Here is a 144,179-nt window from a genome sequence, read left to right on the forward strand (position 1 = left end):
GCGCAGCAGGCGGACTGTTCATCTCCTCCCCAAAAGGGTGGTCCTTGAAAAACTGGCGTCTTTCAGTTATCCTAACCGACTGTTAAAAACTTTCATATTTTACCACAAGCATAAATTCTAAGGGAAAAAAGAAAAGAGAGAACAAATATAATGAGTGGCATTACTAAAGGAAATGAACTTGCTTTGGGTGCCAGTGATCCACCTCATTATTAGTCATTCCAAATTTTCTCTGGGTATTCAGTAGTTCCTTCAGTTTCAGCTTTTTATAAATCTGAATAAAACTTGACAACCATTACATAATAAGTTTGTTAGGTGGAAAGTGGAATTACAAAATTCTACCATTGAAATTAAAAAAAAAATAGTATGCAAGATAGGTTGGAAATAGTTTATGTGATAAGAATCTATGTATGTTTTTTAAACTGTAACTGGACATGGACCAATAATTTAATTGTTGGAGGAATCTTCTATTGAAGAACTTTGCCTACCAGGGAAAATAAACAACTTTTTTTTCAACCTATAATCTTAAGGCATTTTCTGGGACCATAGGGACTTTCACAGGTTCATGTAGCCAGTCAGAAGTAGGATTTGAATGCATGAATTCTTTTTTTTTTGGTGAGGCAATTGGGGTTAAGTGACTTGCCCAGGGTCACACAGCTAGTAAATGTCAAGGGTCTGAGGCCGGATTTGAACTCAGGTCCTCCTGAATCCAGGGACAGTGCTCTATCCACTATGCCACCTAGCTGCCCCGAATGCATGAATTCTTAAATCCAAGTCCACCTCTTTATCCACAACCCCAAGCTTCCTGTTGGCCAATATGGGCAAACAGTAGCAGCTGCTTGGGAATGTAAATTTAGGTTACTTTCATAATAATTCTAAAGAGTCTAACTAACAGAAGGTAGTTATGTTGTAATTTGTAATTTACCCTAGTCAAATCACATCTGGATGTGGCATTCAATTCTAAGTACCAGATTTCCCTTTAGGGATAAACTGTACTATGTTTAACAAGGGATACATAGGATAGAGAGAGGCTCTGATAACCATGGAATGTGAGAAAAAGCTATATGAGGCATGAATTTTTCTCCTAAGGAAATCTGAGATACAATAGCCGTGTTCAAGTTTTAGAACCATCATGAAAAATAGTGTTATGATTATTTGTGAGCACTCCCTCTAAAGTTCCTTTCCTGTATCCATCACACTCCAGTTCAGAACTGGTACCAATGGGCTAAAATTACAGGAGGGCAAATTTTGGATCAATATAAGAAAGAAGTAGAAGGAGCTAAAACAATTGAATGCTTCTTCATATAGGGGAATGAGCTGAGCCCCATTGGAAGTAGTTTCACAAAGGCTAGTTGTTTATCTATCCATTCGAGATTTTGTATAAATATTTCCTTTTTTAAGGCTTTTTTTTAGTGAGGCAATTGGAGTTAAGTGACTTGCCCAGGGTCACACAGCTATTTTTTTAAGGCTATTAAAGAGCATGGCTTTTAAGAGTCCATCTGGGGGCAGCTAGGTGGCACAATGGATAAAGCACTGGGTCTGGATTCAAGAGAACCTGAGTTCAAATCCAGCCTCAGACACTTGACATTTACTAGCTTTGTGACCCTGGACATGTCACTTCACCCTCATTGCCCTGGAGGGGGTGGCGAGAAGAGTCCATCTGCTGACTGTGAATTGCTCTGCCTACAAAACTCTCTCGGTTCATTGCCACAAAAAATCCCGGATTTGGGAATGTGAGGATAGGTTCTAATATACTTTCAGTCCAATTTAGCAAGGATTCATTAAATGAGCACTGTGAGATGCAAAGACAAAAACGAAACAGCCCCTGTGCTCAAGAAACTTACATTATAACTGGGAGAATCAGTAAGTACGCAAGGTAGGGTTCTCTAACTATACTCCCTTTATTACTTTTCATAAGTCATTAACCTCTATGAGCCTTGGTTTTTCCATCTATAAAATAAATGCATTTTAACTAGATGATCTCTGCGCTCCCTTCAACATCTAATTCCTAATAACTTGATGATTCCAATGTCTATAATAGGGAGATGTTCCAGAATACTTCCATGGAGAATCTCGATATGTCACGGCTCTGAAGTTGGAAAGGATCTCAGAGTACACCTAGCTCAACCTCCTCATATTAAAAATGAGCAGCTGGGGCCCAGGGAAGATAAGTGACTTGTCCAAAGTCACACAGATAACAAGTAGTTGTAGAAGGCTTTAAACCATAAGACCCATGCTTTTAGAATCAGCATGCCAAGGGGCAGCTAGGTGGCACAGGGGATAAAGCACCAGCCCTGGATTCAGGAGGACCTCAGTTCAAATCTAGCCTCAGACACTTGACACTCACTAGCTGTGTGACCCTGGGCAAGTCACTTAACCCTCATTTCCTTGCAAAGAAAAAGAAAGAAAGAAAGAAAGAAAGAAAGAAAGAAAGAAAGAAAGAAAGAAAGAAAGAAAGAAAGAAAGAAAGAAAGAAAGAAAGGAAGAAAGAAAGGAAGAAAGAAAGAAAGAAAGAAAGAATTCGACTGCCCCCTGCCATTTAATTCTAGTTATCCTATTATGCTTTGAAATTTTGAGCTATGTTGAGTCCCATTGTTCCTACACTATCTTATCCTTTATCTTATTTTTTTCATATTAATGTTGTCTTTCCTTTTCTCCCTCAATACCAGCTCCCTAGACTTTCCTCAGCATTTCCCTTTGTTTATTCTATTTACATGCCCATTCTATTTGAATTGGCATTCTAGTACTTGGCTTTGTGTCATTTGTTTTGACTTCATCCTTTGTCTTCTCATTTCTCATCTCCTTTTTCTAGTGTGGCTGCCCCATTTTAATAGTATCCTATGATACCTCAGCAAAGCTGCTATCTTGTTTCTGCTAACTTAACACTTTCCCTACTGAGACTTATACCCAATGACTGACTTTTAAAAAATCCCCCCCATTATTTATACTCACACCGTAATCTTTAGTTCCAATCCCTTGCAAAAACCACTCTGCCACATTGCAGAGACTCATGATTATTTGAACTCTAATTTACTTAGGGAAAAGTCTTTCTCAATGATGTGAACTTTATGAAAATAAGAGAAAGACTTCCATTTCCATTCAGCCCAGAGTATTTCATCTTTCAAATTACAAGCCTTTGTGGCCCTGTCATTTTAAGTGGGGGAGGAAAAGACAGGTTGCCTTCCTACCTCTTTGGCCATTGTGGTTTGATCACAGAGAGACATTTACCCATTCATTCTTGTATGCACCAACTAGGGCTAGGTTCTGAATAGTGCAGGCTTGTCAGTTTCGAGGGAAGGTAATTTGAAGGTTTCAACTAAGCTACCCAGTAGGCAGAAGCCTGCCTTTAACACAGAGCCCTTGCTTTGGCAGTGTGCCCAAGTGGTGAGTAGGAACAACCTGCTTTTATGCACCTGTGACATTGTTATAGAATCATAATTGTGGCATTATGTAAGATGGGGGAAGAGGGATCATTGTATTTAGCAGATACTTTTAGACTTCTGGAAATCACACTGACTTTCAAAGGTGTTAGTCTTCTTTGTAGGGAAAAGTGAAATCTTTTTAATCTATGGTTTTTGACAACTTAACTCTGGAGCAGACTCGAAACACTAAGGAACTCATGGGAAAATTAAAAGCACTAAATAATGTGAATAGTACTTAATATTGCAAATTGCAATGAGAAACATTTTCATAGAACTTAATTCTACCATGAAGATAGGAAGATTTGACAGACCTGCCTAGATTATGTTTGTTTTGCTTCACTGACATCTCTACATATCTGTAGCCTCTCAAGTAGTCAGTTACTGGTCACCCTTTCAATTTCAAATTGTTTTTCATCTATTGATTTAACCGCCATAAATATTGCTTCAGTATGCTAGTGATAGAAGTAACTGTGGTTTTGTTGGTGTGTATATTCTAATCTTCTGTGTCTCAATATGTTATTTTCATTAGTTTTTTTAGTTTTTGAAATTTATTTTTTTAATTTATTGGATAAAACAAGCATTTCCATAATAATAGTATAATAATAACAATAACAATAATAATAATAAAAGATGATTGCACATGAAGCAGCAAATAGCTGAACATTTCATAAGTCTATAAGCAATCTCATGGAGATCTCCACATTTAATTAAGTCAGTTGGTCCACATATAATAAACATATGTTCTTCCACTAGACTCATATAATGATTCTGCATATGCCTGATGGGATTTGCTCACCCATCAATCAGTTAGTCAATAAACACATCAAACACTATGAGTCAGGCACTGTGCTAAGTCATGTAGAAACTGTTAAAAAAACCAAAACACACCAAAACAAAAAAAAACCAACAGTTTCTGATCTCAAGGACCTGACAGTCTAATGAGCAGGACAGTATATGTACAAAAAAAGTTATAGACAGAATATATAGGAAATAATCAACAGAGGAAGGTGCTAGAATTAAAAGGGATCAAGAAATATTTCCTATAGAAGGTATGATTTTAGATACTTAAAGAAAGCCAAGGAAGCCAGGAATTACGGATGAGGAAGAAGAATATTACAGGAATGTGGGATAGCCACCACTGATGCCTATCAATGAAATTTATGTCATAAAATATTTATTAAGCATTTCCTTTGTTTCAGGCCTTCTACTAAGTTCTGGGGATAAAATGACAGGAAGAAAAGAATTCTTGCCCTCAAATAGCTTCTATGTTGAAGGAGGTAGGATACAACATGTACACAGATAATTAAATACAAAATATACAGAGTGAATACACAGAAATTCTGTAAGTACCAAAAACTGGGGGTATAAGAAAAAGCCTATGTTGAAGATTAGGATTGAGATAAACCTTAAAGTGACCTAGGGATTGCAAGAAGATAAAGTGAGGAGAGTAAACATTCAAAACATCCTGTGTAAAAGCAAGAAAATAAGAGTTGGTTTGCCACAGAGACACCGCTTTCTAATTAGAAGGCACATTGTTGTTGTTGTTGTTGTTGTTGTTTTTATTTAGTTGTTTCAATTATGTCTGAGTTTTTATGACCCAAATTGGGGTTTTCTTGGCAAAGATACTAGAGTGGTTTGACATTTTCTTCCCCAGCTCATTTTACAGATGAAGAAATTAAAGCAATCAGGGTTAAATGACTTGCCAGGGTCATATAGATAGAAAGTGTCTGAGGCCAAATTTGAACTCAGTTCTTCTCACCTCCAGACCCAGCATTCTATCCACTGCTCCATCTAAATTCTCATAGAAGGGAAATAGAGACCATCTAATCCTACTTCCTCATTGTACAATCAAGTCAACAAACATCTATTAAGTATCTACTATGTTTCTGATATTGTACTAAGTTTGAAACAGAGGCAACATAAGTCCCTATTCTCAAAGAGTCCCCAGGCATAAGAGAGACAGCATGCAAACAACTATGTACAAATAGTATATATATATATATATATGCAGTAAATCATTGATAATCTCAAAGAGAATACACTAAGATTAAGGACTGTGAAAGTCTTCCTAAAGAGGTTGAGGTTTTCACTGAGAATTGAAGTAGACCAGGGAATCTAAGAGGAAGAGATGGCAACAAGGACAATTACTGGAAAAACCCAGAGTCAGGAAGTGGAACGTTCTAAGTGATAAATAACATGGAGGTCAAAGACAATGGATCATAAGGTGCCAGGAGATTGGAATGGTAGGAAAGGGTCAAGTAATGGAGGGTATTAAAAGTTAAACAGGATTTTATATATGAACCTAGACATAATAAAGAGCCATTGGATCTGCTTGAATTGGGCATCAGGGGCATTGGAAAGGGTAATATTTCTACTTTAGAAAGCTCAATTTGGCAGCTGAATGGAGGATGTACTAGAGTGGGGAGAGACCTTAAAGAAGGAGATCAACCACAAAACTATTGTGATAGTGCAAGGGTATGATGATCAGGACAATGCAATATCATGGCAGAGCAGAGAACACATCTGTGAGAGATATCGCTAAGGTAGAAAAGCCTAGACTTGCGAACTAAATGGATATGGGGCTAGGAGTTTAAGGGAGTGAGGAGTTGAGGATAATACCTAGTTTTTGAGGAATTGGAAGCCAGCTGATATTAAGTGACTTGATCAAGGTCATGCTGGCAGTATCAGAAGCAAGATTTGAACCTGTGTCTTCTAACTCCAAATCCAGCACTCTTTCTCCTATAATACAGAATAGTAAAAAAGCAGTTAGTGGGTATCCTTTCCCTTTTTATTCTTCACTACCCACTGTCAGTTGCCTCTTCCCATCTAGACAAACTCTGCTAGGACTGAATCCTATTGCATGAGCCCCAGAAAATTTCAGCAGCAAGGACCAGGATCTCCCCAAATAATCAAATTGCTATTAACTAAACACCTACTATGTACAAGGCATCGGAGATACAAAGATAAATAAATCCGTAGTTTTCAAGGAATGAAAGAAAAATTTAAAATCCGCTTGGTCATATTGACAGAAAATAAAAGGTATATTCTCTGTATAACTTGTGCTTTGTGAGTTTGAGGAATCACGTATTTGAGGTGGAGAGTGAAGCCCTGAATTCATTGCTGGAAATTACAAGGTTCAACTTTATCACAAGACCCTTTTGGTGGACCAAATATTCATCATCTTTCCTTGAACAAAATGACCTACATGGAAGAAAACAAAAAACAAAACAAAAAAAGAGAAGAGAATGGAAGAATGTCTGTCAGAAATGGAAATATGCCCAACACATTTCTTCTCATTACTTCATTTTATAATGGCTCACAGGGGAGATTAAGATCCCTGGTCATACCCTTTTTCTCTTCTATGTGAATTTACATTTAAAAGTAATTGTGATCAAGCATAATTGGCTGATTAAGTGGACTGAACTCCTTGGGCCCTTCCCAGACCTTAAATACATGTCACATGTTAGCCTTTCAGGTATAATTTATGCAAGTCAGAGGGATAATTTGTCCCTCCTATAAATTATCACAGTGAAAAATTCTATCACTAGCTAAAGTAGCTCCAGGACCCATGTCCTGGTTGCCTCTGACATTAGGAGTCAATGGCATTTCAGATGCCATGGACTATTTTATAAGGAAGGCATCTGGTATAGTGGAAAGAACATTGGAGGCTCAGATTCTCTATCCTTCTCTGTCATTAATTCACTGAAAACCCATGAGCAAGTCCTTGCTCTTCTCTGAGTTTGGGTGTTTTGTTTTCACATGTAAAAGCAAGGTGCTGAACTAGGCCACTATCTCAGCTATGACAATCTATTATTAAACATAACACTGCACACGTAAGACCAATTGTATATGTGGGTGGAATTAAGCTAGTTTCTAGGTGGTATGATTTCAAGAGTTTTAAAAGGGTGCTAGAGATACCACCTCCTGTCTTCTGCCCCAGCTAATCAGAGACCAACAGAAAAAGGTAAACCTCTATCTTCCTAGAAATCTTTCTGCCAATGATCCCTTCTCCTCTCTACCCTTCTCATGCTTCCGCTGTCAGTGATTTGGTTTCAGAAGCTGCTGAAACCAAGTTGTTGGGGATATGTTGATGTAGTCTACTGGACCCAGACTCAAGAAAATCTCTGTGAAACACATACTAGCTGTGAGACCATGGCTGAGTCTTATGTCTCTTTACCTCATTTTTCTTCTGTGGCAAATGAAAGGATTACACTCAATGGGCACTCTACTACCTACCCTTCACTTATGTATATCCTCTACCCCCATTCCTATAGAAGGGAAATCAGAACCAGGGTCCCCTATAAGCTATAGATAACTTTGCCTTTCTAAGTGGTAATGGGATTTAACCTTCCACTCCTTTCCATCTCCATACATATACACCAATCATACAATTTCCATAAGAAAAACATCACCAACTTCAATTCTTTCAATTAGAGCCAATTAAATTCATATACCCAGTTACTCTGTCCTCTAGACTCCAGAGCACTGTTGTCTTATCTTCCAATGAAAATTGAGGAATCTTGGAACTTGGCATCAGTTCTGCCACTTTTCTATATAGACCATTGGGTCATTTCTTCCAACCTATAACAGAATACTTATGTATATTTCCCCCCAATTAGTGTGAGCTTCTTGGGAGCAGGGGCTATGCTTGGCACTGTGAGAAAATAATAGGGTTTGGGGAATTCCCAAAGCCCTCCCCCCCTTCCCTCCCCCCACAGGGGATTGATTGGATTGAGATTGATTGGATTAACTGACTTCTCTGATTAACTCACTTAAAGTTAATTGAATTAAAACCACATCTGCCTGGCCCTCAAGATGGTGTGTTCTTAGAGGATGTGAACTCTGACCTCAGCACAGGACCACCCTCAAGTCCAGTGAACCAATAGATTTGCATGATGCTAGCCGATTAGCTAGAAGCAGTATGTAAGGACCAACTCTCCTCCAGACCCAGAAAAAGCTTCTACATTCAGTTACTTCCAGTTAGACTCTCTCAGAGGGGTTCTTGGTGGCAGCGGACTTAGAGGAAGAAGCAAGCCAGGCTGAGCTCTATTCTCTCCTCGAGCCTAGAAGGCCAGGCTGAGCTCTATTCTTTCCTCGAGTTAGGATTCCTTAACTTTCTGAGCCAGGTATGCCTTCTTTACAAATTTTTAATATATTTTAATAAATGCTTAATGCCCCCAAACTGGTGCTAAAGCTTCTAATTTAAATTTATAAGTAACAACTATATTAGAAACCCCAGCTAATTTTCCCTACACTTGGGACAGGAATAAGGTGACCACTTATGGTTTTACTCTCCACAGCACATTTTAAGCATTTTAAGAAGCCTTTTTCTCCCTCCCTCACTTCCTTTCTTTGTTCCTCTCTCCCTCCTTCCCTCTGTTCCTTCTTTCATTCATTTGTTCATTCCTTCCTTCCTTTCTTCTTTTTTGTTCTTCAATCTTCCTTTCCAGACAGAGTTATGATAGGTTAGTTTATATGTCCCTATAGGAATATAGGGAGTACCAATGTATGTAACATTCCGTTTGAAATAGACACATATGCTAAATAGTAGATGCAGGGATTTTTTGCTATTGTTTAAAAAAGATATGCTTGTTCATTCTTTTATTACATTTTTTTTAATTGAAGGAAGTTGTTTTTATGGTGTTTTTCTCTATCTCTGGCTTAAATTTTTCATCTCTCTCTCTCTCTCTTTCCCTCCCTCCCTCTCTGCTTCTCTGTCTCTCTCCCTCTCTTTTTTTTGTATCTCTTTCTTCCTCCATTTCTCACACTCTCTTATACATAACTCTTAAATATTTTTGAAGGTCAAGGGTTTCAGAACCTCTTTTGCTTTTTTCTTACTTAACCAAGATCTCCATCACACCTCATTATGAATGGCCAAATTGGACTAATGGAAAGCAATCTTTTTTTTTTTTTAACCCTATCTAGAGGCATAATCATGTCAAGTTGTAGACTGTATTTTGGTCCAGTGTTCAATCGTTGTAAATATAGTTTTCCCTCTAGTGAATCTTAATCCCTAGTGTTTTATAGGCAGATGACTTCTATACCTCAGTATGATAAGAGTGATTACTATCCAATATTTTAAAAGTTACATTGTTGAGGCAGTGTTGCTTAATGGATAGAGCTGTGGACTCAGTTTCAGGGAGACCTGTTCTCTTCTCTTGTCTCAAACACTTACTAGCTAAATAACCTTGGACAAGTCAACCATCTTTTCTATATTTCAATGTACTCATCTGTAAAATAAGGGTGTTGAATTCAATGTCCTCTAAGGTCCTTTCAGTTTGAAATCTGGGTTCTGAAGTTCATGATACAAAACAATTAGCTATTTGATCCAAACTTCATTGTGACACAATGATTGGAATAATTTAATTTGAACTGAAATTATTTGTTATCAATATATATTCTTATTTTGTGTGGTCAATAAATTTGCACTTATGTCCAAGGAAAGGAAGACATAAGAAGAAAGCAAATTGATTTCCCAAATCTGCTAAGACATTCTGTTCCCACACTCAGATTGTTAAGTTCAAGAAACATGAAATATCTATAAAAGAAGCATATGTCCCTAATAAACAATATTTACAATTTACATTGTGGATAGGGTCTTAGACTGGGAATCAAGATGTCTTACTGCCTTAGATCCTTACTCTGTATCCACTGACAAATCAACAAACCTCTCTGACACTCAATTTCCTCATCTGTAAAGTGGGGGTAACACCATTTCTAATACCAACCCACCAGGATTGTTGTAACTCAAATGATATCTTATATGAAAAGTATATTCCAAACCATAAAACATTACATAAATATTACCTATTATAATGAAATAAGTCTCAAAACAAGGTATATCCCACTCTCATTATCATGCATAAATATCTTATCAAGAGTTATCTATTTAGGGGGCAGCTAGGTGGTACAATGGATAGAGCACTGGCCCTGGAGTCAGGAGGTCCTGAGTTCAAATCCAGCCTTAGATACTTAAAACTTACTAGCTGTGTGACCCTGGGCAAGTCACTTAAACCCAATTGCCTCACCAAAACCAAAAACCAAAAAAAGGAGTTATCTATTTAGTTCCTTTCCAAGGTGAGCACTAGTTGAGTAAGAGCAATGTGACAGATACTTATTGATAAAGGACACAGGGTAGCGAGTGATCTGCAAAAAGAGAGCTTGCTGGTGTAGCAGGAAAGATCTCTTTAAATCTAGAGAAAAGTTAGGAGTTCCTACATATTAAGAAAAGTGGGCACCAAGGTGGAAGTGAGATAGAAAGTTATTATGGTGCTGTGAAAAGAAAGCTCAAGATGGAGGTCAGAGGAGCTGGGTTAAAATTCTGACTCCTTCATTTACTTTGCTAGCTGTGTGACAGTGGGGAAGATCAATATGTCTCACTGTGTCTTACTTTCCTCAGCTATAAAATGAAGGGGAATTGGACCAGATGTCCTCTAAGGTCTCTTCTCTTAAAGTATGTTAGGAAATAGAACCCAGATTTACAGACGTTATATCTGGGAATTACAATAGGCTCATCTAGACCAAGTCTCTCTTTTTACAGACAAAGAACTTAAAGCCCATGGAGAAAAAGTAATTTGCCCAGAATGCAGAATTAGGAAGTAGCAGAGCTGGAGTTTAAACAACTAGGCCCACTATCTCCAAATTCACTCCTTTCTCTGTAACACCATGGTGACCCCTGCTTCCCAAATGTCTTGGAGACAGCCTGCTTTGTTAGGCATACATTGGTGTTCATCATACCACACACTACTGTCTGTAATGGCCAAACAGAAAAGTACTGATCTGCCCTGGGAATAATTGAGTTTCAAGGCTCCCCTGCAGAGATGATTAACACATTTTACTTCTTAATCTCACATAGATGAATCAGAAAGCCATGGTCTATGGTTATCCGTAGAGTGGAACAGCCAGTTACTTGTGGTTTATGACTTTGTTCTGTAAAATAAGCAGAGGTTAACCAATAGGGAAACAAAGAGTGAACCTAAAGGCACATGGGTAATGATGAGTAATTTTCCTTTTTCTTTTCATAGGAGATTCAATGTCACACCATTTCAAGAAACATTTAAGTGTCTACTCTATGTCAGGCACTCTACAAAATTCTGAGCATACAAAGAACAACAAAAATAGCCCCTGCCCTCACGATTGCATAATCTAATGGAGGAAATGAAGTGTAAAACTATGCACAAACAAAATATATACAGGATAAATTGGAGGTAATTTTAGACACTCAAGTTTGTTTATGTAGGGCTTCTCATAGACCAATGGATTTTAGCTAAACCATAAAGGAAGTCAGGGAAGCCAGGAGTTAGGGGAGTATTCCAGATATGGGGGTCAACGAGTGGAAATGGACAGTCAGAGATGACCTCAACATTATTAAAAGGCTAACTTTTTTAGTATAAGCAATGTCATCACAGATTCAGAGTTGGAAGTGACCTCTGAAGTGATCCTGTCCAAACCTATCACTTTACAAATGAGGAAACTGAGGCACAGGAAAGTTAAAGGATTTACCTAAAATTTACACAGTTGGTATGTAACATAACAAGGGTTTGAACCTAGGTCTATGACTTCAAATTGAGGGTTCCTTCCTTTATACCAAATCCACTTTTATTGTATGTCCACCTTCTCAAAAATCAAAGAGACAATATACTTTCAATCCATTAATTTTTTGGGGGGGGGGGCAATGAGGGTTAAGTGACTTGCCCAGGGTCACACAGCTAGTGTCAAGTGTCAGAGGCTGGATTTGAACTCAGGTTCTCCTGAATCCAGGGTCAGTGCTTTATGCCACCTAGCTGCCCCTCAATCCATTAATTAATTTATCAGTCAGAATGCATTAAGTAATAGATCACTTGTCTACCTGTAACAAGATAAAGGTGAAATTAAAGTTTTTGTCTTCTAGGATCTTATGTTCAACAGGGGAGAAAACATGCAAATAAAACTACATAGAAAATAAATGACATAATTTGGTTTTAGAAAACAAATGGTAACAGATATAAAAGAAGTTAGAACAGAAACTCAAAGAGCAAAAGGTTTTTTTTTTTCTATTTTTTCTTTGCTTTTTTCAGCAAGTAACACAGTTATGAGTCCATGGTAAGGACTTAGTAAATATTTTTTAAATTTAATTTACCAAGAGACAGGTATATTTAAGTTTAACGGAATGGGCATATGCCTTAAAAGCATATAAACAGTAGTTATTATGAGTAAATTCTATGATTTATGAAGCTAAAAGTGACCCTTCATTCACCTCTTGTGATACAATGAAAAAAATGTCATATATGCACGTATGTATCACCTCATAGATCTTACCACCTCTATAGGGAAGCAGAATCTTCACAAATGAACAAATTTATGCCATAAACAATAAATATAATGCAATTTCAGTAAGGAAGAAAATTAAGAAATGGAAGTGGGGCTTATCAGGAAGGACCTTATATCACTTCAAATGAAATTTGAAGGTAATTTTGAATTCTCAGAGGCAGAGAGGATGAGAAACACTATTCCAAAAATGGGGAACACCCATTCAAAATTAAGGAGGTGGAAGATGGAAGGCTGTGAGCAGACAAAACCAAGTGGGCCCATTTGGTCTGAATGTGGAATGATATCAAATAAATCTGGAAAGACCAATTGTAAGCAGTATGAAGGGTCACATTGTTAAAATCCAAACAAAGCAGTTTGTATTTTATTCTACAGGAAATAGGGAGCCATCGAAGCTTTTTGAAGAATTTCAGTTCTACATTTTACTTAAATTGATTTAGTGGTCTTAAAGAAAGTGGATTGGAGAAGTCCCTCTGATGAAAGACTGAATGTTGAATTAGGGGCCCCTGTGACTGTGAATGGAGAGGAAAGGAATGACCTCACAGATGGAGAGGTAGAATTGAGGAAAACTTTGCAACTGTTTGCACCTGGGTGTGTGTGAAGGAGATTGAGAGTGACTAAAGGATTATAAACTTGGAAGACTGGCAGGAAGGCAATACCCTTGAAAATTAGGTTAAGTGATAATATGGATTGAGAGTGAAGTTTAAGGCATTGGAAGTAGGAGGAAGTAGCACATGGGGATGTGGTGGAGCCAGCACTTAAAAACTGGAGAGAGCCGATTCTTAAATTTTCATGTGAATATTTACAGCTTGCTACAAATCAAGTCTTGATTTACTGTTTTGTTGATTATCTAGATTTATGGAAGTAATAGAAAAACATTAATAATGCAGATTAAACTTAAAAAGTGTGCCCTATGCACATTTTTTTCTTTTTTGAGAACTGGTTGTTAATCATTTACCAGAATACTTATGAGTTCTATATGATAAATTATGACTAGAAAAGAGTATGTGGCAGGTAAAGGCACAGTAAGCCAATAAGCTAGAAATAGGTATTAGAAGTTCATAGGAAAGGGGTACTGTTTCCACATTTTACCCTTTGAGGAAGCTGAGTGGACCTCTAAGAGTGGTTATGTCCCCCAGGGACTGGGTTCTGCTGTCAGTAAAGGAGAGATGGTGAAGAGATCTGGCCCATCCCTCCACAGTAATGTAAAAACTTTAATGGCAATCAGGGAAATAGATTGCAGATAGAGCAGGAAGGAACCTTAGAGGTCATCATTCCCAATCGCCTCATTTTACAGAAAAGGAAACTGAAATTCTGAAAAACTGTGTTGAATATAAAGTCAAAACAAATCATATATTATCAAGCTGGCATTTGCATGTAAGTTCCCTGATTCCAAATTCAGCCATCACGCTTTCCAATTAGGGTGGGCAACCTCTGTTAATGGTGGCAGAATGTCCAGCTATTTCCCAAATGAGTGAAGGTTGGAAACTAGAATGAAGTACTCCTAATCACATAGACAAAAGAAGCATTTTTTTTTCAAAACTCTTCTCAAACCTTAATCATAACTTCAATCTGAATGAGCTATTTATATTCTGTAAAATTGAATTTTCAAAAGTATGGAACGAGCATGCCACAAAGGGCTCTAAAATATGGTTGTAAGCCAAAAAGAAAAAAAAGACATTACTTGATTTCAGGTACAGGAAATATACAGAAGCATATGTTTTACTGTCACTGCTGACAAAGAAACATATCACAGAAACAAATGGGTTTATTTGTTGTGAATCCTACTTGGTCCAGCTGTGAGATGCTGAATGACAGAATTTATTGTTATTCACAAAATAGGAGAAAGGTCAGTAGGGTGTAGAAGTTGAGGGAGTTCATATTCTAAGATGTGAACCACAAAAAAACTGAAAAGGAGGGTTGTGAAGACCAACAATCATTCATTGCTTCCTCATCATGGATTTTCTTATGAATCTGAATTAAAAAAATTAAAAGTATATTGACATTTCATTCCTTCCCCCACCTGAGGCACCAGCTGAACTCTTGAAAAGTCCCCTCCAAACAACTCTAAAATATTACCTTAAATCAAATTCTGGGGTGGCAGAACTAACAGAAGGTTGGGTGAAGTAATTTTCCAGGACAAGACAATTTATAAGGTCAAAAGGAAAGGTCTTTCTCAACTGTGTGGTGGTGGACCCCAGGACCACATTGTAGGCAACAAAGGAAACTTGGGTGCAGCTGCATTGGCTATAGCAACAGCATCCTGGAGCTTTCAGTCCATAGATGGTGGAGGAGTCAGACAATTGTTTGAAAGGATATTGCAAGGGACCTATTGCTGGTGTTTAGTTCAGGATTCTGTTGGATTTCCCATACACAGGTCTTATTCCAGTCCCAGGGCGAAAAGCAGTAACAGCATCTGTGGTACAGGGGAGCAGGAGTTTCAGGGTAGAGAGAAGTGTTTATGTTTGCTCACAGAGGAATAAGGACCATAGTCTCAACCTGAAGAGACAGATGAGAACTAGTAATTGAAGTAAGACCTTCTCACAGTGTTAAGGGCTAAAATTCTAGCTAGTCTGTCTAAAATATTTAATGAGTGGTCGCCAATAAATTATAAGCTTTAGCAAGAGTTAGACTTTTAAGCATTTATTAAGGAGAATAAGAATTTGGTAAAGAGAGAGAGAAAGGTCTAGATTCCTATCTATTAAAGGGAGAGCGCATTTCTAGCTCCCTTCTCCGCCAGAGTCCAGAGGAAAGAGAGCGAGACTGAGCGCCAGTCTCTTCCTTCCTCCTCCCACTAGCCCGCGTCACTTCCTGACTCCTGGTCTTGCCCTCAAAGACCTTCCCTTCATGGGCAGAACTCCTCTACAGTAAGTATCCAGCAGGTGGCGTTATTCCAATCGTTACAGTCCCCCCTGTTGTTCCTCAAGAAACAAAATGTTTCCTTGACGGAACAGTAAAAACAATATGATAACTATTGCTAACTAATAATATGTGAACAACAATATAGAAAAGGAAGAGAGGAAAGTTTTGTCCAGAGGGGCAATTTTTTTTTTTTGTCCTCATGAACCGACGCTTTGACATTAGTCTTGCAAAGGGAGGGCCTCTGCAGAGAATACATGTTACAGATGGTGTATATTATAACAGAAAGAGAAAAAAAAACAACAAAAACAACAAATCAAAACTGTTCATTTAAAGTCTCTGAAAGTCTTTTCTCAGATGTCCTCTAGGTGTAGTCGTGGAATGGAAGTCTTTTCAGGGGTTGATGTGTGGATGCTGGTAATCAGCCAGGAAAATTTCCTACAAAATTGAGCTTAACACAACTTTAAAATAGCTTTGTCAATAATCAAATCAAACAATGAAAGTTCTCAAAAACATGTCTAAGGGAATTCAGAATCTTAGTTGTTACACATGAAACATATAATAAAACAAAAATTGAACCATTCTTTAAAATTATAATATTACTATAGTCCCCCCCTTATGGAGGGTAATTGAGAAGACAATTGCTATGATATTAATTATTAAAAATAATTTTTATCTTTGTTTCATCACTTTTTGCATCATCTGCCTAATTATCCTCATGCCACTATGAGAAATTAAAAAATCTAATATAATTGGTAACAGGTGTCAAGGCCAAATTCAACACTGTATTTATCATGACACCTGAGATAATTATGGGGGTTACCATAAAAGAACAGAGAAATGATGGGATATGAGCATTCCCACACTTGAGCAATATGTACTGCCCATACAGTATGCCAGGTCTAAAATAGGTGGATGGAATATATGTCCATGCCACCGAACATATTGGAGGAAACTGAGTCAGACTTAATCAGATGCATGGGATTGAGATGTCCATGGCATCAGGCATATAGGAGGGAGCATAGAAGCCAGGTGTAGGAGCGAGATGGGTGGGATGAATACTTCCAGCCATCTGTACAATATTGTGGGGAAAAATAAAATAAAATATTAAACCAAGAGAATCCAACCTCAACATTTGTCAAAAGCCGTTCCCTCGGCCATACCTTGACTTCATGCATGTCTCCCCTCATGTGACAGTTCAGTGTCTGCTCTTGCATGTATTCCTCTTGTGATTGGATGGCATCTTGGCCAACTGGCATCTGATAACTCAGAATAAAGGCAATTAATGTCTTAAATGATAAGTTCCCATAATCCAAGTCTCATATGGATTTAAAATTGAGGATAAAAAATGATTGCAAAAAATGTGAATACATCTTGACTCAAAATATAATATATAATTATGCAACAATTTCAAATAATACCCTTTTTTTTACTTAGTATACAATTACTTTTGTGAAAAATCAGAACATACTTAAATACAAGTTAAAGCACAACAGAATCTCAAAGAACTTTTTTTTTTTGAAAAAAGAAAACTTTTACAAATGTTCCCCTCTTTTTTTTTTTTTTTGGGAATATGCTTATCAAAAATAATACTTCTAGAATCAATTTACACTTGCCATGGCAACCAATTTGCCAGGGAAATGCTTTAAAGAGTTTGATCAAATAATCAGTTGAGGAAAAAAAAAATAACAAAACAAACAACTCAGAATATGGGAGCACAATACTCCTAGAATTAACATTGTATTATGAAATCAAAACCATGTTTCAAAATTAGATAGATGAATGAATAGAAGAAAATACACGTGGAATAATAAAAGACAATGAAATTCAAACTAGGGAAATCTAAATGAATATGAATTTAATATTAATAAGAGTACTATAAAATATAAACTTGATCACATGACTATAAAAAGCTTTTACAAATATTCTCCTTGTTTTAAAAACTAAGTATAAGACACAATCTCAAAAGCATGAAAATCTCTATGAAAATAAACCCATACCATTAATTTCAAAATGTATATGTAATAGCATAGAAATCCTATGTAACCTCTGAACTGATATTAATACTCTGAGTGAATTCAGAACACCTTTGATTCCGATATCTAAAATCCCCAATACTCATATCAATACCTTGCTGCTTACTTCTACATTTCTGTAAAATATATACCCTTCCATGGCAAAAGAGGCAGAGTCTTGAACTATGTTGATTGTCATTCTTATTCAGCTTAAGTTTTTCTTCTTTAACCCCTCTATATTGTCTGTCAGTCTTTTCACCATACAAATGCTTTATAAGATTACTAATTAAAGACAAAAGCAGGTTAGCAAAATTATCAACAAAACGAGCATATCTGGAATTTAAAGGGTTTTCTAAGGTTGTCTCAGAAGCACAGCCAGGCTGGGGAAGGGCTGAGCCTGAATCTGCAAATGTAGTTAGAGAAAGTTGAGCATGCGCATCAGATCTCTGGACTTCCCAGGCAGGGGAAGCAATGGGCTTGGCCATGGGAGGAGTAGAGGGTGGGGTCTGGAGAGGAGGGGAGGGACCAGAGCAATTTGAATCAGACTTGATTTTGAACTCAGGCCTGGATTCCTCTTCCCCCACTTTGCCTCCAGGTGCTAGGGGATTAAAAGCTTCTAGAGGGTGGGTCATTGCCTCCAGGCATGCAAAATTAGAGCAACAATTAGTGTTAGAACTGGGAAAGGCTGCAGGAATCTCTTCAGATTTCTCTGAAAAAGCATGGTTGGGAGAGGGAGAGATATTTCCTTGTGTGAGTAAGTTGCTGGCTCTTTTAACAAAAATAAAAAGAAAAATAGAAAATCCACAAAAACAAAGCATTAACATGATCTTATCTCCCATTTGTCTGGTTAAACAGACCAAAATCAAAAATAGGATAATTAGGGAGTTTAAAAGGTCCATTCGAAAAAATTCAAAGGAAAAACACAGCCAGTACACCAGTACTTAGCAGTTAAAGGGAGAGGGAGGGGAAATTTCTTACCCAACCAGCAGATCAGAAGAAGACTGAGGGTTAGCTTTCCTCTTCGTGGTCAGCCATCTGTTAAGGGCTAAAATTCTAGCTAGTCTGTCTAAAATATTTAATGAGTGGTCGCCAATAAATTATAAGCTTTAGCAAGAGTTAGACTTTTAAGCATTTATTAAGGAGAATAAGAATTTGGTAAAGAGAGAGAGAAAGGTCTAGATTCCTATCTATTAAAGGGAGAGCGCATTTCTAGCTCCCTTCTCCGCCAGAGTCCAGAGGAAAGAGAGCGAGACTGAGCGCCAGTCTCTTCCTTCCTCCTCCCACTAGCCCGCGTCACTTCCTGACTCCTGGTCTTGCCCTCAAAGACCTTCCCTTCATGGGCAGAACTCCTCTACAGTAAGTATCCAGCAGGTGGCGTTATTCCAATCGTTACAACAGTCTGAGGCCCAGGAGAACCAGCTCTTGTGACTATAAGGGAAAAAGTGCATTCCTTGGTGAAAACCAGAGCATAGGCCACAAGAGCAGTGACCATGTCTCTCTTTAGATCATATTACCTTGTGTAACGATTGGAATGACGCCACCTGCTGGAGACTTACTGTAGAAGAGTTCCGCCCATGAAGAGAAGGTCTTTGAGGGCAAGACCAGGAGTCTTTTCTTTGGCATCAGGAAGTGACGCGGGCTAGTGGGAGGAGGAAGGAAGAGACTGGCACTCGCTCTGACTCTCTTTCCTCTGGACTCTGGTGGAGAGCAGAGCTAGAAATGTGCTCTCCCTTTAATAGATAGGAATCTAGGCCTTTCTCTCTCTTTACCAAATTCTTATTCTCCTTAATAAATGCTTAAAAGTCTAACTCTTGCTAAAGCTTCTAATTTATTGGCAACCACTCATTAGATATTTTAGACAGTTTAGCTAGAATTTTAGCCCTTAATACTTGGAATGGCCAAAAACCTGAAGACCTCCAGATATAGCTCTAAAAACAGTAACAAGAAAGGCCTAAAGCTTAGGATAATGCTCATTACACCTCAGGAGCAAAGCCCAACTTCAGTATAAGGTTAAAAGTCAGGAAATGAGCTGAAAAATGAGTAAATAGCATAAAAAGAAACTTAGCATGACAAGTTACTATGGTGACAGGGAAGATCAAGATCCAAACCCAGAACAGGCCACTGATATCAAAGCAGCTATGAGTAAATCCTCAAAGAAAAATGTAAATTGGACACAAACTGAACAAGAACTTGAAGAACACCTCAAAAAGGACTTTAAAAATAAAATAAGAGAGGTAGAAGAGAAATTAAGAAAGAAATTAGAGTAATTCAAGAAAAAAATATGAAGAGAGTCAATACCTTGGCAAAAGAGGCACATGAATCTCCAGGTTTGAGGAATGCCTTAAAAAGCATAATTGGTCAAATGAAAAAATGGTACAGAAGCTGACTGTTCAAAATAATTCCTTACAAATTAGAATTTGGCAAGTGGAAGTAAATGAAGTCATAAGACACCAAGAAACAATAAAACAAAATCAAAATAATTTTTAAAATACAAGAAAATGTGAAACAACTGAACTTGAAAATACATTGAGAAGAAATACTTTAAGAATTATTTGACTACCAGAAATTGGGGGGCAGCTAGGTGGTGCAGGGCATAGAGCACCAGCCCTGGAGTCAGGAGGACCTGAGTTCAAATCCGGCCTCAAACACTTAACACTTACTAGCTATGTGACCCTGGGCAAGTCACTTAACCCCCAATTGCCTCACTAAAATTAAAAAAAAAAAGAATTATTTGACTACCAGAAATTGATAATCAAAAGAAGATCCCAGACACTATAATTAAAAAGAAGAAATTTCAAGGAAAATGTGAAATTTAGAAAACTTAGAAGCAGATGATAATATAGAAATTGGAAAAAAAATCCATAGAACACCTTCTGAAAGAGATCCCAAAAAGAAAACTCCCAGGAATTTTGAAGCCAAATTCCAGAGATCACAGATCAAGGAGAAAATATTGCAATGAACCAAAAAGAAAAAAATAAAATATCACGGAGTCATACCCAGAACCACACAAAACTTAGCAGCCTTTACATTAAAGTACCATAGGGTTTGGCAAAGGAGCTACAACCAAAGAATTACCTATTCAGCAAAACAGTATAATCCTTCATTGATAGGAATGGATATTTAATGAAATAGAGCAATCCTGACAAAAAGAACAGAGATGAAATTTACTTTCGAATACAAGACTCAAGAGAAGCATAAAAACATAGACAGGAAAGAAAAATCATAAAGGTATCAATTGTGTTCCTATATGGGAAGATGATACATCTATAACTCCTAAGAATTTTGTCATTATTAGGGGAGTTATAAGAAGTCCACAAAAATAAAAGTCACAGGAATGAGATGACAATGATAGAAAGATTTCAAAAATATAAATTAAGGAATGAGAAAGAGTTGAACTGGGAGAAGGGGGAAGAGCAAAAATCCTGAAACTTCTCTCACATAAAAGAGACACAAAAGAAAGAAATTTTACAATGGAGGGGTAGATGGGGGGACGGCAATGACTGAACCTTACTCTCATCAGAATTGGCTGAAAGGGGGAATAACATACACACTCAGTTCAGTATAAAATCCATCTTACACTACAGGAAAGTAGAAGGAAAAGGTGATAAGAAACAGGGAGAGGGGCTGATTGATAGAGCAGAGAAGATATTAAAGGAAGTAGTAGTTAAATGAAAGACATATTTTGAGGAAAGAATAAAAGAGAGAGAAGGATACATGGAAAATAAAGCAGAAGGAAATTAACATTTAATAATCATAACTATAAGTATGAATGGGATTAACTCATCAATAAAATGGAAGCAAATAGCGAAATGCGCACAGAGAGATACAGAGAATAAAAAATAAAAGGTAGAATCTATTACATTTCAGCTGAGGTTAAAAATAAAAAGCAGGTATAGCAGTCATGTTCGCAGATCAAAAACAAAACAAAAATAGATCTAATTAAAAGACATAGGCAGGAGGATACAGCTAGGTGGCATGGTCGATAAAGCACCAGCCCTTGATTCAGGTGACCTGAGTTCAAATCCGGCCTCAGACACTTGATACTTACTAGCTGTATGATCCTGAGCAAGTCACTTAACCCTCATTGCCCCCCCCCAAAAAAAAAGACATAGGCAGGGAAATTATATTTACTGAAAGGTACTATAGACAATGAAATAATATAAATATTGAACATACATGCAGCAAATGGCATATCATTCAAATTCTTAAAGGAAACGTTAAATGAGTTAGAGTAAGAAATAGGCAATAAAATTATGTTAGTGGGTGACCTTGCCTTTCCTTTCTCACAACTAGCTAAATCTAACCATAAAATAAACAAAAAAGAAAGGTAATGAGGTGAACAGAATTGCTTTAAAGGTACATAGGAAAAAGCTCTGGAGAAAAATGAATGGATATAGAAAGGAATATGTCCATTCCCAAGCTATATATTGCACATTTACAAAAATTGATTATACATTAGAATACAAAAATCTCACAACAAAATGCAAAAAAACCACAAAGAAATATTAAATGCATTCTTATCTGACCATAAATCATAAAATTATATTCAATAAAACTAAGTATTTTAATCTTAAAGAATAAGTGGTTCAAAGAAGAAATCATAACAACAATAATTTCACTAAAGGGAATGAAAACAATGAGAAAAGATACCAAAATTTATAATATGCAGCCAAAGAGGTACTTAAGGGAAAATTTATTATCTTTACATGCTTACCTCAATAAAATAGAGAAAGAATAGATCAAATAATTGGACATATAACTTTAAAAATGGACATGCAACTAGGAAAAAGAACAAATTAAAAATATCTAATTAAACACAAAACTGGAAATCCTGAAAATCAAAGGACAGATTAATAAAATTGAATGTAAGGAAACCAGTGACATAAAAAATAAAACTAGGAGCTGGTTTTATTGGGAATAAATCAATAAAATAAATAAACTATTGGCTAATTTGATTGAAAGAAGAAATAAGAAAACCAAACTATCAATTTCAAAAATGCAAAAGTTAAATTCACCACAAATGAAGAGGAACTTGAAGCTACCAACAGTGATTTTGCCTAAATGTATGCTAATCAATCTGACAATATAAGTGAAATGGGCAAATATTTGCAAAAATCTAAGTTGTCAAGAATATCATGAAAAGAAATAGAATGCATAAATAGTTCCCTCTTAGAAAAAGAAATTCAACAAGTCATGAATGAGCTCCCAGAGGAAACACACACACACACACACACACACACACACACACACACACACACACAATGTGCAGGCTATAGTAGTGAATTCTAATACTTTTAAATAATTTAGAAAAGAAAGCAAAGAAAGAGTCCTACATGGGGGCATCTAGGTGATGTAGTAGATAAAGTACCAGCCCTGGATTGAGGAATACCTGAGTTCAAATTCAGCTTCAGACACTTGACACTTACTAGCTGTGTGACCCTGGGCAAGTCATTTAACCCTCATTGCCCCGCAAAAAAAAAAAAAAATGAAAGAGTCCTACCAAATTCATTTTACAACACAGATATAGTGCTGAGTACAAACTAAAAAGAGCAAAAATAGAGAAATAAAACTATATAACAATTTCCCTAATAAATATTTATGAAAAAATTTTAAATAAAATACAAGCAAGGGGATTATTGTAATAAACCACAAAGGTCATGAACTATGATCAGGAAGACTTATACCAGGTTACAGGATTTGTGAAATATTAGGAAAATTGTCAGCATAATTGACCATACCAACAGCAAAAAGAAACAAAAAAAATATGGTCATCTCAATATATTCAGAAAATTCTTTTGACAAAACAAAACACTCATTCCTATTAAAAACTCTATAAAGTATAAGAATAAATGGAGCTTTACTTACAATACTAAGTAAAAGCCCACTAAATTCATCATCAAGCATTATCTGTAATGGGCATAAGGTCAAAGCTTTACCAATAAGATCAAGGATAAATCTAGTGTGCTCAATAACACCATTGTTATTCAATATTTTACTAGAAATGTCAGCTATAATTATAAGAGAAGAAAAAGAAACTGAAGGAATTAGACTAGAACACCAATTAAAAAATGATCATTGTTTTCAGATGATATGATTGTATACTTAGAGAATCAACAACAAAACCAGCCGCACAATTGCCTGAGTCACAATGAGTCACAAATGACTCATTTCTAAAATATAGAGGGCAATGAGTCAAATGTTTAAGAGTATGTCATTCCCTAATTAATAATCAAAGGATATGAACAAGCAGTTTTCATATGAAGAAATCGAATCTATCTATTGTCATATGAAAAAAAAATGTGGCAGTCACTATTGATTAGGGAAATGCAAATTTCAAGCAAATATTTAAAGGAAGATTTTTAATATTACCAATCCCTGGGTGCCCGCCCTCAGTTCTGTTAATCAAGAAATAGCTCATCAGTCACTCATGAGTAAAATCAGCTTGAACATCAAAGTTTTTCCATGTTAGACACTGGAAAATGCTGTATGAATGATCTGCAATGGATATAGCAGATTTCATCTTCTCTCCTAAGCTCAAAATAATTTAGAGAAGAGATGCATCATTTGGGGTATGTGAAAAGGACAGTTTGGAGATTTTTTGAATGGTTATTTAAAATATTTGATAACTACATTTGAATATAATTTATTTCTTTAGTAACCCTCTGTATTTTATTTTATACCTTTTAAAACATTATTTGAAGATGGAGTCCATAAATTTCTTTAGACTGCCAGGGGGACTATGACATACAAATGAGGTGAGGAATCCTTTTGCTAGTGTTTGTTTACTTTACACCTGGGATGTCATGAGTGTGTATGGATTGATAATATGCCTATATGTGTGAGAATTTATTATATATCCATACCCCCCCTCCAAATCTTAATGCAGTTGTTTTTTTCTTATTAAAAGCTTAAAACTACAATGCCTCCAGATATATATACACATACACATATTCACACACATACATATTTGTATACACATAAGTTTAGGTAGCTAAGAAAATTGAAGCAATTCTATTTTCTCTGCAATTCTATTTTCTTCTGACTCTGTTTCTATTGCAGTCCCCACTATGTCTGAGACCTTTCTTTTTTTGTTTTTTGTTTGGTTTGGTTTTTTTTTGGTGAGGCAATTGGGATAAAGTGACTTGTCCAGGGTCACACAGCTAGTAAGTGTCAAGTGTCTGAGGTTGGATTTGAACTAAGGTCCTCCTGAATCCAGGGCCGGTGTTCTATCCACTGCACCACCTAGCTACAACTGAGACCTTTCTTTTTCTTGAAACAACAAGTATCTGGAACAGTTCTATTAGGGCAGAATTGCAAGAATTGGCCAACTTAAACAGTTGTTTTTTCCTGTTATAACCCCAATCTCATACCCAAGCCCTAAATATCAATTTTCTGTCCAATCAAGGGGCACTCTATACCCAATTTATCTCCCATTTAATTGAAACCTATATAAGCCTTATCCTTTTGTTCTTTTGTAAAGACTCTGCAGGTACCTGTGAGATTCCCTTGATAGTGAACTAAAAAATCCTTTGTTGGATCCTGAACATTTTGGTTATGGTTCTGATTTATTTCTGGCACTGACAGTTTTACTCACATATAGAGACATTTGAATACCCATATGCATATGTGTGCACAAATGAATGCATAAATGGATACATATACATCGGTGTATGTATGTATCTTTTGATGAATCTGTGTATCTACCTATACACACATATACATGGATATCATGTGTATATTTTTTCTATCTATCCATCTCCCTTACTATTTAAAAGCAAATGAAAATACTCAACCAGGAAATCTTTACCTTCTTTGTGTATTCTGGACCTCTTTGGAAGTCTGGTAAAATATACAGATCCTCTCAATAGATAGATAAGTAGGGAGAGAAAGAGAGAGACATAAAGGTAAATCTAGATATATATATACACACAAACTTACATATATATATGTATATAGATAGATAGATAGATAGATAGATAGATAGATAGATAGATAGATAGATAGATAGATAGATAGCTGTATGATTATGTGTATTTATGTACATATGTATGTAATTTACCATTGAAGAAAATGGTAAATCACTTTAGTTTTTTTTTATATAAATGTTATATTCACCCCTTATATCTATCCATATATTTATCCATGGACACCAGGGCAAGAACTCCAGATGTAACAACTAGAGTCTAAGGTTTTTTTACTGTCTCATCTCTGTCACTTCTAGACATTAATATATACAGTATTCTTATAAAGTCATATATAATTATAAACTATATCTGCATGCCCATGCATAAATATACACACACATACATATGCCATTATATACTTTGCAGTTGAGGTAGACCATATAAAGAGTTAGCACTTACATGAGCTGAGTGTAACTTGAAGGAAGCTAGCAGTTCTAGGAGCTAAAGTTGAGCAGAAAAATAATACCAGATCTGGACAACAGTTTTCAAAACGAAGATGAAAACACACACACATCCAAACTTATGTACTAGAAACTGAGGGAGATATATTAATACACAAGTCATGGTACCCATCCTCAAAGAGTTTTCCACCTAATTGATTTACTTAATCTAGCAAAAGTATTGATAGGACATGTAAATGGTTGTCATTCATCCTAGGTCACTTGATTGGCATAAAATTTTTTATGCCTGCTTCTTATTGATATAAGTAATTCATAATGTACTTATTTAGTCTGTAGGTATATTTTGCATATTCTCCTCAGAGAACAGGGATTTGTCCAACCTAAATCATTGTCTAGTGGGAACAAGTATCATTGAAATAGAAGTCATGAGGCCTAGATTCTCTTTATCAATGTCTGCAGCTTAAAATTTTATCCCTAACCAGTGTTATTACCATGTCATTTACAATAGTTTAATTACTGATTTCCTATCTGGAAAATGAAGGCCAGGGGTTATTTTTTCAAAGGACAAACATTCATTTCATTTTTTCACACCTCCCAAATCATTGGGGAGGGAGAAACAAAACTCCTATAAAATATGCATAATTGAGCAAAATAAATTCCTACATATTGGGGGCTGCTTTAAATAGATTCTTTGCTTCTTTCCCCAGACATAGTAAAAAAGTCTTTTTTCCAAATGATTAGAAAGTTCTTCCCCAAAATTGCTCCATTCATTTCAACTCAAAGGATAACATATCTAGAAAAGTTTATTTCCCCCTTCCTTTGTGTTTTACTGGTATGTACTGTGTACCATACCATGTACTGTGTATTGTAGAAATATGAAAAGAATATTGGTTTGCTTTTTCCTGGATTTTAATAGATATTTGTATTTAAAGGGAACTTTTTTATGTTAAAAGATAAGTTTGGTTTCATTTAGTCAAGTGATATGGATATTAACAGGAAAAAGTGAGAGACAGACCACCTTTATTTCTTTTTTTGGGGGGGGGGTGAGGCAATTGGGGTTAAGAGACTTGCCTAGGGTCACACAGCTAGTAAGTGTTAAGTGTTAGAGACTGGATTTGAACTCAGGTCCTCCTGACTCCAGGGCGAGTGCTCTATCCACTGTGCCACCTGACTGCCCCTGACAGACCACCTTTCTAACTCTAATACATCACTACTTCCATTCTCTCTGGTGTCTCAGTTATTCTTTGGCATTTAGCTAGATGTGGCCAAGGGCAGTTAACTTAGTGTTTTACTCATTACCATTTCAAAGAAGTAACAGAGGATTCCAGAAATCACTATTGCCCTGAATAAAATGGGATTCGAGGTGTATGAAATAAAACATTCATGTAGTAGCCTAAGCAGCCTACTGATTAGGAACAAGTGATTTGGGGCATTAGGGAGAATCTGGTTCTGTGATTCCAAGATACAGCCAGGCAGAGATTAGAATTCAGTATTTGGAACTCTCAGTGTATTCTTGAAATTAAGTAAGTAATACTAACTCATTCAGTGATTCATTAAAAACACTAAATGGTGAGTTAACATCCTCTCCAAAACTACAGGAAGAATGTTCCTAATTTGGTCAAAGAGAAAAAAAAAGTTTTGTTTTGTTTTTACCTTTTCAGGAAAATATGAAGGTATGGTTTTTAGAACTACTTGAAACTAAATGATATGAAAAATATCTTTAAAAACTATTTGTTGTGGCTCATAAATTGGTATAGTAACCACTTCATATACACATATGAGTGACTCCCATGGTCCAAGCACAACATGAAGGAATCCTACATGCCTTAGTGCAACCCAAGATGAGCTACCAAACCCCTATGGCACTGTGTAGCACCAGTGTATGCAATCCTACCCCCCACCTCAGTGCAGCTTCAAGTAAACAGTCAGACTTGGCAGCCCTAGAACAGCAAAAGGGTCCCCTGTGGACCTCAGGACAGCACCCATGAAGCAACCAGGGCCTGCAGCCCCAATAAAAAGAAGTTTGAGACAGTACCACTTCACTGCAGGAGCACATTTAAAAGTAATGAAACAGGTTAAAAAGATGAGCAAATAAAAGGACCTTCACTATAAAAAGTTATTATGGTGATAGAAAAGACGAAGACACAAACTCAGAAAAGGACAACAATATCAAAATACCTACATGCAAAGCATCAAAGAAAAATATGAATTGCACTCAAGCCCCAAAAGAACTCCTGGAAGAGTTCAGAAAGGAGTTTAAAAATGAAATGAGAGGCAAAAGAAAAAAATGGGAAAATATGAAAAATGGTGAGAAATAAGATTACACTGGGAGCATAGGGAAGGTAATGGTAGAATGGGATAAATTATCTGACATGAAGAGGAGCAAAAAATCTATTATAGTGGAGGGGAAGATGGAAGGTTGGATAATGGGCATAGCTTGACACTCACCCTCATTGCAGCTGGCTCAAAGAAGGATCAAAGAAGGATTACACAATCAGTTGAGTACAGAAATCTATCTTACCCTACAGGGAAATAAGAGGGAAGGGAGTTAAGTGAAGGGGAGGGAATAACAGAAGCAATACTAATGAAGAGGGAAAGGGTAAAAGGAGAAAGATAATGATAAATATGACAAAAAAAGGATGGAAGCAAATATACAATTTAAGTAGCAAATCAGGGAACTGGTAGTAAATTATTTGAGTGTTTCCTAACCACAGTTTCAGGACCTACTAGTGAAATTGGAGGCCCTCACCAATAAAGTCCAGAATTCTATGCTTTCCCCATGCCTTCCACACTAAGCTCTACAAGTATAGGCTATTATTTAGGCTGCTCCCAAACAGTTCCCTGCATAGGGTCCTTAGACTTAAGCATGAGTGAAGAAAGTGACCAAACTACTTGAAATTCTTCTAACATGATACTTCACATCCTATCTCCATGTCTGTTTTTTATTTCTCTCCAATAATCATTCATTAAGTACCTACTATGTTCCAGAACTGACTATTCTTTATGCCTGAAATACTTTGTTCCTCCCCTATGCCTCTTAGCTTCCATGGTTTCTTCCAAGATTCAATTCAAATCCACCTTTTGCAAGTCTTTCCAAGTACCCTCTGTTGTTAATGCCCTCCCCTTTTAGTCTGCCTGCATCTGCATTTGTCTTGGATAAAATGAGAAATTATTGGTAAATCTCTTAGCAAAGTGCCTGGTACATATTAGGTGTGTAAAGAATTAATTGTTATTTGAGGTTTTTATGCCTTGGTGCGCACTGGCCTGGGGCTCCAGAAACCGCAACGTGCTCCACCCACTGGTTATAGCCATTGCCAGGGCTCTGGCACCTCATGTCATCACTACTCGCTGATGCCTACATGGGCCTGGCAAAATTATAATGATTGGAAGCCTAGTGAGGGCAGTCATGTGACTGTCAGAGCAGCCATCCCATTGGCTGGGGCTGTGTGGGGTGTTTCTAGGTTTGGGGGAGGAGAATTGAGCATTCTAGGTGGAAGCTGAAAAGCGACAGGCTTTCTGCTGCATATTTTCAGCTGATTCGTGGATGGTGGTATTTTTTCAGGTATTATCATTTCCCTTTCCCCATTTTATTTCCTTTCCCTTGATCCTACTGATCCTGTTTGTGTTTTGTTTTTTTTTAAAGTTCGTTCTTGTTGAAATAAATCTTGTTCTGTTTTGAGGGAGGCTGCCGGTCTCCTTCCTTGCCCCGATATTGTGGCCAGCCGCTTAGCTAGCACTCCCCAATTAAAAATTGGTCCCCACAGGTGCTTTGTAAATACTTTATTTCTTCCTCCTTGTATGTACTTAGTTATCCACATGCTGTCTCCTTCTTTAGAGTATGGGCTTCTTGAGTACAAACACTAATTGTTGCCTTACTTTGTTTCCCAAGGACTTAGCACATTATCTGATACATAGTAAGCACAGAATGCTTGTCTGTTTGACAGATGACTTAGAAAGTCATGAGGAGGTCTCACTATTTCACTATACTTGGAATTAAAGAATATTAGAGAAGGAAGGATCTTTAGACATAGTGTAATGTTCTTACTTTGTGATAAGAAAACAGGTTTAGAAAAGAGGTTTTGATGCCATGTTTTCTGGTGTTTTTTGTTTTTGTTGTTGTTTGTTGTTGTTTTTTTGAGGCAATTGGGGTTAAGTGACTTGCCTAAAGTCACAAAGCTAGTAAGTGTTAAGTGTCTGAGGCTGGATTTGAACTCAGGTCCTCTTGACTCCAGGGCCAGTGCTCTATCCACTGTGCCACCTAACTGCCCCTTGATTCCTTGTTTTCTGATTAATAATCAAGTGATCTTTTCAGTTTAGAGTGTGGGAAAAGCAATTGGAATTATAAGACCTGAGTATGAGTAATTTCTTTAACTTATAAGATGTATGAATATGGGCTAAAAACCTAACTTTTCTCAAATGACATTTCCCTTACCTATAAAAATAAGCATAATAATGTTGCTTACCCTCACGTGATTGTCAGGAAGAAAATATTTCCCCAAATACTATATATTATTACTAATTATGTTATCATTGTTATAGAAAGATGCCTTCTCCATCTATTCTTTGATGTTTGTTTCCTTTAATTCTAGAAAAATATAATACTATTATTAGATATAATATTTATAATACAAATGTCACTCATAAAGGCAACACAAAAAATTAGTTACTTTCCTTTGAAGCATCATCTTTACTTGACTAGTACATTATTTTTTTTCGGAGAACTAGTGCAAGATAATACAAGAAGAGATTGTAGCATCTAACAGGAGTGGAAAAGAACCAAAGAAGCAAAGACAGCACACAGGAAGGGAAATCTGTGGCCAGTGAAGACTGGTGTTGGCAACTTCAAAATATTTCCCAGAAATAGCCCTTATTAAACTTTCCTTTTCTTCTTTCAGCCCTTCTATTTCCTTCTAACCTCTAAAATCAGAGCCTAACTTGGAATTCTCCTGGCACATAACTCACCTCTTCTAATCTGGTACTAGTGGTCCCATTCCAATCAATTACCTCTTCCACAGTTTTTATCTTCTTTACATAAAGCACCTCCCCTTTCTCTCCTCCTTGTTCACCATCACATTCCAGCATATGATATTTCTAAACACTTACAAGTTTCCCCATCACCATCTCTGATGAGATCATTTCTGGATGTTTATTCCCACCCATCCGTCAGCAGTGGGGCAGCCTCTCTGGGTTTGCCACAGCAAATTTAGAGCTCCTCAAATGTACTGACACAAAGAAAAGATGAGAAAATCATTGATTTGATCTACTCCTGTGCTTTGGGAAAGGTCTGACCTTTAATCATAACAGACATTATATTTACTAGTGCATTCCTCCCCATCCCTTATGTATTTCCCATACACACATTTTGAAATGAAGAAAAAAAATATTTTCTCCATATAATTTCCTTCCTCAGCATTCTTCCTGCTTTTAAAACAGCAACATGGGGCTAACAGAAACTTCTTCAAACAGACTGTACTTTGTCCTTGTCAAGACAAAGGATATAATTAAATAAGTTCCCAGTTATTTGTCATAGTTGGTCAGGAGCAAGAGAAAAATTAGTCAGTGTTCACTCTTCTAACCTCTACTAAATGTCTGTCACCCCTTATTCTGTGACTTCATTGGGAAGCTAAGTGGCAAAGTAGATAAATTGCTGGACATGGAGTCAGAAAGACGAGTGTTCACACTCTGCTTCAGATGCTTACTTAGCTTATTTACCCTGAGGAATAAACTTTATCTCTCAATCTCTTTGTTCCTCTATAAAATGTGGGTAATAATTGCATTTGCCTATTACATTTGTTGTTGAATCAACTGAGAAAACATGTAAAATGCTATATAAATTCTAGCTATTTTGATAATTTTGTTTTTATATACAAAACCCTAATAATCAGTTATATTAACTCTTTTAAACTGCAAATACTAGACAACTTTATTGGCTCTCTGATCTCAACAATATGGATACCATTTCTGATAATTCACATTATAATTCATCCATGTCTGATCATCCTGTAGGGAGGAAAACAACACATGGTCATTCTCAATCTTTCCCTCCAAAAAATAAATCCAGGAAGCTTTGTTTAGACTTTATGTAGAAAGCAAGAGACTTTTAGACATGTTGGGAATCATTTGAGGTATTTTAGGGAAGTTAACAAAAGATATATTGTGTTGGTTGAAAATGGTACAAATATGCCAGTCAATCTGTCAAGAAAGAGTGATTAAGCACCTACTATGTGTCAGGCACTGTGATAAGGAAAGGGGATGGGAGGAGAGGATATATGAAGGGAGTGATTGGATTTCTATCTCCCTCCTACCATTCTGGCCACACAGTAAGAATCAAAAATTTCACTGTTTTGGATTATCTAAGACCTCTGCAGTTCTTACTATTCTCTGCCCCCTTTTCTGTTTCTCTCACCCCATTACTACAGAAATAGAAGAGAAGAAGAATCTGAAGCACAGAGGACCTTTTTGAATTTTCCCAAGGGTGAAGCACACTTATACTCCCATAGATATAGACATGCATTCATATATACAACAGCTCATCACTTGGTTGCCAGCCTTCTGGTTGAGAATTCTTCCAAAACATCTTTTCAGACATAAAGACTCAATGATGTAGGTAGTGAGAGTATTATTATTTCAATTTTATATATGAAGAAATTGAGGCTCAGACTGTGAAAATGAATCCCTGATTGGTCATATAAGTAGCTTAGGCAGAAGTCAAACAGCAGGCTCTAAATCCAGTGTTCTTTCCATTGTATCAAAGCTGCTTCCCTAATGAAAGTTTCTTTCTCAGCCATTACAGTTATGAATTCCTTTCTAATACATAGCTTATGAAAGGCCATTTTTTATCTTTTAAAAGCATGTAAATCAGTAAAGAAACATTAAACTGACTTTTCTACATAACTATAGTAACAAGAATGAATGATGCTATTCATCTTTGAGTCTTCCATTTCCCGGAGACTTAACTTCCTTCAGAAACAATAAAAGACAGTGCAGAAAATATAGAGGGAAGTGGCATGTCTCTATCTTGACTTGGCATTGAACTAACATGAGTAATGTTTATGATATTGTCTGGAGATAATTTTACAACTGGAAAAATCACAACCTTGTTTATATTGCAGCAGACAGTTCAGGAGATAGAAAAAGAAAATATGCTATACCACTTTATACACTTCATAAATAAAACTGTTTCCTCTGGCGGTAGGGGTTACTCCAAGCTGTTATTAAAATTATAGCCAGCAAGCAAATGTAGAGCCTTCAGATTCACAAAAAAATATAGGTGGAAATATAGTGGAGTCAAGACATCAGTCTTTAGAAGAAACATGATAAAACCAGAAATATTTATCCATGGAATGAACTTTAAGAGGAAAGAATAGGGATGTAATGGGCAAACATTGAGGGAATGTTAAAATTTCATTTCCTTAAAAAGTAAAGTAGAAATGAAAGATTTCCTACTTGGAGAGGCAGAATGTCACTTGTTTCCTCACTTGCTTAATTTATGTGGATAGAGACTAAAATTAAAATGAAGACCTCAAGAAAAATTCCTCTAGCAGCAGCTAGGTGGCCCAGTGGATAATGCACTGGCCCTGGATGCAGGAAGATCTGAGTTGAAATTCAGCCTCAGACACTTGCCACTTACTAGTTGTGTGACCCTGGGCAAGTCACTTAACGTCCATTGCCCCACAAAAAACAAAAATTCCTCTTGAAGGTGGGTATGTCTATCTCCTTATTCTGGAACTCCAAAATATGGAGAATATGCAAATTGGTTTTTACTATTATCAATGATGAGTCTGGAAATCACAGTATACTCAATTCACAATTCTAGAAGAAATATGTATAGGTGTAGGTATAGGTATAGGTAAGGGTATATGTATGTATATACACAATGTGAGTATGTGTGTGTGTATATATATATATGTATGTATGTATATATATATATATATATATTGAAATCTTTAATATACCATATGTGTGGCATTTGAGTTGTCTCACTGATTATATTTTTCATAGGCTTACATTACAAGTAGTTTTCATTTCTATACAAATAATAGCTGACTATTGGAAGAAGGCAGTAAGAACACATGATAGACATCAGGAGCCAAACTTAAAAACTGACAATAGTCTCTGTATTTCTATATATGTTTTAAATGTTGAAGAAGGCAATTGTGATAAAATAATGGAATTTGGCAGAAGCCCAGGGGTCCCACCTGATTGATCTAGTATTGTTGGAGAAACCTACTAAGCACCTACTTGTGATGATTAAATCGGGACCACACCTGGCTGGCCCTAAGTAGGGTGTTGTTCTCAGAAGTTGAACCTAGTTAAGGTTGATTAAATTGAGATCACACATGGCCAGCCCTGAGGAGAGTATGTTCTCAGAGGCTATGGACTGTAGCATCAACAGGAGATTGCTCTCGACCAATCAACTTGAAGAACTTCCCATTTTGGGGAGGAGAACAGGAAGTAGGAAGTAGATGCTGGTGGACTAGAGCTGGCTCTTTTTGTTCAAGACATCTTCTTGGTGTCAGGACTTCACGTGGGCTATTAGGAACGCTAGGATTTCCATGCTATAAGGAATCTGTTCTTAATCTTTCTCTGTCTTCACTATCTTATATCTTTTAATAAACCCTTAAAAGCCTAAACTCTTGCTGAATTTATGAGTGATTTTAGTCAGTTTCCCCCCAAAACTGGGGGGACAGATTAGAACCCACATTTAGATTTTTGAACAACACACGATGAACAACATTCAGTGTAGTTTCATGGATTCTATGTACATTCTTATTATCTAAAACATACAGTTTACTTTTATACTTGAAAATAGAGACAGTAATACTAACATTTTGTCAACAACTATAAATTTTCTAAATTGTGTCCCTCATTGGAATATTTGAAACATATGGTTTGTGAAAGATGAAATGACTGAGGAAAATAAAGGTATCCTTTCCCTATCCTTCTCCCAGGAAGCCCCCCTCCTCACAATAAAGAGGAAAAAAGAGGGGGAAAATGTTCAGTAAAACTAATCAACAAATACAAAAATCTGATGTTATATTCAGTACTTTATATCCATAGTCCCCCATCTCTGCAAAGAAACTGAGAGGTTTAACTATTAAAACAATATTAATGAACAAAAAATTGTCATTTCCATATATAAAATAGGGGACAAAAATATGGTTGTATATGAAACAGTGAAACTTTTCCTCCTTCCTTGTGTATATCATCTATCTATCTATCTATCTATCTATCTATCTATCTATCTATCTATCTATCATCTAATAAAATGTTTAATAAACTCAATTCCTTTCAAAAAATATTCTTGTCTGTGCCTCTTTGTGTACTTTTAAAAGCTTTTTCACAATTCTATACAAATTAATTTACTTATTCAGTGTCACACCAAACTACCAAAAAGTATTTCACAGAGCTAGAATAAAACAATAACAAAATTCATATGGAAGAACAAAAGGTCAAGAATATCCATGGAATTAATGAAAAATAATGCAAGGAAATGGTGGCCCAGATGTACCAGATCTAAAATTATATTATAAAGCATCAATCATCAAAACTACTTGGTACTGGCTAGGAAAGAGAGAGGAGGATCAGTGGAGTAGGTTAGGCACATAAAACATAACAGTAAATGAATATGCAATCTGATGTTTGATAAACCCAAAGACTCTAGCCTCCCAGATAAGAACTTACTATTTGAAGACAGCTGTTGGTAAAACTGGAAAATAGTATGGCAGAAATTAGCCATAGACCAACATCTTTCACCATACAACAAAGCAAAGTCAAAATGAGTATAAGATCTAGACATAAAAGGTGATACCATAGGCAAATTGCAAAAGGAAGGAATACTTTACTTGCGTGAGCTGTGGAGAGGGGAAAAATTTATGAACAAGGAGAACATTATGAAATGCAGAGTGGATCATTTCGACTATGCACAAACCAATACAAGCAATATTGGAAGGAAAGCAGAAAGCTGGTAAACAATCTTAACAGAGTGTTTCTGATAAAGGCCCCATATCTAAAATATATAGAAAACTGAATCAAATGTATAAGAATACAAGTCATTTCCCAATTGAAAAATAGCCAAAGAATATGAACAGGCAGTTTTCAGATGATGAAAATAAAACTATCTACAGCCATATGAAAAAAATGTTCTCAATCACTACTGATTAGAGAAATACAAATTAAAACTACTCTGAGGTACCATCTCAAATCTATCCAATTGGCTAATATGAAAAAAAAAAAGGAAAATGATAAATGTTGGAGAAGATGTGGGAAAATTGGAATACTAATGGAGTGTTGGTGGAGCTGTGAATTGTTCCAACCATTCTGGAGAGCAATTTGGAACCATGCCCAAAACGCTTTAAAACTGTGCATACCCTTTGACTCAACAATATCATTACTAGGTAGTTCTATAGTCAAAAGAGGTCATAAAAAGGGGAAAAGAACCCACATGTACAAAAATATTTATAGCTGTTCTTTCTGCAGCAGCAAAGAAATGGAAATTGAAGGGAATGTCCACCAATTGGGGAGTGGCTAAAGAAGTTGTAGTATATGTATGTAATAGAATAATATAATGTTGTAAGAAATTATTAGCAGATGGATTTTAGAAAAACCTGGAAAGAATTACATGAATTTATGTTGACTAAAATGAGCAGAATATAGAGAACATTGTAAACAGTATCAACAAAATTGTGTGATGATCAATTGTAATAGACTTAAATCAGCAATACAATGATCCAAGACAATGCCAAAAGACTTATGGTGGAAAATTCTCTCTACATGCAGAAAACGAACTATGGAGTCTGAATGCACACTGAAGCATGATATTTTCACTTTTGTTGTTGTTTTTTTGTTATTGTTCTTGTTTATTCTTTTTGTGTTTTTTTTTCCTTTTGTTCTGATTAATGTGGAAATATTTAACATCATTGTAATGTATAACCTATATAAAATTGCTTGCTGGCTTAAGGAGGGGGATGGGAAAGGAGGGTGGGAGAAAAATTTGGAACTCAAAAAACATCTTTACATGTGTGAAGGAAAAATCCATCCTCTTCTCAATAATTCTCAGGAACTCAGCAGCAAAGTGACAAAGGCTTTATTTTCTTCTCATGAGAAGGAAGCACCCTAGTGTGCAACTAGTGGGTGCCCAGAAAGGGGACTCACAGGCCCTGTTTTATACCCTAGTCCCTAACTCGAATGGACCCTCCCCTTTTTCATCACTGGTGGGGTTACAATCTATGTGCAAAAACTAGCAAATCGGAACACAGTATTCCCACCCCTCTTCCTTGAATGGGCATAACTCAGGAGTGGACCTTATACTGCCTTATATGGACACAACTCTGGAGCAGACCTTATTGAGACCAGGGCTCCTTGAACCATGTGACCTTGCTAACCTGAGGGGGAGGAGGGGATCTGAGACCTTTGTCCTACAAACAGGTCAGGAGGAGTTTGACTGTTATATCCACATTGAGAGGAGACAACTACCCATTTCTCACAACATGTAATTGAGAAAAATATAAATTTTTTTTAAAAAAGCTGTTTTGATGGCCCTCTTATTTTTACCTCTTTTGGGGGACATTATCCTTTCTACCCTATTAATCCCTCTCCTCCAACTAAATGTATACACATATACATGCACACACACACACACACAGACACCTTTTTAATAACTATAACCAAGAAAAAGAAATACACAAAATGATTTGGTAAAAAAAAAAAATATATATATATATATATATATATATGGGGCAACTAGGTGGCACAGTAGATAGAGCACCGGCCCTGGAGTCTGGAGGACCTGAGTTCAAATTTGGCCTCTTGACACTAACTAGCTGTGTGGCCCTGGGCAAGTAACTTAACCCCAATAGCCTCACCAAAAAAAGATAAAAAACACAAAACACAAAAACATACAAAAAACTGCACTTATTTCTGTGCCATGAGTCTGTCAGAATTCTCTCTTAGTAGGTACAATGATTCATCATGGGTCCTTTGAAGATGCGGATAGCCATTGCATTGATGAAAGTTCTTAAATCTTGCTAAGCTGTATTATTTTAGAAGATTTTCTTTTTTGTCAGTTGTCACCAATGTTGACACTGAATATATTTTTCCATTATCATCATTATATACAGTATTCTACTTTTTCTATGAATTTCACTTTGTGTCAGTTTATACTTTTCAAGGATTTTCTGAAATTCTTGAAATTTCATAAGGCAATAATATTTAAATATGTTTTCATACCAAACTTTTCAAAACAATGTCAATTTGATGGGCATCTTCTTACTTTACCCCTATTACATCTAAGACAATTAAAAAAAAATCTTTAATCTTAAAATCTCTCCACAATCTGCCTACCACCTAATTTTGTGGTGTTGTTTTAGGTTACCTCCCTTGAGACATTCTCTTTCCCATTCAAATTAGTCTTCCAGTTGTCCCTAATAAATTGCATTGTATTTCTTACCTACTTATCTTTGCAAAGGTGATTACATAGGCATAGCACTAATTTCTTCACATTTGCCCTCAAAATTTTCTTGCTTCTCTTAAAGAATAGTTCAAGTGTCAGTTCTCACATAAAACCTTTCCTGGTGTCATGTAACACCCATTATTGAACTGTCTCCTTGAAATGATTTTTTATTAAACTGAATACATTTTAATTTTTTAATTGTGCACTTATTATATCAACCTATTTTAACGTAATCATTTTAAGGGCACAGACTGATTCTTCCTTTATTTTGGTGGTAGGAGAAGGAAAGGGAAGAAGATTGGATTCAGGGTAGAAAAGATCCATCATCTCCCTCTCCCATCATTTTTTGGGGGGGCTGGGCAAGATGGTTAAGTGACTTGCCCAAGGTCACAAAGCTAATAAGTGTCAAATATCTGAGGCCAAATTTGAACTCAGGTCCTCCTGAATCCAGGTTCAGTGCTTTATACACTGTGCCACCTAGCTCTCTTCTTCATTTTAAATGTGTTACCTTAGTGCCTATCATCACACCTATTACACATACTTTGTTAACTTGAAGTGAATATGTCCTGTTTTGGTGGAATATTCATTAAGATTATTAATAATCTAGCTAAGGATAGTGCATGATGTTTGAGGGTGAGGATCATAATTTTAGGTCTCCATAAGATCATAGAGTTTCAGTTGGAAAGAACCTCAGAAAACAATCATAACAATGTAAGTTAACAGAGGTAGAAAATGAGGGCATAGAGAAGCTATATGACTTAGCAGGATCACAAGCAAGTGCCAGAAATGAGTTTTTAATCTGTTAACTGATTCCAAAAAGGTGCTTTTTCAACAGTAACACACTAAGTCCTTCGAGTTGGAATGGACCTTAGAGGATTTCCCCTTCATAGCATGCTAACAAGTCAATTTTGTTTAAAGAGATCTAATGAGGAAGAAATCACTTTTACCTGAGAAAATCTCTTCTACTTTCAGAAACCTCTAATTTGGGGGGAATATTTCCTTTATTTGTAGATTCTTCTCATCCCTACTTCTGTCCTCTTCAATTATGAGGAAAAATGTAATACTTGTCTAATGGTATGACCATTTTGATACTTGATGTTAAAAACTACCACCCCCTTGAATTTTCTCATCTCCAGGATAAATATGGGGCATTCTTTTTATTTTTCTTAATATGGACTTGACCTCTTTTCTGTGTCCCACATAATATTTGAGAGTTCTGTATTACTAGTATTGAATATGCATGCAGTAAACAAACTTACCATTGATTAATTGAAAATCTCTCTGAAAAATTGCCAGTGTCATACCTGGAAAGGTGAGTGGTGTTGGAGATAGAAGACTTGAGTTCAAATTCCTCTCCTAACAGTTAATTACTTGTATAATCTCAAGCAAACGTATGCTCAATTTAATCTCGGCAAAATTAAATTTATTCTAGAGATAAGAAAATTCAAAGACTTTATGGTTACTCTCAAGTAATGTATGGGTTATTTTCTCATCTCTACATGACAAAATCTGATTAGATAAACTCTGAAAGCCATTCCAGCTCTATGCCTATGCTCTAGTCATTAGCATAATATCTGACACACGGTAGCCATTATGAAAATGCTACTTATTCTTCCTTATTATCATTATCATTATTATGACTTCACACTCATTTAAGGGTCATTATTTTATTACCTCTCAAATGGAATGGAACCACCAGGTGAGAAATATCATTCTTATACATAAATTCCTTTTCCCTTCCTTAAAAGTAACATGTTGGCTATAGGACATGGAGACCAAAGAAGATTTTATAGCATAAAATTTGGTCTCTATATCAGAACGCTATTCTCATAGACCATGAGTTTAGTATAAAACTATATTAATTAAATCTATCAGGATGGCCTGTCATTGCATCAAGCTTAGAAATTCAGCTATGTGGCACAGTGGATAGAGCGCAGGCCCTGGAGTCAGGAGGACCTGAGTTCAAATCTGGCCTCAGACACTTGACACTAGCTGTGACCCTGGGCAAATCACTTTACCCCAATTGCTTCACCAAATAAAAACAAAAACAAAACAAAACAAAACAAAACAAAAAAAAAACCCAAACCAAAAACCCAAACAAAACAAAAAAGAAATTGAGCTCCCTTTTGAAATGAAATATATTCAGTTGCCTAGGCATTTGAAATTTAGGACCTAACCTATCATCTAGATAGACACTTACCTTTAAGAAGCTTTGATTTAAAATCTGATATATATTCTTACCCCCCCCCCAAAATGCTGGTATACCATGATGGAGCAGAAAACCCACCAATGTCTTTGATTAACAGTTTTATGCTACTTGACTTGGGAATGATCCCTACTTTTCTCCCTTCCAACCACCCACCTAGGATTCTATGTGTTGAAGAACTACAGCCCTATTGCTAAGATCCATTATCATATATGCTTCACTAAGTCAAATTCAATGGTCAGAGGTGGAAGAGAAAAATAAATATGCAATTCCCAAGTTGGGAAGAGACTAGTGAGGCAGAGAATATCTATATAATAAATTGTAGCACTGCCTGACAGGCAAAAAGAAAGTAAGGTAATGTTGTGTAAAAGGTACAAATTTATTCTTGGATTACTATCCATCTTCTGGATCAGAGCTCTAAGATCTCCCACAATAAATAGAAGCGATTTCTTTAGATAGTTAAAACTTTAAAATCTTTTCCACCACAGATTTTATAACTCCCCTCAATGTATTCTATCAGGAGGCAGCTATAAGATGTAAACATAATCCACAGCTAATAGAGGTGGAGCATTGTGGTTCATGATATATGTCTACATAATGGTTATCTTTTTTTTTTTCAAAGAATCAGAAATTTATGATAGGAAACAAGAGGAATAAATGTAGTTCTTTAAAATGTCACATGGATTTTGTATTAGCAGTTTAAGAAACTGCTGATTTCATGATGCTTTGTTACAAATACCTTCCACTTTGGAGATGTATATTTTTATGTGTTATGAAGGTTTTGCTTTTATTTGTTTGTTTTATTTTTGTTTTTGCACTTTTCCTTCTCCAGCCAAAGATAAGTAAGGGTTCCATTGAAATGAGATTTGGATTGCATTCAATGATGCCTTATCTTCTATTTAGACTACAATCTTGGAGGTAGGGAGAATACAACTTCTGGAACATAATTAGTCCATAACAAGACTCTCACACCTTTGCTTCCATTTATTCAAATTTTCATTTTTTGGTAGGTTGTTTTTTATCATTTCCATGGTAAGAGAAAGCAATGAGTTCTGGATCTGTTTTAATTAATTATTTTGTGAGAAATGTTCTTCATAGTGGAAGGTATGAGTAGTTGCTCAATGAAGACATAGGCACAATCATTCTCTAACCTTCTCTGACTTCCAGATTTACCCTCACCACTCTACTTATAGTACTACATGATCAAATTGCTTAGCTTAGGACATGGAAAATCTACCTCTTTTAAGGAAGAATTTGTACTGTTTTAAATATCGTAGGACATTATGAGCCAGTTATCCAGTCATGTATAGTAAAAAGGTTTAAATCTTACTGGCACATCGTATTGACCCTGGCTGTTATATACCTCAGCCAACCTCCTGAGTAGAATCAATAGAAAAAAAGTAAACTTTATATGCTTCTCAAAAAGTAAATAGTGAACTCTTCTCCCCTGTGTCTTGTTTTGTGTAGTTGTGTCTTGCCATTGCTTTAATAAATGTAATTAGGGTTGTTTATTCAATTAGTATTAACTCTAAGCCCCACTTACTGATGATCCTAACTTCTCCCTGATAGTCTTTATTTCTTTTTATTTCTTTCTTTTTCTTTTTCTTTTTCTTTTTTTTTTTTCAGGGAAATGAGGGTTAAATGACTTGCCTAGGGTCACACAGCTAGTAAGTGTCAAGTGTCTGAGGACAGAGTTGAACCAGGTCTTCCTAAATTCAGGGCCAGTACTTTATCCACTGCACCACCTAACTACCCTGATAGTCTTTATTTCAGAGAGCCCTATCGACAGAAATCTTTTTACGATGTAGTGGGCCCACCGGGAAGCATACGAAACATACTTCATTCCATGTATCATTTTACTCTTCACATGAAATCAGTGGCATGGATGACATAATGCATAATAAAATATAGCCCATGCCGTTGTTCACACCAGATGCAGCTAGCTCCAGGGTATTCCTATTCGATACATGGGAAATAGACTTGAGACTAGATATAGGGGAAAAATGTATTTTTTTTTTGGCCATCACTTCTCCACTTGCCATTCTGTAGGTTGAATGGATCTTCATTTGCTTCTTGTCACATCTAAGTCATCACTGATAAAACAGCAGGGTCATTCAATGAAAACTGCTAGATCATGAGGCTCAGAGAAGACAGGGATGGGCCAGGCCAAAAGGTCAAAATGCATCAGAGGAAAGAAAAAAAAAATTCACAATAGGAGACCAATCCAAAAAGGGAAACACAGGTCATAGATTAGTTTCAGTTGTTTGGTGGCCTAGTTAAAATTTTGAAGGGAAGAGTAAGGGAAGGTGAGAGGGATGGGAGGCAGAAAGAAACAGAGAGACTCAGTGACTAGAGACAGATATAGACAGACAAATTCAGACAGAGATGAGGAAGAGAGGGATAGAGAGGCAGAGTAAAGAGAGAGACGGAGATGTGAAAAGAACACTTTGGAGAATATATGTATTAGAGAAACACTGCAGCCTAAAGTGGGGAGGAGGATCTCTTTGGGGGACTTATACTGAAGACTTTCCCTTGTTTAAGGGCAGAGACCATTAAACATATCTCTTGTCTGTGCATTCAGGAGAAGGTATTCCAAGATCAAATGAGTTTGGACATTAAAGAGAAAGAACTGTTGTTAGGCCTTAAACTGTCATATTGCTAATAGAGAAATGAAGACTTCAGAAACTTAAAAGAGCAGCCTAGACTGTTATATTGCAGCAAAATAACTAGAAATAAGATAATACTGAGGCCAAGATGTTGTAGGAAATCATCTAATAAGCTAGAAGAATAGTCCTTGTTAAATATCAAGATTGAAATATAAGCATTGTGTAGAATTTAAGCTCTTTAAGGGAAAGGAATGCCTACCATAGTACCTTCCACATAATGGGAGCTTCACAAAAGCTTATCAAATTTAATTTAATGGTGATGTTTAAGCACAGAAGATTTAATCACTCCACTTGAAATTGTTTTCCAAGTTTATAGCTGAACATTAATTGCCAAGCTTTGACTCAGGCCATTTAATGAGCTCCCACTCAACTTCCAATCCCTATCATCTATCCTGTACTTCTATTTTCCCTAAATGAATAACATGAGAGACTTTACTAAATGCTAAATTATAAAATTTGGGTAGATAATATCTATAGGAGTCACCTGATCTACCAGCCTAATAATTATTTGACAAAAAAGGAAATTAGCCCAATATGGAATGATCTCTATTTTTTGATGACAATATGATGGCTTTTTGTGATCATTGAAGTTCTTTCTTCTCTAGATGTTCATGTATCATCCCTCTGGTAATATGCTTTGGTAGTTTACCATAAACCTGCTACCACAAATGTCAAAGTCTTAGTTTCCTTCCAGATCCCAGTAGCATGCCTCAGGGCACAGTACTAGCATATTTACCAATGACTCGGATAAAAGCCCAGATGCCATGCTTTTCAAATCTTCAGAAGATACAAAAATTGTAGGGATGGGTAATAGACTACATAAGAGTTATGATTCAAAAATATATTAATAGGCCAAAACTTAGAACTGAATCTAATGAGATGCAATTTAATACGAGTAAATGAAAAATTACATGGTTCCACAAGATCAACCAGATGGGTCTTGAGAGGTTCTTTATTTTATCCAGGATATAAGCAGCCCTCTTTATTCTTGGTACTAGGTCGACAAATTATTACTCCATACCCTTCAAAGTGGTGGTCGGGGGTAGGGGGAACAAACTACTCTTTAATTCTTTTACACTTACTGGATGTTTTACTTGATAATTCCCAGCAATTAACAACACCCTGCTTCTCATGACAAGTAGAAGCTCCTTCATCAGCTGGTTCAATGTTTTTCTCTTCAGGAAAATCTTCATTTTTTTTTTTTGGTCACTCCAAGTATTAAGTGTTCTTTCCCCATTTCTTCAGTCATATTCTGCTACCTTCCAATGTTGTGATATAGGTTTCTTCATTTTCTTTTTTATCTTCCCATTGAAACTTGCCTTCTTCTCTTCCAAGACCTCCTCCTCCTCCTATCTTATTTTTATTTTCTCTGTCTTTGTCTCTGTATCCCTTTCTCTATCTTTCTATGTCTTGTTAACCTGGAAATTAAGGAAACAATCAATATAGGAGAAATAAGGTCTTTAATCAGGGCAGAGGAACTATATCTCATGGTATCACAAAGCTTGGAAGCTAGGAATACCCAAAGATGGGAACAGAGAACAGGGTTTTTAATGGGGTAACAGAACAAAAAGATTACTCCAGAGTGACATATAGCTAATTAATGTAAATGAACCTTTGACAAAAGAAATAATAGAACAGCTCCTAATTTAAGTATAGGCATTATTGACTCTGAATAAAAACTACTTAATGCAGGTGGACTCTTTTTACATAATAACATAAAGTCCAGGGAGTAAGGTGGGGAACATTGGGAGGGGATAAGTTGCTTGGGGGAAGGTCCATAAATCCATCAAGAGTCTGGAAATGACAAAGACAGTCAGCCCCAGGCAATTCACCTACCTGGGAAAGAGGGGACTGGGTGGGGAATCAGTTCTCAGTAAATTTTGTAGTTCTCAGTCTATATCTCTTGGTTTCTGTCTCTAGGTTCTCTCTCTCTCCATCTTTCTCTCTCCCTAATTTTCTCTAATAAACTGAAGAAAGAATGAAGAACTATAGATGGACTCCTTCCTTGATCCCCATCTATCTCCTTTCCCAGACAGAAGAAAAGTGGGTACTTTGAGCATAAATCAAAATAATTTTATCCTGAAAAAAATGAAGAAATATAAACATTAGATTCAGTAGCAGTCACTGTGAAATGTCCCCTACCCTATACTTCATAGTTTTCCTGGAAAGAAGTAGTACCTCTAAAGAATTTTGACCATTTCCATCAAAAAAAACAATACAATCTCTCTCTCTCTCTCTCTCTCTCTTTTTTTTAATTTAAGAGTATACCTACTCTTTTTGCAATGGGCAAAAATACAAAAGAAGATAGAATAGGAAAGAACAATACTTCTTTTGTGTGTGTGTGTGGTGGGGTGAAAAGATGATTGACAATTACTGAATACAATAATGCTGAAATATGCTGCCAAATTCTTAACCCTTCTATCCCTCTGAAACTGTCTGCAGCTGCAGCTGTAGATGAGTTACATCAATAACCTATCATAGAAAATGATGTTCATAATGAAGGCCCCAAATCATCAGGGAACATTTAAATTATTCTCACGATACTCTATTTGGGGAAACAGTACCAATGTACTCTATTTCTGAAGGATTTGCATCAAATAAGAGTTAAATTGAAAAGCTTCCAATGCTGAGAATTAACTCTTAGCATGACTGGATAAATTGACCATCCAGAAGAATTACTCTCTCAGGGTTATGAATTGAAATTTTGATATAGCACAATGCTTTTTTTTTTATTAAAATGTCATGGGGTGCAGAGCACCCCAGAAATTCTCTGGGGCACATCAAGGAAACTTCTCCTTGAGAAACTAAACCAGAGGACAGATAATACCTAGAGAGATAAGCTGAACCAAATCAGACTGAGCTAGTTTTGGATTCCTACCCTTCATTCTGGTCTCCCTTACCCTGGGGAGATAAATCTGGGTGTGGCTGCGGCCTTTGTGTCCTGAAGAGAGATCTGTAGCCACCCCTCAGCCAATTCCTCTAGTCACTACCAGTGGGGGATGGTCCTCCACTCTTCACCCAATTCCCCCAGCTACCACCAGTGGGGGATGGTCCTCCCTCACTAAAGGAACTTTTCAGGGGCAGATGGTCCACCCCCAACAGTCCTCTATAAAAGTACCGTCCAGTCTCCTGTTCAGGGAGATTTGGTACCTCTGAGCCATGTGCTTTGTGCCTGTCTCCCCATGAGAAGTCTAAGGATTTCTTTCATGGTTTCCCTCCTCCCACCCTTCCCTTCCCTTGCTCCTAAATAAACTACCACCTTATTCTAACTACTCTTTGTGTGCAAGAGGGTGTAATTCTTTAAAGAGGAATTCCTAAGAACCCCAACCCCTACCCAAACCCATAGCCCATTTCCCCCCATTACAACAACATATGATTCAATGATATACACACATACCCCCACATATATTAGTATAGTATATTATATATACTTAGATGTCTATTATTAATACATGACTGTGGTTATATATGTGAGTCTATTATGGCATGTGTATGCATTTTAAAGAAGAGCATTCTTTGGCCACTAGTTGTTGTTTATTCTGTATTCTACATTCTGGAAGAGGACAAATGAAATCAAGAGGGTGAAGTCTTGACTTGCACATGAATTAGATTTAAGTGAAGCAGTTGTGAGCAAAGTCATTAGCCTCATTCTCTCCTCCAGAGTCCTAAGAATCCAGGGGAAAGACAAAAGTCAAGACTGCACTGGGTGACCTTGGCTTCTTTTTGTCTCAGTTCTTACCTAGTCTTTAGTGATGGAATGGGCATTGTTTTCCTTCACAAAGAATCAGTCTGGGAGGAGAAGACCCCCAGAATTCCTGGTCAGAATGGGGAAAAAAATTGCTATTTACCCAAACAATGAGCAACCAGGTATAGTCAAATACTTTGATTTGAATCTCAATGGGCATTTTCAAAGAATGTTTTTCAGAGCTATATTTTTTTTTTGGTGAGGCAATTGGGGTTAAGTGACTTGCCCAGGGTCACACAGCTAGTGTTAAGTATCTGAGACCAGATTTGAACTCAGGTCCTCCTGACTCCAAGACTGGTGCTTTATTCACTGTGCCACCTAGCTGTCCCAAAACTATATTTTAAGATATCATAAAAGAAATCTTTGCAAGACAGAGTTAATTGTCCCAGCTTTTTGAAAAAAAATACAATAAGTAAATAGAGAATTTAAAAATATCTTTCTCCTATGCCCCAAGATGTCTTAGAAAATATAAGTGATTGAAAATTATATCCCTTTGGATATAACTTGTAAGGAAATAACTCCTATGTGGACAGAAGGACCACATTTGATGAAGGATAAAGAAAAGAGAGAAGGAAAAAAATGAAGAGAAGAGGATCAGGATGAGAAGACAACCCCCTCCAAGACTAATTTGGAAGAAAAATACAGTCACAGGTTGATGAATTATGTTTTTGACCTCATCATCTCATGAAGACAACTTCAAAGTCAGAAATGGTATGCCACATACATTGAAGGAATGTATTTTATGGAATAAGGTGGTGAACTTTGAGTCAATAAGACCTTAGCTCAAATCCTCTCTCATCCACTTATTGGCAGTGTTCCCCAACCGAACTTCCTTATCCTTTTCAAGCTTCACTGTCTTCACTTGCAAAATGAGGATAAAAATAGCCCTTACTTCATAGTTGTGATGCTTAAATGAAATAACATACAAATACATTGCAAATCTTAAAGCTCTATGCCTGATGAATCATCTGCCAGATTGTAGATGACAACAACAGATTCATCAATCTTTAAAACACACACACACACACACACACACACACACACACACACACACACACACACACAATATAAATTGGGCATAACTAAATACCCCTTGGACAAGTTATGTACAGAAACTTTTCTATCACTGTTGCTAATCATTCATCCTTCATTAGTGGCATATTTCACTCCTCTAAACATGAACTATAACATATGTAGCTGGAAAAAACATAATATAAGCTTGTCCTATGGGAAAAATCCCCTTAGACTTGCTTATTCATTAGCCTCCCTGCTCTGACCTGAAGCACACCTGAAAGAATGAATTATTTTTTTCCCTACAATAGAGCTTTTTTTTTCTACTAGTTAGAGTCAAACAAGGGTCAGTTTGATTAAATCTACTTCAGCAACAGTTCAGCATTTGATTCATAATCCATCACAATCCACCTCTAATAGCAAATAATAGCTTTTTTGCTGTTATTTCAGTATCTAGCACAAGGCCTTCTCAGTGGATAGAATAGATGAGATAGATGTGGGAGAAAAAAAAAAAAAAGAAACTCATTTGTTTCAACATCCACAGATTTGTAGAATGCTTACATACCCCAGGGATAAGTGTATAATCTCTTTATTTACTTTTAAACAAGTAGGGTTTCCTAGTATATTTATAAGAATGGATAAAAACAAGCCCTCCACATAAACCTTTTGGGCTCCCTATGAAAAGAAAAGAACAAAGAATGAAGAGGAAGAAACAATTTACCCCAAATGCTCAAAAGCCAACCTTAGCAGTCTCATCCCACTTGGTAGGATTTTCAGATCTAGTCAAAAGAAATATTGAGATGCATACTTGGCAGAAGACATTGAAGCTTAATCAGTTCCTAATTTCTTTTTCTTGAGAGAGAAATGGTGTTTTCCCAAGCCTGGATGTAAAAGGAAACTTCTAACAAGAGAATAATTTTTCTTTTTGATTTGAAATCATGGAATGTGGAAGCCAGAAGAGATATGAGACTTTGTCCAATACAAAGACCTTTCTCATTTTGCAGGGCTGGAAAATAAGACAGTGAAAGGTGTGGTAGGACCCCAAGAAATCCAAAAGATTCAAACCCCCTAGGTCAAGGGGAAAGAAACTATCTCCTATCTCATGAATGAGGTGTGGTAGGGCATGGTCCCACTATGCTGATGAGCAATGCTAAGGTCTACAAGATGATATGCAAGATCTGGATGGATGCTGCATACTCTACTGATTTCTCATTATCAAAGACCCTCTCTTAATTATCTGGTCCCAGTTTATTTTGTCTTTCTTCTTGCTTTGTAATTTCCTCCCAGTTCTTTGTAATGCCTTTCCCTCCCTTTTTTTCTGGTAAAAGGACTAGTCTTCTCTTATGCCAGCAGGACCATCACCAAGGTGATCTGTTGCCTGGCCATATATTCCTCTCCTAATAAATCTCTTTTTATTTTATAAGATTTATGATCAGCCTCCAAGTCTTTGTGTGAGCTAGCCCCTGAGCCAAGTCACAAGTCTCCCTCAAACAAAAGGTTCATTGGCTCACCCAACCTCATGAGGGGCACTTGGGATAAGGACAAGATGAGAATACAAGTGTTATAATTTCTAATCTAGTGTCATTTCTTCTGTAACAATTGGAATGACGCCACCTGCTGGAGACTTACTGTAGAAGATTTCCACCCATGAAGCGAAGGTCTTTGAGGGCAAGACCAGGAGTCTTTTCTTTGGTGTCAGGAAGTGATGCGGGCTAGTGGGAGGAGGAAGGGACTGGCACTCGCTCTCACTCTTTTTTCCTTTGGACTCTGGTGGAGAGCGGAGCTAGAAATGTGCTCTCCCTTTAATAGATAGGAATCTAGGCCTTTTCTTCTCTCTTTACCAAACTCTTATTCTCCTTAATAAATGCTTAAAAGTCTAATTCTTGCTAAAGCTTATAATTTATTGGCGACCACTCATTAGATATTTTAGACAGTTTAGCTAGAATTTTAGCCCTTAACACTTCTAAACCCTGACCCCTGAAATCCCACTATCCAGGGGCAAGAAAAGACATCTGGGAAGCAAAGGCATCAGAGAGGAGAAAGTGATTGTGGAGAAAAGGGAATATTTTTCACTTCCCTCATATATCATCTAGGATTGATCCTGGCAATGACAGAAAGAAATCAATGGAATTATACTAGATGATTTCTGTTGGGTCTCCTAGATCTAGATCATGTGAAGTAAGCCTCTATTTTTTTGAAAACAATAAATGATGTTATTATTAAAAAATCAATGCACTCATCAAAAAAAAAATCTAAGATCTGAAGAGGAAATGCTTCTTTCTGAAAAAGTTTAAATTTGACATTCTAGTGACTGAGCCAAATGATTTCTGAGGTATTTCTGCAGAAGAACAAAATAATCCACTCAGGGTGTCATGGAAGTTCATGTGATAGAGACATTCTAAAATCAGAGTTAATATCTGTAGTTTCAAAGTAGGAATTTGGCATTAGAATAATTGGAAGTGTCTGTGGCTTTGGAGAACAATTTCTTTAAATGATAATGAAGGAAACAATTTTGTGTTTTAGCATGTGATTAATGTTCACTGTAAATGGTAAATAAATAGCTCTGTGCTTGGGTAAAGTGCTACAGTTATCTGAATTATAATGAAAGCATTTTGAATATAGTTAGGGTTGGTGGTTGGAAGACAAGTAATCATGTGCTATTCCTAGACATGTTTAGCATTTGGAAATGGTAAATTTGAACTTATCTTGAGGGACTCATTTTCAAAACTCATAGTACAAGTGTCTGTTTCCATGTTTTATTTTTTGCTGCTAAAGTTTTAGAAGCTACAGACCTTAAGGCAGTTGACTTTTTCTGGACATTGGCTTGGAAAATATTTACAGTTATCATTATTATATGATTAAGAAACAAAATTTGACTAATGTGCCAGAAAGTATCCATATCTTCTCTATAAGTGATGGTCCACCAATTCACACAAGATTTTACATTTAAATAGACATTTAAGGTTGATAAAGAGCTTTATTCTCTTTTTTTCTTACTTTCCTGTCAGAAAGTAAACTAAGCAAATGTAGAGATAGAAAAATCTCTCCAGTAAGAAAGCATTCCCTCATAAATAAAGTAGCCCAATGTTTTGTACCTCATAAGCAGATTGGACAGCTCTCTGAGAGCAAAGATATTTATTGGAGAAGCTGCCTCATCAGAATTTCCTTTTCCAAAAACATGATATCTCTAATCCCAAAACGAAGAAAATGGTTTGGGGGGTGAGGGGGGGGGAGGTGTGGAGGGAAAGCATTAGACGTTATATTTCTTCCAGACAAAGGTGTTTGAACTACAAGGAATTTGCTAAATAATTTCCCTCCTCCCACTACTAAGTCCTAGGTTAGCTTTGTTTAATTACTTGATCCTCTTTGGAGTGGAAAAGTGAAATATGATCATCTTTATGGAGTTGTTAATAATTCCAGAAGCTGGGTGGCACATATGGAGGAGAAAGAGGAAGAGGAGGATGAGGAGGATGAGGAGGAGGAATAGAGAAGTGTTTCCAGATCAAGGCAGGACAGATGGGCCTAGTGAGTGATGTGGAGGCAATTTTCATCTGGCTAAAGAGTGCTATACTTTAGGTAGAAAGAGGAAGAAAATGGCTTGAAAATGCTGAGTCTGGTTAGCCATATTAGCTCATAAAAATCATTGCAAAAGTCATAAAATGCATGTGTATGTCCTGTATTGAGGTAGTGAGGTGGTATTGTAGATAAAGTGCTGGATTTGAAATCAGAAGGATCTTATTTCCTATCATCACTCAATCCCTTTTTTAAATCAGTATTACCCTGGGTAAGTCACTTAACTTCTCAATCTCAGTATGTTCTTCCATTAATAATAGTAAGTCATATGTGGTAACATTATTTTGAGACATAAATGAGATAAAATATGCAGAATATTTTTCAAAAATTAACAGACATATATAAGTTTGTATGTGTGTATATATATATATAATATTAAAGTGCTATATAAATGTTATTTTTTTTTATTAAATGGGGTAACTACATTAATAAAATTGTAGATCCCTTACAATATGAAAGTGTGCATGTGAACATTCTAGTGATGGAGGAGGAAGAGATTTCTATAATCATGCAGTTCTACTAGTGTGTGTAAGGGGCTAAAATTCTAGCTATACTATCTAAAATCTAATATGTGGTCACCAATAAATTATAAGTTTTAGCAAGAGTATTTAAATGTTTAAGTATTTATTAAAGAGCATTAGGATCAGAGAGAAAGGTAAAAATCTAACTATATAAGAGACCCTATCAGGTCAGGAACCAAAAAGAGACAGAACCCCTTCACCCATGTCCGCTTCCTACTTCATGTACTCTTCCCAGAAAATGGAAGGTTCCTCAAGTTGATTGGCTGGTAGCCTTCATATATGGCACCCATGAGCAAACGTCACTTCCTGACGCCAAAGTCCTTGACTGCATGGCTTGTCCTCAGAGGCCTTCTCCTCCTGGCAGAGCTTTTCTACAGTAAGTCTCCAGCAGATGGCATTATCTCAATCGTTTGGAGAATAAATATCCCCTACCCGCTGTAAGGGGCAGTCCCAGGAGCTCAACAGCATTCTTTATTTTTTTTTTATTTTACAGGGCAATGGGGGTTAAGTGACTTGCCCAGGGTCACACAGCTAGTAAGTGTCAAGTGTCTGAGGCTGGATTTGAACTCAGGTCCCCCTGAATCCAGGGCCAGTGCTTTATCTACTGTGCCACCTAGCCACCCCCTCAACAGCATTCTAATAGGACTAGAAGTTTTGAGAAAAAATAAAACAATTTAGCTCTAATTCTTCATGCCAAAATAAATCCAAGTCCCATCTACCTTGGATGGTAGCATATACTGGGTATATAATTGCTACCCTCATTCATTCATCTCTTTTAAAATAAAAAAAAAAAAAGTTAATTGTGAAATAATTATTCACCTCACTCTGCTAAATCCTTGGAGGGCTACACAGATGAATGAAGTCTAGGAGATAATCCCAGAGATCCTAGGATCATATGGCCTTCAGAAGCAATCTAATCTATTTCATTTCTTATTTTACATTTGAGGAAATTCAATTAAAATAAGCTAAGGGGGGGCAGCTAGGTGGCGCAGTGGATAAAGCACCGGCCCTGGATTCAGGAGTACCTGAGTTCAAATCTGGCCTCAGACACTTGACACTTACTAGCTGTGTGACCTTGGGCAAGTCACTTAACCCCCATTTGCCCCACCAAAAAAAAAAAAAGGTAAGGGACTTGTCCACAGGCATGCATTAAGGGTCAAATGTGACATTTGAACCTGTCTTCCCATTCCTGAGCCAATGCATTTTCCATTGTAGTATACCACCTGGGCTCTGTGGTGGAGAAGCAAGAAACTCTATACTAAATTAAGTCACTTTTGTAATGCTCTTCATTCTCCCCACCACTGCCCAAGGCAGAACTCAATGCTCTCCGTATGTTCTGTAGCTACATTAATATAGTAATAACATTATTTACTGCAGCCAAGGCTGGTGCTTGTATTTACCTGGGCAATCATGCATAGCTTTCTGAATAGCACACAGTAGCTTTGTTCCAGTACTCATTCAAGCATATAATAGAGTTCCAATGAGTTGCAATTTTCTGCTTAAGGGGATATTGTGGCCAGTTGTTTTCACGTTTAGTTGGGTCAGGGTACTTGTGCTTTGGTAGAAAGACTGAAGCAGCCTTCACTCTGTAACATCAGTTTCACTGGGTTGACCCTCACTCTGGGATAGAAGGCTATACAGCAAGCTTGTTCCATCCACCAGGACTTCATATGAGTTAAGAACAATTGAAAGCTCTCAATCATCACTACCACAGTCATAACAAATGCCTAAAAACCCTACCATCAATAATAACCATAGCTAGCATTTTATAGTGTATCAAAGCATACAAAGAAAATAAACAAATTTGCAACTGCTGATCTTCTAGTTTAACTCAAGATGTCTTTCTAAGATGAGTTCATTACCTCTAAACTCATTACCCTGTGGCTAATCAAAACCTTGCTTGACATAACTTTCCCCAGCCTTCTCTCTGAGCTGATTGGAGGGTTAGAAGGCAGAATATTACATTGCTCTCAAAGCCCTCCTTTATAGAGGACAGAAGATGGACTCTCAGTTCCTTCTACTCTGTATATGCTGCTCTGTCTTATTTCAGCTCCACGGAATAAGATGCCCCCATTCCAAGTAACTCCTAAAGGCTCCCTTTTGTGTTTTGTCTACTTTTTGTGATTGTAAGTTCCTTGAAAGCAGGGACTGGATACTCCTTATTTAGAACAGTGCCTGGCACATAGTAGGTACTTAATCAATATTTATTGGTTTGGAGTGGGTTATTTAATCTTCACATTGTGCTAGATATAAAGGTGCATAAAATGTTCAATTTTTAGAAGACTATAATTTGAGTGGAGTGATAAGATGCATGAGGAAAAATAAACAATTAGATTCTGTGGCAAATGTACAATAATTGAATACATTATAAATTCCTCAGGGGTTCAGAGGATTAGTATAACATGTTCATGAGGGAATGAGCATTACCCAATGAGAAACTTTTATCCTTCTTGTCAAGTGGCTTACTAGTCTCTGCTTGTACATTTCATTAACATTAACCTACTTTGAACTTTCTTGCAGTAGCATATTGTTTTATAATGCCATATCTTGAAATCTCAAATCTCAAAATAAAATTATGTAAAAGGGACTCTCTGGAAGTTGTCTACGCTGGACATGCTGATGTCAGATCTTTGGTCCTGTAAAGTTTTGTAGGTCCTTGGGCCTTTTAACATACATATTAGGAGAGGGAAGGAGAGAAAAGATCATAAAATGTGGACCAGAGGAGACATTGGTGACAATCTAGTGTAACATTTTCATTTTACAGATGAGTTAATAAAAGTTGAAGGGACCAAATTACTAGCCTATTGTCACTTGACTAATAAAGATCAGTGGAAGATTTGAACCCAATCTTCTCTCTCCAGCCTGAGTCTGAATTCTCCACCACACTGCCTCTCCAAGGAAATGACAGGATAGAACCTTTGTTCATGAATTTCAAATCTCTTCTGACTCTCTTTAGGCAATAGTAAGGTTTATTTATCTATGTATCCTCATGGGAACCTTACTAGTTACAGCCAGGATCTTTGTCCTTTGCTTCAAAAATAGTTGACAATTGCAAGACAGAAAGTGCAAAGTTAATGAATCAATATTCTTATTTCATACTACTGTCAGTTCTACTTCCTTGAGAGAATCTATTCTGGGTTATTTTAACCCATCTCCATGTCCTCATTATGGGAGGCAAAACACTAAAGCAAAGAGCAGTGTCTGAAATCAGACAACCTGTATTCAAACTAGAACTCTAGTACTTACTATTTATGGGATCTTATACAAGTCACTTAACTTCTATAGGCTTTAGTTTACACAATGTACAATAAAGAGAGGTATGTCAAATAGTGTCAAAGATAATTTCTTTTACAAATAAATTCATTATATATTTTTTAACATTCCTTTCTTCTTTTTTTTTTTTGGTGAGGCAATTGGGGTTAAGTGACTTGCCCAGGGTCACACACCTAGTAAGTGTCAAGTGTCTGAGGTCATATTTGAACTCAGGTCCTCCTGAATCCAGAGCCAGTGCTCTATTCACTGCACCACCTAGCTGCCCCAACATCGCTTTCTTTTTAAAATTCGAATTACAGATTATCTCATCCTTGAGACCCCCTCACCTACTGTGAATGCAAAAGATATGGTATCATTTGTACCTGTGGAATCATGCAAAACATATGTCCATATTAACAATATAAAAAATAAAGAAAATTATACTTACATTTTCACTCAGAGCTAATCAATTCTCTCTTGATATGAAAAGCTATTTTTTTCATCAGCAATCCTTTGGAATTGTCTTGGATTAATGAATTAATCAAAATAGTCATTTTTCATAGTTGATCATTATAACAACATTATTTTTTACCACACATAATGATCTACTAGTTCTTTTCACTTCACTTTCCAATCGCCTTGCCATTTTTCCCCCTGAAAACACTCACCTCATCATTTTTATCAGACAATAGTATTGCAAAACAAACATGTGCCCCAACTTGTGCAGCCATTCCCCAACTAATTTAAAGAACAATGTATTCCAACACCATACAAATTATTTGAAAAAATGGTAATGAAGAAATACTATTTTCTTCTGATGCAGATATGATTTTGATGCCTAAACCAGGGAAAGCAAAAGCAAAGAAAGCGTATATGAACCAGTTTCTCTAATGAACATTGATTAAAAAATTAAATACTAGCACAGAGGTTACAGCAATATATCACAAATATCATATACTACAATAAGGTGGTATTTATAGTAGGAATGCAGGACTGGTTCATGATTAGGCAAACTATAAACATAATTGACTATATCAATAATAAAAACAACAAAAATTATATGTTCATCTCAATAGAGGCAGAAAAAGCTCTTGACAAAATGTAATACCCATTCCCTTAAAAAACACAAGTAAATAAAAAAATCAATTGGACCTTTCTTAAAATAAGTAGTATCTATCTAAAACCAAGAGCAAGCATTATCTGTAACTATAACAATAAGACAGGAGAAAGTTGAACGAATATTTATAGGAAATGAGGGAAATTAAATTATCACTCTTTGCAGATGATATGATGGTAAACTTAGAGAACCCTAGAGAATCAACTAAAAACTAGTTAAAACAATTAACTTTAGCTAATTTGCAGGATATAGAATAATCTACATAAATCATCTGCATTTTTATATACTGGCAACAAAACCCACCGAGGAAGAGATAGAAAAGGAAATTCCATTTAAAATAATAGCAGATATATAAAATGCTTGGGATTCTATCTGCCCAGACAAACCCAGTAACTATATAAATATAATTACAAAGAACTTTTCAGACAATGAAAGACAGATCTAAACAGTTGGTAAAATATTAACTATTTATAGGTAAGCTAATATAATAAAAATGACAATTCTGCTTAAATTTATTTATTGTATTCAGTTTCATATCCATCAAACTACCAAAGAATTATTTTATAGAGCTAGAAAAAAATGTCAACAACAATTTTTGGAAGTATAAAAGTTCAAGAATATCAAAGGACTCTTGTTTAATTTGAAAGAAGGCAACAATCATGTTACAAGATATTTATGCAGTTAGCAGAATTTGGACTCAAGTGAACTTGAATTTGAATCATCCCTCTGACATTTACTAGAGTATTAAACTTAACTTTCCTCACCTGTAAAATAAAAGAATCTATCTCACATAGTTGCTGTGAGGATCAAATGAGATGATATGTATAAAATAGTTTGCAAATTTAGATAAATCAATAGATACATAGATAGATGATAGATAGATGATAGATAGATAGATAGATAGATAGATAGATAGATAGATAGATAGATAGATAGATAGATAGATAGATAGATAGATATTATCAAGGAGATAACCCCCTATTTCTAAAAAGGTTTTAGGCTTTTATGATTTGGCTCTAGTATCCTTTTTCCAGGAATTATACATTATATGCTAACCCCTATCATTTTGATATGTATGCTATGGTAAAATTAGAATACTTGCTATTCCCTGCATGTGACATTCTGTATTTATCCCCTGTGTCATCGCACAACCTTTTCTCCATGCCTGGGATCATCTCCCTCCTCATCTTTCCCTCTTGGAAATCCAAAGCAGTCAATCAGTCAGTCAATAACACTTACTGTGTTATAGGAACTATGCTGAGAGCTGGGTATACAAAGAAAAGCAAAAATTCTCCCTAGTCACATAATATTTCAGATGGCATTACTAAAATGGATCAATGATGTAACTTATTTCTTCCCTCTGAGCAGATGGGAAGCCATCCAAGCCTACTCATACTGTGTGATTCTTCTTATTCTTGCCTTCCAATAACTTTTCCACAAGTCATTCATCAAATATGCTAGAGCACTTCCTTGTTTTCTGTTAACATCATAAGGGTACTAGCTGATCACTCTGATTTTCCTCTTGTCATTCCTTGGTCTTTCCATATGATCAACCCTGTTTCTCTTCCTATCATCTAATTCTTTAATTAAATATTTAACTTTTATCCTTCCAGGAGCTCCTCATTAGTTTTATGTTGCAGACGCTTTGAAATCATCATGTGCCTCTCCACTACTTTCTGCAATACATTTATTTCATCCATGAGAACGTTGTTCTCCACTTCTGGGATGAGGAGCTCTGATAAGTAAGCATTCACGTTATCCTGCCCAAACCTCGGCTTACATTCCATTTCTTGTTTATGTCTATAACATGTTGTCTCTCCCACCATTACCACCAGTATTTTCCCATTCTTCTTGTCATGATGTCTTCGCCTTATAAGAATATAAGCTCTTGGAGGGCAAAGACCAATTTTTCTTGCATACACACACACACACACACACACGTATATATATATATATATATATATATATATATATATATATACACACACACATATATATACATATATACACACACATATATATACATATATATATATACACACACATATATATACATACATATATATATATATTCTCAAGGTTTAGCACATAAGAAGCACAGTATAAATGCTTCATTTATTATGCATTGAACAAAAGTATATGCTATGTAAATGTATATGCATATATCTATGTCTGCATGTGTATGTGTATACACATCTATGTTGCTATTCTTAAGTTGGGTGGCTTGTGCAGTTTCCTCTGGAGATTCTTATTTGTGGATACTTTATACTAATTGAAGAAATCCCCAGATTAATCACAAGTCATTTTCATTTAGATGTACTGGAGGATTGAAAAGTTATTGTTCTAAAAATCCATACAGGAAAAAAAATAAATTGTCAAAATAAAAGTCTATTTCCAGACATGACATATATTTCAATGACACTGATTCAGTATATAAGTACATACATTTGGGCTGGGCAGTGTAAATGTCATATAACTGGATAAGAGGAATATGGTATAATAGACTGTCTTTGGTATGATATGCAGTGTTTTTAAAGATTCCATGGTGATTCCTTATAAACATAATCATTTTAACAATGATATTGTATGGGTAAAAAAGTTAGAACTCCCTAATTTCTGATGAATAAAATATTGGGTAACCCAAAGATCAATGAAGAGAGATTCACATTATTTTCAAGAAAGGCGCACCAAACTTTCAATGATAATTTATGCTTAAGAAGAAGAAAAAAGGAAATATTGTTTAAGGCATGATTGAAAAAGGAACAATGTGGTGAGAGCAAGGGGCAACACATAGAACACTTAAATTTTGTGTGTGGGCCGGAATAGAGGAAGGTCTCTAACATGTTGAATTGATCTGGCATGAAGAAAAAATAGAAGAATGTGAACAAAAATCAAACAGGATGAGGAGACAGTGATAAATTTCAATGTGCACTAATGAAGATTCTCCACATCCATGAGCTTCATGGATCCATTGAAGTGTTGGTATATTCAGATTTCCAATAATATATGAGCACCATTGAATAGAATATTACAATCAGGCCTATTCAGGAAAAGTAAGGGACATACTGTGGCTATACCTTTAGCTACCTTTGAAGCATTTTTTTTTACAAATCCTTTCCTATGTTTAATCTTCCTAACACCAACTTTTTTTTTTAATTTTTTAAAATTTTTTAAAAATTTATTTATTTTTTTTTAGTTAGGCAATTGGGGTTAAGTGACTTGCCCAGGGTCACACAGCTAGTAAGTGTTAAGTGTCTGAGGCTGGATTTGAACTCAGGTACTCCTGACTCCAGGGCTGGTGCTCTATCCACTGCCCACCTAGCTACCCCACACCAACTTTTTTAAAGGAAATACCTCCTGTATTATAAAAAATAAACTGAAGTTTAAAAAGTTCCCTTCACACATGTTAATAATTATCACTCTATCAGCAGGACTGCAACCCTCTTCCATTGCATCTCCATTTGAAAAGTGGACATTTTCAAAGATTAAGTGGAACTGAAGTTCCTGAAACCCTGACTGATGGATTAATTTATGTTGTGAAGGTAACAAGCTCTGCGAATATATACAGACTTCTCAAGCACAATGAAAACAGCCCTATTTTATTAACCCTGATAATTGAGTCCTGTTTGACTTGACACAATTTTTCCTACATTTTTTTTAAAACCTTAGCTTTAGTGTTCTAAAAAAAACTCCCAAAACTTATCTGAATTTTCTAAGCTAAACTGAAGAGGGGCAGCATGGTGAATTAGACATAGTCATCATGACCTGAGTTCAAATCCTTCATCTAATATGTAATATCTATGTCACCCCGTACAAGTCATGAATGAGCAATGAGTTAAACATTATGGAAAGGTTTAAAATGAATCATTTTGTAATAAGTTGTAAGTTTTTTAGGTGAAAGGTGGGGAATTCCACTTATTACGGCTATTGCACAATATGGACTAATAGAATGTAAACTTCTTTAGGGCAGGGATTGTTCTGTCTTCATCTCATATTCCTAACTTCTGTCCTACTGCATATACTCAATAAATATTTGTTTTTACAATAATATTGTTCTCCTCTTTAATTACATGTAAAAACAATTTTAACATTGATTGGGCTTTTAAAAAAAAAATTCATTCTAAATTCTTTCCCTCCATCCATTCCATTATCTTCACAGAGATGGTAATCAATCTAATATAGATGATACATGTGCAGTTATTTATCACTGATAAACATTTGCAAAATTAAATTATTTCTTAACAAAATAATATGCAAAATGCTTGAAATGTTCTTCTCCCTGTATCTAATTATCCTAGGATCAAATAAATTTGATATTATAAAATAAAAACAATTTTTTTCAAATCCTTACAATTTCCCTTAGGGTTTGTAGGAATGTGAAGATAATATTGTAGGGGCAGCTAGGTTGCACAGTGGATAGAGCACCGGCCCTGGAGTCAGGAGTACCTGAGTTCAAATCTGGCCTCAGACACAACACTTACTAGCTGTGTGACCCTGGGCAAGTCACTTATCCCCAATTGCCTCACTAAAAATAAAAAAAAAAAACAGAAAAAAAAAAGGAAAAAAAGACATTATTGTATACATGTGTGGATGAAAAACTTGTAGCAATCTTAGTTACCTTAGAGTTCATCAAGAGAAGCTATTTTATTTCAGAGATTTTATAAATATGGATTCATGGCTAAAAGGGAATTTAGAAAATCATCTAGTCTGAATCCCTCATTTTTCATCATCCCCCAGAAGCAGAAAGTGAATGTTAGGGTCTCTATAATTCATCCTCTAAGTAGCTGCAAAGTCATACAATTCTAGTTATTTCACCTCCCTATTCAAGGACTTATGTGGAAGTGACCCTAATGTGAAAACAAAAAACATTAATAAAATAGAACAAATGAAATATGGTGAATACATCTGGGCTTTGATAAGGAACACAGATTGGTCTTACCATCCCAATACAGCTTAGTTATAAGAATCAAATTTGGGCTAACACATGCTCTTAGAAAATTCTACATATTGTCCCATTCCTGAGAATCTTATTGATGTTTTTAGCACTGAATCACGGACGTTTGTTAGAACATTCTTCTGTGGATTCAAATATGAAAGCAAGAATGTAAGAGCTGCCTATGTTCTGATCAAAGTCACTCCATCAAGTATCTGAACTAGGACTAAAGCACAGGTGTGTAAACTTGCTGGTTTGGCACTTTGTCTATTACACCTTGCTAATATCAAATTAGTTTTGGGTTTTTTCCCACTTTAGCAATCTATTCAATTGATGTTTTTGTTGCATAGATTTTTTTCCCTAGTATGTAATGGAAAATACATTATATTAGCATCATAAAACCTGAATGCAATTTGTGGCTTTGGCATCTACTGGCTTTGCGACCCAGACAAGTCACTTTGAAACCCAATTTTATCATCTGTAATTTAGGAATACTTATACCTAAGAGGTAGCATGCAGTACTAGAAAGAACCTTAAAACCAAAGAAAGAAGAGTTAGCTTTTTATCTTATATATGATAATTGGATCTGTATAACTTTGCAAATTTAATTCACCTCCTTAGCTTTTAATTTCTGGTATTTTTCTACCTATTTGAGGGGGCAGCTATATGGCACAGTGGATAAAGCACCGCCCCTGGATTCAGGAGGACCTGAATTCAAATCCGGCCTCAGACACTTGACACTTACTAGGTGTGTGACCCTGGGCAAGTCACTTAACCCTCATTGCCCCACCAAAAACCAAAAACCCCACAAAAACAAACAAAAAAAGCCCTATATGAGAAACTAGACTAGATAAAATTCACATTAGCTAAGCATTAAGGCAGTATGAGTAATCATTGGAGGCAGAATGTTTTCTTTTAAATTCAGGGAAGAAAAACATGTGAAAACTTCCCTTTCAGTCAACTCTGGAAGATGACTTTATCAAAGATCTTACCTTAGAACAACAAAAATTAGAGAAAATAATGTTATAGGAAACTGAGATGGATATTGGCTATTTCCAACACAAAGCTAAATGACAGCCATCTACATCTCATAATACAAGTGTGTTTACTAAACAATGTGATGGAACAGAAACATTTCAGTAATAAATGTAGGGCATTCTTTCTTTTCATAGCATTTTCTATGTACATAATATGTTGTATAAGAAAATTGTGCCAGAAACAATTGCCCATCTGCCTCTGTGTCTTTCTAAATAATGAAAAAAGGTCCTCCTTTGTGAGGCTTCCCCTCTTGAATTTGTTCAGGTCAAACCAATCCTGGCCTAATTTTTCATGGTTTCAAAGGCCACCTTCTCAGTTCCACTTTGTGATGTGAAATATTGATGAGAGGTGCTTTGTGGAGAGAAGCTCAGACTATGTCAATGACAAATATATTTTCCTTGTTTTCATAACAACGCAATTGTGTGTAATTCTGTCACAATAATTCTGATCTCTGTGGCAGGAAGTGAAAGGAGTTGTGTAATGGAAGCGACGTTATCTTCCAGGAAAGTGGGACTCACACAATACTATCACTTTAACAGGGCCCTGTGTATTCTGCTTACTTTGAGGACAAGAATCAACTCACCAGATAATTTCAGATTTGAAAGAGATCTCAGTGACAAAGTAATCCAACCCAAGCTTCAAAAGATATTTCTTTTACCCCATACTTGACAATTAGTTAACCAGTTAATCCTGAAGAGTAGACTACAAAGAGGAGTAACACCACCTCCTCATTTACTCCGTTCCACTTTTCAGTCACTATTAGGGAATTTATCTTCACATTAAGCTCTAAACTGCTATTTTTTATCATATCATAGGACTCAAGAGAGTCTCTATTTTGTCATGAAACACCATGATTTAGGATAAGAAAAAAAATTTAGAGAAGAGGTTTTTGAGATTATCTAATTGAACCTCTTTTGTGGAGAACTGAAACCCGTAAGAATGAAGTGAATTGTCTGAGGACACATACTTTGGAGGTAATAATAATTAATTGTATGTACCTTAAAGAAATATGTAAGGGGTGATGGGGAAGTGCTCTTTTAGCCTTAAAGCCCTATATGAGCCTGTTTGTTATAAACTAATAGCAATAAGAAGAATAAGGAGTAGGGAGTATATATCTAATCTCTCTGTCCAGTACTCCTTCCAACGTATCTCAGAGCCTTTATGAATCATTGGCAGTTTTCCTGGTAAGAGGGGCTGAATTAATGCCTCAATAAGTTTTCCTCAAGGATTTGGCACATTTGAAAATCTTTTAAAAAGAAAATTGTTCCCCAAATTTAGGACCATCTGTGGTTCATATTATAGGATAGATAAAATTTGCCTTACAGAGGCTTATTTTGAAATAATTTGCTTCCTTGATATTCATTTCCAAGATCCCCCAAACATTTATCTTCACCTTGTTTTATTCATAGAATATCCTGTATTCAAGAAATGACCTGACAAATCAATTCACAATGACTTCTATATATCAATTGATCTGTGATATAGTTCATCATAGTATTGGTCATTCATAACTACCTTTTCATCCTATTCATGAGGTTCCACAGACCCTTCACATGAGATACACCCAACCTACTGGGTGCTAGTTCTTTAACATTAATTTGGTACAGAGGGAAAACAATGGGAAGTCTGCTTAATATCCCTTTCTTCTGGATGATTGATTCAGTTCCTTTCTGATAATAAATTTGTTTCCAATCTTAAATCCCATATAATATCCAATGTTCTCTTCCTGATTCTCATCTTTCTTGACTTCTGTGGCCCATTTATGAAGATGATCACACACCTGCTTAAAATTCATTCTCTCTTCAATCTTTCCCTACCTTTCTAGCCCCTTCTTAGTCTCCATTGCAGGGTCATCATGCATATTCTTTCCCATATTTATGAGTATCTAGCACAACCTTGTTCTGGGACATTCTCTTTCTACTTACCCTCAATTACTTCATTGGCCCCCAAGAGTTTGATTACCATCACCATATAGATTATTCTGAAATCTGCATATTTAGCTCTCATCTATCTCCACACCATTCATTCTCCCATATTTGGCCTTGTACTGGGCATCACTATTGGATTCCTGTAAATATCTCAAACTCAACAGATAGATTACTGTTGAAAAGATCACTGGGTTTTATTCTGTCACTGAGCCCTGTACTAAGGTATTCTTGAAATTGAATTCTCTCATGCATCTCCTTGTCCAAACAGTTGCAAAGTCTTGTAAATTCTACCACCACATAACCTCTCGTATTTGTCATCTCATCTCCACTCATACATCAATCAAACAAAATCCCATTCTTATTGCAGCTTGCCTGGACTATTGCATTAGTCTTCTAATTGCATTCTCTGCCTCTTTCCTCTCCAATCCATCTTCTAAAGAGCTACCAAATTTAAATACTAAAAGACCAGATATATCAATTGAGATGATATATTTTAAAAATTTTATAATTACAAATGATTACCTGTCTGTGCAAATGTACATTTTTTTTTATGTGAGGCAATTGGGGTCAAGTGACTTGCCCAGGGTCACACAGCTAGTAAGTGTCAAGTGTCCCAGGCCGCATTTGAACTCAGGTACTCCTGACTCCAGGGCCGGTGCTCTATCCACTGCGCCATCTAGCTGCCCCTAAAATGTACTTTTAATACACTTTGAATCTGAATTTATATTCTTATAAAATATTTGAAATACATATTTTAAAATTCTTTGAAACAAATATTTGCATCTTACTATTTCATTTCATTTAAGACAGCTTGGTCCTTGGTCCCTGGAAGTCTTCCTCAATTCTGGATCTTCTTTTATGGGTCAAGTAAATCCTTTCACTAAACACATCAAAAAAAAAATTCAGTAGCTCCCAATTACCTCAAAAATGAAATGCATACAGCTATGTTTGACATTTTAGGCTTTTATGATTTGGTTCTAGTCTGCTTTTTCCAGACATTATACATTATACATTGACCCCTTTCATTTTGATATGTATGCTATGGGAAAATTAGAACACTTGCTTTTCCCTCCATGTGACATTTTGTATTTGTCATCTATGGCATTATACAATCTCTTCCCCATGCCTGGGATCACCCCTCCCCCATCTTTCCCAGTCCATCAATCAGTTAGTTGACAGTTATTAAACAGTTACTATGTTATAAGAACTATGTGGAGAGCTGGGTATACTGAGAAAGGCAAACATTCTCCCTACTCACATATGCTTCAGAGGCAACATATAAATTATACAAGTTATATACAGAGTATAAGGAAGGAAGTCTGAGTGGAGAAGGGATTAACATCAGAGAGACTTGGTACGATGATGGGATCACCAAGGGTGATAATACAAAACAAAAATTTAAAAACAAAGGACAAAGACTTAGGGGACACTCATGTTTATTCTACATTACATGAATGAAGAACCAGTAAAAGAGAATGAGAAGCAACAGATTGATAAAAGAACAATTAAAAGACAGTGTCACATAAAACAAACAAACAAACTAGGGAATAAAGTGTATTTAGGAGCAGGTAATGTTACCAAATATTTGTAAAGAGATCTAGAAGAGCTGCAAGTGATAAAAGACCATTAGATTTGGCAATTAAGTGACAAGTGTTCATTTCAGAGCAGGTAATTTCTTTCTTTTTTTCTGATAAAAGTATTTTATTGTTTTTTCTAGTTTCATGTAAAGATCAGAGCAGGTAATTTCAATTGAATGATGAGATCAGAAGACAGACTAGGGAGGTTTTATAAGAGAGTGAAAAGAGAAGAAATAGAGGCATTGAATGTAGATAGGTTTTATCTAAAACTCCACCTCTGACAAAAGGCCTTTCATTTCCAGACTTTTTGTCCTCTCCCACTGTGTAATTACAATGTATATTTATTACTTGTATTTCTTTATCTTTGTGCATGTTGCCCTTCTGCCATGCTCCATAGCTGAATGTAAGATCCTTGTTGGCAGGGAATTGTTTTCTTTATCTTAAATTGTCATTTTTAATAGCAGTGATTTCATATTAGTGGTGCTTAAAATTACTTGTTGAACTAAATTGCTGACCATTTGTTCAAATGTGTCTGTGTTCATTAAATATCTTTCCATCCCTTTTTGTGTCTTATGGAGCTTTGAATGCTGGGAGATTGTTGTATTCCAAGACTTACAATAATATAACCACACCAGGAAAATATTTGTTTCTAAAAATGTTACTTTGGCATGAGGAATAGCTGAGAATGGCTAATGTCACTGGGCAATTTCCCAAGCACAATATGAGCTACTGTCTCCTTGCTCTTCATTTCTGGACCCTATTAATTGGTCATAAGCCATTCCTATTCCAGAAACATGGGCTAATATACAAACTTACTAGAATGACAGACGTTTGTAAAGCCTAATTCTTCTGTATCTCCTTCTACTTGATCTCTCTGCACCAATTGAACCTTGGCAAAATTTAGCACTTATTATCTTTCTTGAAATTCTTTCTTCCCTAGGCTTACAGAGCACTACATATTCCTGACTCTCCTACTACCTTTTTAACTAGTATAAAGACTCCTTTGGGAGGGTAGTTCTTTCTCTTTCCTCTTCTAATTGTGTCTGTATTAGACTGTAAGCTTCTTGAGAGTAGGGGCTGTTTTGTTTTGTTTTATTTTTTACCCCCTTTTTATCTCCAGTGTTTATCACAGTGCCTGGCACATGCTATTCTCTTTTTGTTTTTGGCAGGGCAAGGGGGTTAAGTGACTTGCCCAGGGTCACACAGGTAGTAAGTGTCAAGTGTCTGAGGCCTGATTTGAAGTCAGGTACTCCTGAATCCAGGGCCAGTGCTTTATCCACTATACCACCTAGCTGTCCCCACATTCTAGGCTCTTAATAAATACTAGTGGATTGATTGATTATGTGTTTAGACCCTGAAGGTATTAAGTCTAACCATTTTTTTTAATTTTAGGGATGAGAAACTTGAAGCAAGAGAGAATTAAAGTCAGTCAGTCATCAAGCATTCAAGTGTTTATTATTCTTATGGTACTATTGTGCTTAAAGCACCGGGAATCATGGCAAAAAATTCAACAACATGAGCCATGCCTTCAAAGAACTGACATTCTAATTTGTTGGTTAAAGTGACTTATCCAGGGTTGGACATTTGTGTCTGAGAACAGATATGAACCCAGATCTTTCTGATTTGTAGTATATTGCCCTCGTTATTATATTATGTTCTCTTTGAATATTTTCTTCTTCCCTTCATAATCTCATCCTCTCCTCTGCTTTAATTTATTACCCCAAGGCAAATAAGTCTGACTCTGATGGCACATCTGTGTTCTGTTCTCATATCTGCACCTTCTTATAAGATATCTCCAATTGGATGTCCCACTGTTTCCTCATCCATTCAGCCATCCATTCGACACAAGCTTATTAAGTTAACATAGAATAAAGCCTCAAGGAAAAAGAATGCTTGTCTACTTGTAGAATTTCAGACAATAGTCAGCTAGGTATAGGAGGATATTGGGGCCCACAGAGAACGTCACTACCTACCTTTTTACACCCCAGGCAAGAGGATGATTAGAAGCAACCTTTTATGAAGTCTCCTATATCATTGGATGAGGGAGAAATCCTAGCTTACCTTCTACTGGTATCATGACAGCTTTTGTCCTCTTGGCTTTCCCTGTTTGTATCCTTTTCCATCCATTTCTTGTCAGCCACCTCTTTTTAACCGCTCTAAGCTTTGAGGAGAGAGGCTTAAAATATATCCTCTCTAGGCTTTCTTCTGGCTTTATATTGTACAATTCTACCCAGAGTATCAAATCAGCACTAGAAAAGGTGAATGAATACCCTACCCTTTCACCCCAATACTGTTGGTTAAAAACAGCTGAACACAAATAGTAATTCAATAGAATATTTTGCAATGTTTAACAAATTGGAAGAGGCAGGAGATTATATATTAGCCACCTTGCTTAACCCTCACCCATTCAATTTTTTGTTTGTTTCTGTTTTTTGTGGGGCATTGAGGGTTAAGTGACTTGCCCAGGGCAACACAGCTAGTAAGTGTCAACTATATAAGGCCAAATTTGAACTCAGGTCCTCCTGAATCCAGGGCCAGTGCTTTATCTACTGTGCCACCTAGCTGCCCCCATTCAATTCTTTTTTTTTTTTTTTTTTTAGTGAGGCAATGGGGGTTAAGTGACTTGTCCAGGGTCATGCAGCTAGTAAGTGTTAAGTGTCTGAGGCCAGATTTGAACTCAGGTACTCCTGACTCCAGGGCCGGTGCTCTATCCACTGCGCCACCTAGCTGCCTCCCCCCACCCATTCAATTCTTAATAGAAAAATTGAGGGAGTGTCTGATGTTCCATGCAAACTTTGCTCTAGATGCCCAATATCTGCTAGTAAAATGATCAGCTCTGCAAATACTTCCTTTGTAGGATAAAAAAGTTTTGTAGACTATGGATTAGATCTCTACTAAATCCTTTAAAATGTCTTTCTTTCTCCTTAACAACCTTGTGAAGTGACAGAAAAATGCATTTGTTGCCTTCATTGCACCAGAGGGGGGGGGAAAAAAAACAAGAAGCAAAAAAAGATAATGATTCTTCCAACATTATGCAATGAGCCAATTGTGTATATGTATTTCTAATCTAGGTTTCCTTTATTTCTAATCTCCTGTGGAAGGGTTTTTGTTTAATTTTTTCTGTCTGTTTTTGTTGTTGTTTTGTTTTATTTTGCTTTTCTGTATCAAAGCAACTTTTAGAGAGGGGAAAAAAAGAGAAATGCAAGTAGAAGGATGAGTGAATGTGTTTGTGTGTGTGTGTGTGCAAGAGAAGAGAGACAGAGACAGAGGAGGAGGAGGAAAAGGAGTAAGGGAGAAATGGAGAATAGAGATGAGGAAGAGACAGAAATAATGATAGACAAATAGCAGAACAGAGAGAGAGAGAGACAGAGAATGAGAAAAACAGGTACATATATAACATGATGAAAAAGTTGGAGCAGAAAGAAGGAAGGTTATAGAGAAATGCTTTCTCTCTGGTATGGAGTGAGAGAACCCTTCACCCCCAATCTAAAATTACAGAAATGAACTTTAGTAGTTCCCAGTGCCCCTCTCCATAGTAGATACAGCATCCTTTCCTATTTCATCCATTTCCCTGTGCTGTCCTGGTTGTTCCAGACTAAAAGTGTCAACTCATGTGTTGTTCTTCAACATTTTTCACACACTAACAAAATACAGGGCAGCTAGGTGATATAGTAGATAGAGTGTTGGGCCTAGGGTCAGGAAAACTGTTCCTGAATTCAAATCTAGCCTCAGAAACTAACTAGCTGTATGACCCTGGGCAACTTACTTAACTATTTAGCTCAGTTTCCTCACCTGTAAAATGAACTGGAAAAGAAAATAGCAAACCATTCCAATATCTTTGTCAAAAAACAAAAACAAAAAACAAAGAGGTAAAAAAGATTTGGACATGACTGAAAGTGATGAAACATCAATAAAATGCTTTGTGCAATAATGCTTCCATGATCTGATGAAGGACTCAGGCCAAAAAAAGTGTTATTATGGTAATATTATTATGGTCTATATATCTTTTGTTTTTTAGAGTGAAGAGCAACAAGGCTTTGTCAAAAGAAAACATGACTGTTTTCTGATCAAAGCCCAAAGTCTCAGATAATATGCCATCCTTGAATGAAACAACTTTCTCCCTCTATGTTGTTTGAAACTTCATCAGACATTTGTCATGGTTATCATATGCTTTTATCTTTGTAAATAACTCTAGTAACCACAACAAAACAGTGCTTTGCTCTACATTGCTCTGCTTCATTTTGATATAGAGGATGGGCCCAAAGTCACAAAAGGCTTTGCTATTTAATAACTCCTTTATTTTTTGTTTTTAATTTATAATATCATAACATCATATACAGTACATATAAGAAATGAATTTATATTATATGTGAAAAATCAAATCTCATAAATAGCAAAAAATAAAAAATAATTTTCAAAAAGTTTTTAAAACATGACTTTTGGCCTACCCTGTAGCAAATTTTGTTACTTATGAAAAAGGTACCTAGATATACCACTTTTGAATGCCCCTTTTTAACTAAACTAAATTAAAGTAGCAAATTTAGGTAGAGGTTTTCATGAGTCCCAAATCATCTTTCAATATCCAGCTCAAGGCAATGTTCAATTAGTCTTCCCTGGTGGCCCAAGCTAAAGGTGGTCTATAATTTCTCTGATCTCTCAGATAGCAGCATACTAAGGATCTACTATTAAACTGATTGGGGAGTTTGAGGGATAGGGAGTGTGTCATATTTTATCTTTGGATATCCTTATAGCTTAGGTAATGTAAATACTTGTTGAATTAAAAAAATAATTACTAATTCAAAAATCTTACTCCAAGTAAATGTGTCTTTGCACCATTTAGTCTGAACCATGCCTGACCTTTGGTCTGCTAAGTATGACTGAAAGCAATCCAGGAAAGACAGGAAGTAGAGATGAGAAGGGAGAATATTTAAAGCATGGTTACAGCTAGTGAAAATACAATGAGTTGGAGTGTATATGTGTGTGTTTTTTAATTTAATTATTTTGGGGGGGGGCAATGAGAGTTAAGTGACTTGCCCAGGGTCACACAGCTACTAAGTGTCAAGTGTCTGAGACCAGATTTGAGCTCAGGTCCTCCTGAATCCAGACCAGGTATTTTATCTACTGTGCCACCTAGAGGCCTCAGGGGTGTCATTTTTGAGGGATAGCAAGGAAGCTGGTGTTGCTGATTCACAGATTATATGGCAGGGGGTACTAAAGTGAAAGAAGAGAGAAAAGATGGGGGAGTCAGGTTATGAAAGGCTAGCCATGTCAAATAGAAGATTTTACATGTGATTTTGGAGATTAGCATAAGCAACTGGAGTTAATTGAATGGAGGTTTGTGTAACATGGTCAATCTTGTGCTTTAGAAATATGATTTTGGCAGCTGAATTTAGGATCTAGTGAAGTGGCAAGAGATTTGTGGCAGGCAGACAAACTAGCAGGCTATTGCAATAGTGCAGGCATGAGATAATGAGGGATTGAACAAAGTAGGGTCAGAGGAGAGAAGGGGCATATAAAAAAGATATTTTAGCACTTTGATGGCTTTTTGCTTTAATATGTGGAGAAATAAAGTAGAGACAAAAGTTTCTATTATCTATTCATTTCCAAATGGAAATACATAATTATGTGTGTATACATACACACATACATACATATATGTATGTAAATAGACACACAATGCACATATGCACTATTAAATATATACTTAAATTTAGGATATTATAACATAAATATATATGATTGTATTAAATACACACACACGTACAGACACACACACACACGTATATATATATATCCTATAATAAAACCTACCTTGCAGAAGATAGACCTGAATAATTATAGAAATACTATTTGTTTATTAGTAGGTGGAGGCTATATAATATAAATCACAATATTACTTAAATTAATTTATTTAATTAGCAATTAAACTAACAATGAATTATTTTATACAGCTAGAAAAATAATACATTTCTTTTTTTGAATAATAAACAGTTTTATTTATAGTTCTGAGTTCCAATTTTTATCCCTTCTTCCCTCCCTCTTCTCCCTCCTCCATGTAACTGCATGCAATCAGATATGTATTATACATGTGCAATTATGTAAAACAAAAATAATAAATTTCACATAGAAACAATAGGTCTGCCATGTTAAGGCCAGTAATAACTAAAAAGTGAAAAGTAAGGAGATCCTTAATTACTAGTTCTTAAACTATGCTATAGAGCAATAATCATTAAAATGAATTCAATGTAGAGATATGGTTAAAATATAGAGATATTTATTGCTGGTACAGACTAAATATATAGCATATAGTATTAAATGAACACAGTGGTATAGGACTAAAAATAATAATAAACTCGGTGATAACAAATAAACTCAGAAATCCCCGTCACTGAAGTAAGGAGTCACTTTTTTGACAAGAATTGCAGGGAAGATTGGAAATTGGTTTAGCAGTCATATCTATGTGAACATCTCATATCACGTACCAAGGTATCCAAATCCAGTCCAAATAGATTTAAATGTTTGAAAAAAATCAAATTAGAGCACGAAGTAAAAAGTGGCCTTTCAGATCAATTGCTAAATGAGTTAATGACACAGCAAGTGATAGAAACCATCGCAAACATTAAATTGTTGATTTTCATTGTGTAAAATGCAAAACTTTTGCATAAAAATTCTAATGCTTTCACTTAAAAGCAGAAGACAAATGGATAACTTGGAGAAAAATACAATCTCTCCATAGTGTTTCTCAGATAAACAACTCTTATGCAGGATATATGGCAAAATGAATAACATTTACAAGACTGGGATTCTGTCCTCAGTAAATAAATTGTCAAAGGATTTTAACAGGTCTTTGTCAGAGGAAGAAGTCAAAAGGTATCAAGAACCACATGGGAAAAAAATACTTCAAACCACTAATAATTAGAGGAATTAAAATTGGAGCCTCCTATCAGATTGGAAAAGATAACAAAAGAGGAAAATTACAAATATTGAAATGACTATGGGACAACAGGCATGTTTGCGCACCATTGCTGGAGTTATGGTTGGAAAGCAATTTGTAACTATGTCTACAACGTTTTTTAACTGTGCATAACCAATGAATCAAGTATGTGACTACTAAATCTATACCTCAAAGAGATCAATGAAAGAGGAAAAGGACTCATATTTCAAAAAATATATAGCATTTCTTTTCATAGTATTAAAATTTAAAAAAAATAAATAAAAATAAAAAATAAATAACCATTGAATCAAGTATGTGACTACTAAATCTATACCTCAAAGAGATCAATGAAAGAGGAAAAGGACTCATATTTCAAAAAATATATAGCATTTCTTTTCATAGTATTAAAATTAAAAAAATAAATAAAAACCTAGAAACTTCCAGAGAAAGAGATAAACAAATCATGGTATGAGAATTTATGAATTTTTAGACTGCCTTAAGAAATAATAAAATAAGCACTTTAAGAAAAACTAGGTATATATTTATGAAATGATAATGAGTAAAACTAAGAAACATATAATGAAAGTAATATTAAAAGGAAAAAAACAGTTTCAAAGAGCTTTAGATCTTTGATTACTGCAAAGAATAATAGAAAGTACAGAACACTAAAGATGAATCATGACACCTTCCTCTTTGTAGAGGTGAAGATGGACTAAAACTTCAGATTGAGATGCACTTTTAGGATATTGCCAATGGGAGATTTATATTACTACATGTGCTTGTTATGAGGTCTTACTTTTTATTTTCAATTGTTCAAAAAAGGGTAAGCAAGAGACAGACATATAAATGCTTCTACAATTAATCCATTAATATTAGAGAATATTATACCAAACCTGTGTTATTTGTGATTATTTCCATGAAATTATAATGTAAGGAAGCCACATTTTGAAATAGACAATGAAAACCAGAGTAACCTGAATTTTAACTCTCTTCAGCTCTAAAGAAAGATAAAAGTCTGAATTGAAACATGAAAATCTAATTTTCTTCTTTTCACTTTAAATGGGTTTTTGATGCAATACTGAAAGACAGAGAAGACAGAGGAGACAGAGGCAGATGGATGAGGTGATGGCATGATAAATCTGTTGTTTGAGTTCCTAGTTAATCGCCCATCATACTTGTGTGTCTTACCATATCACATTTCCCACCCACCCCCTTTACTTAAAAGGGAATAGTACTGTCACAAACCAGTCTACTCATATGCTGTTTTGATGAGATCTACCCATTCAGCATTATAATTGAAAGACAGGTTATGTCAACATCTGGGAAACACAGGCTCTTATAGAGCAATGTTTTCCATATATCCTGAAGGGAAATGCAACCCTTAGGAACTTTATATTAATTTGCCCATTTAGCAAATTCTGTGGTTTTATCTCTGGCATTTAGTAAATATCCTCTTCTTTTCCTTAATGCAGATTTAAAAATAGTTTTCATGTCTTTAACTTTTATCATAATTTATTGTCTACTTTAATTTGCCTAAAAATATTTGCATAGGATGAAATGACAAAATATGTAGCAACACTTAACTATGGTTTAGGCACTGTGATAAATGCTGGGAATATAGAGAAATATAAAAGACAATCCCTGATCTCAAAGAGTTTCATGGAATAAAGTGCGAGAAAACATACAAATCACTATTTGCAAATAAGATCAATAAAGGCTAAATTGTAGATAATCAATTGAGGGAAGACATAAGGATAAAGGAGCATTGGGAAAAGCTTCTTATAAAATGTGATATTTTGGCTGACGCTTGAAGGAAGCCAGAGAAGCTAGAAAAGCCAGATTGTAGAAATGGGAGGTAAAGTACTTTTCACACCTTAAATCACTCTCTCATTGCTGGCTGTTATTAGATACTATGTCAGTTTTTTTTTTCATTTATTCCTCCATCACCTCTCCTTGATTTCATCTTTAATCCATATCTTAAAAAAACCTAAATACAACCATATCAGCTTTTTGGAAAATTTCATCTTTTCTTTCTCAGTGGAATTGCCCCTCTTTTTGTCTTCAGAATTTTATTCTTGGGGGCAGTAGATAAAGCACTGGCCCTAGATTCAGGAGGACCTGAGTTCAAATCCTTTGTTCTCAGACAATTGATAATTACTAGCTGTGTGACCTTGGGTAAGTCACTTGTCACTTAACCCTTATTGCCTCACAAAAAATAAAATAAAATAAAATAAAATATTCTTAAGACCTCTTCTCTCCTGGGCTGGCTTCCTCTATTAAATTACTATACATGGGATCCCATTAATCTTTTCTCTGAGTCCTTTGAAATTTCTCCTAATTACCTAGAATTCAAGTAAAACAATACTCTGCTTTCTTATTCTTTCTCTAATGGGATTTCTAAGATACAGTGATTTCTTACTCCCAAAGTTCCTATTGGTTCCTGTTTCAAAAACCAGATGCTAGATGTTAGTCAAAATCATGTCCAGAATAGTATTTTCTTGAAAAACTATCAAACTTTTAAAGAAGATAAAAATATTTAAAGCAAGCCATGAATTAACTATTCTACTTTTGGCAAAGGGAGAGATTCAGCAGATTTCCCATTATTTAAGTTCCCCATCATGACAATATCTTGCTTCTATGCAAGTTTTCCATTCTCTTGCCTATTCTCAAATTGCTCTTGATCATTATTCAAATCCACTGGTTCATTTACAACATGACCATGCCAATTTACAATTCCAACTTTTAATGGGCAAAGCAATCAGAAGACCAACCTTGGCTGTCTATAGTTTCTTGTTAAGTATTTAGCAATCATCACTGTTTCTTCTGCCAGTGTTGTTGCTCAGAGAAATTATCAGGAATGGGTATTGGTCACAAGATTTGATAAGTCTAGGAATCTTTCTATTACATTCCAGATATGTAACTAAGGAAAATAGTTTTATTTTTTATTTTTGTATATGTTAAAGTCTATAAAAGGTATTCCATCTTAATTCCTATTTTTTATTATTTCCTTTGAGATTATAGATATTGTCTTACTCCAAATGAATTTTATTTTTATTTTGTGGTTCTATAAAGTATCACTGTTATATTTTGATTGGTTTAGCAAGAAATTTGAGATTTCACAGACAAATGCTCTCTTCCTATCCATGTAGCACACAAAAGGAAGTCACCTGTCATTAGTATTTATCTCTTCTTCCTTTTAACTTTACTGAATGATTGCTTTCCTTATAGCATCTGGTGATCTGATTATTACAGGTATTGCTAGCAGCTGCTTTATCCATAGAGGGTCCAAATTTACTATGAGCAAACAGCTTTATTCCTACTATTTATTTCTTTATTGTTCAGGGTCCTTTTTTCCCCTTGATCTGTGTCATGTAATTCCAGTCCTTTCCATTTCAAATGTCCTTTGACCTTTTTGAATCCTCTGTCTTTTTTTTAATCTTGAAAACACTATACCTACCACTTTTGTTTACTTTATTATCCCTAATGCGATTGAGAGAAGAGTCAAGTGAATTTCCATTTCTTTTTTCAAATTAAAAATATATATAATCTCTTGTGTTTATATTCACCACATTTCTTAAGATGTTTCTTCTCATTTTTCTCAGCTTGTAGAGTCAAACCTTACAACAAGGGAGAGAGAGAGAGAGAGCAAAAAAGTTCAGCAAAACTGGTCAACATATATTATAATATACCATTAAAGGAAAAATTCCATAAACATAGTCACTCACCTCTTCAAAGAAGGGAGGGGTGCACATATTTATATTTTCCCTTTCTGGATATGATTGATATAATTTCATAGCATTTACTTTCCTTTATTCTGCAATAGTAATTATGGTTTCCATATACATCTTAGTCATTGCACATAATGATTTCCCTCATTCTGCTACTTTGATCCTGTATAATTTCCTGGTTTTTTATATTTCCTTGCTTTCCATATTCATAATTTGAAAGTATTCCATCACATTAATATTCTTCAATATTATTAGTTATTCCCAATCAAAGAGGATACACTTTGTTTCCAGTTCTTTGATATAACACAAATAGTGTGGCTATAAATGTCATGGTATATTTAGGATGAGGTATTTTAATATAATACCATCAAAATTATCTATTTTATTTTTTGTAATCACTTCTGTCCCTTTTTTGTGAAAAATCCTTCCTTTCACCATACCTATGGGAAATACCTTATCTGATTCTCTTATGACTTTTGGTGATATGACCTTTAATATATTTTGGAGTATTTGGACATATCATTTTATATCTTGCTATGGTATATGACACAAGACACTAAGCCAGAGTTTAAATCACAATGTTTTTCTAAGAGTTGTTTGTATATAGGAAATTTTTGCCCAAAACAATAGACGTACTTGAGTTTATTAAACATTAACTATTAATTTCATTTGTTTTCTGATTTGGCATTTAGTGTTATCTAATCAATGATTTATTTTCTATTTATTAGCCAATATGAAATAATTTTAATAAATTCTATTTTTCAGAATAATTTTCATTCTTCTAGTATTATCAGCCATTTGCTCATTTTTAGTAATTTCCCTTAAAATTATAAATATTTTACTTTGAATTAATTTTGTTAGTATTGTCTAACACTATAAAGAATACATTTAATAGTTTGGTAGAAAAATATATTAATTCATCCAGGTAGTTTTGTAAATATTATTACAGTGAGGAACCTGAACCACAAGCACACTGTGTAATTCATTACTCCTTTCCACTACATAATCTATTCTTTATTCTTAAGGAGAATTTTGTTATTTCATCTGGTATATTGATGGGAAGCTAAATGATACAATGGATAGAATGACAGGCCTGGAGTCATGTACACTCATTCTCCTGAGTTCAAATCTGGCCTCAGATACCAGCTGTGTCACCCTGGCAAGTCATTTAACCTTGTTTGTCTCAGTTTCCTCATCTGTAAAATAAACTAGAGGGAATGACAAACTACTCCAGTATCTTTGCCAAGAAAACCCCAAATGTGGTCATGAAGAAGTGTACATAACTGAAAGACAAACTGAATAAATATTGATTCTCACATATTTTTATTCATTTAGGACATATTTTTCTATCATTTCATCCTAAATTTTCTTTTTCTTTTTCTTTTCTTTTTTTTTTTTTGGTGAGACAATTGGGGTTAAGTGACTTGCCCAGGGTCACACAGCTAGTAAGTGTAAAGTGTTTGAGGCTGGATTTGAACTCGGGCCCTCCTGAATCCAGGGCCAGCGTTCTATCCACTGCACCACCTAGCTACCCCCCATCCTAAATTTTCTAATTGCTATGTAGAAATGTTGTTGATTTCTATGATTATTTTTATGTACAGTTACTTTAGTTAAGCTATTAATTGCATGTAGCACTAGTTTATTTACTTATTCTCTAGAATTTCTAAGCTGCTAAGTCCTGATAAGTAAAAGTAATGAATCCCCTGAGGTGGCTACATTATTTGAATTCTCACTGTATATATCCATTGGACTGGAACCAATTACCATAGTTCACATAAGTATAACTTTGAATAGATGTAACTCTTTAGGGGATTGATTTTTTTACACTAACCAGAACTTAGCTTAAGCCATCATATCAACAAATAGACTTACTTTATCTCTATTTTGTCTATATTATTTTAATTTCTTTATATTTTCTTGTCATCATTAGCATGTTTAGAATTTGGTCAAATAATAGTGATGCAGGGATCCTTGATAAACCTATATTTAATGTGAAAAGTTCTAATATTTCTCTATTGCTTATTATGCCAGTCTATGATTTTATATAGGTATTTTAATGTTGAAAATGTTCCTTTTTATGCCTATACATTTAAAAGATTATAAAATGAATGTTGTACTTTGTAATGGGTATTTTGAGTACCTTTTGAAAAGATGAATTTGTTTGGCATGTGTGAATTTCAGCTGCATATAGAACATTATTCTTTTTTTTAAATGTTCATTAGGTATTTAGTGGCACAGAAATAGAGCTAATTAGGAGATTAAGCCTGGATATATACATATAGCATATAGGTAGGTGATAATTTAAACTATTAAAAAGCCATATGGTCACCAAGAGGAGATCCATGGAAATTCTCTAAAAGAGATTCCCAATATTCTGTCTTCTCTTTGAATTGGTTTTAGTAGTTCCTATAGCAAACTACTGTATCAAAATGCCTCTTTGGCATGTCTTTTCTCCTTGATCTCAAAATGTTTCATTTATTTGTTTATTAAATCAAGAAATACTATAATATTCTCTTATGTATGAGATTCAGTATAAGGGAGAAACAAAGACAAATGAAATAGAATGTATCAAGTGAGACAATATTTGTAAAGTGCTTAATACAGTGCCTGAAATATAGTAGGCATTTAATGAATGCTTGTTTTCTTGTCTTTCCCCTTTTCCTACTTCAAGGAGGAAATATTCTAAGATGTTATCTGTTTTAAGTCTTTTTTTACAGTATTGTACATCTATTAAGATCAGGAAAGTGTGGAAAATTTTCAGAGATTGGTGCTACCACATGTGATCTCTCTAGGGTCTAGAATTATATCCATATATGAAATTACATTTCCTTAAAGCAGGAGGTGGTATTGTTTCCTGCTGTACTCCTCCTATAAGAAGAAAAGTAATCTAGTACAGTACAGAAAAATTCCCCAGTGTAATAGCTACATATACAAATGTTTTTATATCATTCATGTCTTGCCTAGAATGTTTACATCATGAGGGAACTCATATACTAATTTGTATGAGAGAGACAAGTTATATTATTTCTCTATGGTTCCTGTGGATCAGTAAAGTACTTTACACGCAATAGATACTAAAATACTATTTTAATGAGTAAATGAATTGCCTCTTCTAGGTGGGGTGTTTACACAATCCTGGAGCTCTACCTTTGTTCCTAAAAGTTCCCCCTCAAATTTATCTTTTCACATGTGCAGAAAACCAATTGCTTCCCTATCTCTAACACTTCCCGCATTAAAATAACTCTTGAGTTAGATTTCATACTAAAAGAAAGAAACAGATATGACCTCTGGTAATGGACAAAATACAAAAGAGAAAGAAATCTGAGAAATTCAGTGACAGTGGGAGTCCTATTTTTTAACTAATTTTAGGAGAGTTACAAAATGGTTCAGAGAAGAATAGAAAGTTAATCATCTGTAAACATGTCAAGATAAATTAAAATAAAAATTGGAAAAAAAAACCATCCCTGAGACCTCCCAAATATGTTAAATTATTTTAACATTTTAAGAACAATCCCAAGAGGAAGTTGTTTAAATCTAAAGATGTGTTTGCTTTTCCCTACTGTAATGGTGAGCCACAAGAACACACAGAAAATTAAATGCATAATTCTATTTCTTTAAATAGGATGAGCACTTTCCAAAAATAAAAAGCCAGGCACTGATGTTCTGCTGGAAAATCATGAAGAAGGTGTGCAGATATTTTCAATGTTACCAGTTAAAATTATGTGAAATTGGAAAGCCTGCTATGCAGCAGTGAACATGAAGTAATTAAGGAATGAAAAATAATTTGTATTGAATTAGCATTGTGCGTTCTTAAAATGCTATCTCTTTTAAGTTAAAGGGTCATCTAGAGTTCTTAATTTTTGAACCAAACAATAACTTCTTAAATCTCTATGTATAAGAAATAACCCTACATAGATGTACAAGATGTATGTCCACATTTGAGGTTCCCTGGGAGAATGGTATGAATATTGTTCTGTTATTTTAATAAAATCTGTTTTCAACAGTTTCAGTCTTACAACATAATCAGTGCAAGATACTGTTCCACTTTAGTGAAATAGACTACCACAAACTTACAAAAATTTCGGAGCATCTAAATAAAGTGTTTGGTAGTTGTACCTACTGAAAAAGTAAGTACAGTACATTTCAGCTCTATCGGATGAAGAAGAGTTGGAGGGAGAGAAGGAGGAAGAGGAGGAAAAGAAGCAGCAGCAGCTGGTGCAAAAGAAGCAGCAGCAGCAACAACAACAGCAACCAAGGTGTGCAGTGTCATTTTTAGGGTGAGATATGGAAATCACTAGCTTAAGTGAAATCACAGTTTAGAGAAATATGAATTTGTAGGAAGTTTCTCTGAAGAAATTTAGATCCTGGAATTCTATTAAGTGCCGTAATTCCATTTAAAGGATTCTCAGCAATGCCACATTTGCTTTCATTGGTCAGTAACATGGGATTGCTATGAGTCTCCTAATAATTCCAGGGACCAGTGATTTATGAATTTTTGTTTCTTGAGGTAAGGCTAATTGAAAGAACAATCCCTTGCATGGGATTGAATTCATTTATTGCTTAATGTAGAGCAAACTACCAGTACAAACCTTAATTTGGGAGCTTCCCTTCCCTAAGAAGAGGGGTATTTCAGGGGCAGCTAGATGGTGCAGTGGATAAAGTACTGGCCCTGGATTCAGGAGGACCTGAGTTCAAATACGGCCTCGAACACTTGACACTTACTAGCTGTGTGACCCTGGGCAAGTCACTTAACCCTCTTTGCCCTGCAAAAAAACAAAAACAAAAAAATTTAAAAAGAAAAAAGATATTTGCATTATACAATGTGTATTATTTTTATATTATTGCTTTAGGTAGAGTGTTTCTGCATGACCATTGTTTTAATAGTTTTCTTTGACATACAAAATAGTCACTTGAAATTTCTTAGGTGAACAAGAGTGTCTCTCCTCTTAACATTTACAAGTTTGCTTATTGTTCATTCTTCCTAATTTCTTTTACCTTTTACCCTCCCCCAAGTTTATTCTTAGTATTGTTATGAGCACCTGAACTTAAAAGTTTCTCCACCTTCAGATAATTGTTGCATCCTGAATTTATTGAATGTGTGTTATCCATAGGCTAATTATAAGAAAAATACCAGTAACGATAGGGATATGCTGGAGTCAGTTTGAACTGATTCTGCAGAATCAATTGTCAAATTTTCAGTGTGAGCATTTACACCTGGGATATCGATTGATGGTGCAAGTAATGCTATATTATTTTTGTTGCCTGTCTGGCCTTAAAAAAAGTGATGGATAAAATGTTAATCATATAGATTAACTTAAGGTTTGTTCTATATGCATTTTCCCACAGAGAACTGGATTTTAAACATTTGCCTACACATTAATGAGTTTGGGCCTCCTATTCTGAATGGAGACACAAGAGGCTCCTGAAGGGAGGGGATGTCTGCCAAGATGGCTGCCCCCCCAAAACAAAATCAGATATTAAGTTTATTTACAAGTTCAGCCATCTGAACACTAGCTCAAGAATAAGTTCATCCAAAACATTCGAATCCAAATTTAGGAAGAATATTTGCTTATAAATTACATAGAAACAAAATATTTTCCCTGCATAACCAAGAGTATCTTAAACTCAAATTAATTTTGCAATGACTACCACTGGCAAAAGTCATTATTGCTGACTATGAAATGTTGTCTGTCCTTCACACATATGGAAACTGATAAATCATGAAGACTTGTGATAGATCTTGGAGGAACATGGTATTCGGATCCCTTTCTGCACCTTACTCCATCATTTTGAGACCTGATCAGCTCTGTAGTGTTCTGCAATGAATTAGTGGCATGATGCCAATGCTTAAAACATAAATATCTATTTTGAGATAGTAAGTTGTTCAATGCTAGGGAATGGGGAGATCAGATGGATCCCTTCTCCAAACTCACAAATTAAGGCATTGAATCTAGGTCACATGCAATGTTTACTATGAGTTTGACCCCAATATTGGAAAGTTATAGTGTCAAAACTGGAAAGAATCTTTGGGAACATTCAGGCCAAAACTCATCATAGAAGTGAGCAAACCAATTCAGAGACTTAAATTGACTTCTTCATTACTAAATAGAGAGGATATGGCAAATCCAGTATTCAAATCAAGGTCTCAACTTCCATTCCAGTATTTTTTTTCTTTATACCACTTTGCCACTGCCATACTATCCTTCACAAAACATATTAAATTGTATAGATAAAAACTGTCATTTGGCTTCTTTGTGAGTGTTTGGCAATCTTTTTGTTTGGTTTTCATTTTTGTTTGTTTGAGGGGGTTTTGGGGTTTTTTTGCAGGGCAATGAGGGTTAAGTGATTTGCCCAGGTTCACACAGCTAGTAAGTGTTAAGTGTCTGAGGCCGGATTTGAACTCAGGTCCTCCTGACTCCAGGGCTGGTGCTCTATTCACTGAGCCACCTAGCTGCCCCAACTGTATTTGTTTTTAAAGATTTCCAAGGGGCCAGCTAGACGGTGCAGTGAATAGAGCACCAGCCCTGGAGTCAGGAGGACCTGAGTTCAAATCCGACCTCAGACACTTAACACTTACTAGCTGTGTGACCCTGGGAAGTCACTTAACCCCAATTGCCTCACAAAAAAAAATACAGCTGTGAGATTCTATAATTCTATATCTCTAGTGAGGCTGGCCACAGTCAAATTCTTTAGATCTAGACTAATGGTTATCCATTGTTCCCTGGACAGAAAGGAGAGAGTTTGACTTAATAGCTATCATTCTAATTAGCCATCTTTTACTCATTTAAATTATGTGTGGTTTGTGATTTTTATGTCTCTAAAATTAATTAAACATTATACTGTATTTGTCAAGGAATTTTTCTAGTCTCTTATTCTTAGCAATCCTCCATAATTACACTGTGCACTCAGTGTATACATTCTTATGTATGGGTATAGGTGTATACACATGGAAAAAGACATGAGGAAATGTTTAAAACCTGAATTTAATCTCTAGTTGGTCCAAAACAAGAGGAATTCTTGATATTAATTTGTTTTCATCTTTAAAAAAGTAAAACTTACAGTGGCAAGGATAGCTTTGAATAAAAAAATCACTCATAATTAAAATGCATCATTTAAATAAAAATGATTGTTAAGAATACTAATAACATATCCTGTGAGGTAGCCATAAAATGTGTCTCTGAAAAACTAAAAACTGATATGCTACATTTCAAGCTTTCCCAAAGTGTATTCATGAATTTAGAAGTAGAAGACTCCTTAGAGGCCATGAAATTCAGTCTCTTCATGTTACAGAGGTCAAAACTGAGGCACCAAAAGGTTCAATGAATTATCCAAGGACACATACTGAGTAAGGGTCATAGGTAGGATTCAAACCCAGATTTTCCTAACTCTGAGTCTAGCACTATATCCGGTACATGATTTTTCTGCTTTGTCAAGCAGCATATTCACTTCTATCCTAATAATGGTTAACTCATTATTTACTTTATCTTTTCTGCCTATTTGAAAATAGAATACTCACTAGGGTACTCCTATTGATATTCACTGGGTGGCTGGATAACTGGTCAACATTGATTGAGAATACACAGTGTGCAGACCTCTACAGAGGTACTGGGGTTGGGGCATTAAAAACAGAAACATTTCATGTCTAATGGAGGAACAACTATCAAGATTTGGGATCCAGGGATCAGTGACATGTGAATCATTGGATATAGAAGAGTCAGGGACCAAAGAAATCACTTAGTCCAAGGCCTTCCTTTTCCAGAAGAAAAATAGGTCCCAAGCAAATAAATGATTTGGCCAAGGCCACCCAGATTGCAGGAACAAAATTCGATCTTAGGTTTCTACAACTCCAAACCCTGGGTTCTCTTCATTCTAATGTGCTGGCATAGCATCTAAAATTAGCGGGGGAAAGATGGATAGCACAGTGGTCAATGTAAAAGAGAGGGGAATATATATATATATATATATATATATATATAGCATGTCCTTTTTACCTTTGATTGTTCTCATCATCTTGGACCTCAAGCCTTCCTGGATTTCAGAGAGCACTGATCAGAAGGCATCATTGCCTGTTGGAACCTCCAACCACTTCTCTGTTAATTAATTTGGCACTGTTACCTCTTCGTTCTATATGAGGAAGCACCTCAACCTCCCCCCAATCATTTATCAAACCATCATCCTACTCATACTTCATAAGCAAAGACTAAAAACTCTCATCGATATTAAAGCACTGTAGGTTGGCTTACTCTCCTCCACTTGACAATAATATTTTTTCACATTGACGTTGACAACAATGCATTTTACTACATAGATATAATTTTATCAAATATCCCTAAGGCATTATTGAAAAGAAGACTGGGGGGAAAATCCCTCTCCCAGGTATACTATTGCTATGGTATACATGTTAATCTTTACTATATGCACATGCCCACTGGTCAAATCAGGGGAGAAATCATACAGTGAATGTATAGATTTGGCACTTGATATTCCTGGGAATTAGTGTTTGAGAATGAGAAAATTTTGTTCAAAGCACACGCACTGATCAAGTCCTTTTAGATTCCTGGGCAAGTAGGGAGTAGGAGGAGATAGAAATAGCAAAGAGGGAGAGGAATAGTATCAAGAAATATATTCTGTGCCAATTTGCTTATTGATGATTATTTCTGTGTATTTAAAAAAATTGTTCTGATTATCTAGGATGTATAAATTAAAAAAAAATTTTAATGAAAAATTTTAAAATAGTGAGCAGACCGAGAACAAAAGCAAACGTGTATAGCTGGGAATTTATAAGGAAATTAGCTTGTATCTCTTTTTAAAGACAATTTATAAAATCTGGTTCCATAGATCTCTTCATTCAATCTGCACTAAAATATTTTTATCCCTGCTTATAACCTTTTCCCTCTCCAATCTATCTTTCATGTAGATGTCAAATTGCTATCTTCAAGTATAAACTCTATTATGTTACTTGTCCACTGAACGCTTGCCTCTAAGACTAAAAGTTTTTTTTTCTTTTAGGTATTTAAGCCCCTAGGCCAATTGGTTACAAGCATATCTTTTGGAGTTTCTTCATATCTCTCCCCCTCATATACTCTACATTCCAGGAAAATGAATTTTTTCATTTCCTCCACATGACTTTTTACCTTTTGCACCTGTATAAGAGATGGAAAGTCATGTATGCTTAGCAGTGTCATGGGGTGGGGACCAATTTCCCCACCCCCAAATCCTTATCATTGATAATATATATCAATAATGTCTTAGGACAATTCCTGGGGCACCAAAATCCACAGAAGAATGTGCTGAGATTATTTTCCAAACAAGGACAGCTTGGAAGGTCAGAAGGAGGGGGCTGCAATGACTAGATAGGAGTGTAGCCCAACCCCACAGTCAAGCTGACAAAGACCCAGTCCCCAGAATGCTTCAACAGAGAAAGAAACCCCAGAGCCTCTGAATCAGCTGAAGCACCAATGTTGTTTATAACTAATCTCACAGTCTGGTGAGAGGGCTGAGCCCTTGGCAGGGGGAAGATAACAGGGCTCTCTGCTGGTACTAAGGTGGAACTTGGGTTTTTCACCCCTGGTAGGAACCAGAAGGTAGGGTTGAGTAGCAGTGGCCCAGGTTGGGGAGGGGTGTGGGCTCATCAAAGCTAATAACCACAACACAAAAACTTTTGCTGTGTGCTTGATTGGTGAGTTGGCTTGGGGTCACCAATGGATCAGGGAACAAGCCAGGTGCGTGAAGAACCTGCCCCTTCTTAAATCATACCACCTGAGACCCCCTGAAGCTTGGTACAGTGCAGCGTAGAAATAGTGCCCCACTTTAAGTAGCTAAAAGGCAAGTAAAAGAAAGGCAACATGAGCAGACAGAGAAAGGTGAGGACCATAGAAAGTATCTTAAGTGACAAGGAAGATCAAGGTGTACCCTCATAGGAAGATGTCACTGTCAGAGCCCCTATATCTAAAGCTTCCAAGGAAAATACAAATTGGTCTCAGACCACAGAGGCACTCAAAAAGGAATTTGAAGATAAAGTTGGAGATGTAAAGAAAAAAATGGAAAGAGAAATGAGGGTGATGAAGGAAAGACATGAGAAAATTGAAGAGTTTACCTAAAATTGCCCTGATAGTCTAGAAACAAAAGGCAAAATAGAAATTGAAAGAATCCACCAATCACCTCCAGAAAGAGATCCCAAAATGACAACTCCCAGGAATATTATAGCCAAATTCCAGAGCTCCCAGGTCAAGGAGAAGATATGGCAAGGTGCCCCAATGTAAGAATTCAATTACTATAGATCCCTAGTCAGGATAACAAAAAATCTAACAGTTTCTACATTAAAGGATCAGAGGGCATGGAATATGATATTCCAGAGGGCAAAGGAATTGAGATTACAACCAAGAATCACCTATCCAGCAAAACTCAGCATTATCATTCAGCAGAAAAAGTGGGACTTTAATGAAAAAGAAGACTTTCAGATATTTGTGATGAAAAGACCTGAACTGAATGGCAAATTTGACTTTCAAATATAAGACCCTAGAGAACCATAAAAATAACTTAAGTAACATGCCTGGGGTTGTTCAGTGGGTGACTGTCTTGTGTCAGAGGCCATATTGAGGCTGGGATCCCCCTGGGTCCAGGGTGAATGCTTTGTCCACTGTGTCACCTAGCTGCTCCATGATGACATCTTTACGACAAAATTGAGGGGTGAGAGTAACGCACTGGGGGATGGGGAAGGGCAGAGGTAGCATGGGGTAAAATCTCACATGACAGAAACAGCAAAGGGCTTATGGAATGGGGGAAAGGATGGGGGAAGCAGCATGGAAGTAATTGAACTTTACACTCATCAGAATAGGCTTAAAGACCTTAATCTCATCAGAGTTGCCTCAAATCAGGATTAACACACACACTCCCAATTGGGTGGAGTAATCTATTTAAGATGGACAATAAAGGAGCCTAACATCAAAATTGTCTCAAAGACCTTAATCTCATCGGAATTGGATCAAGGAGGGAATAACATAAACACTCAATTGGGTGTAGTAATCTAGATAACCCTGCAGGAAAACAGGAGGAGAAGGGGATAAAGAGGGAGGGGCAAAAGAAGGGAGGGGACAGTCAGAAGGGAATCCCTTTTGAAGAGGGATAGGGTGAAAAAGATAGATAATAGAGTAAATATCATGGGGAAAGGAATAGGTTGGAGGGAATTAGTTTACATTAGTAATTGTGAAAAAGAGGAAAGGGGAAAATTGTGCAAAAAATATTTATATCAACTCTTTGTGGTAGCAAAGAATTAGAAATCAAAGGCACGTCCATCAAATGGGGAAATGACTGAAGAAGCTGTGGTATATTATTGTAGTGGAATGGTATTGTGCTATTGGAAATGACAAACAGGATGATCCCAGAAAAACCTGGAAAGATTCATATGAACTGATGTATAATGAAGTGACCCGAACTGGGAAGATATTGTAACAGTGAAAGCAGTATTGTTAGATTAACAATTGTGAATGATTAAACTACTCTCAGCAATACAATGATCCAAGACAATCCTAAGGGACTAATGATGAATCATACTATCCACTCCCAGAGAAAGAACTAATATTCTTACATTCTTATTTATTTATTTATTTATTTTTTTTTAGTGAGGCAATTGGGGTTAAGTGACTTGCCCAGGGTCACACAGCTAGTAAGTGTTAAGTGTCTGAGGCCGGATTTGAACTCAGGTACTCCTGACTCCAGGGTCGGTACTCTATCCACTGCACCACCTAGCTGCCCCGAAAGAACTAATATTGATTGAACACAGGCTAAAAAAAAAAGAGAGCAGTTGTGGATTGTACATATATAACCTATATCAGATTGGTTGTTGTCTTGCTGAGGGGGGAGGAAATGGAGGGAGAGAGAAAAATTTGGAATTCTATAGCTTATGAAAGTGAATGTTGAAAATGACATTTACATGTAAATGGAAAAAATATATTGTATCTGTTGTATATATATAACAGATATATCTATATATATCTATATATATATAAAATCTAATTCAACCAATTATACATATTGAATGAGGTGAGAATAAGACCTATATAAATTTTCATTGAATCGATTAAGACATTTTAACCTTTTTAATTCAGATTGTTTGAGGGATTTGTTTTAAAATACTCTATGAGATTATATAAAAGATACAGTGATTTTGGAATAAAAGATTACAATGGTGACCCAAAAGGTATTTATGATAAAGCCCTGGGGAAGGATTCACTTGTGAATAAGAAAAGTGTAAACTTCATCTTCTTCTCTCCTTGCCCTAACATTGAGTATAGAAGAGTCCAATGAACTTCTCAATGTTTTCCAGACTTCCCATCTGTATCATAGTCCTAGGAGTGTCATCAATGGGTCAATGACTTGTAACGATTGGAATGATGCCACCTGCTGGATACTTACTGTAGAAGAGTTCTGCCCATGAAGCGAAGGTCTTTGAGGGCAAGACCAGGAGCCTTTTCTTTGGCGGGAGGAAGTGACGCGGACTAGTGGGAGGAGGAAGGAAGAGACTGGCGCTGACTCTGGGGCTTTTTCCTTTGGACTCTGGTGGAGAGCGGAGCTAGAAATGTGCTCTCCCTTTAATAGATAGGAATCTAGGCCTTTCTCTCTCTTTACCAAATTCTTATTCTCCTAAATAAATGCTTAAAAGTCTAACTCTTGCTAAAGCTTATAATTTATTGGCGACCACTCATTAAATATTTTAGACAGTTTAGCTAGAATTTTAACCCTTAACAGATGGCTGACCACGAAGAGGAAAGCTAACCCTCAGTCTTCTGATCTGCTGGTTGGGTAAGAAATTTCCCCTCCCTCTCCCTTTAACTGCTAAGTACTGGCGCACTGGCTGTGTTTTCCTTTAAATTTTTTCGAATGGACCTTTTAAACTCCCTAATTACCCTATTTTTGATTTTAGTCTGTTTAACCAGACAAATGGGAGATAAGATCATGTTAATGCTTTGTTTTTGTGGATTTTCTATTTTTCTTTTTATTTTTGTTAAAAGAGCCAGCAACTTACTCACACAAGGAAATATCACTCCCTCTCCCAACCATGCTTTTTCAGAGAAACCTGAAGAGATTCCTGCAGCTTTTCCCAATTCTAACACTAATTGTTGCTCTAATTTTGCATGCCTGGAGGCAATGACCCACCCTCTAGAAGCTTTTAATCCCCTAGCACCTGGAGGCAAAGTGGGGGAAGAGGAATCCAGGCCTGAGTTCAAAATCAAGTCTGATTCAAATTGCTCTGGTCCCTCCCCTCCTCTCCAGACCCCACCCTCTACTCCTCCTATGGCCAAGCCCATAGCTTCCCCTGCCTGGGAAGTCCAGAGATCTGATGCGCATGCTCAACTTTTTCTACCTGCATTTGCAGCTTCAGGCTCAGCCCTTCCCTGGCCTGGCTGTGCTTTTGAGACAATCTTAGAAAACTCTTTAAATTCCAGATATGCTCGTTTTGTTCATAATTTTGCTAACCTGCTTTTGTCTTTAATTAGTAATCTTATAAAGCATTTGTATGGTGAAAAGCCCGACAGACAATATAGAGGGGTTAAAGAAGAAAAACTTAAGCCGAATAAGAATGACAATCAACATAGTTCAAGACTCTGCCTCTTTTGCCATGGAAGGGTATATATTTTACAGAAATGTAGAAGTAAGCAGCAAGGTATTGATATGAGTATTGGGGATTTTAGATATCGGAATCAAAGGTGTTCTGAATTCACTCAGAGTATTAATATCAGTTCAGAGGTTACATAGGATTTCTATGCTATCACATATACATTTTGAAATTAATGGTATGGGTTTATTTTCATAGAGATTTTCATGCTTTTGAGATTGTGTTTTATATTTAGTTTTTAAAACAAGGAGAATATTTGTAAAAGCTTTTTATAGTCATGCGATCAAGTTTATATTTTGTAATACTCGTTAATATTAAGTTCATATTCATTTAGATTTCCTTAGTTTGAATTTCACTGTATTTTATTGTTCCATGTGTATTTTCTTCTATTCATTCATCTATCTAATTTTGAAACATGGTTTTGATTTCATAATACAATGTTAATTCTAGGAGTATTGTGCTCCCATATTCTGAGTTGTTTGTTTTTGTTATTTTTTTTTCCTCAACTGATTATTTGATCAAACTCTTTAAAGCATTTCCCTGGCAAATTGGTTGCCATGGCAAGTGTAAATTGATTCTAGAAGTATTATTTTTGATAAGCATATTCCCAAAAAAAAAAAAAAAGAGGGGAACATTTGTAAAAGTTTTCTTTTTTCAAAAAAAAAAGTTCTTTGAGATTCTGTTGTGCTTTAACTTGTATTTAAGTATGTTCTGATTTTTCACAAAAGTAATTGTATACTAAGTAAAAAAAAAAGGGGTATTATTTGAAATTGTTGCATAATTATATATTGTGTTCTGAGTCAAGATGTATTCACATTTTTTGCAATCATTTATTATCCTCAATTTTTAAATCCATATGAGACTTGGATTATGGGAACTTATCATTTAAGACACTAATTACCTTTATTCTGAGTTATCAGATGCCAGTTGGCCAAGATGCCATCCAATCACAAGAGGAATACATGCAAGAGCAGACACTGAACTGTCACATGAGGGGAGACATGCATGAAGTCAAGGTATGGCCGAGGGAACGGCTTTTGACAAATGTTGAGGTTGGATTCTCTTGGTTTAATATTTTATTTTATTTTCCCCACAATATTGTACAGATGGCTGGAAGTATTGATCCCACCCATCTCACTTCTACACCTGGCTTCTATGCTCCCTCCTATATGCCTGATGCCATGGACATCTGAATCCCATGCATCTGATTAAGTCTGACTCAGTTTCCTCCAATATGTTTGGTGGCATGGACATGTATTCCATCCACCTATTTTAAGCCTGGCATACTGCATGGACAGTATATATTGCTCAAGTGTGGGAATGCTCAAATCCCATCATTTCTCTGTTCTTTTATGGTAACCCCCATAATTATCTCAGGTGTCATGATAAATAACAGTGTTGAATTTGGCCTTGACATCTGTTACTAATTATATTAGATTTTTAAATTTCTCATAATGGCATGAGGATAATTAGGCAGATGATGCAAAAAGTGATAAAACAAAGATAAAAATTATTTTTATTAATTAATATTGCAGCAATTGTCTTCTCAATTACCCTCCATGAGGGGGGACTATAGTAAGATTATAATTTTAAAGAATGTTTCAATTTTTGTTTTATTATATGTTTCATGTGTAACAACTAAGATTCTGAATTCCCTTAGACATGTTTTTGAGAACTTTCATTGTTTGATCTGATTATTGACAAAGCTATTTTAAAGCTGTGTTAAGCTCAATTTTGTAGGAAATTTTCCTGGCTGATTACCAGCATCCACACATCAACCCCTGAAAAGACTTCCATTCCACGACTACACCTAGAGGACATCTGAGAAAAGACTTTCAGAGACTTTAAATGAACAGTTTTGATTTGTTGTTTTTGTTGTTTTTTTTCTCTTTCTGTTATAATATACACCATCTGTAACATGTATTCTCTGCAGAGGCCCTCCCTTTGCAAGACTAATGTCAAAGCGTCGGTTCATGAGGACAAAAAAAAAAATCGCCCCTCTGGACAAAACTTTCCTCTCTTCCTTTTCTATATTGTTGTTCACATATTATTAGTTAGCAATAGTTATTATATTGTTTTTACTGTTCCGTCAAGGAAACATTTTGTTTCTTGAGGAACAACAGGGGGGACTGTAACGATTGGAATGATGCCACCTGCTGGATACTTACTGTAGAAGAGTTCTGCCCATGAAGCGAAGGTCTTTGAGGGCAAGACCAGGAGCCTTTTCTTTGGCGGGAGGAAGTGACGCGGACTAGTGGGAGGAGGAAGGAAGAGACTGGCGCTGACTCTGGGGCTTTTTCCTTTGGACTCTGGTGGAGAGCGGAGCTAGAAATGTGCTCTCCCTTTAATAGATAGGAATCTAGGCCTTTCTCTCTCTTTACCAAATTCTTATTCTCCTTAATAAATGCTTAAAAGTCTAACTCTTGCTAAAGCTTATAATTTATTGGCGACCACTCATTAAATATTTTAGACAGTTTAGCTAGAATTTTAACCCTTAACAGACTACATGAAGAACTGGGGACAAATGACAAAGATAGAAGCAACTGCAAAGCCCAATAAGGAGTCTTGCAGAAAACTACTACACCAAGTGGCACATAATGAGAACTCCTCGAAAACAAATAACCATGTTGATTTGCCCCCTTTCTCACATTCACTCTCATCATGAGCTCACTATTTCCTGATTTTTGCATATATTTGTGTGAGAATGTGTTACATACTTGTAAGGGAATATTTTCTATAGCTCTTCTTACCATAGTCATTTTCATCCCCACCCCTTCCTAACAGAGGATTACTTTGACTGGTTAATTGATATTAACTAATAATCAGTATGAGGAATGACATGTGTAGGCTCATGAATGTTAACATTAGGAAGCTAAACCAACCCAAGGCCTCAAAAATACCCAGAGAATACTGAAAGTGAAAGTAGAAGACATGATATAGGGACTGGACTTGCCTGTATGAGTGGTGATTGGGAGAATATTTCAAGAGCCTGAGTTAAGCTCATTTATCTCTCCCTCTTTCACTCTATCTTTTGTCATTGCTAATTCCCTTCAGAGTTCATTATCTTTTTATCACTAGTGCCAAAGGGCAATGTGTCATAGTGGCTCACAAGCTGCCTTAACAAGTCCGTAGGAACTGGGTTCAAGCACTGTCTCTCATATAAAAGTTGCATGAAATAAACAAGTAATACAAGTGCCCAGTACGAGTTAATACCCAAGGACATTATGTTGCAAAGCTTGTGTTGCTATGAACTGATAGAAAGAATTTCTAATATCAATAAAATAGGGCAAGAAAAAAAAGAGAGGGAAAAAAATAGTGCCAAGAATGAACTGTTCAAATGCCATTTTTAAGAAATATAAAAAAATACATATTCATGGGTGGGGAAGTATGACTTCTTTCATATAATTAGAAATAAACTTGGAAGTAACTCAAAATTCAATATTCTTTCTACTGTGCAATAGTGAGGACATAAACAAGTTCATATCCAAACTTGTAAACTGACAAGAAACAACATTAATATTGACATTCAGACCCAAGCTGTGACATTTGTTCAAACCATGGCTTAAAAATAAAGATGATTCTTGACAAAGCTTATTTTTCTTCACTGTCATGTGTTCATGAAGGCCCAACATATGAATCTTGACTTCAAACAAAATAATTATCTATGTGCCATCAAGAACAAAATGTTCTGATATTGAACTCTGCATTTATAAAAAAGCAAAATCAATAGCTACACTACTTTGTGTCAAATAAATCCATAAGTATTTCTATGTGTTTACTACGTTTTCAGGCACTGTATCACTGTGAGGAAACAAAGATAAAAAGAATAATTGCTGTCCTCAACGAGGTTACATTCTATTGGACAAAATAAATAAATAAATATTTTGAATACCAAAAACATAAATAAACACAATAAATGGATGAATGAATGGAGAAATAAATGAATGCATAAATGAATGAATGAACAAAATCTCAATAAACAGTTAAATAGATTAAGAAATGACTGAATGAATAGATAGATGAGTCAGTGAAAGAATGGATAAATAAATAAAAAAGAGAGGAAATAAATAAATAAGCAAATGAATGAACAGACAAATAGACATAAAGACAGATAGATTATATATATATATATATATATATATATATATATATATATATATATATATATATATATATATATATATATATATATATATATATATATATATATATATATATATATATATATATATATATATATATATATATATATATACATAGATAGGTAGGTAGATAACTGAGGAAGTGCAGATACCAGGTAATTTTTCTCTGATGGTAAGAAAAGCACTAGAAGTTGGGAGATCAAGACAGGCTTCTGTAGGAGATAACACTTTAGACAATTTTGAAAATTGCTTGGGATTCTAAGAGGTAATGTAGGGATACATTGAAGGCAATGAATGGGTGTGGTTAGAGGGCAGATGGGGAAGCATGTTTGTGCAAAAACATAGAGCCTGGGTATGGAAAGCTTTGTATGGGGAAAGGAAAGAAAGCCAGTTTGGCTCAATTGTAGATTAAAACAATCTGGAAAGGTAAACTGAAGTCAGTTTGTAATAACTTTAAATAACAAATACAGGAGTTTGTATTACTTCTTACAAAAAGTAGAGAGCTTCTCCATCACTTTGAGCAAGGGAGTGACATTGCCAGACATTTATTTTTATTTTAAATTACTATAGCAGCTGTGTGGAGAACAGATAGCAGAGAGGGGAAATTTGGTGTGGGGAAACCTATTAGGAGGATATTGCAATAGTTCAAGGGGGATTTATTTAAGGCATGAACTAGGGCACTGACTGTGTAGGTAGAGAAAAAAAGGAAAGATAGTGTAAAAGAGGTTGCAGAGGTAGAATATAGAAGAATTGGCAACTATTTTCATGCCAGGAAGTGTAACAGACAGTGAGTAGTTGAGTATGATGCCAAGGTTGGAAACCAATATGACTAGAAGGATGTCAATAAACTGAGGAAGTTAGGAAAAGGGATAGGTTTTGGGAAAAAGATGATGAGTACAGTTTGAACACATACTAGATATCTAGTTATAAATATTCAATAGACAGCAAATTATGTAAGACCAGAAATTCAAGAGTCAGATCAGAAATATACATTTTGAATAATTCTATTTAGAGATAATTGAAACCATAGGAAGTGATGAGACCAAGAGAAACATTATAAAGAGTGTAGAGAGAAAGGTAAGCATGATGATTCTTAAGATACACCCACTATTAGGTATCAAATATAGATGCTAATCCAACGAGTGATACTAATAAGGAGTGGTCAGATATGTAGGAGGACCAAGAGAAAGCAACATCATGAAAATCCAGAGAGGAAAGAGTATCTAGAATTAAAACCTGGTCAACAGTATAAAAAGGTGCAGGGGTGAGTGATAAGAACTAAGAAAAAGCAATTGGATTTGGTAATTAAGTGGGGATAGCTAACTCTAGAAAGTTTCATTTGAGTGATTCACTAAGAAATTAAGTTTCAATAGGTGCGGATGTGAGATGTTTTTTTTGTTTTGTTTTGTTTTGTTTTTGGTAGGGCAATGAGGGTTAAGTGACTTGCCCAGGGTCACACAGCTAGTAAGTGTCAAGTGTCTGAGGCTGGATTTGAACTCAAGTACTCCTGAATCCAGGGCTGGTGCTTTACCACTGCACCATCTAGCTGCCCCGATGTGAGATGTTAAGAAACAGAAATAATAGGGGCAGCTAGGTGGCACAGTGGATAGAGCAATGGCCCTGGATTCAGGGGGACCTGAGTTCAAATCCAGCCTCAGACACTTAATACTAGCTGTGTGACCCTGGGCAAGTCACTTAACCCCAATTGCCTCACCAAAAAAAAAAAAAAAGGAACAGAAATAATGACAGATAGCATATCCTAGGAGTTTGGTTGTGAAGGCAGAAGAGATATGACAATAACTTGAGAGGATGCAGACTCAAGTAAAGCATGTTCCCTATCTTCCTAATCCTAATATTGCCTTTGCAAAACTACACAGAAACAATCATAATCATTTTTCTCTAGGATATACTATGTTGTAGGCACTGTGCTAAATACTTTATCTTTTGACTCTTCCAAGAACCATGGGAAATAATATTATGATCCTCCTTTTACAGTTGAGGACACTGAGACAGAAGGAATTTAAGTGATTTGTCCAAAGACACAAAGCTAATGTTTGAGGCCAGATTTGAACTTTGGTCTTCCTGACTCTGGTCCCAGCATGTTATCCACTCTTTTATCTACTCCAGTAAGGTAGAAGGTAATGATTCCTTTTGACTATTCCTAGTATTTGCTCTTTGTCTATCTCTACTTTATTTGCATGGGAGGCCAAAAAGGTATATGAAATGCACCAAAAGATGACAAGAGATGTTGTGAAAGCAGAAATGACAGTACTTTAAAATGGATTATATGATTTGAAGTGAGAGGGTGAGGATCCAAGGAAGGCAGCTAGATTCTGAGCCTGGGTAACTAGAAGAATGATGACATTCTCAATAGTAATAAGGAAATTAGGAAGAAGGGATTATTTTGGCAGGAAGATAATCAGTTTAATTTTGGATATGTTGAGATTAAGATGTCTGAGAGTTCCAGTTAAAGATGTTTAATCAGCATTTCTGGATCTCAGGCTGGAGGTCAGGAGAGAGCTCAAGATTCTATAAATAGATCCGTGAATCATCTGCATAGAGATGATTGGATTCATGGGGGCTAATAAGATCAGCAAATATTTTAGAGGGAGAAAACCCAGGATAGAATCATGGGCAATATTGACAATTAATAGCATAATCTATATAGAGATCCATTAAAGGTAACTGAAAAGAGGAAGTTAAACACATAAGAGGAGAATGAGAAAAGACTAGTGCCACCCAGACAGCAAAGACCTAGAGAAAAGAGATTATCAGATTGAAGAATCTGATCAAGTGTCAAATTTCTCCAAAAAATTTATAAAAACTAAGTAGATTGGGGAAAAGGCCATTAGATTTGGCAATCAAGAAGTCATTGGTTCTGTGAAAAAATAATGGGATTTGGCAGATACTCAAAGGCCCCACCTGGAGATTAATCTAAACTGATTGAATTAAGTGAGAGTGATTGATTTTACGATTAGCCTACTTAAAGTTAATTAGATTGTAACCACACCTGGCCAGGCCTTAAGAAAGTATTGTTCTAAGAATCCAAGGACTGTGAACTCAAAAGGAGACCATCTTCAAGTCCAGTGAACCAATGGTTTTGGATAACACTAACTAATCAGCTTAAAGCAGTGTGAAAAGATTGCCTCTCCTCCAGACCGATAAAAAGCTTCCACACTCAGTTTGCTGGAGCAGTTCATGGTTAAAGCAGGCTCCTTGTGGAGGACTTGAGGAAGAACCAGGCCAGGCTAGAACTCTAGGGTCGATAGGACTTTTCTTAACTTTCTGAACTCCAGGTGTTTTCCTTTTTACTAATACCTAATATGCTTTAATAAATGCTTAATGCCCAAACAGTGGTGCTAAAGCTTCTAATTTAAGGTGACCACACATTTAGATTTTAAATATCACAGTAGCTTTGGAAATTATCAACTCTAGAAATTTATATTTCAGCCCACTAATCAAGTCTCTTCAAAGTCACATATAACACAGGCAGATGAAAAAAGCAGCACACAGGGAGACATATCTTGGCAGTTCAACTCCTTCACCATAGTTGGCACTCATACTTTTTCTTTGTTTTCTGCAGGGTTGACAAGATTGATTAATCATATTTAGTATAGCAGTTTAGGAAAAAGTTTAAAAATTATCCAAATTGTTCTGACTTTATAAGTTGCCTGTAGGAAGGTATAAAGAATGATGTTGTCCTGATACAGATTATTAGTGACAATGGCTGTCTTCATGATCCATAGATCAATTAATTGGCTTCTGTTTCTGATCACTTAAATACATAGTAACTATGGAAATTAAGAAGGAATCCATTAATTATTCCAATGAATTCTAAAAGAAGCAAGACTTTTATCTCATTATTACACATATTTGAATATGGTTGTAACAAGAACAACAACAACAACAACATCCTTAAAGTATAAATCATCATGTATACCATATGAAGAGTGGCAATAGTCAATTGGGGGAATTCCAGAGAGGGTGATATGTACCAAGGAATTTGTGACCCCCCCACCCCAAACAAACTGTGAAAAACTGGCAGAAAACCTAGAATGCTGGACACTGGACACTGGTCACTGGCAACTGACCACTGGAAATATCAATGATTAAGTTACCATGCCTCAAACAAGACAACACTTTCTATGAATCTAAAAAACAGAGTGGCATATGCATTTTTGATGACCTTCCTCATAAGTATTATGATGATTAGCTTGACATGAGAAGCAGTAGAAATAGTGTCACTCCTTCATGTTCTGATATATCAAGAAGTCACGATACGTTGTAACAGGTCAAAAATTCCATTACTCTACTGCTAGAAAAGTTTTCCTATCAATGGGATAGACCACTGAAAGGGGCAAACCATGATTATAAGTAAAAGGGCTTGAAGATATGATATGATCTTTTATATGAACCAGAACTGCATTATAACAAAATTAGAAGCTACTCTTATCAGTCATAATCACACACTTCCAACCATTTCTTTTCATTCATATCCATAGTTTCAGGTTATACAACAATGTAGCACAGGTGAAACCATGGAAATTATTGTAAGCATATTTAATTCAACTCATATTAGATGAAATCAGAGCAGAGATAAAAGATTAGTATGAATATTTAGAGAAAAAGACTGAAGAACCAGACAATTTATACATACATGCATACATACATACATATGTGTGTATACACTAAATTAATAAATAGTTCTAGTATATAAACAGGAAGTTTTCAGAAGAAATCAAAGCAGTCATATGATAAAATGTTATGTCACTATTGATTAGAGATATGCTAATGAAAATAACTGAGGTGCTACATATACACTGAGGTACTACACAAACACGCATATACATAGGTTGGCATATATGTGTATGGGTAGATATATGTATTATGTATATGTTTATATCAATTGTCTATATTATCTATCTCTACCTGTCTATCTATAAATATACCCTTAACAGAAACTCTGTAAATGTTATATAATAATGAAATGGGCAGCAAAAAGATGCTAATATAGCAAATGATTTGAAGAAGAATGAGACATAACTAGAAAGAAACTCCCCAAATTCTTTTTAGTGTAATAATATGAATTGCACTAATAGGCATACTATACTGAAACAAAGTAATCAGGCAACATTTATTCATTTTAAATGTGACAAATTAGTATTATCCCACAATATTTGAAAATATAAAAATGTATATGTATAAATATGTGTGTGTGTTATGTGATATATGTACACATTTAAAGAGATTGAGGCAGATAATTTATAGATATGAGAGAGAGAGAGAGAGAGAGAGAGAGAGAGAGAGAGAGAGAGAGAGAGAGAGAGAGAGAGAGAGAGAGAAAGAGAACCAAGGAGGTAAGGACCATAAAATGAAATAGTGAAGTAGTGATATCTAGAAATATTCTTTAGGAGATATATCAGTCATAATCATAGGAGAAGTGTCTTGATAAAACTCTTGAAAATGTACTTAAAGACATTGAAGGATGACATAAATGTTTACCCAATGAACACTGTATATAAAAAATTGAACAACATAGCTAAAAAAATCAAAGATATTAAAACAAAATTGAAGAATGAAATTGGAGAAAAAAGTCATAAACTTATGTTACCCTTGATCCAAACTTAAAAGTAAAAGACAAATGGTTTAGGTGCTAAATAATTAAAGTAATGAAAAGAAAAGAAATACAAACTTTCATCAAAACTGTGTTATAGGAAGGTAAAGATCTAAGCTTTTGGGTCAAGAAATTTGACAAGAAATTGCTGGGAATGCTAGAAATCAGTTTGCCACAAACAAGGTATAGACCATCTTCTCACATTGTACACCAAGATAAGGTCAAAATGTGTAAATGGGTACATGACATACATAAAGGGTGATTTTATATACAAATCAGGGGAGCATAGAAAGAAAGAGTGGATCATGTGAAGTAATATGAATAATTTTGATTACAATAAATTTTTAAAGTTTCTTCACAAGCAAATCTGATGAGGCCAAAATTAGAAGGAAAGCATAAAACTTAAGGAAGACATTTTTCAGCATACCTGATAAAGACTCAATTTCTGAAATATATAGAAAACAGACACATTTATAAAAAATAGGAGCTATTGACCAAATTAATACATAGTTAACATATATAAACAGGCAGCTTTCAGATGAAATCAAAGCATTACATAGTGATATGAAAAATGCTTTGTTGTTATTGATTAGAGATATGCAAATGGAAATAACTAAGGTATTACCTCAAACCTTTCAAATTGGCTAACAAGATAGAAAATAAAAATGACAAGTGCTTGGAGGAATGTAGAAAAATTGGGACACTAATGCATGTTTGGTGGAATTGGGAACTGCTTCAACCTTTCTGGAGAATACTTTGGGACTACATTCAAGGGGTTATAATTCTATGCATATGCTTTGACGCTGTAACTGTGTTGGTAGTCCAAAAAAAATCAAATAAAAAGGAAAAGGACCTTTATGGATAAAAATTATTTCTATAAGCTCTTTTTGTTGTAGCAAAGAATTGGAAATTGAGGGAATACTTATAAATTGGAGAATGTCTGAGTAAAATGTGGATTGTGATGGAATGCTATTGTGCTATATGAAATGACAAGCAGAATGATTTCATGAAATCCTGGGAAGACTTATATGAACTGATGCAAATTGTAGTGAGCAGAATCATAAAACATTGTATATATTAACAACAAAATTATAAGTATGATGAACTGTGAAAGAATTAGCTACTCTGATCAACACGGTGATCTAAGAAAATTTTCCTGATAAACAGAATTGGCCCATTATGATAAATTCTATCTACCTCCTGAGAAATAGCTGATGAAATCTGAATGCAGATTGAATAAGGTTTTTTTACTTATTTTTCTTGTTTTTTTAAAACATGGCAAATATGAAAATATGCTACACATGATTGCATAAGTATAATTGATATCATATTGCTTGCCTTCTCAATGGATGTGGAAGAGGCATCAAGAGGGAGAGAATTTGGATCTCAAAATTTAAAAAGAAAAGAATGCAAAAATTAATAAATAATATATTTTAAAATGGTGAACAACAAAATCCAGTGAAAATCATTGCCACAAGTCTCAGCTGGCATGGGGGGGGGGGAATGAAGAAAGGGAAAAGAGAAAAGAGGACAACTACTGTTGAGAATAATCCATGTTCAAGGGTTGGCTGGAGGCATGATAGTTTTCCAGTACCCTGCCTGTGACTAGGAGCAGATTACTGAGTCATTCTAGCAAGTAGATGCCCCCCCCCCCCCGCCAAACTTTTTTGGAAACATGCAGAGTGTAGTGCTATGGACTTAGGATGTGGAATCATGTCTTAGTACTACTGCTTATTGGTCTCATTACCAAAAATACATTTTTCATCTCAAAAACAAAACAAAATAATATTATAGTGATTTGTGAAGCAAGTAAATTATAGGAAGGAGGGAGGAAAAGAGAGAGAGAGAGAGAGAGAGAGAGAGAGAGAGAGAGAGAGAGAGAGAGAGAGAGAGAGAGAGAGAAAGAGACTTCCAAAAAGAACAATACAAAAAAATTTAAAGTTCTGGTCATATATATTAGGCTTCTGAAACTTTTTCCATTCATGACACCAAGACATTTTAATGGGACTGAGTATATATAGGTATATAAAACAAATATACAAAATATTTTACTGTTGCTAATTTTGTGTAACCCCCACCTTCAGTTATGAAACCCCACCTAGGGTCACAATCCACAGTTTAAGAAACTGTGATATATGTGGCTGGAAAAAAACACAGCACAATGTGAGTTGGCTCAAGCAACAAGCTTATGTAACATGAACATAATAGATGATAGAATTGTTATATCAAAGGAAGTGGCAGAAGCATGCTTCTCTGCAATACTCAACACTGCCAAGATCAGTTAAGTTCCATAGCAAATGGCTAAAATGTTCCATTGTAAAACATAAATTACTAGCAAAGCAACTTATCAACTTTCTCACAACATAAGTGGTATGCTACCTTCCTTATCAGAAGGCATTAAATATATAATTTTAGATGAATTTTCTTGAAATATTTTGGTATCTTCCTTTCACAATTCTTCACTCTCTCCCAGAACGCCATCCCCTGTGACAAAAAAGCATGTATTAAAAAGAGGAAGAAGAGAAAAATCAGCAAAACAAATCAATATATTTTTTAAAGCAGACAATAATATGTAATATTCTATACTTATATGAAGCCAAACTTCTGAAAAGTAATGGTAAGAGGTATTTTATCATACATTTTGTTTGTGGAAATATTCATTTTTTGCAATTGTGCAACATTCGTTTTCCAATATGTGTTAGTTGATTTCTTTCCATTTACATAATTGCAGGTATGTATATTGTGCATATATGGTTTCCTTGTCTCTGATTACTTCACTTTATATCAGTACATAGTATTACATATTTATCAGTAAAAAATGCAAACATCAATGACCTCTACAAATATGATGATATTTATGTGTGTACTTCTTTATACAAAGAATCTAAAACTTGGAGCACTAGCAAAAAAAAGAGAAAAAAAATAGCTGAAGAACAACAACAAACTGAAAAAATAAATGCTAAAAATTTCCATTAATGTAAAGAGCAACTCATCAATTTGGTGATTATTTACCAAATCAACAAAAGCAACAATACATTTAAAGCAACTTTATAATCATCATAACATCATGGCTTCAGTTCTGTACTTATGATTTTGTCATGTGCTGCAAATATAAAAAATAAACAAAAATAGATTCAAGAAAAAAGTAAACCTTGAATTATTTAAACAACAATATCTAGAATAAAGGTTATAAAACATGATACATTTGGAAACCAAGAGCAAACCATTTAAGCCCCCTATGGTTCTGCCTAGCCTTATATTGACGATCATCGCTGAAAAATGGAACTAAATATCATCTTCCAGTATAAAAAAAATCACATTAAATGATAATATTAGTCATGATTTGCATATATGACCATTAATATATCTGGCTCCAAAAAGCACATTAACCATTTACTTTATTTTTATGGAAGTTTTCTTCAATGATACAATGAGGTAACTGGTGTTGCAATGTAAGTCCTGAGTTCAAATCTTGCCTCATAAACTTATACTGCGATGTGATCCTCTGTGAGTCATTTAGTTCTTTTCTGCCTCAGATTCCTCTTCTGTAAAATGGCCATAATCATAGTCCCTATATCACAGGTTTGTTTTGATGATCAAATTAATTAACATATGTAAATATATGCAAACCATAAACCACCATATAAATATAAGTTATTAGCTCCTACCATATCAATACCTCATTTTCACTAAATAAGTGAAAAGTTGGGGCAGCTAGGTGGTACAGTGGATAAAGCAACAGTTCTGGATTCAGGAAGACCTGAGTTCAAATTTGGCTTCAGACACTTGACACTAGTTCTGTGACCCTGGGTAAGTCACTTAACCATCATTGCTCTACCAAATAAACAAATAAATAAGTAAACAAACAAACAAAGGAATGAATGAATAAATGAATAAAAAAATAAAGCTTGCCTCAGACACCTGATACTAACTAGTTGTGTGACCCTGGCCAAGTCACTTAACCATCATTGCACCACAAAAAAATAAATAAACAAATAAATTAAAAAGTGAAATGTCTTTGATTTGCACCAAGTAAGAATAGAGACTGAAGGCTTTGAGTTTGAATCTGGAGGTCAAATTGAACCAGTGGATTAAAATGATATTTCCCAATACTCAGGGAAAGTAATTCTTTCTGGATAAAATTCTTTGATACCTTTATAACCAGAAGGAAGGTGTCCATTCACAATGGTTGAAAGACAAAGAGAAATACACTAACAACATTTTCATAGCAAGGAGTTTCTGACCCTGAAACCACTGAAATTCAGATCTGGAATAAAATTTTATTTTTCTTTTCTTTTTTGGGGGGGGGTGAGACAGTTGGGGTTAAGTGACCTGCCCAGGGTCACACAGCTAGTAATTGTTAAGTGTCTGAGGCTGGATTTGAACTCAGGTCCTCCTGATTTCAGGGCCAATGCTCTATCCACTGTGCCACCTAGCTGCCCCTGGAATAAAATTTTCAACATGGATGAACATGGGGAAAAGGTTTTATTTATTTTGATGGATACTCAATGTGCATTTGACAGACATTAAACGATGACAGATTTGTGCTACCATATTTGCCCCCTGTACCATGACTATTTCTATCTAGATTCATAATTTGTCCCAGAACATTCAGGAGAATGACCTATAACAGATGCAGCTCTTCATGGAAAATCGTCATGTGGAAATGTATGGAATTTTCCAAAAGACCTTCCAATCCCTGATGTTTTTTGATTTCAGACTGGAGTTCTCATAACTATTTAGCTGCTGGAACATTTGCCAAAGATATATGTTATAGCAACATGGTAAAGGTCTGCCAAGAAGAGAAGCCCTATTAGGCATCCAAAACCCTGCATAAGATACATAATGACTTGAGAAAGCAGTCCATGGACCACTTTAAGAAGAGAAAGGTTATGGAAGGGCAAGGATTCCAGGCTGCAATATGAGAGTGCATTGGACAGGGAGAGTCAGGAGCTGTATATACACTTCAAGCACAACCACAGCAAAAATGCATTCAGCTCCTTCCTCATACAGGCTGTGCTCTCCAGCTTCATCATGGTGCTCAGCCTAAGCTTAGTCTTCCTGGGCCTCAACACAGTCACTCAGCTCTTCCACAGCATGCTGGGCCTGTTGCTCATCTCCCTGCTGACCTGGGGCTACTTTGGGCCAGTAGCAAGAGTCAGATAGTGCCATCAACTCTAGCATGGCCTATATCTTTGAGTAGGCTACCTCTTGCATGAGTAATTCCACTCATGAAGCTGTTGGACAAAAAGGATGCAGTCAACCATTCATGAATAAAAAGTGCCAATAAAGGTGGGGATCTAGCCAACACATGCCTTGCTATGACTGAACCAGTGGGACTCCTGTACAGGCCTTCTTCAGAAGCCAGAGTATGCCTGTGAGTGGTATTCCATCCCAGAAGACTAAATACAAAGCTGTAGCAAATGGAGCACATAACTGTCTGCGGCTTGACACCCCAACCCCCAGTCACAAATTATTTAAATTATACAGGGAAAGGGAAGATTTAAAGGCAATAGAAAGGCAAAAACAATTATTAAGTACATACTATGTGCTTGTCATTCTGCTAAGCACTTTAGACAGACAGATAAACAGATTTCAATTTAAGTATAAGTAAATATAGTTTTTATACAAAGTAATTTCAGGAATATAAAGCAGTAGCAATGGGGGAGGATTAGAAAACTGTCCCCTACCAAACTCTTGCTCAATTATTATTCTTAGGATAAGGATTTTAGAGGCAAAGGCAAACTCTGGTCAAAGTGCCCCCCCCAAAAAAAAATCAACATGAATTAAGTCTTTACATTCCAAAAGAATATTATGGTTCTATTAAGTAGTGATTGCTAATAGTTAAAGTTTATTCAGTCAGGTATCCGAATATATTTGTGTTTATATTTAAGTGCTTAATTTTTTATATCTAAACAGCTGCTTTGCCTTAAACACCCACTGTCCTCGGTGTAAAACTCAGCTAAATACATCAAGCCTGAACTAGCCCCATAAGCCTTGGTGACAGAAAGGAGCCCATCTGCTTGTTCAACGAACTTTATATAAAGCACATGGCCTTATTGGCTAGCACTTAGAGATTTGACATATTGCTCATGGTGGCTCAACCATGGCCTATTTATTCTTTCAAAGTACTCTTTATGAGGGAAAATAAACCTGAAGGAAATGTATGTATGCATTCATGATCCTTGAAATTTTAAGAAAACTGTAACTGCTGGGTTAATGTGCTCTGAATAAAGCATAAAGGATTTGTCAAGGACATATATAAATTCTTTTAAAAATGCTCAGTCTATTGGATTTTAACTCAACTACTCAAGTGGACCTGTGATCTTATCAATTTAGGTATTCTCTCTTCATTGAAAAAGATTGCAACTCATCTATGGCTGCCTATCCTGTCAGATTCTTATTCATATACACCTGTAAATTCACCATAGGGGGTCTAGCTAAAACTCAACAATTTGGGGTACTTATTCAGTTTTCCTGACACTGCGAGTATACCAGTAAACAAAGTAGCTATACATCAGTTGTCCTGAGTTCTCACCAGGGGACAAGATAATTTCCATTTAACTTTCAAGCTTTTCTTTAATGGCATCCTTTAGACCATTTGTGCTTTAGAAGTATTTTTCTTCAATGTATTGTCATCCACTCACATGTACCATTCATTTACCTTTGGTTGTACCTCAATTTCAATTCTTCAGACAAGGGTTCCATGCGTCACAGCCATATAGCATCATAACAAAAACATTACTACCAAAAATATGGGGGGAAACTGGGATAATTAAAGCAGCTTAATAATTTGATACAAGCAATTTAGTCCACAGTAACCTTCTTCTTTAACTTTCAACCCAACTATTCATTTGTATTGTAACCATTGCTACACATATTCTCAAAATATGTGTGTATGTGTGTGTAAAAACATGCCTACACATTCATATGTGTGAATATGTGTATATATACATATATGTATATACAATGTGTATTTATATATCATTGTGAGGTAGTATGTATGTATGTATGTATATATATATATATAAAGCTGTATCTACATTTCTATATACATATTTATATGTGTGTATATCTCAATATTGCTATACACCATATATTAATATATTGCAAATATAGACATCTTAGATATCTATATATAGAAAGGTAGATATATACACTAATAAATGAATGTATATATGTATGAGAATATGTGAGTGTTTATGTACATACCTGTGTGTATATACACGCAAACATATATATGTATGTATGCTTGTGCATTTCTGTATCTGGTTCTGGCTAAGAAATACAGTTGTGGATCAGTGCAATAAATTAGGTACTCAATAAACCATAGTAAACAGCCATAGTAATCTAATGTTTGATAAAAGTAAAGATCCAAGCTTTGAAGACAAGAAGTCACTATCTGACAAAAACTGTGGGGAAAATTGGAAAGCAGTTCAATAGAAACAAGATATAGACCAACACATGTCAAGATAAGATCAAAATGGGGAAATGATTGAATGATAAGCTAGTTAGGGAATCATAGACTATTTTACCTGTCAGATCTATGAATAAGAGAAGAATTTATGATGAAAGGGATAGAGAGCAATATGGGATATTAAATGAGTAATTATGATTACATTAATTTTTTTTAAATTGCTTTCAACAACTCTGAGACTCCAACTCACACCTATAAAAGTGTTCAATATAACAAAAAATAAAAATGTTGGATGTGGGAGAGTATGGGAAAACTGGAATGCTAATCCACTGTTGGTGGAGTTGTGAACTAATGCAACCAATCTGGAGAGCATTTTGGAACTATGCCTAAAAGTCTATGAAACTGTGCATATGCTTTGATCCAGCAATATTACTGCTAGGCCTATAACTCAGACATCCCCCCAAAAGAAGAAAGACCTATTTGTATAAAAATATTTATAGCAGCTCTTTTTTGTGGTGGCTAAGAATTGGAAATCAAATGGAATGACTGAACAAGCTGTGGTACATGATTGTAATGGAATATTATTGTGCTACATGAAATGACAAACAGGTTGCTTTCAGAAAAGCCTGGAAACACTTATATGAATTGATGTATAGTGAAGTAAGCACAATCAATATAATGTTGTGCAGAGTAACAGCAATATTATTTGATGAAGAACTGTGAATGACTTAACTACTCTCAATAATACAATGATCCAAGACAATCTCAAAGTATTAATGATAAAGCATACTATCCACTTCCAGAGAAAGAACTGATATTGATTGAACACAGACTGAAGCATGCTATTTATCACTTTCTTTAATTTTTCTCTCAAGTGTTCTTGTACAAAATGACTAATATGATACTGTTTTTGCATAATTGCACATATATAACCCATATCTGCGTACCACCTGGTGTGGGGAGAGCTGGGAGGAAGGGAGGAATGGAATTTGGAACTCAAAACTTTAAATAAAAATGTTCATTACGATTTTTAAAATATATTTTGCACAAACAAAACCAATGCGGTCAAGCTTAGAAGGAAAACAGAAAACTTAGAAAAAAAAATTTACAAAGATGTTTCTATGATAAAGATTTAATTTCTCAAATATGTAAAGAACTATGTAAAATTTATAAGAATACAGGTCATTCCACAATTGATAAATTGCCACAGAAAAAGAAAATGACAAATGTTTGAGGGGATATGGTAAAATTAAGACACTTACACCCTATTGGAGGGGTTGTGAATGGATCCATCCATTTTGGAGAGCAATTTGAAACTATTCCCAAAGGCTTTTAAATAAATTTTGAATACCACTACTATGTCTGTACCCCATAGAATAAAAGAAAAATAGCCTATATATTATTTTTGTTGTTCAGTAATTCAGTCATGACCCCATGGATCATAAGCATGCTAAATCATTCTATCCTTCACAATCTTCTGAAATCTGTAAAAGCTTGTGTTCATTCCTTCCATGACACTCTCTACCTAACTCATCCTCTGTCATCCCCTCTTCCCTTTGCTTTCTATCTTCCCCAACTCAGTTTCTTTTCTGAGTCCTATATTCGTGTTATGTAGTTAAAATATGTAAGCTTCAGCTTTGGTCTTTTACCTTCTAGTGAATAACCTGAATTAATTTCCTTATGTATTGACCTATTTGATCTCTTTGCTGTCCAAGGGATTCTCAAAAGTCTTCTCCAGTAGAACAATTCAAAAGCATTGATTCTACAACACTCAGCTTTCCTCATAGTCCAAGTCTCACAACCATACATTGCTACAGAAGAAGTCTTATTCTTGACTATATAAACCTGTATATATAAGAAATATTTATAGCTGCTCTTTTTGTGGTAGGAAATCATTGGAAATTAATGGGACGTCCATCAAAGGAGCAATAGCTGAATTAGTTCTGGAATAATATTGTGGTGAAATATTATTAGTGAGCTACAAAAATTATGGCTCATGATGGCAGAGAAAAGGCAGGGATTTATATGAATTCTGCCAAATTACCCTCCAAATGACTTTAAAGAATGCCTCAAAATAAATTATAAAGTGACAGAATGCACAAATGAATGGGATGAAACAATTTTCCAATTCAAGACAATTTAGGTCAGGGAGAAAGGTGTTTTGCACTGGGGTGAGAATAGAGTTTAGTCCAGAGAAGGTGGTGCCATTGTAGGCCCTGTCCCAGCAAACCAGCAACAGACCATGGGCATGACTGAATTAGTGCAACAGCAGCAGCTTCTGCATCTCTCATCTCAAAGATAGTAAGGGGGTTAGAAAACTGGTCAGAAGGACATTATAGGGCTCCCTTTCGTTGGCAGTAGGTGCAGGAAGCTGTTGCATTTATCCAAATGGTGATCTAAATTGCAGTACTGGGATGCAGGCCCAGGGTGAGGAAGAGGACTGGAACACCAAAGCTTGGGGCCACAGTGGGGCAAAGCTTCCTGGTCACAGTTCCAGGGTGAAAAAGAGTACTTGTGGTTCCTCATAGACCAGATGATAGGCCAGGAGACCAGAAAAAAACACATTTCTTAAGATCATACCACCTTTGAGGAACTGAAAACTTACACATACCCAGAAATAGCTCTGAAGGAAGCAGCAAGAAAAGCCTAAAACATGAAACAGTGCTTGATCTACTGCAAGAGCAGAACCCCACTTTAAAATGGTTAAAAGAAAAGAAATAGGCTGGGAAAATAGCAAATAACAAAAAATATTACTTGACCATACAAAGTTAATTTGATGACAGAGAAAAAGTAGGCATTAGAATAGGTAAGGAGTAACAAACTATCTCTCTTTGCAGAGAATAACATATACTTAGAGAATCCTAAATAATCATTTAAAAACTACTTGAAACAATTAACAACTTTACCAAAGTTGAAGAATATAAAATAAACCCACATAAATCATCAGCATTTCTAGACATGACCAACAAAATGTAGCAACAGATAGAAAGAGAAATTCCATTCGAAGTAACTATAGTCCACATAAAATATTCAGTAGTCTACCTGCCAAGGCAAACCCAGGAACTATATGAGTGCAAACACAAAAAACTTTTCACACAAAATCAGATCTAAACAAATGAAAAGATATAAACTTCTCAGGGGTAGACTGTGCTAACATAATAAAATGATGACTCTACCAAAATTAATGTACTTATTCAGTGCCATATCAATCAAATTACCAAAAATTATTTCATAGAGCTAGAAAAAATAATAAAATTTATGTGGAAGAACAAAAGTTCAAGAATATCAAGGGAATGCAAAGGAAGGTGGCCTAGCTGTACCAGATGTAAAACTATATTACAGATGTAAATACTATATTACAAAGCCACAACCATCAAAACTATTTGGTACTGGCTAAGAAATAGAGTGATGGATCAGTGGAATAGTTAGGCATACAAAACATGTGGGAAATTAATATAGCAGTCTCCTGTTTGATAAACCCAAAGATTCTAGCCACTGTAAATGTTTTTACATGTAAATAGTTATTCCATGTATGCAGTTTTTACATGTAATTAGGGGGAAAGATGTAATTTTTTTTTATTAAGTGAGGCAATTGGGGTTAAGTGACTTTCCCAGGGTCACACAGCTAGTAAATGTTAAGTGTCTAAGGCCGGATTTGAACTCAGGTACTCCTTACTCCAGGGCTGGTGCTCTATCCACTGTGCCAACTAGCTGCCCCAATATTTTTTATAATATACATTTTTATTTATAGTTTTAGGTTCCAATTTTTATCCCTCTCTCCCTCCCTCTCATCCCTCCTCCCTGAGGTGGCAAAGAATCAGATATGTCTTATAAGTGTTTAATTATGTAAAACATTACCATATTTGTCATTTTGTACAGAAAAGTTGAGTAAAAGAAAAAAAAGAAAGAAAGAGAAAAATAGCATGCTTCTGTCTGACTGACATCGTAGAAGTATTCCTTATTTGGGTATAGATTGGACTAGGTGGGCTACGAGGTTCCTTCTAATTCTATTATTGTGATTTCACTCATGAAATCAGAGAAATATTTGCATTTCTCAAAATAATATAACTCCACAGGTATTTTTTTTAAACAGAACATTTAAAGCTTTGAATTAGGAGTAAATTGAATATATTGTTTATTAAAAAATCAAAGCAATTACTGATGATGTCCATCCAATTAGTTGTGTTTATATCGGAAGAATACATTTTCCTTAAAAGCTAATTTTCTTCTGTCACAGGAAAATAGGTGATGGGGATTCCTAGGTATTCCTCTTTAAAAAATTACAATTCTCACACACAATCCAATTAGAATAAAGATGGTCTTTTATTTGAGTGCTAGAAAAAGTGACTGAGAGGGAAGTCAAAGATGGTTTAGAAACATTCTCCTCCTCGAAGGTAAGGGAGGTCAAAGCTTTTATAGAGGACACATGGGGTGGCCACCTGAAAATGGAAAGTTCCCTTTGGGAGTGGGGTGGGAAAAGCTTGAATGAGGGGTGAGATGGGAAAGCTTGAATGAGGGCTGGTGGTCCTGGCTTCTAGAGTTATCTCTGTCCTTTGGTGATGCCCTAGGTAGTAGTCACACCTAATTGCTATAGGATTCAATCTCAGGTGTATCCATCCTGATATCTAGTTGGCCAGTTTAAACTTAATTCCTTGATATGTCCTAAGAACCATATCACTTCTATACTTGTTTTTTTTGTTTGTTTGTTTTATGGCTTTAGAAAGAGCTAGTTTTGATTTTACTTTCAAACAGTTTGAATTGGCTGAAGTTTCACGAGCAATTATTATAGACACCTTAATCTTCAAATATTTGCTAATTGATTTTCTTTGAACCCAATGGGAAACCTAGGAGAGCCACAAATTTTTCCAAGAGGAAGAAACACATGAAGGAGCTTTTGATCTTTCTTGTCCAGATCTATTTTGTGGATGTCCCTTAACTAAACCTTTTACAGCCAGAAACATGACTAGGAGTCATTAAGGTTAGTCATTAAGAACAATGGGCTAGGCAGCAAGGTGGCAGGGTGGATAGAGCACCAGCCCTGGAGTCAGGAGGACCTGAGTTCAAATCCAGCCTCAGACACTTAACACTTACTAGCTGTCTGACCCTGGGCAAGTCACTTAACCCTAATTGCCTCACCAAACAAAAAAAAAAAGAAAGAAAAAGAAAAGTGGGTAATTGCAAATTCTTAAACATGGGCTTCAAGAATCACAGAACCACAGAAGAGGAAAGTAGGAAAGAATATCAGTGGACAACTAATCCAACCCATTCACAAAAGCAATAGCTACTAAACTTTTAGTGGATGAAGAATTTACTAAGAATTTGTGGACACTAAGTAACTCAACAAGTTGTCATTCGATCTTTCTTCAATATTTTCTTTAAGGGAGAACCCACTATCTTCCTTTTGGTCCATTCTACATTTGGTTGGGTCTAATGGTTAATATGATTTCTTTTTCTTTTCATTCTTTTTTCCCTTAGGCATCAAACTTAATTTTGCCTCCTTTCATCAATTTATATCCATTTTTTCTGTTCTACTTGTGATGAAATGAAACAAGTTTATTTCCTCCTCCACAAGAAAATATATTCCATTTTGTCCATATGTCAACCATGGTAAGGTTTTTTTCTTTTTTCTCTATAAACTGACACTCAGAAATTCATCAAAATAAAACCCTTTTGTAAGTGGCCTTGCTGCTGTTTACTCTTATTCACTCATTTGGCTTCTGTTGGTGAATCCTTCACTCATTAGCGTGGATAGGAGAATGTTCTGTAAAACAAAAAGTCTGAGGTCATGTGGCCCTGAAAAACAGGCCTCCATCTTTTTCCTTTTCATGTGTTCTTCTCTCTTACAGGTGAAGGAACTGAAGTTTCACAGACTAGATATATTTAGTTTAAAACGTCATTAGGAGGGTGCTCTTGTATCCTAGCGTTCTAGATCTGATATTAAAGACAGTATTGGAGTCATCTCAGCATCACTTCTGTGAAGTTCTATATTTGTTCCACTAAAACCTAAAACAAAAAACAAAAAATGGAATGATGCTATCATTGTATGTGAACTCTGGGGAAACAATGAAAACTAATAGCTGAGGTAAATTGTAAGCCTACAAATCCAGAGACTAAGGCATTGTAAGGGGTTTTATATTCCATAAATATTGGGTAAAACTATCTATGCATTCTGTTTTCCTGCATCTTTGATATAAGTTTCCAATTGTAAAAGCTAATTGAAATTAAGTAGTTAAATAAAACTGGGGCCCTAGTTAATGGCTCCTTACAATGGAGAAACATAGTCAGAGATGGTTCAAGTCAATGACACTAGAACCCAGTCTATCAGTGTTACCTCCTGGAACCTTAAAGGGACATGTAGCAAATGTCTGGGAGGAAAAACAATAAATAAATGGTAGAGTATGATCAGATTATCTTACATTTAGATTTGGATGGAACTTTAAAGGAAGAGTTCAACCTTCTCCTTTTACACAAGAGGGAATTGAAGCACAAATATGTGCCTGCGCCTCTCTACATATGTGAATTGTTAAGGATAATGTTCAGATTCTCTCCTACAAAAATGACACTCCAACACCAGGTGAAGAAAGTTAAATTTAATGAGTATTATAGTACAGGAAAAGAGATGTTAGTTTTGTAACAGCAATAAAGTAAGCAGCTTAACAATGTAACTATTAAAGCAAAAGTGACCACTATGTAGAGATTTAAAGAGAAATACATCACCAAATCAGGGAAGCACCAACTCTTGGGTTCAATTGGCTTTGGGCCCCGGTACAGCCTCCCAGAGTCCCAATTGGGAACATCCCAGGCAGAGCATCCTCTCCACGGGTGAGACTCCAAAGAGGTGGGGGCTTACTTTGACTTATATAGTACCTTAAACAAAAGTGGCTTGAAGCCACCAATAGCGGCTTGTATGATGAGCTAATTTTATGATTGACACCAAGTGAGTTCATGCAGGATCACTGCCAGAGAAGTGGGAATAAACTCTTAGTTTCTCAGGACATACTCCTGAGGGGGAGCCAACCCCCCAGGACTATCCCTGGAATTGTTTATAGTCCCTAGGAATGGCTAGTTCCTGGGAACCTTAGGCAGTTCAACCGCGAGATATGCCTAGAAGGGACCTGGACAGGATCCCAGCAGGGTATCTTCCTTCACATTCCCACTCTTGGTCAAAACAGGGGCAATTTCCCACATGAAGCTATAGCTAGAGTTAGCAGAAAACATTTGGGAGTTCATAGAGGGGGCAAACACAGGCTTTTGAGCTAGGCCTATACCTGGATAATCTTCTAATATTCATTTAGCTTTCAATATGTCTCTTAATTATGGCCAATATTTCCATTGATGATTTGGTTTGTGTGTGTGTGTGTGTGTGTGTGTGTGTGTGTGTGTGTGTGTGTGTGTTTGCAGGTAAATGTTCTATTGCTACATTTAAAAAATTCTCTGATTTAAAAATGCACTAATAGACATAATAAATGACTAGTTTGGTTGTACTGCAGGTCAAATTATGTCTCCCACAATGGTAGAATATTATATCACATCTTCTACAATAAAAAATACAAATCTGTTAAAAGGAATTCTTGTTGTTCCCTACTATCATCTTTAGAGCAGGGTATGTATTTAGGAAATATCTCATACCAGATAAATGGAAAGGTTACTTGGACGATAGAGATCATGTAGGATTGTTGAACCTGGAGCCAGAAAATCTAGTTTTGAATTCCGTCTCTCTGGGTGACCTAGGGAAATTCACTTCCAATCCTTTGAAGCTCAGGGTCCTCACCTATACAATGAGGAAATCTTGGGCTTCATGGACTCCATGGTCACCGCTACCTGTAAATCAGTGATCTGTAAGCTTAAATTATTCACTCTGTGGAAAAAACAAAGAAAATCATTCAACCCAGATAGATCCCCTTGTATTCCTTCATATGTTTATGTTGACTTTTCCTCTTCCCTACTATAGTGATAATTCAGAAATGCAAGTTTTCACATTGATGCTGCACTGATCCCATAAGGACCTTTTGTCAGCTGCGAGGGGATAGGCTGAATGTGTTAGGGAGGGGAAAGGAAAGCAAAATGAAAGATCATGGAATCATGTGGCCATTTAATCTCACTTTGTAGATTAGCGATTGGAAAGGGACCTTGGAGATCCTCTAGACTAATTTGACAGATAAGGAAACTTAGGTGCAGAGAAGTTAACTGACCTATACATATAGCCAGTGGTGAAGATACCCAAGGATCTATCTAATACTCTCAAAAGGTAAATTTTTAATGGTGAAGTAGTTATAGACATAACCATCAAATCATAGCTCCTAGTTTTATGAAGGATCTCAGAAATTAATGTGTCAGGTCCTCCATTTTTAAAGATTAGGAAACTGAGGACTGGAAAGATTAAGTGACTTAGCCATTACATACAACTAATGCGTTTTTCTTTTTGATTTTGGCTGGGCAATGAGGGTTAAGTGACTTTTCCAGGGTCACATAGCTAGTAACTGTCACGTGTCTAAGGTCAGATTTGAACTCAGGTACTTCTGAACCTAGGGCCAGTGCTTTATCCACTGTGCCACCTAGCTGCCCCTCAACTAGTATGTTTTAAGGAAGAAAATGGAAATTGTATCATGCCTCCAAGTGCAACATCTTCAATAAATTTGGAAAGCTATTTTATCATGTTTTCTATACATATTAGAATAGTGATAGGATCTTGTATTGACTGAATTCATATACTTCCAAATACATATGAAGATAAATGGAATATTAGAACTGAATAGGAGCCAGTTGGGAACTAGGTGGGACAGTGGATAAAGTACTGGACATACAATAAGGCAAACATGGGTTCAAATCCACCCTAACTCTGTGACCCTGAGCAAGTAAGTTAACTTGAATACCTGTTTCCTAACCTGTAAAATGTGTATAGTAATAGCCTATCGCATTCTTGAAGTGGTTGTGAGGTGAAAAAATGAGATATTTGCAAAGTATGTTGCAATCCTTAAAGCTCTATATAAATGCAAGCTATCATTAATAAAATGTCAGCAGACATCCAGTCCAGCTAATTTAAGTGCCAAAAAAACAAAAGTGACTTGTCCACAGTCACTTAGATGATAAGCAGCATAAGAATTAAAAGTCAGTTTCACTAAATCTCATTCTAGCATTTTGCCTCCACTATGCTACACTACTTCTCCAGCAATGAGTCTTGTCAATTTCTAGCAAAGTCTAGATAAGAACTGTTTAAGGTAGCTTTATAGAGGGAAACCCTTTTCAGGTGTGGATTGGCTGCTGGTAATGCAGTGGATGGAGTGCTGAGCCTGTATTCAGGAAGAACAGAGTTCAGATTAGTTCTCAGATACTTCCCAACTGTGTGAAATAGGCATAATTATAGTACATCTATCTCTCAAATTTGTTGTGAAGATCAAAATGAAAAAAAATGGTGAAAGATTTTAACACAGTACCTGGCACATTGTAGGTTCTACAGAAATGCTTATTCTCTTTCATCTCTTTTCTGAATCTGAAAATTCTATGATTCTCTGTATCTGTATCTGTCTCTGTCTTTCTCTGTCTCTGTGTCTCTCTGTGTCTCTGTCTCTGTGTCTCTATCTGTCTCTGTCTCTCTCTCTCTCTGTAAATTTGACAAAGATAATTCCAGAGATGAGACTAAAACTTAGGTACTATACTTACTTTTAAAATTTACCTTCCAGGGGTAGCTAGGTGGCACAGTGGATAAAGCATCAGCCCAGGATTCAGGAGGACCTGAGTTCAAATCCGACCTCAGATACTTGACACTTACTAGCTGTGTGACTTTGGGCAAGTCACTTAACCTCCATTGACCTGCAAAAAAAAATAGAACACTGTAAAATTTACCTTCCATTAGATGATACACTTCAAAGCTAAAAGAGATCCTAAAATCTCTTTGGGATTTTTGATCTTTGACATCATGTCTTTCAGTCTTTGATTCACAGAGGAGGAAACCAAGGCCAGAAAATGTTAAAAAAAAAAACAAAACTTTCTCAGGGTTACACAGATAGCTAAAGACAGAACTTGGACAAGAACCCATGTGTCCTAACTCCTTATCTAGTCATCTTTCCATCATTCCCTTTATCTGAAACCACAACCTTAATGGCAAGATAAACATACTATGCACAATTCCAAAAGTGTAATCTTGGCTTTCTAGTCCGTTAATTGGATCACAGAACATATTTTCAAAGGAATAACATCACACACATCTATATTTTTTTCATCATTACATGTCAGTCCTCCTTTGAAGCTTGAAAATAAATCTGAATTCCCTACTGACTTTGCTCTTTTCTTCCCCTTCTTTTCTCTTTGCAAACACTGAATCTACTCCCCTGCAGTGCTAGTGGTATTCAAGCAAATACGATTTCTTTCATTTGCTGCCTTGCTGTGCCCCAGCAACTTCAATGATATCTCCAGGAATTTCCATGGCTCAGGGATCACTGGGAATTTGCTATTGCTAGACACTTGGTACATTGATGCTCCTAAGCAGAAATACACACCACATTGCAGATTTTGTATCATAAGTAAAAGAATGCCTGAGCTGGTTCAGGCACAAGCAAGAATTAACCCTAAATCTTATACCGGACACCTTTAGGCAAAACTTTGACATGGTAATGCATTTTCTATATAATTGTGTTATTTTTCATTTTGTTAATATTACTCTTCATGACTTCCTTGAAGGCACTCTATCTGCTAGAGCCACTTATTTTTGTTGTTTGTTTCTTCAACTATTTTGAATTCTCATAGATTCATATAGAAAGAGCTGTAAGTAATCTTAAGACAAATAAATCTAACTTTTCTTTTTACAGATGAGTAAAATAAAGACCAAAGCATTTAAGTGCATGGCTAGCTCAATGTCACTCATGAAAAGTAGGAGATTCAGGGTTTGAATTAAGGTTTTTAGGCACAGAATGTATTATTCTCTTCCTTCATGAGTAGTATTTTATTTTTCCCAATTATATGTATATATCATTTTCAGCATCCATTTTGGTAAGATTTTGAGTTCCAAATTTTTCTCCCTCCCCAAGATAGCAAAGAATCTGATATATATTATACAGTATAATCATCTTAAATGTATTTCTAATCAAGGGAATGCCCATCAATTGGGGAATGACTGAACAAGTTATGGTCTGTGAATGTAATGGAATACTATTGTGCTCTAAGAAATGATAAGCAGGAAGATTTCAGAAAATCCTGGAAAGACTTAAGTGGACTGATGCTGAATGAAGTGAGAAGAATCACGAGAACATTGTACACAGTAATAGCATCAGTGTGTAACGATCAACTGTGATAGACTTGACTCTTCTCAGCAATGCAATGATCCAAGACATAACAAAGAACTCATAATGGAAAATTTTCTCCACATCCAGAAAAAAGAACTGTGGATCCTGAATGCGTATAGAACCATAATGTTTCTGCTTTTTGGTTGTTTTTTTTTTTCTTTTATGAGGTTTTCCCTTGTGTTCTGATTCTTCATTCACAACGTGACTAATGAAAAATATGTTTAATGTGATTGTACATATATCAGCTTTATCAGATTGCTTTCTGTCTTGAGGAGGTGGGAAGGAAAAAATTTGGAACTAAAAACCTTATGGAGACAAATATTAAAAACTCTCTTTACATGTAACTGGAAAATAAAATGCTTTTATATTTAAAAACATATTACCACATTAGTCATGTTGTAAAAGAAGAATTAGAACAAAAGGAGAAAGCCATGAAAAAGGAAAAAAAAAAGTGAAAATATCATACTTCAGTCTGCCTTCAGACTCCATAGTATTTTGTTGGATGTGGATATTGTTTTCTTTTCTTTTCTTTTTTTTTCTTCTTCTTTTTTTTTTTTTTTTTTAGTGAGGCAATTGGGGTTAAGTGACTTGCCCAAGGTCACACAGCTAGTAAGTGTTAAGTGTCTGAGGCCGGATTTGAACTCAGGTACTCCTGACTCCAGGGCCGGTGCTCTATCCACTGTGCCACCTAGCTGCCCCTGGATATTGTTTTCTATCATGAGTCCCTTGGAATTGTCTTGGATAATTGTATTGCTAAGAAGAGCAAAGTCTATCATAGTTGACCATGCCACAATGTTACTATTACTGTGTATAATGTTCTCCTGCTTCTTCTCAGTTCACTCAGAATCAGTTCATGTAACTCTCATTTGTCATGTCAAACAATCTGATAGGTGTGAGGTGGTACCTCACAATAGTTTTAATTTGCATTTATCTCATCAATAATGATTGAGAATACTTTTATATGACTGTAGATAGCTTTAATTTCTTGATATGAAAAATGCCTGTTCATATCCTCTGACCAATTCTCGATTGGGGAATGACTTGCATTCTTATAAATTTGAGAATCCATTATTCTTTTCAATGTGTCTCATTCCCACTGCTTGATGATTATTGACAGTGCCTAATTTGGAAAAATATGGCTAACTCTGGAATTAAAGGAGCTGGGTTTACATCCTGCTTCTGAGGGTCATTAATTTAACACTTTGGTCAAGGCACGTGTCCTCCTATGGAAAACAAGGAGTCTCAGTGAATAGACAAACAGATCTGAAATCAGGGAAGGTTAAGTTCAAATTTGGCCTCAGATATCTACTAGATGTGTGACCTTGGGCAAGTCACTTAACCTCTATTTGTCTCTGTTTCCTCATGTAAAATGGGGCTAATAAAGCACCTATTTCCCACAGTTGTTGTAAGTGTAAAATGAGTTAATAACTGTAAAGCACTTACTACAGTATCTAGCACAAGAGCTATATGAATGTTTGTTGTTGTTCTTTTGCTAAAATAAAGAAATTACATTGAATTGGCCTTTGATGTGACTTCTGGCTCTAAATCTATCTTCCTATAATTGGATTCTCTTCTATTATTATTTTTTTCTTTTTCTAGCTTATAATACCTTCTAAGGGCTAAACTTGCTTATGAGCAGCAATTAGACAATGATATAATTAGAAACAAGAATATGGCCAGGCAGAGGAGATATAACTGATATTCAAAGCCTAATATGCTGAATGTTGGTTTACAGGCATGAAGATAAGGAAAGAGCACATTAGTATAAATAGACACAGACAAGAGATTATGCCTATGTGTTTTTACCTAAATTATAAGAGGAAAGAAGCTATAATAGACTGATAATTGGGGACCAATCATAGGCAAGGTAGATTAAATAAGTATTATTGGGTCCAACATTAAGAATTTTAAACATCATGAGGGAGAACTAAGGAACAAGAAGAAAGCATAATATGATTAAGTTAATATCTGAAGACCTGGATTCAAATTCATTATCTGCCACTTATTCATTGTGTAATCTTGAGCAAGTCAACTCAGCTCTCTGGATCTCAGTTTCATTATCTATAAAATGAAGAGATTTGGCTAGATAATAATGATAGGTCAAAAGTAAATAGGATATTATGGTTTGGAAAGATCTTTTTTTCATGTTCCTTTTATCTCTCAGAATATGTAATTAAAATACAGGCCTGAGGGTCTAGGGGAAGGACTGAGTGAATAGCAGTTAAGTAATTCCTAGAAGCAATAAGAAAAGCATAACTAAGCAAAGAGACATAAAAATAGGGACACTCAGACCAGATCAGCAGGACAGAAGGAAATCCCTTATGAGGAAAGATAGAAAATGACACAAGGCATATAGAACAACTGAAAGATTAATTGATAGATACATACAGTCACATATATGAGTGTTTATACACACATATAAATGTGTATATATACATGTGTTGCCACACATACATACACACAAAAAGATATGAATGTGGATATGCATATATGCCTATCCCACTATACATAAACATATCATCCCATAAATATGTCTAGCAAAATATGTATAATAGCTATATACATAATAGTCACATACATATATGTGTGTATAAATATCTATAACGTAATTGAGATATATGATTTGTCAGATACATTTCTACCTCATTTATTTCTATTGGTAATATTATATGATATACATATCTACCATACACGGAGTGTGTGTATGTGTATACACATATACATACATGTATAATATATATGGATATATGTGTACATATATATTGATATATGTAAATGTTTATATACACACACCTATATATATATAATCACATACAGAGATATTTCCAACATTATATAAAACCAAGTTTTCAAAAATGTATAGCACAGTTGCAGGATACAATGTTTTCCAAGCTTCACATGAAGGTTTGGTATAAAACTCCTCTATAAATATTACCCTCCTCACTCTCAATTATATTAGATAAGACTGTTCTAATAATTCTTTTGTAATGTGTTGGTTCTGCAGACACATTTTCCATGATAGATCAGGCACTAAGAAACCTTCTCCTGTGCTGACCAATGCTTTTTTTTTTTTCTGCTCACCTTCCTTTCCAATTTAAAGTACACCCACGATCTGGCAGAAAAGGAATCAATATCTTAGTGTTGTCACCTCTGAACATTCATGAGTATTAGCTTCCCAATGACAAGGTACAGAAGTAGACTTCAGCCCATGATTAAGGGCCTATGTTCAAATGAATCTAAATCATTCAACACAATGGAGTACAAACGATTTGTTTGGGGGACTGAAAGATGTGGAGTGTTAATATTTGTTTGAAATAATGATATAGTTTGGTATGTTTTACTTTCTTTAGATAACTTAGCTTGATGACTTTCTTAGTGTAATAAACAGTCAGGAAACTAATACTGCAAGACTTATCTGAAAGGTATATAAAACCATATAATCAGTAGTATCAATTGATACTTTCTGCATATGGAGTCAAACTATAATGCTATAGACATCCTCAGATTTAGAAAATTTGTACAATTTTCTCTGTTACTCAAAAATATTTTCTGTACTATTCATTCCTAAATTGTTCCATTTATCTCAAAGGGACAGTACATCTTTCAAATAATATTTTTATTATCATAGAAAAAATTACTCTTATGTCATATGGAATTCAGAAAGAATATAATGTGGAAAAAGTCACTATCTTGTAATTATTCTTTTATATTTATTATTTTGTGGATTCTAGGCAGATGTATCAAATAATTGATTTTTGGTTGAATAAAAACAATAGATTGTACAATCATCTTCTGTTGACTCCGTGAAAGAATCCTGTGTAAAACTCCAAAAATGGGCAGGATAATGAGGGAAATGAATTGTTCATATTCTTACTGAAGGATATTGATTTCTTGATTTTGATTGATTTCTTTGCTAGGCTTATATATCTGAAAGGTTTTTGTTTTCTGTTTTTTAATTGCAGTTTCTATTAAAGAGAGACACAGACATAGGGAGATGGAGAAAGACCGAGAGAGACAGAGACAAAGAGAGACACAGAGAGACTGAGAAAGAGTAGGAGAGAAGGTGAAAGAGATGATAAAGAGACAGAGAAGAGAGAGGAAACACACACACACACACACACACACAGAGCTATATTGAGTAAGACCATCATCTTGTTTTTAAAAAGCCTAAAATCAGCACAACAGTAGAAGAAAGGAATAAGATAAAAAAAGATCATATGCAATTATTACAAGAACATCCTAACCTGTTCAAACAAGAATTGGAAGCCCCAAATTGAGAAATTGATTAAAAGGGAATACGTTGATGTGGATTATCAGTATATGCAAGTTTAATTGAAGTAAATAATCACAGTGCCAAGAAGTTTAAAACGGACCAGAGGATTCCGGAAGCAAATCCTTGATCTCCTTGCCAAGCACAAAGACAGACCACCTAAGAAGAATATTTTAGAAAATAAACTCATTCTCAAAATGAAGTCACAAAACATGGTGGGAATGTAGTAACAGTCCAATTACCACTTTATAAAACTGTGAAAAATAATGAAGGGAAAAACAAATATTCATTAAGCTTCCCATGAGGAGTAATAAATTAATTAATGAAATTAAAAAGACATTAAATAGGAGCATAAGTAAGTGGAGTAAATGTGTTCTTTTTCTTCAATATGTATAACCATCTATGGAAAATATATAATGGATGAAGAGTTTAGGAAACATATCACAATTCTAGTTCAGGAATATGATATTATAGTGATGAGGAAATTAAATTATCCAGAGATGAGCAGGTGCAGTCTTTCTTTCAAAAGCAAATCGTTTAACAATTTTGTGACTCATTTTAATGATATTTCCATACTTCAAAAGGTGTAGAAACAAGAAAGGGAACATCTATTCTGGATCTTATTCTTCCTAAAAAGAAAACAAAAATCTAGTGCTTAAAGTGAAAATTATAGAAACTGTGGGGAGTGGCAAAGTAAGCTTTCACCTCTCCCTAGTCTGTGAATACATAAAGGAAAGCCACTTCAGTTCCTACTCTGGCCATCAGTTACTCCACCTATGTGAAGAAACTAAGGTCTAAAATTGAAACCAGTGATTTCTCATTTAGTGAGTGGTTACAATGAGACCAGAGCCTAGGCCTTTTAGCTTCTGCCCCAAGCTCCTTTCCAAATCTTTCTGCTTATCTCATTAATTGAGTTAACTTGCTCAATCTACCCAAAACTTTCATTTGCTAACCTTCATAATTCTGGACTTTTTTTTTTTTTTTTGCAATTCCTTTCCCTCATCTGTAAAGTGAGGGGATTGAAATCAATGTCTTATAGTATCCTTTCCAGGTTGAAGTCTATTGTCTGAAATGCACCCTAGATTATAGTAGAGCAGATATCAAAGGGTTCAGAGGGAGAAGAGAGATAATATCTTTCTATATAGGATCCAGAACTATGCACAATACTCTTTTTTGTTTGTTTGTTTTTTGTTTTTGCAGGGCAATGAATGTTAAGTGACTTGCCCATGGTCACACAGCTAGGTAAGCGTCAACTGTCTGAGGCCGGATTTGAATTCAGTTCCTCCTGAATCCAGGGCTGGTGCTTTATCCACTACACCACCTAGCTGCCCCACCCCCCCACCCCACAATACTCTTGATGCAATCTGACCAGGGCAGAATTTTTTTTTAAAGGACTGATTTTAGTTATAAGTCAGTAAACAAATACATATTAAGTGCCTGCTATGACAAGGAGAAGAAAATGACAAACCATCCCAGGATCATTGCCAAGAAAATCCCAAATGGGGTCTCAAAGAATAAGACTCAGCTGAAACAACTGAATGACAACAGTAACAAAATGTGATTGGTAGCCTCTCTCTCTCTTTTTTTAATTAATAAAGTATTTTATTTTTTTCTGTTACATGTAAAGATAGTTCTCAACTTTTGTTTATACAAGCTTTCCAATTTCAGATTTTTCTCCCTCCCTCCCCTCCCTCTCCCCTCCCCTAGACAGCAGGTAATCTGATATAGGTTTTATATATATATATATATATATATGTGTGTGTGTGTGTGTGTATATATATGTATATATATATATATGTGTGTGTGTGTGTGTATATATATATGTATATATATATACATATATACACACACATATATACATATATATAATATATACACATAATAACATTAATCCTATTTCTGCATTAGTCATGTTATAAGAGAAAAAAATCAGAGCAATGATGAAAAACCTCAAAATAGAAAAAAACAACAGCACCAAAACCAAAAGAAATAGTATGGTTCATTCAGCATCTATACCCCGCAGTTTTGTTTTTTTTTTCTTGGATTTGGAGATCCTCTTCTATCATGAGTTCCCTGGAACTCTTCTGTCCCATTGCATTGGTGAGAAGAATATCACAGTACATCAACACTCAATGTTGATGATACTGTGTACAATGTTCTTCTGGTTCTGCTCATCTCACTCATCATCAGCTCACGCAAGACCCTCCAGGCTTCTCTGAACTCCTCCTGCTCATCATTTCTTACAGCACAATAGTATTCCATTGTATTCATATACCACAACTTGTCCAGCCATTCCCTAATTGATGGGCACCCCCTCAACTTCCAATTCCTTGCCACCAAATAAAGAGCAGCTATAAATATTTTTGTACATGTGGGTCCCTTTCTCCTTTCCATGATTTCTTTGGGAAAAAAGACCCCAAAATGGTATTGCTGGGTCAAAGGGTATGCACAGCCTTATAGCCCTTTGGGCATAATTCCTAATTGCTCTCCAGAATGGTTGGATCAGTTCACGGCTCCACCAACAATGAATTGGTGTTCCAATTTTCCCACAACTTCTCCAACATTTATTATTTTCCTTTTTTGTCATTTTAGCCAATCTAATAGGTGTCAGGTGGTACCTCAGAGTTGTTTTAATTTGCATCTCCTTAATCATTAGAGATTTAGAGCATTTTTTCATATGGGGATAGATAGCTTTGTTTTCTTCATCAGAAAACTGCCTCTTCATATCCTTTGACCATTTCTCAATTGGGGAATGACTTGGATTCTTATAAATTTGATTTAGTTCCCTATATATTTTAGAGATGAGGCCTTTATCAGAAGTACTGGCCACAAAAATTGTTTCCCAGCTTTCTGCCTCCCTTCTAATTTTGGATGCATTGCTTCTGTTTGTACATTTTTTTTAATTTAATGTAATCAAAATCATCCATTTTGCATTTTATAATATACTCTATCTCTTGTTTGGTCATAAGCTGTTTTCCTTTCCAAAGATCTAATAGATAGACTATTCCTTTCTCTCCCAATTTACCTATGATATCCCCTCTTATGTCTAAATCATGTATCCATTTTGACCTTATTCTAGTATAAGGTGTAAGATGTTGGTCTATGCCTAATTTCTGCCACACCATCTTCCAGATTTCCCAGCAATTTTTGTCAAATACTGAGTTCCTATCCCAGAAGCTGGAGTCTTTGGGTTTATCAAACACTACATTACTAGTGTCATTTACTACTGCATTTCCTGAGCCTAGCCTATTCCATTGATCTACCACTCTATTTTTTAGCCACTACCAGATAGTTTTGATGACTGCCGCTTTATAGTAAAGCTCCAAGTTTGGTACTGCTGACCCACATTCCTGTGAATATTTTTTATTATTTCCCTGAATATTCTTGATTTTTTGTTTTTCCACATGAATTTTATTATTAGTTTTTCTAGCTCTATAAAATAATTTTTAGGTAGTCTGATTGGTATGGCACTGAATAAGTAAATTAATTTAGGCAGTATTGTCATTTTTACTATATTAGCTCTGCCTATCCATGAGCAATTGATATCTTTCCAATTATTTAGATCTGATTTGATTTGTGTGAAGCGTGTTTGGTAGTTGTGTTCATAGAGATCCTGGGTTTGTCTTGGCAAGTAGTCTCCCAAGTATTTTATATTATCTACTGTTACTTTAAATGGAATTTCTCTTTCTATCTCTTGCTGTTGGACTTTGTTGGTCATGTATAGAAATGCTGATGATCTATGTGGATTTATTTTATATCCTTCTACTTTGCTAAAGTTGTTAATTGCTACAAGTGATTTTTGAGTTGATTCTCTAGGATTCTTTAAGTATACCATCATATCATCTGCAAAGAGTGATAGTTTTGTTTCCTCCTTGCCTATTCTAATTCCTTTAATTCCTTTTTCATCTCTGATTGCTAAAGCTAACATTTCTAGTACAATATTAAATAATAGGGGTGATAATGGACATCCCTGTTTCACCCCTCCTTCACCTGTTAATTCTGGAATTTGGCTACAATATTCCTTGGAGTTTTCCTTTTGGAGTTTCTTTCAGGAGGTGATCGGTGGATTCTTTCAATGATCATTTTATCCTCTGATTCCATGATATCAGGGCAGTTCTCCTGAATAATTTCCTGGAATATGGTGTCTAGATTCTTTTTCTGCTCATGGCTTTCAGGCAGTCCAATGATTCTCCAATTGTCTTCCCTACATCTGTTTTCCAGATCAGTTGTCTTTCCAATGACGCATTTCACATTTTCTTCTATTTTTTCATTCTTTGATTCTGCTTGACTGATTCCTGGTGTCTCATGGATTCCTTATCTTCCAGCTATCCCATTTTAATTTTTAAGGCATTGTTTTCTTCAGTAAGATTATGCACCTTTTTTTCCATTTGGCCAACTGAATTTTTTAAGGCATTTTTTCTTCAGTGAAATTATGCACTTTTTTTTCCCATTTGGCCAGTCAATTTTTGTGCTTCCTTTTCCAAGCTGCTGATTCTTTGTTCATAGTTTTCTTGTTTTGCTTTCATTTCTCTCCCCATTTTTTCTTCTACCTCTCTCAATTGGTTTTTGTTTTGTTTTGTTTTGTTTTTTGTTTTTTTTTTTTTTAGTGAGGCAATTGGGTTTAAGTGACTTGCCCAAGGTCACACAGCTAGTAAGTGTTAAGTGTCTGAGGTCGGATTTGAACTCAGGTCCTCCTGAATCCAGGGCGGGTGCTCTATCCACTGCGCCACCTAGCTGCCCCTCTCAATTAGTTTTTAAAATCCTTTTTGAGCTCTTCCAGGAAGGCTTTTTGTTCTTGAGACCAATTCACCTTCCCTCATGAGGCTTCACATGAAGGCAATTTGAGGGTATTGTCCTCATCTGAGTTTGCATTGGCTTCTTCCCTATTGATACCTAAGCTCTTAATGGAGAGGGCTCTTTTTTGCTTCTTACTCATTATTGCAGCTTATTTATTTATTTTTTAAGTTGAGTTGAGGTCTGTTCTGGGGCCACCAGGGTCCCTCTTTTGGGCTTCTTGTGCAGGGGTATAGGTGCTGTGTGACCGGCTTTTTACTCTGAGGCCTTTATAGTGTGTGCAGTTCACCCCCCTGCACTTCCTGTCTGAGTGCTCAGCCAGGCACCCGATCCCGGCGGATCCTGCCTGACCCATTCGTGGCCTCCCAGCCAGTGCAGGTAGGTTTTTCCACTGTCCTTCTTGGCCACCAGATTTTTGAGCCAGGTTCCAGGGGCCTCAGTTGTTCAGCTGTGGCCCGCAGCTCCTGCTAACTTGCCCTGACCCCCTGGGCACTGGGCTGCTGCCCTGTGTTGGGCCTCCCTTTTGCTCGAGTCAGACTGACCTTTTCCTGAAGTCTTCTATATTATCTCTGGTTGGAAGACTGTGTCTCTCTGTCTCTTTGCAGATTCTGTAGTTTCAGAATCTGTCCAGAGGCTTGATTTAATGTTCTTTTTGAGGGAACAGAAGGAGAGCTCAGGCAGCTTGATGCTTCCTGTCTGCCATCTTGGCTTTGCCCCCTAGCCTCTCTCTTTTAAAGACCTTGGGAAAATTCAGTGAATTAGAAATCAGTGAAGTGCAGGGGAATGAGGGCTACATTTGGAGACAAAGGACATGGGTTCAAATCCCACCACTTTCTCTCCAGGTAACAATAAATGAATTATTTAAGTTCTTTGGACCACAGCTTCCTCATTTGTGTGAAGAAACTGAGGACTAGAGATAAGACTAATGACTATACATCCAATTAATGGCTTAACTGAAAGTAGAACTTAGGCTTTTTGTATCCCAGGGCTGTACTTTTTTTCCATACTCTCTTGTTTATCTCATTAATTGCATTCACTTGTTCAATCAACCCAAAACTTTCATTTCCTACCCTCTGGAACATTATTGTTCCATAAAACATGCTATGCCTTAAATAATGATTTTTTTAAAGGAGGAAGGAAAAGCTGTTCCTTCAATCTTAGATGATCCCTTCCATTTGGCCATGTAATTGGATTTCACTCTCAAAGCCTTTTACATTTATTTAGTCACAGAACCTCTCAATGCCACTAGGAAAAAAATGCTTATACAGAAATTCACTGTAGTAATCTCTAAATAGTCAAATGGCATGTCTATTACTGAAAACTCATTAAATAAATTGCTTATATCAGGGCAAATGTATGAAGAGACCTTATCAGTCCCCTTTGTGTTTCCTGCTGTTGGAGTCAAGCGAGAGTGAGGTGATAAATGTATGTCATTTGCCTGACTAATGCTGTAATTCACAACTACCAATTCCTATAAGCCATTATGCATTCTCATGGAGCAAGGCATGAGAATGATAAATTAATATCCCATAAAGCAACAATCATACTGAATGACTGCCTAAGTTGTTTAAGAAAAGCACAGGTTTAGACATTGTTTATAAATATTCTTATTTTCCTCCAACATATATTTACTTGAATGTTGCCTTTTTTGTTGAGTTCCTAGGTAACCATGCAATTAAAAAAATGAAGTGGGGCTAAGCTATTGTTATATTAATGGAACTTTGAGTGGGTAACTCCATTGAAACATTTCACCACATAGTTCTACATCAATAATTTGGGGAGTAACAAGTAAATAGTTCAGTGAAGTATTAAGCATAAAGGATTATTATAGTTGTTGTATAATACCTTTTTCAATTTTAGATAAATCACTCACGCTCACACATCCTCATGTTCCTTATTATTCAAATTTTGGTCTGGGCCAATAATTTTAACAGTATTGGGGGACTCCTGATAAGATAATACCTTATTATTTAAATTTTCGTCTGGGTCAATGATTTTAATGGTATAAGGGACTCCTGATGTATAAAATCCCTTCTATTTTTGGATATCAGCACCTGATCTTCAATTTAAAGTCATATTTTCTTAGTACCAAGAGTTTTAGAAACATACATTGAGTCCGACAGTTAGTATGTGTCACATGAGTCACATAGCCATTATGTATCACAGTAAAATCATATCCATGGCACTGGCTTGAAGGCCAGCTCTATATCCACCATTTCATACTGCCTCTGGATATTATTTCAGAGACCATCTGATCCTAATTTACTATTGTTATTATTATTTTATTATTATTTATATTTGTGAAAATCAGAGTGCTACCAACCTGCTGAAAAAGATATTGCAGGGAAGCTCCACCATGAGGAGAAAGCATGAGGTGACCCCTGGAATTTTAAAAGGTCAGAGTGGCATCAGGAAGTGATGTCTGCAACCTGTGGGTTACGCCAATCAGAGCTACCAGCCAATTAGCTTGCAGCTGTATGTATGGACAGCCTTCTTTCCTTTTCACAGGAGGCTTTTGGGAGAAGCCAGGGAGAAGTAAGGGTCTTTTTTGTTTCCAGACTCAAGGCTTGGTGGTAGGATGGATGCTGGCTCTTAGATAGCTAGACGAAGGCTGTTTTACCTCTCTCTCTCTTCACTAACTTCTAATACAGTTTAATAAATACTTAAAAGGCTAAACTCTTGCTAAAACTTCTAATTTAAGGCTACCACTCATTAGATTTTAGACATCACAGCTAGAATTTTAGGCCCTACATATTTAGCCTGGGCCTATAATTTAATTGGTGTGGAAAACTCTCAGCATGAAAAATTCACAAATCTAATGTAACTTGTACTCATAAAAGTTGTCTGGGGTGCTGACAGATTAAGTTGGACACAGATTTTTGGACTCAGTTAAAAAATTACAAAAAAAGACAAACATAATGTAAATAAAATAATCAAAACAGAATGCTATTTAATTTGATGATAACACGTTGTCCCCCAAAAAGAAGAATGAGGAAGCATTAATCTGCTTCCCTTGCAGATATGGGGAACTATGGGTATATAATATGACACACAATGTCAGATTTTGGTTTGCTGAACTGCTTTTTTTCTTCTATTTTTATTGAATTATTTGTAAATCAGCAGATGTATTTCTTGTCTCTTGTCCCTCCAACCAAGAGAAAGAACAAAAGAACTATAACATGTATGGTAAAGTAGAGCAAATTACCTCACTCTATTTCTATTCTATATTAATAAATCTATTTATCATCTATCCTTATCCCTATATCCATATTGTATCTATGTTTATCCATTCCATATATGTATATATGTGTGCCTGTTTACTGACTATTTGTATATTTACATGTAGGTAAGTTTCTCATTCTGTGCTCTGAGATTTTTATCTCTCTAACTGAAGGTGGGTACCACATTTCACCTTTAGTCCTTTGCGATTGAGTTTGGCCATGTTCCTGATCTGGGTTTCTAAAAGTTTCAAAGTGTTTTGACTTTACAACGGTGTTATCACTGTATACATTGTTCTCTCAGCTCTCCTCATTTCTTTCTGCATTAGATCATACAAATCTTCTAGGGTTTCCAGGAAACTAAACCCTTTTATGATTTCTCACAGCATAAAAATATTCTTTCACATTTATAAAGCATAACTTGTTCCACCATTCCCTAACTGATGAGTACTCACTTAATTTCCAATATTTTTCCAGCTCTGAAAGAGCTACACTATTTTTTATGTTCTTAGTTTGAGGTTGTTTTGCTTTCCCTAATTCTACCTTTCTTTTAATTCCCACTTCATCCCTCGCCCATGTGTATGTGTATTTTTCTATCCCTTGACTAGTCAGATGAGAGTGATTAATTTATGGCCTATGAACTGTTACTGTTCCTCATACAAGAGCAACATCCATAGTTGTAGATCTCCTCTTCAGTTTAGTCCCCTCTAGGTTAGATCTGGTACCTCTTGCTCTGACACACACCATCTTACTTAATTGTATTTGTTTCCATACGGTGTTCCTGGCACACAGAAAACATAAAACTTTCTTTTTTTATTCAATCTTTCCTTCATTCATTCAGTACTATTTCTACTTTCTTGTACAGCAAAAATATGGAAGTGTGGTGTTAAGGTCCATATGTGGTAGTTATACTATTCCTGTTGACAAATACAATTTGCTATAAATGCATGTTAATCTTTTTTTTTTCATTGCATTGACATTTTACAGTTTTATCCTTAAATACCACTGGGATGGACTTGCTTAATTGTCTCTCATCAAGTATTTATTAAACTTGTTTTTGTTTATTTGGGTTTTTCCCCCCTTTCACTACTTCTCACTGTTTTATTGGATTATACTGATCCTTATTTGACATAGGTTTACTCTTTTATTTTTATTTTTATTTTTATTTTTTTGCGGGGCAGTGGGGGTTAAGTGACTTGCCCAAGGCCACACAGCTAGTGTCAAGTGTCAAGTGTCTGAGGCTGGATTTGAACTCAGGTACTCCTGAATCCAGGGCCGGTGCTCTATCCACTGTGCCACCTAGCTGCTCCCTGACATAGATATACTCTTTAAGGTTTTGCAAGTCCATTTATATTACAAATCAATGTCACATCTCCCTACTATAACTCTCTGCTTAGTAAAGACATCAGAAGTTTACTCAATGAGGTAGCTTCCAATTTTTTTTGGGGCTCCTTCCTATGACAATTTATATTTGTTAAGCTTCTGCATTAAATGGTCAAAATTCATGTTACTGTTCTTTCCTTTATTCATTTGCCACTTTTTGGCATCAATAGCTGGTTTAAATAGGTCAGGTTGTTGTTCCAATTTCACATGATGAATTCTCTTCCTCAAATTTATTTTTTTATTCTAGTTTTATATTAATATTTAATCTCCCCTCTAACAGGCAGTGGATTTAGGAGAGATATCAGTAACAAGTTAATTCCTATCTGTTAAATATACTCAATTTCATTTTTGTAATGCTATCTCAGATAAGTCTTTGGACTTCTTTTTCATATTCTCCACAGAGTTGTTAAAATGAGTTTCATAAATCAATAGTTTCATATCACCCCTCACTCACTAAACTCTAATGGTTTTCTATTACCCTATGATCAGATGTAAATTATTTTAGGCCATTTACTGTACCTTATAACCTTGCCCCATTCTACATTTCTAAAATTAGAATACTTCTCTACTTTATTTTTTATTCTACAGGGTCATGTTTTTTTTTTCTTTTCTTTTCTTTTTCTTTTTTCTTTTAATTATAGAGACTCCATCTCTCAATGCCTTGGCATTAGCAATCCTCCATTCCTAAAATGTTTTCCCCGATCATTTCCATCTCTTGGAATCCCCAGCTTCCTTCCAAAACTAAATTCAAGTGCCTATTTCTGTATGAGGTCTTATTTGTATACCCTAAGAGATTATTTCTCCATCTTTCATCACTGTTCCTTGGAATGTGTTATTTGCATCTCTATATATGTATCTGGTGTCTCTTCCATTAGAATATAAATTCCATGAGGGAAAATTTGCTTTTCTCTTTGTAAACCCATCACCTAGTATAGTGCCTTGTATATTTCAGGTGTTAAATCAATGCTTATTGATAAATTCATTGTTATTTCATTAATATCCAAAATATAAAAATAAAAATAATTCAGATTTTCCAATATTATTTCCAGTAGGTGGTCACTAGATAGAACTCTCACAGTCAGAGTACCAAGAACTAAGACAATACGTAAAGATAGTCTAGAAACTCAGTACTCCTAGCCCCCTTTTCCCCAACAGAAAAATACTGCCAGTGAAGGTCAACAGTCTTTCTTAAATCAGTATCTTTGAAAGTTATCTCTTCACTCAGTAAATAAGCATTTATTTAATGTATACAGTGTATCAGGAACTGAGCTAATAGCTAAACATTAAAAAGGGCGGAGGTGAAAGTGATCTCTCTCTTCAAGAAGTTTAGAAAGGGGGGCAGCTAGGTGGCACAGGGGATAAAGCACCAGGCCTGGATTCAGGAGGGCCTGAGTTCAAATCTAGATTCAGACACTTGATACTTACTAGCTGTGTAACCCTGAGCAATTCATTTAACCCTTATTGACCCACAAAAAAAAGGTTACAAAGGAATGGGAGATCTAACAATATAACTACATACATAGCATACCTAGTTATAATGAAATATTATATAGATATAGATAGAAAGAGAGATATGTGTATCATACCATATATGTGTCTGTGTTAAGTACAAGTTGCTGTTTTTAATCCTCTCACCTTCATTATCATCATTTCTGATCATGTTCAGAATTCTTTGAATGCTCGTGTATTGTCCAATCCAGCTGAAAATAAAAGATCATTTAAAAAAACAAAACAAAATCTAAGATAAACAGTAATGTCATAAGCAAGTTTATGGGAAGTACCAGGAAATAAATTAAATAAACAGAGACATATAGATAATAGGTAAATAGATGAAAGAGGGGTAGAGGGAGAGATGGATAGATGGATTGATAGAAAGATGAATGAATGAAAAAAAAAAAAAAAAAAAAAAAAAAAGAAAGATGAATGAAGGAGAATTCAAACAAATTGATTGATTGATTGATTGATAAACAAACAAATACATAAATGAAAAAACCAAGAAGTAGGTGTGAAGATCAATTAAAGATGTGGCTAAAGAGTAGAAGCAAAATTAGGTAGGAGAAATGGGGTCCTTAGTTGATGAAGACATAGCAAAAGTAAAGGTGGAGAGTTTAGAGATAGGCAATAAAGGGAATCCACAGAGCTATTCTTATTTAGACTGCCTTTACCAGAGCTACGGTGCTAAATGGGATTGGCATCTTTACAGTTCATCATTCAAGATTTAATGCATCTTGGCTTAGCTGTTACAGTAAGACAGAGACATATGGCTTGCTGCTTCTTTTGAATATTGATTAACCCCCTTTGCTGGAATCTGAGTATTTAAAAAGCTAGTAACATGTTCTCTGAGGAGACATTATGGGAGGCATTGATTAATTCTCCTTGTCATGTTGTCAGTGTCGACTGTTTATCATGGTCACTTTCCAACCCAACCCTAAAAACATTGAGGAAACCCCTGGTGAGCTTTCTAGGGCTTTATAGATGAAGGGACTCATTAGCAAACATTGACCTGACCTAGTGTTTTTCCCAGAGAGTATGGAAAACAAAATGTGAACTCCCTCTGCCAAAATCTTTGCATCTCTGTGGTAATGGGTTCTTAAGGCACAGGTGTTTAGATTCATCAGTCAAAATTAGGCATTCCTTTAAAAACATACACATATTACAGTTAGATCTTGATTGGTGTTAATAATGAAATTTGTGCAGTTGTGACATTATTTGAATTTGTATTATGGCATATTTTAATTAGACTGAACCAATCCTAATGCTTTACCTAATTGGAAATTCCATAGTGTTAACTGAATAAATATGACCAGTTCTGAGGATTTATTATTTGCACTAATTGGGGCCTATATTTATTGAACATCAAAAATAAAGAATATTCCATATACAAGATAGAACATAAAAAGAGAGCTACATGTGAATTTGTGAATCCTTATTATGCAAAGCTTTTTTTTCTTTTAACTATAAAAAATTCAGTGTTATTTTAAAAACTGTAATACTTGTCTTTTTTTTTTCTTCCTGAACTAAAAAAGCAGAAAGGTTGCACAGTGATTAGAGTTCTAGTCATGTAGTCAAGAAAGCCTGAGTTCAAATCTAGTCTTAGACACTAATTGTGTAACCATGGGAAAGCCACTTAAATTCTGCCTGTTTCAGTTTTCTCAACTGTAAAGTGGGAGTCTTTATAGCATCTATCAGAATTGTTCTGAAGGTCAAATTGCATATCCATAAATCACTTATCACATTGTATGATACATAGTAGATGCTTAATAAATGCTTGTTCCCTTATTCTCTTTGCATTGTTAAAATACATCAATGGCCATTTTATTCTTTTTTTTCTTTTTTTTTGTTCTTTTTATATTTGACAATAACCCTGGATTTTCTCTGATCCAAAGGTCCCCATCTAAAAAACACAAATAAAATCCTTATAACAAAAATAACTAATAAAATAAACCTTCACATTACCCACATAAAGCAATGTATGCTTTTATCTTCACCATCATCCCTCTTTGATGAGATAAGTTGCATGTTTCATCATCAATACTCTGGAGATGTGAATGGCCACTGCTTTGCTCACCATTCTAGTCTTTCAAAGTTTCATTCCATGTATCTTGAGTGCATTCTGGGTGAGTAATATGGTTTAGCAGTTCTCAAAACTGGGTGATATTTAGGTAGGGGAACCTGTAAAATATAATGGAAGGAGAGCTTAATGTGGAGCCTGCTATCTTTGATTTAAGTCTAATTCTGACATTTATTAACAATGTGATTATAGATCTCTCTCACTAGCATACTATTAGTGGAGATTAGTGCTCTATTTACTGCATGACCAATTGCCTTTGAGAATATGAGGAAAGGAAAAAAAATTGTCTGTGTCCTAAAGGAGCACATAGTCAAATGTAGGAGAAAACATATATATGTATACGTAAAATCAAAATAATTACAGAGGAGAGTGAAGACAACTTTAAAAAGAAAAGGTTCCCCCATTTCAGGGGGAAATGGGGCAATTCATAATATAGAGGGAAGGAATTGAGTTAATTCAACTTATCATATGTGGTCTCATTAGAATTTTGTTTGGGCTCGGGTTGGATTAGACATTCACAAAGTTTCCATCTATTTCTGAAGTGCTGTGATTCACATAAATTCTCTTAGGACCTGATTGCTCATCTGAAAAAAATGGGGATAAGCACAGTTGTATTAACTAGGTTGAAAGTTTAACTTAAGAAAATTCAGAAGCATTATTTGTCATCAGTTTACCTAGGATATTAACAACCAAGTACAGGATAGGGTTTGGGTTCCAACCTCTCTCTCTCTCTCTCTCTCTCTCTCTCTCTCTCTCTCTCTCTCTCTCTCTCTCTCTCTCTCTCTCTCTTTCTGTCTCTGTCTTTATCTCTCTCTAAATCTCTCCATCTCTGTCTCTGTCAGTCTTTCTGTCTCTGTCTCTCATTCTCTCTCTTTCTCTCTGCCCCTTGAAACTCTGTGGTTGTTGTTCCCTGTTCAACTGAATTATGTCAAGGAAAACATACCATCATGCAAACCGTGACTAATTAATAATACATTGAGTCATTCATTTATACAAAAAAATAGTAAATGCTGGGGCAGAGCCAGGATTGTGGAGTAAAGGCAGCAACCAATCTGAACCCTCACAATATTGTTTTCCAAGAAACTTTAAAATAAAGTGCCAAATCAAATTCTATACCAACAAAAAGGCAACAGTGAGACACTTCTAAAGCACAAGATACCATAGGAAGTCAGCAGAAGATGGGTGTAATGCAAGGGTAGGGGTAGCACAAAACAAATAAGTAATAGCAACTCCAACTGTGTACCTTGGAGGCAGCAGTTGCTTTGGGAACTTGCAGATAAGACACAGTAATAGGATTAAACAAATGGTCAGAAAGACGTTACAAGGGACTGTGAGCTGACCATGGATGCAAGATTGGGCACTGTTTGGCAACTCCATTGCCCACATACTGTTTTGAGTGGCAGTTTCAGCGTAGAGAGGATAATACCACCGTGAAAACATCAAAAACTTGCAGACTTCCAGAACAAGCCCTGAAAATAGCAGCAGACAAAAATGTAAAGCTTAGGACAGTGCCTCCCCAGTTCTAGGTGAACAGAACACAACTTTAACACATAGTTCAAAGTCAAGAAATAGGCTGGAAATATGGGCAAACAACAACAACAAAATAACTTGACCATAAAAATCAACTGTGGGGACAGCTAGGTGGTGCAGTGAATAGAGCACCGGCCCTGGAGTCAGGAGGACCTGAGTTCAAATCCAGTCTCAGACACTTAACACTTACTGGCTGTGTGACCCTAAGCAAGTCACTTAACCCCAATTGCCTCACCAAAAAATTTTTAAATATTAAATTAAAGGGGGCGACTAGGTGGCACAGTGGATAAAGCACTGGCCCTGGATACAGGAGTACCTGAGTTCAAATCTGGCCTCAGACACTTGACACTTACTAGCTGTGTGACCCTGGGCAAGTCACTTAACCCCCATTGCCCCACCAAAAAAAAAATAATAAATTTAAAATATCAACTATGGTGGCAAGGAAGAACAAGACACAAACTCAGAAGACTACAACATGAAAACACCTATAAAGAAAACCTCAAAGAAAAATTTTAATAAAAGGAATTGGATACAAGTGTGATGAGAAATTATGGGAGGTGTTGAAGAAAGAGATTAAGAGTGACAGAGGAATATTGGGGGAAATGACAATGATACAAGAAAATTATGAAAAGAAATTTAAAATTTGGTAAAAAAAAATCAGGATAATTACTGAAGAAAATAACACATTACAATATATTTAGCCAGTACTTATTTTTTAGTTCTTTATTTCAGTGAATATTTTTACCTCTTTTAGATGTAACTCTTTTAGGTACAAACATTCGCTGAAGTAAAGAAGTAAAAAAATCAATACTGGCCAAATAGAAAAAGAGGTACCAAAATTCACTTAAGTAAATAATCCCTTAAAAATTAGCATGGAGAAAGGGGGAGTTAATAACTCCATGAGACATAGAGAAACAGTAATACAAAGTCAAAGAAATGGGGAAAGTAGAAGGAAATGTGAACTATCTTAACAGGAAAAAATGATCTGGAGTTCAGGACAAGAAGAATTGATTTAAGAATTACTGTACTGGGGACAGGTAAGTGGTATAGTGGATAAAGCACCTGTCCTGGATTCAGGAGGATCTGAGTTCCAATCCATACCCTGACATTTGACACTTATTAGCTGTGTGACCCTGGCCAAATCACTTAACCCTCATTGCCTGCCCCCTCCCCCCCAAAAAAGAATTACTAGACTGCATGAAAACCATTATTAAATAGTGTAGACATCATATTTCATTAAGTTGTAAAGGGAAACCACTCTGATGTCTTAGAACTAGAGGATAAAATAGATGTTAAAAGAATCTAGCAAACACCCCCTGAAAGATACCCAAAGGGAAACCTCCAAACTATGATAGCCAAATTCAAGAGTTTCCACATCAAAGAAGAAAAAATTCAAGCAGCCAGAAAGAAACAAAGAAGATCCAAAGTCAGGATCACGCAACATTTAGCAGCTTCCACCTTAAAGGAGCAGATGTCTTGGAATATATTTGAGGAGACAAAGAAGCTAGGATTACAACCAAAAATAATCTACACAACAAAACTGAGTATAATCCTTCAGGGGGAAAATGGATATTTAATTAGAGAACTCGCAAGCATTACTGGGAGAAAGAAATGTGATACTGAAACACAAGACTCAAGAGAAGGATAAAAAATTAAACATAAAAAAAAATCCTAAGGGACATTTTTGCATTCCTATATAAGGAGATGATCTGTGTAACTTTCTCCACTTTTTAAAATTGTATTTATTTACTTCTGTACTTAAGAAATAAAATAAGAATTTCTATAACAGTGGAATAGAAAACAATATGATTGCACATGAAATTTCAAATCTAGTATCTACAACCTGCTATTCTTTTTACATATAAAATTAAGTTGTCATGTAACTTTCTTTTTTTCCTTTATTTTATTCCCTCCCCCAACCCTAGAGATGGCTACCAGTAGACACAAATATGTAATCATGCTATATGTATTTTTATTTGTCAGTTCTTTCTATGGATGCAAATAGCATCTTCCTTCAGAAGTTTCTGTAGCTTATTTGGGCATTTATTATAGTTAAAATAAGAGTTACTTTTGGTTCTGCTCATTTTACTCTTCATTATTTCATGCATAATTTCTAAGATCATCAAGCTCATCATTTCTTATAGCAGAATACTATTCTATCACAATCATGTATCACAACTTGTTCAGCTTTTCCCCAATTGACAGCCATTCCTGAAATTTCCCGTCCTTTGCCACCATAAAGAGAGGTGCTATAAATATTTCAGAAAATATAAGTTATTTTCTCTAATAAGCTTTGGATACAGACCTAACAATGCTATTGTTGGGTCAAAGGGTATAGGCAGTTTAAGAAGTCTTTAGGAAAATTCCAGATTGCTCTCCAAAATGGTTGGATCAGTTCACAGTTCCACCCATAGTAAATTAATTTCCCAATTTTTCCACATCTGCAACATTTGTCATTTTCCCCTTCAATTATTTTAGCCAAATTGATAAGTGTGAAATGATATTTCAAGGTTGTTTTATTTTGCATTTCTCTGATCAATGATGATTTAGACCATGCTTTATATGACTATAAATTGTTTTGATTTCTTTATTGGAAAACTGTTCACAACCTTTAACCATTAATCAATTGGAGCATGACTAGTATTCTTATATATTTGACACAGTTCTATATATCTGAGATATGAGAACTTTATCTGAAAAAAAAACTCTAAAAATTTTCCCCCAATGTTCAGCTTTCCTTCTGGTTATAGCTACATTTGTTTTATTTGCATAATCCCTTTAAAAAAATTTTTATCTAAATTATCCATTTTACATCCTAAACTGCTATCTCTTTGGTATTCATAAATTATTCACTTATCCATAAGTCTATGTTCCATGTTCTTCAAATTTTCTTTTAATATCTCTCTTTTTATCTAATTCCTATATCCATTTTGATCTTATTTTTTAAATTGTGTAAGATATTGGTCTATACTTAATTTATCTCAGAGTGTTTTCCAGCTTTTCCAACATGTTTTTTTTAACAAATAATGAATTAGTATACCCAAAACTTGTCTTTACACTTGTCAAACATATGGTTACTATATTCATTTGCTACTGTAAATTTTATATCTACTCTGTTCCATTGATCTACCTTTCAATTTCTTAACTAGTATCAGATAGTTTTGATAATTACTAACTTTATATATATATATATATATATTTTTAGTGAGACATTTGGGGTTAATTGACTTGCCTAGGGTTACACAGCTAATAAATCTGTTTGAGGCCAGATTTGAAGTCAGGTACTCCTGACTCCAGGGCCAGTGCTCTATCCACTGCGCCACCTAGCTGCCCCTGGCTTATATTTTAAGATATGATACTTCTAAACATCCTACCTTTACCTTATTTTCAATTAGTTTTTTTTTAATATTAGTATTTTGTTTTTCCAAATGAATTTTGTTATTATTGTTTCCTAATTCAGTAAAACACTTCTGGTAGTTTAATTTTGATGGCATTGAATATATGTTAATTTAGGTAAAATCATAATTTTTATTATATTTGCCCTACCTACCCAGGAACAATTAATATTTTTCTCACTATTTAAATTTTTTTTTATTTGCTCAATGAGGTTTAAGTGACTTGTCCAGGGTCACACAGCTAGTATAAAGTGTCTGAGGCTGGATTTGAACTCAGGTACTCCTGAATCTAAGGCCAGTGTTTTATCCACTGCGCCATCTGGCTGCCCCCTCACTATTTAAATCTTATTCTATTTGTATAAAATATTTTAAAAGTAATTGTGTTCATTTGGTTCTAGAGTTTGCTTTGGCAGGTATACTCAGACTTTTTTTTTTTAACTGTCTATATTTATTTTAATTGGGGTATTTTTACTATCACTTTTTGTAGTATTTTATTAGTGATGTATAGAAATACTGATAATTTATGTGGATCTACTTTATATTCTGCTACTGTGATAAAAGTATTTATTGTTTCAACTAACTTTTTAGTTGGGTCTTTAGGATTTCCCAAACATATCATCATATTGTCTGCAAAAAGAGAGTTTTATTATATCATTTCCTATTTTGATTTCTTCTCTTTCTTTTCTTCTTTTTTTGCTATTGCTAGGTTTTCTAATACAATATTTCATAATATAAATGAAAGTGGGCATCTTTTTTTATACCTGACATTATTGGGAAGGCTTCAAGCTTATAACCATTATAAATAATGCTTGCTTATGGTTTTAGGTAAATGCTTTTTATCAATTTAAGAAAACATCCATTTATATCTATACTCTCATGCATTTTAATAGAAATGAATGTCATACTCCATAAAAAAACTTTTCTGCATCTATTGATATAATCTATTATTTTTATTACTTCTATTATGAATATAATAAATTACATTAATAATTTTCCTTATGTTAAACCATCCCTGAATTCCTGGTTCAAATTCTGATTGGTTTCAATGTATAATCTTAGAAATATATTGATGTATTCTAGCTAGTAAGTTATTTAGGATTTCTGCATGCATATCCAATAATGAAATTGTTCAATAATTTTCTTTCTCTGATTTTTTGTATTCTATTCCTGGTTTATGTATCAGGATAATATTTTTTTTTCATAAAATAAGCTTAATAAGATCCCTTCTTTGCCTATAATTCCAGATAGGTTATTTAATGTTGAAATTAGTTGGTCTTGAGTGAGCTCTCAAACTCATGACACAATCGCTCCAATAAACATCCAAATAATGCCATAGGACAATGCCTGGAGCAGCAAAACCCATAGAAGAATGTGCTGAAATCATCTTCTAACAAGAATGGTTTGGAAGGTCAGAAGGAGGGAGCTGATGTGCTGAGACAGGAGTGGAGCCCAACCTCACAGTCACGTTGACATAGATCTAGTCCCCAGAAGGCTTCACCAGAGGAGACCCCCAGAGCCTCTGAATCAGCTGAAGTGCCAGTGTCATCTGGAACTAACCTCACAGTCTGGTGAGAGTGCTGAACCCTTGGCAGGGGGGAGACTACAATGGTCTATGCTGGTGCTGAGGCAGAACTTGGGCTTTTCACCCCTGGTGGGAAACAGGAGGTAGGCTTTAGTAGCAGTGGCCCAGGTTGGGGAAGGGCACATGTTGATTGGAGCTGACAAACACAAAAAACAAAGCTGGTTGATTAGCAAGTTGGTTCTACAGACCAGGGAACAAGCCAGGTGAGTGAGGAACCTGATCCTCCTTAAATCATACCACCTGAGACTTCTGAAGCTTGGGATACTGCAGCCTGGAAAGTGTGCCCCACTTTAAGGAGCTGAAAGTCAAGTAAAAGAAAGGCAAAGTGAGCAGACAAAGAAAGGTGAGAACCATAGAAAGTTTCTTCATTGACAAGGAAGATTGAGGTGCACCCTCAGAGGAAGATGTCAATGTCAGGGCCCCTATATCTAAAGCTTCCAAGAAAAATGTGAATTGATCTCAGGCCATAGAGGTGCTCAAAAATGACTTCTAAGATAAAGTTAGAGAAGTAGAGGAAAAGATAGAAAGAGAAATGAGAGTAATGCAGGAAAGTCATGAGAAAAAAATTCAACGGCTTGAAAAGTCAAATTGGCCAAATGGAAAAGGAGGTACAAAAGCTCTCTGATGACAATAATTGCCTAAGAATTAGGAATGAACAAATGGAAGCTAGTGACTTTATGAGAAACAAGATACAATAAAGCAAATCCAAATGAATAAAAAAATAGAGGGCAATGTGAAAAACCTTCTGGGGAAAAACTGCTGATCTGGAGAGATAATTTGAAAATTATTCATCTACCTGAAAACCATGATCAAGGAAAGAGCTAAGACATCATCTTCCAAGAAATTGTTAGGGAAAATTGCCCTGATATTCTAGAAGCAGAAGATAAAAAAACATGATAGCATCCACCCATTACCTCCAGAAAGAGCTTCTGAAAGGAAAACTCCTGGGAATATTATAGCCAAATTCCAGAGCTCTCAGGTCAAGGAGAAAATATTGCAAGCTGCCAAAAAGAAAGAATTCAAGTACTGTGGAACCCCAATCAGGATAGCACAAGGTCAAGCAGATTCTATATTAAAGGACCAGAAGGCATGGAATATTATATTCCAGAGGGCAAAGGAATTGGGATTATAACCAAGAATCACCTATCCAGCAAAACTGATCATAATATTTCAGTGGAAAAAATGGAACTTTAATGAAAAAGAGGACTTTCAGGTATTCATAATGAAAAGACCTGAACTGAATGGCAAATTTGACTTTCAAATACAAGACCCTAGAGAAAAATAAAAAATGGAGTTGGGGGACAAACCTGGGCTTATGCAGTGGGTGACTGTCTTGTGTCTGAAGCTGGGTTTTGGCTGGGATTCCCCTGGGTCCAGGGTGGATGCTTTGTGCACTGTGCTCCATGATGACATCTTTAGGGTTATATTAAGGAGACACCTCACTGTCCCATGATGACATCTTTAGGATTAAATTGAGGGGTGAGTGGAATGCACTGGGGGAGGGGGAAGAGTAGAGGTAAAATCCTACTAGAAAGAAACAGGAAAAGGCTTATGGAGTGGGGGAACAGATGGGAGAGGAGCAGGGCAGTAAATGAATTTTATACTCATCAGAAAAGCCTCAAAGACCTTAAACTCATCAGAGTTGCTTCAAGGAGGGATTAACACACACACTCAACTGGGTGGAGTGATCTATTTAAACTGTGCAGTAAATGAGCCTAACACTCA

General features: G+C 35.6%; 1 pseudogene; it reads left to right on the forward strand.

The window, feature by feature from the left end:
• Positions 1-65,855: 65,855 nt before the first annotated feature.
• Positions 65,856-105,305, forward strand: LOC122753811 (annotated as a pseudogene).
• The last annotated feature ends 38,874 nt before the right edge of the window (positions 105,306-144,179 follow it).

The sequence above is a fragment of the Dromiciops gliroides genome, chromosome 1, assembly GCF_019393635.1.
Source record: "Dromiciops gliroides isolate mDroGli1 chromosome 1, mDroGli1.pri, whole genome shotgun sequence".
Classification (NCBI taxonomy): Eukaryota; Metazoa; Chordata; class Mammalia; order Microbiotheria; family Microbiotheriidae; genus Dromiciops; species Dromiciops gliroides.